This window comes from Oncorhynchus tshawytscha, linkage group LG21 (genome assembly GCF_018296145.1).
Source record: "Oncorhynchus tshawytscha isolate Ot180627B linkage group LG21, Otsh_v2.0, whole genome shotgun sequence".
Classification (NCBI taxonomy): domain Eukaryota; kingdom Metazoa; phylum Chordata; class Actinopteri; order Salmoniformes; family Salmonidae; genus Oncorhynchus; species Oncorhynchus tshawytscha.
In genome coordinates, this window is record NC_056449.1 from 2970503 (window position 1) to 3105750 (window position 135248).

Genomic DNA, 135248 nt, shown 5'->3' on the forward strand with positions numbered 1-135248 from the left:
TCCTTCGCACACTCACTATGTATACACACACACACACACACACACACACACACACACACTAGTACATGCTCACACTACATTGACACACTTTTACACGCATCATGTGCTGCTACTCGGTTGTTTATTTTACTCACATTATCTATCCTGATGCCTAGTCACTTCATGTACATACCCTATATATACACACAAACGTATGTGGACACCCCTTCCAGTTAGTGGATTCCGCCATTGCAGCGACCCCCGTTGCTGACAGGAGTATAAAATCAAACACGCAGCCATGCTATCTCCATAGCGAACATTGGCTTTACTGAAGAACTCAGTGACTTTCAACATGGCACCATCATAGGATGCCACCTGGTACTCCCTGTATATAGCTCCATTCTTGGTTATTTTTATTCCTTGTGTTACTATTTTATTTGTATTATTAAACTCTGCATCTTTGGGAAGGGCCTGTAAGCAAGCATTTCACAGTAAAGTCTACACCAGTTATATTCAGCTCATGTGACAAATAAAATAATACCCATAAAACCTAGCGGTCAAACACAAAAATGGTTCCAATCGGGGTTAACACTCATTTTAGAACCACTTCTCTCTCGGACAAGGTGACTTTTATCAATATATATGGCTCTACTTACTCTCAGATTATAAAAAAGGTAATTAGCAGCAAAGTACACATCACACAAGACTGCAAACTCCTGCATCATCTCTAGCCGACACCTTTGCTGTCAGCTATCTAGCTAATAGCTAACGTTACCTTGATCCAAAACTAAAGATATAGGACATTTTAATTTACTGTTCAATATTTTAAGCTAATATTTCTTAGCTTTTATGCAATTGGTTGTGTCTTGTACAAAATACTGTCCTAGTAGCAGCCAGATATTTACAATTTGCCACGAATACTAGGTTAGTTTTTGCATAGAAGCTAGCAAGCTAACGTTAGCTACCTAGATGATATTAGCAACATAACTTTATTTTACCAGATCCTCTATATTTAATATATTTATAATTTCTGCCAACTATATACTAAATGAATGACATGAAATCTATGTCAAGTCATGGAGTCATGCACTGCTGTATTAATTCAGAACTAATTTGTTGACATGTTCTGTTGCAGATTCAAAGCCAGATTAACTCATTGCAGATATTCATGAATAAATAAGCATAATTTATTTGACAAGAATGCACCTAGTCACCCAGCCATCAAGTCAAACTTCTGAACTCCAACAATTGCATTGTTTAATAAATCTAAATAGCAAGCAATGTATACATAACATATTGTATAAACATCTGATTTGAGGTAAAGATTAAATTATTAATCAATGTCACAAACCTGTGACATCGAAAAGCACCATAAAATCTATTATTACTATGCGAGAGCCGACAGATTCTTCTGCTTTTCATTTTTAGGTATTAGACCACCACAAATAACACAATGTAAAACAGCATATTATGATTTTTGGTGGGTGAGTTACAAATGACAAAACAACTGGATGCTTAAGGTTGGTTTAATTTTAAAAAGTACTAGATCAAATGAGAAAATCATCTAACATACTCAAAAACATGGAAGCCATGCCTAAAGTAATGTCAACACTCATCTTCTCAATTTAACAGTTCCATGTTGCTGCTGTCAATTGTGAGAAGCACATTTACCACTACATTCAGTCTGAACCACAGAATAAGCAGGACAGCATTACACAGGTGAATAATAATCTTGCAAACCAGTACACCACAACACTTAAATGTGTTACTGAAGGAACCAGTATAGGGAAAATGGGTGAAGGTAGGGTGGGTTTATTGAGAGAAGATGGAGCATTCCAAAGTGTCCGAAGTTGAGGGAACATAAAAGGCATAGTGTGGAATAAGGGGTAGCTAGAGGGATGGAATAAACATAAAAAAAGTGGTTGCTGCTGTGCTTTTTCACCCCTTGTAGGTTGTGGTCACAAATACCCCGCCCATGTCCAGTCACACGGTCTCAGTGCGTGTCCCTCAACGTCATTCAGTCTCAGTTGCAGCATTCAAATCATGCTCATCGTGTGTCTGAATCACAACATTAAAGATGAGTGATCACAGCATTTTAACAAATTGAGCCTTACATAATACAAATGAAGAATTAAGGACAGCATTTTGTTGATAACATGGTGGTTTACACTATGTCTACTGTGTGTGAATGATGGAAGAATCTTACCCCAACCAACAGCTCTAGGTCCATTTGAGTGTGTGGTCACTTAGGCCGGCATATCAACCAGTACCGGGACTATTAGAGACTTGGGATGCTTGTTGCTTGAATGTCTTCGGGTCTGTGTCTATAAAGATCAACTACAAAATGGAGGAAGTTAGTCTGTGGCTTAGATTGAGTTTAAAGTTGACACAAATGGAAAACTACAACTACACATATGAAAGACTGCACTACACAGGCCAGTACAATAGCCTACACATGGAGAAGATCTGAAGCTTTTGTTCCAGCCCATCTCATACATGATTACAAATCATAGCCTATCGCCATGATTAATTATGTTGGTTATTTAAGTCAGGTGTTAGAGATGGGCAGGGACAAAACCCTTCATACACTCAATGACTGAAACAGACCAAAGCAAAATAATAGTGTTCCAGGTTGAAACAGTTTACCTAGTTAAGAGGTGACAAGACAGGCACACCCATTGGTTCTTGAATACAGAAGGTGCAACTAAGGTTTGCAATTTGGCATCAATAACGTAACAGTAATTGTACCTAAAAAAAAGTGAATACCATTTAATTTAAAACCCACCATAGGAGGTAGGACTAAATAAGGTTACATTTTATTTATTTATTTATTTTACCTTTATTTAACCAGGTAGGCAAGTTGAGAACAAGTTCTCATTTACAATTGCGACCTGGCCAAGATAAAGCAAAGCAGTTCGACAGATACAACGACACAGAGTTACACATGGAGTAAAACAAACATACAGTCAATAATACAGTATAAACAAGTCTATATACAATGTGAGCAAATGAGGTGAGAAGGGAGGTAAAGGCAAAAAAGGCCATGGTGGCAAAGTAAATACAATATAGCAAGTAAAACACTGGAATGGTAGTTTTGCAATGGAAGAATGTGCAAAGTAGAAATAAAAATAATGGGGTGCAAAGGAGCAAAATAAATAAATAAATAAAAATTAAATACAGTTGGGAAAGAGGTAGTTGTTTGGGCTAAATTATAGGTGGGCTATGTACAGGTGCAGTAATCTGTGAGCTGCTCTGACAGTTGGTGCATAAAGCTAGTGAGGGAGATAAGTGTTTCCAGTTTCAGAGATTTTTGTAGTTCATTCCAGTCATTGGCAGCAGAGAACTGGAAGGAGAGGGGGCCAAAGAAAGAATTGGTTTTGGGGGTGACTAGAGAGATATACCTGCTGGAGCGTGTGCTACAGGTGGGAGATGCTATGGTGACCAGCGAGCTGAGATAAGGGGGACTTTACCTAGCAGGGTCTTGTAGATGACATGGAGCCAGTGGGTTTGGCGACGAGTATGAAGCGAGGGCCAGCCAACGAGAGCGTACAGGTCGCAATGGTGGGTAGTATATGGGGCTTTGGTGACAAAACGGATTGCACTGTGATAGACTGCATCCAATTTGTTGAGTAGGGTATTGGAGGCTATTTTGTAAATGACATCGCCAAAGTCGAGGATTGGTAGGATGGTCAGTTTTACAAGGGTATGTTTGGCAGAATGAGTGAAGGATGCTTTGTTGTGAAATAGGAAGCCAATTCTAGATTTAACTTTGGATTGTTTGATATGGGTCTGGAAGGAGAGTTTACAGTCTAAGTATTTGCAGTTGTCCACGTATTCTAAGTCGGAGCCGTCCAGAGTAGTGATGTTGGACAGGCGGGTAGGTGCAGGTAGCGATCGGTTGAAGAGCATACATTTAGTTTTACTTGTATTTAAGAGCAATTGGAGGCCACGGAAGGAGAGTTGTATGGCATTGAAGCTTGCCTGGAGGGTTGTTAACACAGTGTCCAAAGAAGGGCCGGAAGTATACAGAATGGTGTCGTCTGCGTAGAGGTGGATCAGAGACTCACCAGCAGCAAGAGCGACCTCATTGATGTATACAGAGAAGAGAGTCGGCCCAAGAATTGAACCCTGTGGCACCCCCAAAGAGACTGCCAGAGGTCCGGACAGCAGACCCTCCGATTTGACACACTGAACTCTATCAGAGAAGTAGTTGGTGAACCAGGCGAGGCAATCATTTGAGAAACCAAGGCTGTCGAGTCTGCCGATGAGGATGTGGTGATTGACAGAGTCGAAAGCCTTGGCCAGATCAATGAATACGGCTGCACAGTAATGTTTCTTATCGATGGCGGTTAAGATATCGTTTAGGACCTTGAGCGTGGCTGAGGTGCACCCATGACCAGCTCTGAAACCAGATTGCATAGCAGAGAAGGTATGGTGAGATTTGAAATGGTCGGTAATCTGTTTGTTGACTTGGCTTTCGAAGACCTTAGAAAGGCACGGTAGGATAGATATAGGTCTGTAGCAGTTTGGGTCAAGAGTGTGTCCCCCTTTGAAGAGGGGGATGACCGCAGCTGCTTTCCAACCTTTGGGAATCTCAGACGACACGAAAGAGAGGTTGAACAGGCTAGTAATAGGGGTGGCAACAATTTCGGCAGATAATTTTAGAAAGAAAGGGTCCAGATTGTCTAGCCCGGCTGATTTGTAGGGGTCCAGATTTTGCAGCTCTTTCAGAACATCAGCTGAATGGATTTGGGAGAAGGAGAAATGGGGAATGCTTGGGCGAGTTGCTGTTGGGGGTGCAGTGCTGTTGACCGGGGTAGGAGTAGCCAGGTGGAAAGCATGGCCAGCCGTAGAAAAATGCTTATTGAAATTCTCAACATAACCTTGCCTACTAGCTATACTAATGATCTGCTGTCCAGAGGGTAACAGAAAACAGATCAGTCTTCCCATAGTACAGTAAGCAAACTCTTGACTCAAGAGAGGATGCAAATCAGTTGATCTCTGAAACCTCTCAAAAAGCCAGACCAAAATAATACAACTAGCTAAAGTAGCTACACGTCAAGTAGTACTTGAAATAGGCTACTTACCCCTCACCCACATATACAAATGTAGCGTGGTTCGTTCTGCGTTGTGTACTTTTAATTAGGACGCTGCCACAACTGAAGGTCTGCTAGTGGAATTATTTTTATTTGCCCTGCACACGAAGAGACGACACACATTATGTTAACCCTTTGCGCAGTCCTAGCTCACCTTGCTAGCCGAAGGACAGGCAAAAGACAACAAAAAGGGGGTACGGAAATACAGATAACCCGCGATGGGCAAAACCAAAATATACAAACTTTTACAATCACATGTATGTACAATATTAATATGAAAAAGTGTTTGTACACCAAAGAAAAACATTAGCTATGCAGCTGTAATTAAATTTAAAAAATACACTGAATTCTTATTATTATTATCAAATTATTAACATCCCCTTTTGACCTGGCCTATTTGAATTGGTCCTTGTGTGCAATTTGGTGCATAATCTAGGGGAACAACATCACACTGCTACATTCACCCCCACTGTTTTACACTAGATTATAGGCACAAAACACATGACCTCGAAGGTAACAAAGCAAAGAAAGAAAAAAAAACATTTCACACCCACAGGACGACAGAGTAACCCCGTGTAGTCCCTTAATTCTAGACCCACAAATGGTCGATCAGCTGAAAAACTATCCCGCGAAGGATTAGGAAAAATAAAGGGTAGCTAATCCCTTATTCAACCGTATACGAAAAATGCCATATACATTTTATGCCAATGGACTACACACAAAGTTACATGAATTGTCAAGTATATTAGACAAACCCACAAATCATTCTAAGACACACTTAGATTACTACATATTTATATAAAAAAAGAAAAGGTTGGCAATATCCTACCGTCACCGGGAAACCAGGAACTGTTTCATTTCCTGTGTAGACATAGTTTGGATTCTCCTATTCACTGGCTTAATAAATCTACCTAGTCAAGTCCGAGCACCCTCACCCAAAAACCCAGCAGGAATGTCACAGACAGCACTAACCCTGCTCAGAGGTCTGACCTCAGGATGGGGAGTATTACAGATTCGCATATCTGGAGCCAGCACACTTTCAGTTACCGACTCAACACTAGTTGTGTCAGACGACTGATCAGAATCCTGGTAGATTGTCACAGACCACACTGACAAAGCATCTTCAACTAAGGTAACATCATCTGTCACAGCATCATCCACACTGAATGGAGTTTCGCAATCAGAACTCTTGTAGGCTTCGGGGATATCTCTCTGGTCCACTTCTGCTGAGCACACCTCACTTAAGGGGACTTCATACGGTTGTTCCACCTCACTTCCATCAGCTGGGACTTCACCATCCTCTTGGAGTATCCTCCCAGAAGACTCAGGAAGGCCTGCTACCCAGTGGACAGTCCTGGCGTCACTCCCATCCATTTGGCTGGACTCCGCAGACATCTCAGAGATCACGTCACCACTCGATAGAGATCCGTGACCCTCAGGTTCCTCCCACGAAGGCAAAGGCAGAAAGTTGACTGGCATAATCAGGTTCATATGCACAGTTTTGATGCATCCAGTGGTAGGGTGTTGGATACGACATGTGTTCAGTGAGCTGTTCTTCGCAACCACTGTGTACACCACACTCTCCCAGCAATCAGCCAGTTTCTTCTTGCCCCTCTCCCCCTTGTTAGCAAGTAGAACTCTGTCTCCCTTCTGCACCGAGTGACCCTTAGACCATCTGTTGTAGACCTCGGCTTGTCTCTTTTGTTGCTTACTGGCATGCTGCTGGGCCAGTGTCATGGCCTCTCTCAGATCCTCACCCAGAGACTGGACATACTTATCCACATCTACTGTGTCCCCATCCAACAGCACACTTTCAAACATAACATCTACCGGCAACCTTGGGGTGCGTCCGAACATGAAGAAGAAGGGTGGAAACACAGTAGTCTCGTGAACAGTGCAGTTATAGGAGAATGTCAATGTGTTCAACATCTGAGGCCATTTAGCCTTGGACCTAGCTGGCAGAGCTCTAATCATCCCGCCCAGTGTGCGATTCAGACGTTCTGCTTGACCGTTACCCATGGGATGATAAGGTGTGGTGTGGGACTTTTCAACACCAGATAACTGAAGCAATTCTGCAATAAGTGAACTCTCAAAGTTAGCACCCCTGATTACAATCAGCAAACCCATAAATGCAGAAAAAAATATTCCAGAGAACACGAGCAACAGTCTTAGCAGACTGGTTTGGACATGGATACGCACAGGCCAGCTTAGTAAAGTGATCTGTCACTACTAACACATCAATAGACTTATTGTTTGAATCTTCTGCAGTCCAGAAATCAATACACACAAGTTCTAAAGGTGCCGTTGTCACAGTGGAGACAAGTGGAGCTCTTGCTTCAGGCTCAGGTGCTTTACTCAACACACATCTCTTACAGTGGGCCACGTATTCCTTGACATCCTTCTCCATAGATTCCCAGTAAAACCGCTGTCTCTTGAGCCACAATATGCGCTGCTGACCCTGATGACCAGCATCATCATGAACTCCCTTCAACACAAGGCCTCTCAAAGACACGGGTACGACATACTGGAATATTTTCTTCTTACTAACTGGGTGTTTTGAGACACAATACAGAATCCCTAACCGCGTGGTGAGTTTTCCCCACTGTCTTAGAGTATAAAATGTTTCTTTAGCTTCAAAGACTCGCTCTCTCCTATATGGGCGCCGGCCTCTATCTACAAAGAACATGACTCTGCTGATGATAGGATCCAGTGACTGGTTATCATACAGCTCCTTGTGTGTAAGGACAGGTAAAGGGCTCTGACCCATGGACATCAACTTCTCAAGGTGCTGCACATGTGAAACTGCCCTCACTGTGACACCATCATCCCATCGGCGATGGGCATGGAGGACAGCAGACACCTCTTCACAGGAAACCAACCCACTGACATCGTCTCCAGCTCTACTCAACTCAGTCCCAGGAGCCATAGACGTTCTACAGCCAGCCTCGGGCTGCTCACAGGAGAGACGGAACATGTCTTGTACATCATCCACTCGAAGACCTCTGGCTTCCTCCAGCAGGACATCATATGGGATTCTTGTCAGTCGGTGCAGAACTTTGGAGCGGACAAATGGCTCTCTGCTCAAATCATCAGCAACGACATTCTTGGGCCCTGGTATGTACTGGATATCAAAATCAAAAGGTGCCAGCTTTGCAACCCATCTCTGCTCGCATGCATCAAGTCTCGGCTTTGTAAGAATATATTTGAGTGGATTGTTGTCGGTCCACACAGTAAACTTATGCCCTTGCAGCCAATGGCTGGACTTATCATGAATGGCCCATTTCATGGCTAGAAATTCCAGTCGGTGAGCATTACTTGGATTGTGCATGATTAAGAGATTTACTAGCAAAAGCTATTGGCCTGGCTATGGCCTTCCCATCTTGCACTTGGGATAGTACAGCTCCCAAACCACTAGTAGATGCATCAACAGAAAGTAAAAATGGCTGAGAAAAATTTGGATGAGCCATCAGTGCCTGGTCAACTAGTGCTGCTTTCAAAGCTTCAAAAGCGAGACATTCGGCAGTCCAGTCTGCAGCAGTGAGCCTGTGAGAGGGACCAGGCCTCTTTCTGCCCTTGCCTCTCCTAGGCTTCTTCTGACCTGTAGTCAGCTGAAACAATGGCCTAGCAACCATGGAACAATTCTCAATGTAGTGTTGATAGTGTACTACCATACCAAGGAAAGAACGGATTTTGCTAGGAGACGGAGTGACACCATCAGCTTCCATCATCCCACTCTCAGTCACATTTAAAATGGTTTGAACCTTAGCAGGGTCAGTGGCTACACCCTCCTGAGAAATGACGTGGCCCAAAAACTTAACAGACCTCCTCAAAAACTTGCACTCTAAGACCGTTTAAGATTGTGCTCCTGCAACCGCTGAAAAACCATCTCAAGTCTCTGCAGACTCTCTTCCTCCGTCTTAGCAAAAACCATCAGATCATCCAAATAGCAAAGGAGACTTAGAAAGTTTTGGTCACCAAAGATGGTCAGCATCATTCTCATAAAAGGAGCTGGGCTGTTGCAAAAGCATTGAGGTAAACGATTGTACTCGTGAGGACCTAAAGGAGAGGAAAAGGCAGTGTATTTCTTATCCTCTTCATGCAGTGGCACATTGTATTACCCTGACGTCAAGTCCATTGTGCTGAAAAAGGCATTTACCTCCCAGCGCAGCCAGAACATCACCCTGTTGAGGCAGGGGATGAGCATCCTTTAACCACCTAAAGTCAGTACATAGACGCAAGTCCCCATTGTTTTTCCATACCAGCACCAATGATGAGGCATACTCGCTGCTGGATTTTCTGACAATTTCCTTTTCCTCCATATCGTCCAGTGTTTCCCTGAGTTTTTTGTAATGAGCTGGAGAAAGCCTACGTTAAGGTAATCGAAATGGTCGGTCTTCAGTCAGCCGTATGCGATGGCAGAACTCTTTTGCCTCTCCACAATCCAGGCTATGTCTAGAGAACACTGTGTCATACTTCTCAATTAAACCGACAAGTTTGTCTTTCCAGAACAGTGAAACTGGACACTCCTCAACAGACAGGCCTTGAAGTCCAAGATTGCTCAGTGTCCAAGATTGCTCAATGCCATTAAGTACACTGCCACCAACTGAACTGTTAGCTGTAAGACTGCCATGTGAGCTGTAACATTGTACTTTTGCCACGTTCCAGTATGCTGCTTGCTATCATCAAAATCCTCCAATGCAATGCAAGCATACACATCTGCCACTTTAGCATTTCGTCTCAGGGTAACTGGCAAAGTTGTTGGATTCACAATCTTCACAGAGAGCCACCCATCTCCCCACAGAGGCGTAACTACTCTCCCTACTAATATGTGTCGATTCACACAACGAGATGTGCTGAGATCGACAACAACAGTACTGCCCACAGAGAGTTTTGTCTTTGGGGTTAGGCGGCTACACACCAGATGCTCACTCATGGGTTGGAGTGTTACTGCTCTCTTCAACTTAATGGTGCGCACTTTATCTGGGATGGAGTTTCCTCTCCATCTCTCCAGATTTGATAGGAGACGCAGGAACTGGCTGTCATCACACTGGCCAGAAGGACCTGGCGTATCCACCTCCCGCCAGTAGCTGTCATCACACTGGCCAGAAGGACCTGGCGTACCCACCACCCGCCAGTAGCTGTCATTCGATTTGAACTGTCTAATCAGAGACTTCAACACATTAGTGCCCACAATGAGTTCATCAACCTGCCCATCTACAATAAGCACTGGGACTACATAACTGAAGCCATAAAGCTGTATTTTTAAGTAACACATGCCCACTGGGCTAGTTTGCGTCCCACCACAACCCACCAGGATGATGTCTGAAGGAGCTAGAAAGTTCCCCTCTACCTCTCCCGCCTCCCTCAACCGAGGTACAATATCTGCGCGCATAGTAGCCATGGACCCACTATCTAACATCCCCTTCAGCTCAACTTTATCCTGTTCAAGCACGGTGGTGTAAAACAAACGGTCATTCTGAGTAATTCGCATTGTGTTCTGAAAAATTACTGTGTTGTTCTTGGGTACTGACTCACAAAAATAATATTAAACAGATTGGATAGCATCATCAGTGGAGGAAAAATTAGACTGCCTCACATTGCCCCCCTCAGAATGGAGGCTTTCTAGTTTTCCTGAGACCTGCCAGTCTGTCCACATCCAGGGCTCTGTTGCTGCCCAGTCTCACTACAGTCAAAGCTCATGTTGCCCGGAGAGAAGCATTTGAAACACAGCTGGTGCATCTGACAGTGAGCTTTGGTCCAGTGATTAGTGCTTCCACAGACAGCGCACTCACGCTGACGTTTGGGGAACTGTTTACGGGGTTCTCTGTTCAAAGACTGAGTATTGCTGACAAGAGCCTTCTCTAGCATACTCAAAACTTTCTCTAATGTCCAACCCTCAGATGCAGATGGGGCCTGCTCTGGTTCACGGCCACATCGAGAAAAAGATGAAACATTAGGTCTGCTCACAGGATCCACATCCTCCTGGGGGAAGTCAAAGTCAGCAGCCACCTGCTGTGAAAGTTGTGTTCTACAGTGGGGCAAAAAAGTATTTAGTCAGCCACCAATTGTGCAAGTTCTCCCACTTAAAAAGATGAGAGAGGCCTGTAATTTTCATCATAGGTACTCTTCAACTATGACAGACAAAATTTGAAAAAAAATCCAGAAAATCACATTGTAGGATTTTTAATGAATTTATTTGCAAATTATGGTGGAAAATAAGTATTTGGTCAATAACAAATGTTTATCTCAATACTTTGTTATATACCCTGTGTTGGCAATGACAGAGGTCAAACGTTTTCTGAAATGCTTCTAAAGAAGCCACTCCTTCGTTGCCCGGGCGGTGTGTTTGGAATCATTGTAATGCTGAAAGACCCAGCCATGTTTCATCTTCAATGCCCTTGCTGATGGAAGGAGGTTTTCACTCAAAATCTCACGATACATGGCCCCATTCATTCTTTCCTTTACACGGATCAGTCGTCCTGGTCCCTTTGTAGAAAAACATCCCCAAAGAATGATGTTTCCACCCCCATGCTTCACAGTAGGTATGGTGTTCTTTGTATGCAACTCAGCATTCTTTGTCCTCCAAACACGACGAGTTGAGTTTTTACCAAAAAGTTATATTTTTGTTTCATCTGACCATATGACATTCTCCCAATCTTCTTCTGGATCATCCAAATGCTCTCTAGCAAACTTCAGACGGGCCTGGACATGTACTGGCTTAAGCAGGGGGACACGTCTGGCACTGCAGGATTTGAGTCCCTGGCGGCGTAGTGTGTTACTGTTGGTAGGCTTTGTTACTTTGGTCCCAGCTCTCTGCAGGTCATTCACTAGGTCCCCCGTGTGGTTCTGGGATTTTTGCTCACCGTTCTTGTGATCATTTTGACCCCACGGGGTGAGATCTTGCGTGGAGCCCCAGATCGAGGGAGATTATCAGTGGTCTTGTATGTCTTCCATTTCCTAATAATTGCTCCCACAATTGATTTCTTCAAACCAAGCTGCTTACCTATTGCAGATTCAGTCTTCCCAGCCTGGTGCAGGTCTACAATTTTGTTTCTGGTGTCCTTTGACAGCTCTTTGGGCTTGGCCATAGTGGAGTTTGGAGTGTGACTGTTTGAGGTTGTGGACAGGTGTCTTTTATACTGATAAGGTGCCATTAATACAGGTGCCATTAATACAGGTAACGAGTGGAGGACAGAGGAGCCTCTTAAAGAAGAAGTTAATAGTCTGTGAGAGCCAGAAATCTTGCTTGTTTGTAGGTGACCAAATACTTATTTTCCAGCATCATTTGCTAATAAATTAATTAAAAATCCTACAATGTGATTTTCTGGATTTTTTTTCTCATTTTGTCTGTCATAGTTGAAGTGTACCTATGATGAAAATTACAGGCCTCTCTCATCTTTTTAAGTGGGAGAACTTGCACAATTGGTGGCTGACTAAATACTTTTTTACCCCACTTTACATACTTTACGCTCCCTTAACAGTTCATCCAAACGATCCTGTACCTCACTGGCTGTCCAGTCACAAAGGGGTTTACATTTGAACACTTGGTCCAACTCTTTATCAGGACAGTTGCGTACAAACATGACTGCCAACTCTGAGCACTGATTGGGCAAGGTGTTACCCTCACTTACAAGGTACTGTTCAGCTGCCTCTGCAGCTTTGTTAAGCCTAATCCAGAAATCTAGTGGACCCTCATTAGCATATGATTTGATTGAGTAAAAATGAGCTAATGGCATACCTGAGCAGACAGTATCCCCAAAGTGTTGCTTGAGAACACTGAACACTGCCTTAACATCTGTGACAACAGGGTTGATACTCATCCAGACTTTGGTCACATCCCGTGCCCTCCCCATGAGCTGAGACATCACTTCCCCAACATTCTCAGGCCCATTGTAACCCCTTCTCTAGGTAGACTCCCATTAGCTCCTCCCACTCCAGGACAGAGTACTTATCTGAGCCATCACCTATAAAGAAAGGTGGAGCATTAACATCTGACTTCACAACCAGATTCAGCTTGGATGCATCAATAAAGGTTGACCCACATTGCTCAGACAGGGGAAACTGCTGGGGTTGTTGACAGGAATGGGCAGGAGAAAGACTCGAAGTCCCAGGCTGCAGTAAACTCGCTCTGATAGATTCTCCTATCTCTGAACCAATCTGCTTAATAAGGTCACTAAACTGACTCGGAAGTGTCCCATTATTACTGAGGACTGGGGATGATGGTACATCAAAAGACAGAGGTGGGATACCCTGGTCAGGTGGAGTAAACAGCCTACCCCTCCCAGTGCTTGTAAACTCAGGACTAGCAAACACTCTACTCCCAGGAACTGACTGTACAAATGGTGTAATTGCAAGGACAACCCTCCCTCTACCCACACTAAAATCCCCAGCATAACTCATCTTATGGACTTGAGAATCTTCCATGGCTCAATAGAGCACTAAAATACAATGTAATATTCTGCATACAAAAAAAATACAATAAACAAATTCCTTCAAAACAAGCAAATAAACACAAATACCCTTATCTAGTGAATATGCTACATTCACCTTCACTATTTACAGTATAAATTCACTTATAGCGAATCAAACTGCTACAGACCTATATTTATCCTACCCTGCCTTTCTAAGGTCTTCGAAAGCCAAGTCAACAAACAGATTACCGACAATTTAGAATCTCACCATACCTTCTCTGCTATGCAATCTGGTTTCAGAGCTGGTCATGGGTGCACCTCAGCCACGCTCAAGGTCCTAAACGATATCTTAACCGCCATCGATAAGAAGCATTACTGTGCAGCCGTATTCATTGATCTGGCCAAGGCTTTCGACTCTGTCAATCACCTCATCCTCATCGGCAGACTCGACAGCCTTGGTTTCTCAAATTATTGCCTCGCCTGGTTCACCAATTACTTCTCAGGCAGAGTTCAGTGTGTCAAATCGGAGGGTCTGCTGTCCAAACCTCTGGCAGTCTCTATGGGGGTGCTACAGGGTTCAATTCTTGGACCGACTCTCTTCTCTGTATACATCAATGATGTCGCTCTTGCTGCTGGTGAGTCTCTGATCCACCTCTACGCAGACGACACCATTCTGTATATTTCTGGCCCTTCTTTGGACACTGTGTTAACAACCCTCCAGGCAAGCTTCAATGCCATACAACTCTCCTTCCGTGGCCTCCAATTGCTCTTAAATACAAGTAAAACTAAATGCATGCTCTTCAACCGATCGCTGCCTGCACCTGCCCGCCTGTCCAACATCACTACTCTGGACGGCTCTGACTTAGAATACGTGGACAACTACAAATACCTAGGTGTCTGGTTAGACTGTAAACTCTCCTTCCAGACCCACATCAAACATCTCCAATCCAAAGTTAAATCTAGAATTGGCTTCCTATTTCGCAACAAAGCATCCTTCACTCATGCTGCCAAACATACCCTTGTAAAACTGACCATCCTGCCAATCCTCGACTTCGGCGATGTCATTTACAAAATAGCCTCCAATACCCTACTCAACAAATTGGATGCAGTCTGTCACAGTGCAATCCGTTTTTTCACCAAAGCCCCATATACTACCCACCATTGCGACCTGTACGCTCTCGTTGGCTGGCCCTCGCTTCATACTCGTCGCCAAACCCACTGGCTCCATGTCATCTACAAGACCATACCCATAGCATCACCCACCTGTAGCACGCGCTCCAGCAGGTATATTTCTCTGGTCACCCCCAAAACCAATTCTTTCTTTGGCCGCCTCTCCTTCCAGTTCTCTGCTGCCAATGACTGGAACGAACTACAAAAATCTCTGAAACTGGAAACACTTATCTCCCTCACTAGCTTTAAGCACCAACTGTCAGAGCAGCTCACAGATTACTGCACCTGTACATAGCCCACCTATAATTTAGCCCAAACAACTACCTCTTTCCCTACTGTATTTATTTTGCTCCTTTGCACCCCATTATTTTTATTTCTACTTTGCACATTCTTCCACTGCAAATCTACCACTCCAGTGTTTTACTTGCTATATTGTATTTACTTTGCCACCATGGCCTTTTTTGCCTTTACCTCCCTTATCTCACCTAATTTGCTCACATCGTACATAGACTTGTTTATACTGTATTATTGACTGTGTTTGTTTTACTCCATGTGTAACTCTGTGTCGAACTGCTTTGCTTTATCTTGGCCAGGTCGCACTTGTAAATGAGAACTTGTTCTCAACTTGCCTACCTGGTTAAATAAAGGTGAAATAAAATAAAATAAAAAAATAAAACATCAACAAATACGCATGCGCAGATCGCGCATATCATCCATATGCACAGCTCCGGTGGTCGGCTTGAGCTGGCAGTTTGTAGCGTGGTTCGTTCTGCGTTGTGTACTTTTAGTTAGGACGCTGCCACAACTGAAGGTCTGCTCGTGGAATTATTTTTATTTGCCCTGCACACGAAGAGACAACACACAATATGTTAACCCTTGGCGCAGTCCAAGCTCTCAGGCACCTTGCTAGCCGAAGGTCAGGCAAAAGAGAACAATAAGGGGGTACGGAAATACAGATAACCCGCGATGGGCGGGTTGATATGAAAAAGTGTTTGTACACCAAAGAAAAACATTAGCTATGCAGCTGTAATTAAATAAAACAAATACACTGAATTATTATTATCAAATTATTAACATCCCCTCTTGACCTGGCCTATTTGAATTGGTCCTTGTGTGCAATTTGGTGCATAATCAAGAGGAACAGCATCACACTGCTACACAAACATAAGAACGTCTTGCTTCGCCACCTAAGTTAACTCGCTAGCTGTCTAGCAAGCTAGATTGTTGGTTTTGTGAAAGCCAAAGAAAGTTAAACGACACTGAACAAAAATATAAATGCAACAATTTCAAATATGTTATTTTTTATATAAGAAAATCAGTCAAATTGAAATACATTAGGCACTAATCTATGGATTTCACATGACTGGGAATACACATATACATCTGTTGGTAACAGAAACTTTTTTTTAAAGTTGGAGGCATGGATCAGTAAATCAGTCCGAATCTGGTATGACTATATAATACGAGTCATACTACCCATTAAAACCTTGCTGTCCAATCGTTTCTTCACAATTTTTCCCATAGGGGATTTTAGAAACACTTCAAATAAGGGCTGTGTTTTGTCTAGGCATACCCTGACATGGCGTTTTGATAACCACGTAAATCTCTAGGACAAAGTGACTTTTATCAATATATTTGCCTGTATTTACACCAGAAAAATGAAATGCTAATTAGCTGATAAAATGGCTGTCATAAAGAACTGCACATGCCATGATCTGGGTGAGACAGCCGAATCGAGGCAAAGGTATGAATCTCTGTAATAACTATCTAATGTTAGCTAAATGTAGTTGTGAATAAATTGGGTATATTTCTTTAAATTGACAATTCTGTGAACTGTCTCGTGCAAGTTTTATATTGACACAATACATGTTAGCAAAGGTGTCAGCTAGAGATGACGTGCAGGATCTTGCAGGGATTTGTAGTCTTGCATGATGTCTACATTTGTGCTAATTAGCATTTTTGAATCTGACAGTAAATAGAGATGTGTATGTTGATAAAAGTCACCTTGTCCGAGAGAGATTGTTGTTTTATTTTTTTACCCCTTTTTCTCCCCAAATTCATGTTATCCACGTTACATTGCTGCAACTCCCGTACGGACTCAGGAGAGGCGAAGGAGGTGCGTCCTCCGAAACACAACCCAACCAAGCCGCACTGCTTCTTGACACAATACTTAACCCAGAAGCCAGCCCCACCAATGTGTTGGTGGAAACACTACACCTGGCGACGTGTCAGCGTGCACTACGCCCGGCTAAACCCTCGCCTAATCCGGACGACACTGGGCCAATTGTGCACCGCCTCATGGGTCTCTCAGTCGTAAGCTGCGACAGAGCCTGGACTCAAACCCAGAATCTCTAGTGGCACAGCTAGCACTGCGATGCAGTGCCTTAACCACTGCGCCACTCGGGAGGCCCGACGAGAGAGATATACATGGTTATCAAAACGTCACAGTAAGCCTACACGAAACAGCCCTTATTTTAAGTGTTTCTAAAATCCCTTTTTGGAAAAATGAATAGTGGAAAAACAATTGGAACCATTTCTGTTTGACCGCTAGGTTTCATGGGTATTATGACACCTCCACTGTGGGTCTCTACTTTCCTCATGCAATCCAGGAATTGTGCACAAATCGTTGCGACATGGGACCTTGCATTATCATGCTGAACCATGAGGTGATGGCAGGGGATGAATAACACGACAATGGGCTTCAGGATCTCGTCACTGTATCTCTGTGCATTAAAATTTCCTTCGATAAAATGTCATTGTGTTCGTTGTCTGTAGCTTATGCCTGCCCATACCATAACCCCACCACCATGGGGCACAATTGCACGCTCCCTCAATTTGAGACACCTTTGGCATTGTGCTGTTTGACACATTTTAGTGGGCTTTTATTGTCCCCAGCACAAGGTGCATTTGTTGAATCAGCTTGTTGATATGCCACACCTGTCTGGTGGATGGATTGTCTTGTAGAAATACGCACTAACAGGGATGTTACATTTAAGATAAATAAGCTTTTTGTGAGTATGGAACATTTCCGGGATCTTTTATTTCAGTTCATGAAACAAGGGACCAACACTTTACATGTTGAGTTTATATTTTTGTTCATTGTATATAATACCATATTTTTTTGTGAGAAAACCATCAGTAGAGTTGAAAATGCAAATGTATTTTGCCTTTGGTACATCACACACAGCCTTTAATCTGCAACAAGTCATTTGATGGAAACAACTCTGCAGCATATTATTTTTATGTGGATTTTAGAATATTTGCATGAAAATCTATTGCCAATTGGATCAAAACCTAGCTACAGCTGGTTACATTTATTGGAGGTAGGCCTATATGCTATGGTGCGTTCAGGGTTGGATGTCCGTTCAAAAGATGTTTCCCATTCGGGAACTCGTTTTTTCCCTAGTTCCCAGTTGTTTTGTACTCGGAAATCTCTGACTTCAGTGCGTTCATGACAACTGGGAACACGGGAAGAAACGAGCTCCAACTCGAGAACTCAAGACTCTCTTTAGAACTCCAATTTTCACACTTGAAGATCACTGACGTCATGATTTTACCTCTTATTTTCCCAAATCCCAGTTGTCTTGAATGTACCAATAGTCCACGGAAATGTGGACCAGTTATAAAGTTTGACATTTCCGAGATTCCTTGTTCAGATTATTACATGAACGCAGTAATAGCCCACATTTCTGGGAGGTACAGACCTATCCCACAATTCACTCCGGAACATGTATTCTATGGTGCCGAGGAGGACTATAAATCTGCAAGTGCCCGAACAGCGGTCTTTTTTTTTTTGCAGACATGAGAAGGAAAGGAGGTCCGCTTTCGTTTATGGCAATAGTTGCTTGCGTTTATGGAACTTGGAATGGAGCCAGTTGTTGGCTAGCTAGCCTTGCTCCGGCCAAACGCTGCGGCGGTTAGTTTCTTTCCGCATTGAAGTAGCTATTTAACGTTACCAAGTGAACAGATCGGTAGAATTGAGTTTTAGTCGTCAGGTAAGACAAATGGCTAAAGCATTAAGTGGTAAGGAAGCTCCTAGCTAAACAATAAACAAAAATAAATCAAAACCAATGCTGCCTCTAGCACTGGCTAAAATGTATCTAGATAAGTAATTTAAAATTACGTCCAGCTAACAGTTGTGTTGCATTGGCAGCCATTTACTAGTTTTTGCGATAGGTTACCAAGGTTAACTAGCCTGTAAAATGACTGAGAAGTTTCACATGCAAGGCCTAGATGACACGTGGTGGCGTGAAAAAGATGGGCCGAGTTAAATACTGTAGCCAAGCTGGCTAGCCAATGTGTAAAACCGAGATGGATACCATTTGTTTTAATGCAATAACGTTGTCGCAACTCATGCATACCATGTCTTTACCCTCACAGGTTGTGCCACCATTCAGGTCTTCAGACATGGGAGGGCTGCAAATGGGAATGACACGATCCCCCTTCAAGGTAGTTGTCTCCCACATCCTCACATTAAAAATGAAAGGTTAATTAGGTTTTCGTGATTAGGTTGTTTTAGTAATCCAGCGGTAGTCAGCTGTACAGGCCAGCCAATGCCTGAACTAGTGTTACACTGCTGGAAGAGGAAGGCTCTGCTAGCGTGGCCTGGTCCAGCAGACGCTGTTTTAGTGGCTGTTGGTACTGAGCTGTAGCAGAGCTGTGCCCTTCTGAGAGTGGTCTGCACCTACACACGGGGGCAGCCCTAGTAGAAGGGTTAACAAATATACAATTAAAGCAATCCATATGTGTAGATACTTTATTTGAAGTCCTGACATTAATGACCTCATCCTTTTCATTTCATGCAAGCATGCGGACTGAATGAATTGCATCAGATCTTCAGGTGAGCATAAATAACAATTTTGTTTATACAAATGTGATGTACTGTGCCATGATGCTTATTTAACACATCATTCTTATTGTATGGTGAAGATAATTAATAAAATAAAAAAACTGAGCACTATTTAAGGCCTGTTACTGTTTACCAAATGTTTTACATAGTTTCAGGTATTGTAAGTTGAGCATTTCCTTTGCATTCCAGGAAAGCATGTGCCGTCAACTCCATTGAAGGTGATTCAACTCTAGTCAATGCGTTTTGAAGGTGAGGATGGCTCAGTAGTTATAGCTAAACACCATGAACATGTACTGTGCATAGATGAGAGCGTTATAGCTTTAACCCAGCTTTCTTACTATTGGTGAAGACATTATGTTCTAACTCTGAGCACAATTTCTAATGGCTGGTATTGTCTACACTGTATTTATCTACTGCTCACTAGGGTTCTTATTCCTCTAATGTAGACTAAGCATGGATCTGCTGGGACTGGATTGATGGTTAAATGGAAAGGGTATTAAAGGTGAGGATGGGAATTGTTATAGCTAAACATGTACTGTGCACTGATGAGAGCTTTACAGCTTTAACCCAGCTTTCTTACTGTTGGTGAAGACTTTTAAACTCTGAGCACAATGTAGAATGGTTCATATTTACATTGTAGTCCTACATGACTCACTGTTGGGACTTTAGTCATTTTATTCATTTGCATTTCAGGAAAAACACGATTTGGTGGACTGCTTGCATTTCAGCAGGAAATTATCCAGGTAAACTCCATAGCTGATTCTGAATTATTATAGCTACAAAAACATGTACTGTGCAGAGCTTTATCGCTTTAACCCAGTTTAACTGTTGACTTTGAAACTGAGATTGTGCACATCCCCAATGTCTGTTACTGTATACATTGTATGTGAAGGTAATGTACTATATATAACGTCTACATTGATTTTGAAACCCTAGTGCCGTCATGAAAATGCACTGTGCGGTGATGAGAGCTTTATAGCTTTAACCCAGCTTTCTTACTGTTGGTGAAGACACTATGTTCTAACTCTGAGCACAATTTGTTATGGCCTCTAAATTGTATTTGTATACTATAAATAAATTGTAGATTTATATTAGACTAAGATTATTCTTAACTTCCTGTCTTTGCATTTCAGGAATACATGTGTGTTTGACATTCAATTGAGTTGAAGCATAGGTGAGGATGGTTAAGAATTGTATCTTAACAAAATAAACATGTACTTGCAGTGAGTTTATTGTATAGTGAAGAACCTTCAGAAGATTGGGCACAGATAATGGCTCGCTCCCTATGTTATGTCTTCTTACTGTTGGTGAAGACTTAACTTACACTCTGAGCACAATTTCGTAATGTCAGTTACTGTCCACATGGTATTTACTTGGGACTAATTGGATTCCTTTATTTCTGGTAGACATGCAGATTGTATGGAATGCGACAACTCCATTGAAGGTGAGGCTGGATCAGATTTTGTTCCGCTAAATCAATTATCACCTACTTATTGTTTAGTGCAGAATCTATGTAACCCTGAGCACAGTTCTTCCCTGAATTGCTCACTGTCTACATTCTCGTCTTTGTCTTCCAAAGACAGAGAAAAAGCAGGAAGCTGCTTGGACAGTAATTGATGCCTGAACTTTATTCAAGTTAATGTACCTATAAGATCTTAAGGCAGTTTATATACATTTTTTCCCCCAGGGAGAATAGAACATGACTTCAGTTCATGTAGTTGATCTACAACAATCTGACTAGTAGAGCTGAGATGCTTGCATTTGCAATATGTTGAATGTATATTGATGTGTCAACAGGATTGTTTCTTTCTGGACTTGGGTGGGGAACTGAATGTTACATCCTGCAGATTCACGAAACTCCAGGCCAGGCTGTTTGGCTCAGCCGCCACCAGCTGTGTTCACATGGCCCTTTGATACATCTAACCCTGGAGTGTCACTGCATAATCCTCTTGTCTTGCAATGTCAGTGGTTTCTGAACAAATGTACCACATAATGAATTGAATGTATGGTCCCAACTGCATAGACAGTGGAACAGTGTCAAGCGGTGAACAATAAAATGGACTTTTGTAAATGTATTGTCTTTACTTCTAATTTGATTTTGGTTAATAGCATTGAGGTTTCTATTGAAATAATGATAACTGATAACCAAATGATCTTTTCACAAACAGGCTGTGGGGATTTGACTGGTTATAGTGAAGAACTGTAGTTCTTACATTGATGGCAGTTTGTTATATAACCAAACCAGGGCCATGTTGAGTAACTGCCTGTTGCAGATAAATTTTAGTCTATGATGCTGATGTAATTGCCTATTCTGCATGGTTTCTACATGGGCTATTTCTAGCTGAACAGCCTGTTCTAACCCCCCTTGTCAATCTAAATTGCCTGCCATGTATCCCTATCTAGGGGTGGGAGAATGTAGACTTTCTATATACACAGTGAAGTTATACATGCTGTGTAGAACTTTCATTCTAAATATATATCCACTTTGTGGATGTTTAACTGGTAGGCCTGAACACCAATGATACTACTTACAAGGAGTAGTTGTGGAGTGGTGCCAGGAAGTGACCTTAATATCAATTAAACAAAAGAGCTGATTTTTGACTTTTGGAAACTGCAGCGAGAGCACGCCCTCGTCTACATCGAGGGTGAAGAGCTTCATGTTCCTAGGTGTGCACATCCCTGACAACCTGAAATCATCCTTCCACACAGATGGTTTGAAGGTACAACAGTCTCAACTCAGGAGGCAGAAATTGAGGCTTTGCCCCTCAAACCCTTAGGGACTTCCACAGATGCACAGTTGAGAGCATCCTGTTGGGCTGTGTTGCCGCATAGTACAGCATTTGCACCGTCTGCAACTGCAGGGCTCTCCAGAGGGTGGTGTGGTCAGCCCAACGCATCGCTGGCGGCTTGTTCACCCCGCAACTATCTGGAAGGCGGAAACCGTACAGGTGCATCAAAGCTGGAACCAAGAGACCGGAGGAAAAACGCCTTCTCCAGGCCATCAGGATGTTAGTCACCGCTAGCCTTCCCTGGACTTAATCATTGTTGCTAGCTTCACCGGTACTCTACCCTGCACGTTTAAAAACTGCTGCCCTTGATGTGTGCATAATCATTGAACACTGGTCACTCTGTTTACCCACTTCCTATGTATACTGAACAAAAATATAAATGCAACAATTTCATAGGAAATCAGTTGATTGAAATACAATCATTAGGCCCTAATCTATAGACTTAACAAGACTGGGCAGTGGTGCAACCATGGGTGGGCCTGGGAGGGAATAGGCCCATCCACTTAGATTCCAGGCCCACCCACTGGGGAGCCAGACCCAACCAGTCAATTCGTTTTTTTCCCCACAAAAGGGCAAATACTCCTCAGCAGCACTCAGACGATCTCACAGGTGAAGAAGCAAGATGTGGAGGTCCTGGGCAGTGTGGTTTCACGTGGTCTGTGGTTGTGAGGCCAGTTTGAGGTACTGGCAAATTCTCTGGAAATGTTGAGGTGGCTTATGGTAGAGAAATTAACATTGAATTATCTGGCAACAGCTCAGTTGGATATTCCTGCTGTCAGCATGCCAATTGCACGCTCCCTCAACTTGAGACATCTGTGGCATTGTGTTGTGTGACCAAACTGCACATTTTAGAGTGGCCTTTTATTGTCCCCAGCACAAGGTGCACATGTGTGAAGATCATGCTGTTTAATATTGGTATATCACACCTGTCAGGAGGATTGATTATCTTGACAAAGGAGAAATGCTCACTAACAGGGATCTAGACATATTTGTGCATAACATTTGAGAGAAATAAGCTTTTTATGCGAATGGAACATTTCTGGGATCTTTCATTTCAGCTCATGAAACATGTGACCAACACTTGCATTTATATTTTTGTTCAGTATATATACTGTATTCTAGTCAAGGCTGATCCTATATAACTACTGCAGTACACGCCTTTTCTATTCATATGATGTCTATATACACCATTATTTACATATATACTGTATATATTTATATTCTGGACTCTGACATTGCTTGTTCTGATATTTCTTCAATTCTTTTCATTTTTGTGTATTGTCTTGTATTGTTAGGTGTTACTGCACTGTTGGAGCTAGAAACATAAGCATTTCGCTGCACCTGCGATAACATTCCGCAAAATATGTATACACGACCAATACATTTTGAATTGATACCGTGTGTACGGTCGTGGCCAAAAGTTTTGAGAATGACATGTATTCATTTTCACAAAGTCTACTGCCTCAGTGTCTTTAGATATTTTTGTCAGATGTTACTATGGAATACTGCAGTATAATTATAAGCATTTCATACGTGTGAAAGGCTTTTATTGACAATTACATGAAGTTGATGCAAAGAGTCAATATTTGCAATTTCTTTTTTTTGTTTTGAATTTGACCCCCTTTTCTCCCCAATTTCGTGGTATCCAATTGTTAGTAGTTACTATCTTTTCTCATCGCTACAACTCCCGTACGGGCTCGGGAGAGACGAAGGTCAAAAGCCATGCGTCCTCCGAATCACAACCCAACCAACCATGCACACTGCTTATTAACACAGCGTGCATCCAACCCGGAAGCCAGAAGCACCAATGTGTTGGAGGAAACACAGTGCACCTGGCGACCTGGTTAGCTCGCACTGCGTCCGGCCCGCCACAGGAGTCGCTAGTGCGCGATGAGACAAGGATATCCCTACCGGCCAAACCCTCCCTAACCCGGACGACGCTAGGCCAATTGTGCGTCGCCCCACGGACCTCCCGGTCGCGGCCGGCTGCGACAGAGCCAGCCGCGACCAGAGTCTCTGGTGGCACAGCTAACATTGCGATGCAGTGCCCTAGACCACTGCACCACCTGGGAGGCCCCTTTAGGTGCAATCTTACTGGCAGCAATATCCTTGCCTGTGAAGCCCTTTTTGTGCAAAGCAATGATGACGGCACGTGTTTCCTTGCAGGTAACCATGATTGACAGAGGAAGAACAATGATTCCAAGCACCACCCTCTTGAAGCTTCCAGTCTGTTATTCGAACTCAATCAGCATGACAGAGTGATCTCCAGCCTTGTCCTCGTCAACACTCACACCTGTGTTAACGAGAGAATCACTGACATGATGTCAGCTGGTCCTTTTGTGGCAGGGCTGAAATGCAGTGGAAATGTTTTTGGGGGATTCAGTTCATTTGCATGGCAAAGAGGGACATTGCAATTAATTGCAATTCATCTGATCACTCTTCATAACATTCTGGAGTATATGCTTTGTGAAAATGTATATTTGTGTCATTCTCAAAACTTTCGGCCAGGACTGTAGAGGTCATGTGTGCTGCACATGAATTGAATCGACCCGACCCGGAGGGGGGCGCCCGTGCTTTGCTGCAGCGCAGCGCTGTCCATGAGGAGCAGAGCTCGATCCGGTCCACGATTGGCCAATGGAATAACACATCTGTTCTTGGATATTTCTATACTGCTCCTCATGGCAAAAGGATGCAGAAGGGCACACCAGGGATGAGGTGAGAGAAGTAAGCCCGAAAAAAAAGTAAAACCGAAAACTTGACCATTAGGCCTACCTGTTATTTACCTTTTTTTGCGAGAACAGATTTGTTTGTTAAACGTTTTATTAGACAGTATTTTGCCGCGATGTCATTGATATGATATGATATTGAAGTAAATTTGATTGACATTTCCCGCGTGGAGGATAACCTGAATACCAGTATACTTTATTGTACAAGACATTTGATTAATACGTCAGACTTTACAGTGAACCATTGTGTTTACAAACATTTTGTGGAAAGCATCTGCCTGGCAGAGGACAACACGTGAGTATGCCCACTAATCTGCGCTCTTCACTCAAATTGCGTGTGTATGATCATTAAATTATGTCAGTGTGGCTATGTAATTTAAACGTCATTGGGTCAACTCAATCAAGTCTCTTGATGTTATACGGTACTTTTGTAATTGAATTCTCTATTTTGCCGATTTTCTTCAGAACAGACACAAACTGCAGTTTGCTGAAAATGTTCTCTAAGGACGGATGTCTGGCTGTGTGTACAGTGATATTAATGATTCTAACATCAAGCGAGGCTAGAGGTAAGATAAACTGCTTATTATCTTACTGTAGTGTTACTACATTGTAACATTGTCCCGCAAATAACCCAATGAAATGTGGAAAGAGTTATCATGTTTCGTCTGTCCTCATTGATGTACAAATACTTATGAAAATGGATATCCATATGAAAATCTGAATAATACATGTGTGACTCACATTTTTGACAGATAATATAATCTTTTAAACGTTATTTTTTGGCACCGTAGTCTGTTTCCACAGACTATTGTCAGTGAATTTGTTTGAGAATGTTTGTGTCTGCAACACTGAGAGACAGAGTCTACACTCCACCTAGAGTGACCTCTTCTATCACATGTTTAATTCACAGGAATTTATTTAACAATTCTGTGAACTCTACTTGGCTTCCAACCCCACATTCAAATTTGCCCTAAGGTCAACAGAAACAAAAAAATCCTCTCAGTGGTAATGTGTTTAATGATTAACTGCGCACCCAGAGAGAGTGGCCCTGTGCCGTGTTTACAGACAAAACACAGACCATGGGGCTGCACATAAATGTGGCTTTTGAAGAAGCCCAGTTTGCATCAGCGGAGTGAGGCCGTCAGAAACCAAACAAGCATGCCTTTTCTTGGAATCGTTGCAGGAATTTAGAGGTGCATAAGTTTGTATCTCCTGCCAAGTTGAAGAGCAGTTAGCGTACATCAAAGCAGGGCTGATGACACCTACTGGGCTGTGTGCGTAAACCAGGGGAAGAAGTCTTGCTTTATGCAGCGAGGAGTTGTTTGCCAGGCCTCTGTGATCCTCTATTATACCCTGCTGACTGTACTAGACTCAGGGTCACTGGCATTGCAATTTCCCCATGGGAAACATTCTTTTCACACCACTTCGATACCGAAGTGAGTTTTTTTAGCAGGTTAGGAGACTGAGGTTAAGGTTAGGAAATGGGTTATAGGGTTAGCGAAAATGCTCTCCTAACCTGCTTCGAAAATCACTTTGAATCGAAGTGGCATGAAAAGAGTGTGTCCCATGTCCCCATAGTGGCAGGAAATAGAAACTGCGTTCAACATGCAACGAGCCCAGTCCAAGGGGAATGGCTATTGGTTGTTTGATTTGAAACAACATTTTATTTTGTATTGTAATATATATTCTACTGGAATTCCCTTTTGATGTTAATATGGAAATGAATTGACTATGTGGATTTGAGTGTGATGCAAATGTTTCGAAATCAGGTTCAAGGATTTCTTGACCGTTTAAAAAACAACAACATTTTATTCAGTTCAGTATGACACCTGTGATATGTTTTAAAAGTTGGCCCCTACTGTAGAATTCTCAAACTATTGTGTCTCATGGTTTTAGTCTATCATCATCCAGGTGGGCTGTAACTAAAGCTACCTGATCACATTCAGAGAGGCCACCACCACCACAAGACATCTGGGCAAATCAGATAGATCTTGACCTTACTCTGTGGAGTAATCAGTCCATTGTTTTCTCTGTTGACCCTGGTATCTGCTCACTGCACTTCTTTCACATTGTGTGGCTGTGTGTGTGTACGTGTGCTGGAGTGGGTGGGTGGTAGAAGGAAATACACGCACACAATCTGTGTTGTCCTTAGATTGCTCCTTTCCTTTCTGCCTTGTCGGAGTTATCCTAGGAATGCCATGTCAGAGCCCAGGACGTTATGCAGTGTGTGTCTCTCTCTGGCAATGTAGATAAAAGGTGTCATGTGGGACGTCTGAGTCTGGAATGGGTGCATTGTAAAGTGTTGCTTGTGATCCAGGTGAGAGATGCAGCCTATTGGGTTTCTTCTCAGTTTTAGGGATTGTTCTGGGCTAGCCTGATACACAAATACCTCTTGTTACTCCGGTGGGTCAGATCAAAAATGGACAATCCTAATTTCATTGAGATTTTTTTTCTCCCAGCAGAGAAAGTCATTTTTTGAAGGGCTTCCACTTATCTGCATGAGTGTGCTTGACATAACTGTTATCATACAGCGTTTCCAGTTTCGCAATGAAGGTTTAATCCAAAGTTCAGTTTTCCCATTTTCACGGTAGGTATACTCAACTATTCAAAGTTATGACTCCCAAGAGTGCTATAAGCAGGGCTCGCGAGAGAAAGTCCAGGCACCATGCATGCGATTTGCCGCTGATAAAAACAAGTTCATGCTGGCTGGCCCTCAATGAATGAAGAGTGATGCAGGAGCTAGGGCACCTTGGATGGGATACCATAGATACGCTCCACACACCCGCCAACGGAGATAAAGTGCGAACACAGCCAGTTTGCGGAATGTTCTGGCTCCTCTGTCTCCCTCATGCCGTCACATAGTTCCTGTTCCTCACTGGCTCGTTTTGACATTTGGATATGAGAGAAGTGGCCCACATTGACTGTGAGTGAGCCTCCCACAGGTGCTAAGGCTCTAGCTAGCCTAGCTGCCAACCCAATGCAGTTCAGCCCAGCCCCCCCGGTGCTCACCTGTTCTCTCACCCAGCGTCATGGCTCTGTGCCGGGCTATCACAGCTCCAGGACCAGCATGCTCAGATGGGCCTGGTGATTGCTGGCTTGGCTCTGAGCCGATTTGAAGGACCAAGTCAAGCAGACCGTATCAAAAGCTAATAAGTCGGAAGCCGTTTGATTTATGTACTTCCACTCAGCAGTACAAAACTCTCTGAAGAAACAGTGTTTCTATCTCAGACTCAGACTCAGCAACAGCCACATGCTTCTTCTTTTTCCTTTTTTCTTTCTTGGACATCCATCAAAGAATCCGCCTTGCGCTTAAGCCTTTCAATCTGAAAATGGTTTTGAGGAGTCTATTTGGTGTTAAATGAGACATAGTAACATGCTGCATACTGCACGGTGAGGGAGTTTGTGTCATGGCCCATGGCCTCTCCTCTCAGAGACCTCACAGCACAGAAAGGCCTTCTGGCCACTCAAGATCCCTAAACAACCTTGTAACAACTTAATAAATACAAGATTATTGGATTCAACTGATAGGCCAGGAAATTAAGCCTGGCTTGTGGCTGTTTATTTCCAGTTCAGGTCATCCATCCTGTCAATGCTGCAATAAGCAGTAGTCTACTACTTAGTACACTCAGTGATGAAGTCTTCTGGGGCTGTAGTAGTACTAAACAGAGCTCCCTATCACTGCTGTGGGCCTCTCTCACCAGGTGTCATGCTCCTCCAGCTCATTAGGCAGATAATGGTGGATAATATGGCACTGCAGGCCTCCTGCTTATCACAAAGCCTGGCTGCTGATTATACACAGCCTCTGCTGGAGCAATGGGGACTAACTGGAGACTGGAGACTGGGTTGGCTCAGCAGCCTTTGATGGACAGCAGCTCAGTCTGACACAATTCCACTTGTTGAGTAAAATTCCAATTATATCTGTGATGAGTCCACAGTGTTCTGTCAGTTTTCCTCTGTAGCTCCCTTATCTTCAGAACATCATCAGTGCTCATCTCTTTCCCTGATCCATCTGAGTGCTATTTGCTAGTACCTCTTCCAGCTGGATGTCTGATTCTGCGCAGGGTTGAACGTGTGCACACAGTTAAACAGTATCAGATGCCCGTCCAGTCTTCACACCGAGGACTTGACTGTTCCAGAAGAACGATTAGGGTTGCAAAGGGAGAGCATATTAATGGAAACGTTCAAATTTACCAGTAAACTATGAGATTTGATGTAATCTATCACAAGACATCTAGTGGCCCTTTTGGTTATTTCAGATTATTACAGGTGTCTGTTATAATCTCTGGCCCTCTGTGTGGATTTATCACATATAAAATATATGAAATAATTAAATAACATGATTTTAAAATAAGAAATAGAAGTAAAAAGCTGTAAAACACTGTCCTAAATATAAACCATAAACAGTGAATACCATTGGTGTTTAATATGAGGGTTTCAGCATGAAATATATTTTTACAAACTAAGATTTATTTGACTATTTCAATATGTATTTGTTGGGAATGTTTTGGCATCAAACTGGTGTCAGTTGGAAGTAGTCCCAATAGTTGGAAGTTGCAGAGTTAAATGAAAATAATTCCATTGTTGATGAAATGCTTTTTTCATTAATTTGGCTATTTTCTCTTGAACCATATGGTCTATCTACTAGAAACTCATGGACAATATGGACACCGATATAATAAATGAATACTGTATATTAATCAATGTTATTTTAAGTTATTCAAGTATACATTTCCAAAGTTTGATTTTCTTTTAATGTCACATGTTTTGTAATAATGGTCGGAACAAGGCGCAGCGTATGTAGAGTTCCACATATTTATTAAAGACTAAAGTGAAACTTTAGCCAAGAGAAAACAAATAAAGAATAAACGAAACGTGACTAACAATGCAGTGCTAACAGGCAACTAAACATAAACAATATCCCATAACCCACAGGTGGGAAAAATTCTACTTAAGTATGATCCCCAATTAGAGACAACGATAACCAGCTGCCTCTAATTGGGAATCAAACAAATCACCAACATAGAAAATAAACCTATAACCCCACATAGAAAATATAAACTAGAACAACACCCCAGTCACACCCTGACCTACTCTACCATAGAAAATAAAAGCTTTCTATGGTCAGGACGTGACATTTAATTACAAAAATTACTGAAGATTCCGGTAACTTTGGTAAATTACTGGTAGCATTGCAACCCTACAGCGACTGATGTCAGCAAGGATATAATATAATGCTAATGTGGCTGATGTTTTAAATTATGTTTCATGGGTCAAGCACAGAAGAAAACTGTTTTTTGTTGTTGTCAATTTTGTAGATGGAGGGAACTCAAACCATTACTGTGGGCCTGGCCTATACAAGCATGTTGTCCACCATGATGACACTGCTAAAGGATTTGTCAGGTGTTACACAGTTACATTTTACAACACACATGCTCCCATTCAAAGTTAACACATGCCCACCTCGTTTGCGATTGTATTTGAATGTACTTATTTTTTGGCCTGGGAACCGACAGCTTGGCTGATGCTCCTGACTGTGTGTGTGTTCTCTGGCTCCATAAAGCTTCGTTATTAGATTTGAACATGATTTTCATTGTGGCAGATCTCAGAGTGTGTGGTGCACAAACCAATGTGTTAACATCCGGCTCTTACAAGTCCACATGAACACAGCTTGCCAAACCTCATTTTGTATCTCTCACTCCATATTTTTTTAATGTTTGTTTTGAAGTAGGTCCCAGTCTTCTTTGTAGTTGTGATCTCTGTTAAACGTGTGCACTTAAAACAAGTCTGTGGTGTTTCGCGTGAGGGGAATGGAACTTTACGTAAACAAGGCAGTTAATGAGCTGCATTTGGTTTGAAACGTATTGCTTGAGCACGGCTATTAGAGAAGTGTTTGGTATTTATAGTGGAGGCATAAAAAACACAAAGGTTAGCGGCGGGTGTTCAAACATTCCTCACCCTGGTTTAGATAAAGGCCCCACTCCGCTGGAGGTCAGTGAGATGTCATCTTGCGTGGACCCTGTTTGTGTGCTCTTTACCTACTTGAGCCCGGAACTGCACTGTTTGCACAGGTGGAAGAGGGCACCTTGGAGTGAATTGTTCTCTCCATTCCCGTGGACTTAACTTGTCGGAGCAGTGTGCTTGCACAAGACCAGTAAGGTTGAGTGTTCGTCACGAGCAATTTGTTCTTGATGTGGGGCCCCTCTTCCTAATGGAAGCTTGCTTTGTTGCAGTCTCTTTGTCCCTGGGTAAAGGTGGGATTACACAGCCTTTAACTAGGGGGATTTCAGAACCCTTCCAACCATCACCACTCCTCATAGCCCTACACTCTGGGCATTTTAAAATGTCACAGAAAAGAAGCAGGGAATATGCCCATTCCGTGCATTTGTCCCATTGACTCAGGGCAGTGGACGGCTTCTCTTTAGAATCCTGTGGTTTTCTCAGAACACCGACATTCCAGGCATTTAGAACCTGTGGCTCAACGGAAGGGCCTCCTTAATGGCTTTCATCCCCGGCTCTGCTGCTGCTTCACCCATTCAATGGCATGGCCCACTTCTGCCTGGCCCTGGTTCAGCGCCATAGGTTACACAATGTTCTGGGACTAAGCAGCAAAGAAAACATGCTCTACAACAAGGAAGACGGGCCTCTCTTCAGTCTGCTACCAATAAGTGGCCATACATAGAGCTTAAAGTGTACCCTGATGAAAGAGAGAGAGGGAGCACCCACCCGGCCCTACTCTGAGCCGACAGCAGCAGCAGGTTTGGGTAAAGCAGTGGTGAGAGTGAGGGTGAGCCACTGATCAGTATCACCACCTGGCATGTTCCTCCTTGGACCTGTGCTGCACGGTCTTGTCTGAGTGATTCTTATGCAAGCTGCCCTGCCCTGCCCTCCCTGCCTAGTCTGCTCTGCTCTGGCACTCACATTCAGCAGTGACAGACAGACCAGCAGCCGCAGCAGTAGCTTGCTGGGTCGGTGAGTGTGAGCCACAGCCGAACATGTAAACATTACATACTGTGTATAGCGAGAGCCAAACCAGAATTAGGAACCATGCGTGAGATAATAGCTGTCTGTCGGTGTGGACTGTTGACACAAAGGGTTGTGCTTAATAAGCAGGTGCTCGTTATTTGTGATGGGGCCGGCGTTCTACAACATTACCCAGAATCCCTGTGGAGCTGTGGCTCTGTTTGTGTGGTCTGAGCTGCTGGTGGTCCAACCTGTGTGTGAACAGATACATGGGGGTCCCATACCACCACCACTGGGTAACTACAGGCCAAGGCTGTTGGTTGGGTTGTCTTACCCTCACAGCAGAGGAGAGCGGTGTTCCCAAATCTGATGGGAAACAACACAACTAGGGAATCTGAGCCTCTATGATTCAGATAGAGTGTGTACATAGAGCGCCCAGTGCCCAAAACTCCCTCCTGTGACTCACATGAATTCCATTCACACTGAAATAAGAGATTAACATTTACATCTGCTCCAGTGAGAGTGTGTTAGGGCCAGTGGTATGGAAAGGAGAGTCAGAGGTGGGTACATCATTGCCCCCACACCAACCTAAACACCCAGCTACCCACATAGGCCTGGCGTCAGGGCCAACAGTCAGGCCTTGTGCCCTCTCCAGCTTCTGCATCAGTGGAGGTGGAGCGTGCATAGCCTTTGCTCCAACAACATGCCAGAGCTAAAAAGAGGCAGACACTCGACGCCACCCTCCAGAAATGTTAAATGGTTTGCTTTTGAGGAATGACCAGGTTTCTGTATTTTTTTCTAAGGTAGGGGGAGAGTGTTCTTCCAAGATTCCAAGACGATGTTCTATGATGTCTGTCTGAGAGACAGCTGGGGGCTTGGATGAGCTCTAGCGGGGTGAGGTGGATGGATGGACATGGAGCCAATGAAAAAATGACAGACACACACTCTGCTAGGCATTTACATCCACACGGTGGAGTAGAAGAAGAGTGAGTGAGTGAAATGAAGCTGGAAGCCCAGAAAACAGTGACCTGCCCTCTATGCAAGTTTGTAGGTGCAACAGTTTTTATCAGGGCCTAAAATTAACACTGTCACCTGCCAGATTTGGGTAGATTTAGGCAGTGTAAGATATCTATTTCTATTTTTGGTCAGGACTCCACAGTGTGAGCATTTCACTCGCATCTGTGAATAAAAATAGTCAAGTATGACCACGTAGTAAAATAAATGCTGCAGTAGCTGTTTTCAAAGTATTTCTGTTGTTTTGTTTCATAGCTGGTAAATTAATCTCACAAAGTCAAAGAACTACGAATCCTATATAGCCTATTCCAACTCGTGCTGCAAAATTACCTGGCTGGAGGCTGTGAAAAGCTGAGTGAAAGAAAGATTCATTTTTAGAAGCGCTGTGCACAGGCTCAAAACTTGGTCTAAGTTACTTGAAACGAAAGTCTACGGAAGTGAAATGTTGATCTTTTGTTCCTTGACTATTTACATGGTTTCAAATTAAATCAAACTTTATTTGAACTTTAGTTGAGGTAATCTGTACATGTAGGTGGGGGAGAAATGACTATGCATAGGTAACAAACAAACAGAGAGTAGCAGCAGTGTACAAGAGGGTGGAAGGTGAGGGGGGTTTCAATGTAAATTGTCCGGTGGCGATTTCTATGAATTGTTCAGCAGTCTAATGGCTTGGGGGTAGAAGCTGTTGAGGAGACTTGGCGCTCCAGTACCGCTTGCCGTGCGGTAACAGAGAAAACAGTCTTTAACTTGGGTGACTGGAATCTCTGACAATTTTATGGGCTTTCCTCTGACACCGCCTATTATATAGGTCCTGGATGGCAGGAAGCTTGGCCCCAGGGATGTACTGGGCCGTTCCCACTACCCTCTGTAGCGCCTTACGGTCAGATGCTGAGCAGTTGCCAAAGCAGGCGGTGATGCAACCGGTCAGGATGCTCTCGATGGTGCAGCTGTAGAACCATTTGAGGATCTGGGGGCCCATGCCAAATCTTTTCAGTCTCCTGAGGGGGAAAATATTTTGTCGTGCCCTCTTCACAACTGTCTTGGTATGTTTGAACCATGATAGTTCATTGGTGATGTGGATGTAACAGTATAACCGTCCCCTCGCCCATACCCGGGCGCAAACCAGGGACCCTCTGCACACATCAACAACAGTCACCCACAAAGCATCGTTACCCATCGCTCTACAAAAGCCGCGGCCCTTGCAGAGCAAGGGGAACTACTACTTCAAGGTCTCAGAGCAAGTGACATCACCGATTGAAACGCTATTTAGCCCGCACCACCGCTAACTAAGCTAGCCGTTTCACATCCGTTACATGGACACCAAGGAACTTGAAACTTTCGACCCGCTCCACTACAGCCTGTTTGTCCCGCCTTTTCCTGTAGTTCACAATTAGCTCCTTTGTCTTGCTCACATTGAGGGAGAGGTTGTTGTCCTGGCACCTCACTGCCAGTTCTCTGACCTCCTCCTATAGGTCGTCTCATCGTTGTCGATGATCAGACTGTTGTGTCGTCAGCAAACCTAATGATGGTGTTGGAGTCGTGTTTGGCCACTCAGTCGTGGGTGAACAGGGAATACAGGAGGGGACTATGTACACACTCCTGAGGGGGCCCAGTGTTAAGGATCAGCGTGGCAGACTTGTTGTTGCCTACTCTTACCACCTGGGGGTGGCCTGTCAGGAAGTCCAGGATCCAGTTGCAGAGGGAGGTGTTTAGTCCCAGAGTCATTAGCTTAGTGATGAGCTTCATGGGCACTATGGTGTTGAACGCTGAGCTGTAGTCAATGAATGCCATTCTCACATAGGTGTTCCTTTAGTCCAGGTGAGAAAGGGCAGTGTGGAGTGCGATTGAGATTGCGTCATCTGTGGATCTGTTGGGGCGGTGTCGCATTCTGACCTTAGTTCTTTTGTCATGTCTTTGTTTTAGTATGGTCAGGGCGTGAGTTGGGTGGGTTGTCTATGTTCTTTTTTCTTAATTTGGGATTTCTGTGTTTGGTCTGGTATGGTTCTCAATCAGAGGCAGCTGTCAATCGTTGTCCCTGATTGAGAACCATACTTAGGTAGCCTGGTTTCACCTTTGAGTTGTGGGTGATTGTTTCCTGTGTCTGTTCCACATGGAACTGTTTCGGTTTGTTATTTCACTTTGTTATTTTTGTATTTTGTCGTGTTCAGTTTGTTCTATTAAATATGGACACTTACCACGCTGCGCATTGGTCCTCCTCTTCTCCTTCATACGACGACCGTTACAGGCGGTATGCGAATTGAAGTGGGTCTAGAGTGTCTGGGAGAATGCTGGTGATGTCAGCCTTGACCAGCCTTTCAAAGTACTTCTTGGCTACCGACGTGAGTGCCATGGGGCGGTAATCATTTAGGCAGGTTACCTTCGCTTCCTTTGGCACAGGGACTATGGTGGTCTGCTTGAAACATGTAGGTATTACAGACTCGGTCAGGGAGAGGTTGAAAATGTCAGTGAAGACACTTGACAGTTGGTCCGTACATGTTTTGAGTACACATCCTGGTAATCCGTCTGGCCCAGCGGCTTTGTGAATGTTGACCTGTTTAAAGGTTTTGTTCACATCGGCTACCGAGAGCGTTATCACACAGTCATCCAGAACAGCTGGTGCTCTCGTGCATGCTTCAGTGTTGCTTGCCTTGAAGCGAGCATAAAAGGCATTTAGCTTGTCTGGTAGGCTCGCATCACTGGGCAGCTTGTGGCTAGGTTTCAAATTTCCGTTTCAAGCCATACCACATCCGATGAGGGTCAGAGCCGGTGTAGTAGGATTCAATCTTAATCCTGTATTGACGCTTTGCTTGTTTGATGGTTCGTCTGAGGGCATAGAGGGATTTCTTATAAGTGTCCAGATTAGTCTCCCGCTCCTTGAAAGCGGCAGCTCTAGCCTTTAGCTCGATGTGGATGTTGCCTGTAATCCATGGCTTCTGTTTGGGATATGTATGTACAGTCACTGTGGGGACGACATCATCAATGCACTTATTGATGAAGCCGATGACTAAGGTGGTGTATTCCTCAATGCCATTGAATGAATCCCGGAACATATTCCAGTCTGTGCAAGCAAAACCGTCCTGTAGTGTAGAATCTGCGTCATCTGACCACTTCCGTATTGAGCGAGTCACTGGTACTTCCTGCTTTAGTTTTTGCTTGTAAGCAGGAATCAGGAGGATAGAATTGTGGTACGATTTGCCAAATGTATACATCTCTGTGTGTGGAGTAAAGGTGGTGGGGGGTACGGTCACGTTCTGACCTTATTTCTTTTGTTATGTCTTTGTTTTAGTATGGTCAGGGCGTAAGTTGGGTGGGTTGTCTATGTTCTTTTTTCTTAATTTGGGATTTCTGTGTTTGGTCTGGTATGGTTCTCAATCAGAGGCAGCTGTCAATCGTTGTCCCTGATTGAGAACCATACTTAGGTTGCCTGGTTTCACCTTTGAGTTGTGGGTGATTGTTTCCTGTGTCTGTTCAAGCAAAACCGTCCTGTAGTGTAGAATCTGCGTCATCTGACCACTTCCGTATTAAGCGAGTCACTGGTACTTCCTGCTTTAGTTTTTGCTTGTAAGCAGGAATCAGGAGGATATAATTGTGGTAAGATTTGCCAAATGTATAAATCTCTGTGTGATGAGTAAAGGTGGTATAGGATTTATTTCCCCCTGGTTGCACATGTGACATGCTGGTAAAAATGTTGTAAAAACTGATTTAAGTATGCCTGCATTAAAGTCCCCGGCCACTAGGAGCATTTTGGGTGAGCATTTTCTTCTTTGCTTATGGCCTTATAGAGTTGGTTGAGAGCAGTCTTAGTGCCAGCATCACTTTGTGGTGGTAAATAGACGGCTACGAATAATACAGATGAGAACTCTCTTGGTAGATAGTGTGTTCGACAGTTTATCGTGAAGTACTCTACCTCAGGCGAGCAATGCCTCGAGACTTCTTTAATATTGGACATTGCATACCAGCCGTTATTAACAAAAGACACACACCCCCACCCCTCGTCTTACCAGAGGTAGTGTCTCTGTTCTGCCGGTGCATGGAAAATCCCGCCAGCTCTATATTGTCCGTTTCTTCGTTCAGCCACGTCTCGGTGAAACATAAGATGTTACCGTTTTTAATGTACTGTTGGTAGGATAATCTTAATAGTAAGTCATCAATTTTATTTTCTAACGATTGCACATTAGCAAGGAGAATGGAAGGCATTGGGAGTTTACTCGCTAGCCTCCAGCTTCTCAGAAGGATCTCCGATCTGCGTCCCCTTTTCCGGCGTCTTTTCTTCACTCAAAAGGCATGGATCTGGGCCTGTTCCAGTGAAAGCAGGATATCCTTCTCGTCAGACTCGAAAAAGTTTATTCTAGTCCGCAGTGAGTAATTGCTTTTCTGATGTCCAGAAGTTATTTTCGGTCTTTTCAGACCGTAGCAGCAACATTATGTAAACAATAAGTTTTAAAAAATAAGTTACGCAAAAAGAATATCTAAATTGCACAATTGGTTGGGAGAATGTAAAACGTCAGCCATGTTCTTCGGCGGCATCTTTGGTTCACAAGCTAGGTTATTTTTCTATGTTTGAGTTTCAACTGCTAGGGAAGAGAAGACAACTCCTCTAAGTACTAGTCAGACACAAATGTGACTCGATTTGCATTACCACAGTCGTAACCTCCCACCGTTAAAGGGCATGTGACATTTTTGATATTTTGAAATTAAACAATATACCATTTTACTTCTTATTAGTAATACATGTATTGTTTTAGAAACATTACCAATCATGCTAATCGCTTTTTTTTGTGTGTTTTTGCAAAAATAAAATATTTTGGCTGCTGGACCAAAAAGTTAATTTTATGCCCTGGTTTTTATTAAATTCACAATTTTACCGCTCTCACGTGCACATTTCTGCCCAATATAAACCAACAATGTCCTACCTTCTTGTAGCATTTCTGACTATGCAAAAATATTTTCTGCAGAATCTCAAAAGTTCTAGCTAAAGTCTCCCCTTATCTCAGCTCACTGGTCACCATAGCAGCACCCACCTGTAGCACGCGCTCCAGCAGGTATATCTCTCTGGTCACCCCCGAAGCCAATTCCTCCTTTGGCCGCCTCTCCTTCCAGTTATCTGCTGCCAATGACTGGAACGAACTATAAAACTCTCTGAAACTAGAAACACTTATCTCCCTCACTAGCTTTAAGCACCAGCTGTCAGAGCAGCTCACAGATTACTGCACCTGTACATAGCCCATTTATAATTTAGCCCAAACAACTACCTCTTCCCCTACTGTATTTATTTATTTATTTTGCTCCTTTGCACCCCATTATTTTTATTTCTACTTTGCACATTCTTCCACTGCAAATCAACCATTCCAGTGTTTTACTTGCTATATTGTATTTACCTAGCCATCATGGCGTTTTTTTGCCTTTACCTCCCTTACCTCACCTCATTTGCTCACATTGTATATCGACTTATTTTTCTACTGTATTATTGATTGTATGTTTGTTTTACTCCATGTGTAACTCTATGTTGTTGTATGTGTCGAACTGCTTTGCTTTATCTTGGCCAGGTCGCAATTGTAAATGAGAACTTGTTCTCAACTTGCCTACCTGGTTAAATAAAGGTGAAATATATATATATATATATATATATTTTTTTTTTAAAGAGTTCTTAAACCAGGTGCAACTCAGTTGCTGCTCAACAGTAACAGCTACCTAGTAGATGGAAAAGGAAGGTAGATGGAAAAGGAAGGTAGCTAGCTAGTAGGTAGGTATCATTTTCTATGGAATGTTTTTCATATGGCTGAAGTCATCTGTGTAAACTGCTGATCTGGACACTTTGTGTGTAACCAGAGCACAAACAAATAAGCTAGGGAACATCCTTGGCTGCTTTTATAGCCAGTTAGATACACCAAACTTGGGGAAAACTGTCACTCTGCTAATTTATAATAAATGCACACACCAGAACAGCTGTGTGGATCATAATGATCATTGCTTGTTTTGCGCAACCTGTGCCAGTCAAATGAAAACACCATGCTTGCTAACTTGGTTAGCTATGTAATCAGCAATCAATCAGTACTGAGTGAATGAACAAAACATTTTGGAACAAACGTGTGCTTTCGTCATCAGACTGTTCATTTAAATAATGTCAAGTTGCCATGTCTATAACAGGGTTTGTAGCGCAATAGTTAGAGTTACCACCCTAAGATTTGAAGGTCTACCGGAGGGGATATTTTGACCATTCTCTGTCATGTATAGTTTTTGACATCTCTTTCCTGACACACACGCTGATGCGCACACGCACGATGTGTGCTTATTTTATTGTATTAGTTGTCTCTTAAAAGCACCTTTGGGTTCACTGAGTGGCAATTAGTACTAGTGCACTCATCTTGCTACTACAGAGGAGAGAACATGGAGAGACCATCTCTCAAATTTCAAGGACAACGTGGTTGCACTCATCCGTCACATGCACGCCATCCCTACGGTACACGATAAGTTGGCAGGTTGTAAACATTGCTTCCTATCAGAAGCTAAGAAATCTGTTAAACCGGCCCACGCGGAGCTGACAAACGACTTACGCTTATTCGTATGCACACAGTACATCGCACACTATCAGTAGCACTTATGTATGTTCTGTTCCAAATCTGTGAGTACTCCCATCTGCTTTCATATTTATACTGCCATTTATAAATGTGGGAATGTGTGCTCTTTTACTGGAGTTGAACAAGCGTGTAGAGCATTTCTAAGGGCATTTATATCTTAAGGATTTAGAGCACCTATCCAATGTCAGATTTGTAAATAATTATTCTTAAAAGTGTTTTGTACTTGTCTAAGGACTTAGTATTTTACAGATGTTTCTCAGCAGTTTGTCATTTGTCACAGTTTGTATCAGGAGTTACCAAAATGGCTAATGACAAGTTGAGCCACAGGGTTAGGCAGGCTTTTTTGTTCAAGCCCAGTGCTACCAAACCTGATTCTACTACTCAGCTGTTCATTGAGACCTTGAATAGTAAAATCAGGTGTGGTAGAACTGGGCTTCAACAAGAAAGCCTGCAGAACCCTGTGGCTCTTCAAAAGCAATTGTGGCCTTTCCACCCCCCTCCAGGTGTCGCACCATCTCCCCCATTAACCCCAGTGTATTTATACCTGTGTTCTCTGTTTGTCTGTTGCCTGTTTGTTTTGTTTTTCAAGCCTACCAACGGGTTTCCCCTTGCTCCTGTTTTCTAGTTTTCCCGGTTTTGAACATTCTGCCTGCCCTGACCCTGAGCCTGCCTGCCGTTCTGTACCTTGTCACATCACCCTGGATTATTGACCTCTGCCTGCCCTGACCCCGAGACTGCCTGCAGTTCTGTACCTTATGGACTCTGATCTGGATTACTGACCTCTGCCTGCCATTGACCTGTCGTTTGCCTGCCCCTGTTCTAGTAATAAACTTTTGTTACTTCGACACTGTCTGCATCTGGGTCTTCCCTAAACGTGATAGTACGAACGGGCCATGACTGACCCAGCAGACTCAGACCAGCTCCGCAACACCATCTCCTCCCAAGGAGCCACCAACGGAAGGCATGAGGAGTTGCTTCATGGTCTTGTGGAAGGGTTCCAGACCTTGGCCGAATGCCATGACCAAGCGTTGGACACATTGCTGGAGCAATTCCGCGGGTTGCCTGTTAGTCAGCCTACCACAAGGGTACCCTCCCAGCCCCTCAGTAACACTGCTGTTAGCAGCACCGCCACCCCGGTTTCTCGTTACCCTGCTTACCTCCCCCGGAACGCTTTGATGGAGAGTCGGGCACCTGTCGGACATTTCTTGCTCAGTGTTCCCTCATCATCGAGCTGCATCCCTCCTCCTTCCCCTCAGACCGCTGTAAGATGATAGCATACCTCATCACGCTGATGTCCGGGGGTGCTCTCGCCTGGGCTACGGCAGTATGGGAACAGCAGTTGGCCATATATTTCAGTCTGGAGGAGTTCATTGTGGAGGTGAAGAAAGTTTTCAATGCTCCATTGTCTGGGAGAGAGGCTGCCAGGAAGTTACTCCAGCTTCGGCAAGACTCCCACAGTGTGGCAGACTATGCAGTGGATTTCCACACGTTGGCAGCTGACAGTGCCTGGAACCCGGAAGCACTGTTCGACATGTTCCTGCACGGAGTATCGGACGAAGTAAAGGACGAGCTTGCAGCTCGGAAACTACCGACTGATCTCCACTCACTCATCGCCTTGACCATTCGGATCGATGGGCGACTATGGGAGCAAGGGAAGGAGAGGAGGTTCGATTTCACTCGCTTGCCCAAGGCATCCACCTCGCCTCGACATCCTGGAAGTCCCCGACGGCTCTATTGCAGAGAGAACCTGAGGCTACCCGAGTTCCCCCGAGAGTCTCCGAAGTCTGCCAATTCACCTCTTCCCCGAACCGATGCAATTAGGCAGAGCTAGGCTGTCCCCAGCCGAACGGCTATACAGGCTTCACACGAAGAGTTGCCTGTATTGCGGGACTACTGGTCATTTCGTGGCCACCTGTCCACTAAAAGACCAGGCTCACCGGTAGTAGCGAGTACTCTGGTGGGTCATACGGATAACTTTTCCTCTCTCCTTACTGGCATTTCTTTTCATGCCATCTTGCTGTGGGGGAACCTGTCACAATCTCTCCGGGTACTCATCAACTCTGGGGCCGATGAGAGCTTTATGGACACTACCCTGGCATCCGATCTGGACATCCCCACTTAGCCCGTCCATTTCCATGGACGTTAGGACGCTGGACAGGCGCTCTATAGGCCGGGTCACCCACAGTACCACCCCCGTCAACCTACGTGTGTCAGGGAACCACAGTGAGATGTTCTAATTCCTGCTTATTAAGTCTCCTCAGGTTCCTGTGGTATTGGGATTATCTTGGCTCCAGTGACACAATCCCCGTTATTAACTGGTCTTCTGGTGCCATCATGGGCTGGAGCCCATTCTGCCATGCTCATTGCCTGAAGTCAGCATAGCCTGCCCCAGGATGTCTTCCTGGGGTCTCGAAAGTTGCCCAGGACTTCTCCGCCATTACCGCTGAATACCAGGACCTCCAGGAGGTGTTTAGTAAGGCCCGGGACACTTCGCTTCCGCCACACTGACCCTATGATTGCGGGATCAACCTTCTCTCAGGCACCACTCCACCCCGGGAACGACTGTACTCTCTGAGGACTCCCTAGCTGCAGGGTTCATCCCTCCTTCTGCTTCCCCTGCGCCCATGCATAAACTACCTGGGCCTCAACGACATCACAGGGAAGAACCGCTACCCGCTACTACTCATCTCCTTGGCCTTCGAGCCGCTCCAGCGGGCCACCGTGTTCTCCAAGCTGAACCTACGGAATGCCTACCACCTGGTGTGGATACGGGAAGGGGACGAGTGGAAGACTGCCTTCAACACGGCCAGCGGCCACTACGAGTATCTGGCGTGCCATTTGGTCTTACCAACGCCCCTGCTGTATTCTAGGCTCTGTTGAATGATGTTCTCCGTGACATGTTGAACCGGTTCATCTTCGTCTACTTCGAAGACTTCCTTGTTTGCTCCCGCTCTGCCCAAGAACACGTGCTCCACATCCGACAGGTTCTCCCAATGCCTCCTGGAGAACCAGCTTTTTGTGCAAGCAGAGAAGTACGAATTCCATTGCTCCACCATCCCCTTCCTAGGTTACATCATTGCTGCAGGGAGTGTACAGATGGATCCCGGGAAGGTGAGTGCGGTGGTGGATTGGCCCCAGTCTATGTCCAGAATGCAACTGCAACATTTCCTGAGATTTGTCAACTTTTATCGCTGCTTTATCCGGGGTTACAGCACCCTAGCTTCCCCCCTGTCTGCACAGGCCGATGCTTTGGATGTCAGAGAGGGGGCTGTACTGTCCCAATGTTCTTACCTGGACCTCCAGTTACATCCCTGCGCCTTCTTCTCCCATCGCCTCAACGCCACGGAGAGGAACTACGATGTGGGGAAACGTGAGCTTCTCACGGTGAAGATGGCATTGGAGGAGTGGAGGTTACTGGCTGGAGGGGGCAGAACATCTGTTCATTGTGTGGACAGACCACAAGAACCTGGAATATCTCTGCACCGCCAAGCGTCTCAATTCCAGAGAAGCTAGGTGGGCCCTGCTTTTCACCTGGTTCAACTTCTCCCTCTCATACCGTGGGATCTAAGAATGTCAAGCCGGATGCACTGTCACGCCATTATAGCCCCGCGGCTACACGCACGGAACCAGAGGCCATCCTTCGCACCTCGTGCCTGCTGACGGCACTCAGCTGGGGAATAGAGAAGCATGTTCGTGAGGTGCAGAGTTCCCAGCCAAACCCAAAGGGGGACCCAGATAACCGGATGTTTGCTCCTGGCACTGTCCGCTCCTCGGTCCTGGAGTGGGCCCACTCCTCCAAACTTGCCTGCCACCCAGGCTCCCGTCGCACCCTGGCATTTGTGTGACAATGCTTTTGGTGGCCTACCATGGTTCCTGACATCTCCACATTCATCTCAGCATGCACGATCTGTGCGCAGAACAAGACTCCCCGGCAAGCTCCGGCTGGTCTCCTTCAACCTCTGCCTGTTCCTCACCATCCCTGGTCTCACATATCCCTGGACTTTGTCACGGGTCTCCCCCCGTCTGATGGCAACACCGCCATCCTGACAGTAGTGGACTTCCAACTTCAACCCTCTACGCAAGCTACCCTCTGCTGAAGAGATGGACCATCTCATGGTGCAGCATGTCTTCCAGATCCATGGACTCCCAGAGGACATAGTCTCCGACCGGGGTCCTCAGTTGTCGCCCCTGTTCTGGAAGGTGTTCTTCACACTCATTGGGTTGTCGGCCAGCCTGTCCTCCGGGTTCCACCCCCAGTCCAACGGCCAGTCGGAGCGAGCCAACCAAGACCTGGAGATGACTCTTCGCTACCTGGTTTCCGCCAACCCCACCACCTGGAGCCAGCAACTAGTGTGGGTCGAATATGCCCTTCAACACCCTTCCTTGCTCTGCCATGGGTCTCTCACCCTTTGAGTGTTCCCTAGGTTATCAGCCCCCGCTCTTTCCGGAGAAAGAGGAAGAGGTCAGCATACCTTCAGCCCAGATGTTTGTCCACTGCTGTTGTCGTACCTGGAAGACAGTCCAGTCGGCTCTTCTCGAGACCACCTCCAGGTATCAACGACAAGCGGACCGCCACCGGACCCCGGCTCCCCGGTAATCGTCTTGGGCAGAGGATATGGCTGTCCACCCGAAATCTGCCCCTCCGGGTGGAGTCCCGCAAACTTTCCCCCCGGTTTATCGGCCCTTTCCCCATCTACAAGATCATTAGCCCCTCTGCTGTTCGTCTTTTGTTGCCCCGTACCCTCTGTATACATCCCACTTTTCATGTGTCGAGGATCAAACCAATGTCTCACAGCCCTTTCTCTCCTGTTTCCACGCCCACCCCTCTCCCCTGTTTCATTGACGTCCAACCGGAATACACGGTGAGGCGTCTCCTGAAGGTTCGACCTTGGGGCAGGGGATTCCAGTACCTGTTGACTGGGAGTTATGGCCTGGAGGAGAGGTTCTGGGTCCACGCCAGGGACGTCCTGGACCCAGGCCTCATTGCTGATTTCCAACGCCTGCACCCCGGTCAACCAGGTATGCTTTCAGGTAGGACGCCAGGTGGCGCCCCTAGAGGGGGGGGGTGTACTGTCACACCCTGATCTGTTTCATCTGTCTTTGTGCTTGTCTCCACCCCCCTCCAGGTGTCGCCCATCTTCCACCCCCAGTGTATTTATACCTTTGTTCTGTCTGTTGCCAGTTTGTTTAGTTTGTCAAGCCTAGCAATTTTCCCCCTTGCTCCTGTCTTTTTCTAGTTCCTGTATTCTAGTTTTCCCGGTTTTGACCATTCTGCCTGCCCTGACCCTGAGCCTGCCTGCCGTTCTGTACCTTGTCACACCACCCTGGATTATTGACCTCTGCCTGCCCTGACCCCGAGACTGCCTGCTGTCTGTACCTTATGGAATCTGATCTGGATTACTAACCTCTGCCTGCCCGTGACCTGTCGTTTTGCCTGCCCCCTGTTCTAGTAATAAACGTTTGTTACTTCGACACTGTCTGCATCTGGGTCTTCTCCTGAAACGTGATAGTTGTATAATCACCCTCCGGGGTAAAAACCATGAAAATTTAAAAAGGCAGCATTGGTTTGAAGACAAAAAAAGAAAGGAATTTCACCCATACTCTACCAAGGTTTTCCAGCTCACAGCTTTGACCTACTACAGTAGCTATGTTGGTCTTATGTAGTTCCAACACAGGAGGTTTGTGGCACCTTAATTGGGGAGGATGGGCTCGTGGCTGGAGCGGAATTGGTGGAATGGTATCAAATATACCAGCCATTATTAGGATCCGTCCTCCCCTCAGCAGCCTCCACTGTCTTCCAACAATGTGTAGGCAGCTTGCTTAGGATTCAAACCTTCTCAAACAGCCTAATTCATACTCTTCGGAGGGATAATGGACTTTACAGTGTCCTGCTATTAAAATAAGATATATTCACCTTCCTAATATTGAGTTGCATACCCCCCCCCCCTTTTGCCCTCAGAACAGCCTCAATTCGTCAGGGAAAGGACTCTACAAGGTGTTGAAGGCATTCCACAGGGATGCTCTATAGACCTCTATATCTATATGACTGACTGTGTCGAAAACACCACCTCCTTTTGTTATGTTAGGTACAGTACCTACTGACCAAGAAAGATGTTATGAAATATATTAAGGTTTATAGATATATAGGCAGGCAACATGAAACAGCTCACTCAATCAAGCCTGATGGTGTTGGAAGTATTAAAGTAAAGCTTGCTTTCATATACATTGAACAAAAATATAAACGCAACATGCAACAATGTCAAAGATTTGACTGAGTTACACTTGATATTATAAAATCAGTCAATTGAAAAAAATTACTTAGGCCCTATGGATTTCATATTACTGGGAATACATATATGCATATGTTGGTCATATGTTACCTTATAAAATAAGGTAGGGGCGTGGATCAAAAAAACAGTCACAACCATTTGGCTCATGCAGCGCGACAGTTAATCAAGCTGTAGATTGTGGCCTTTTGAATGGCTGTGCAAAGTTGCTGGATATTAGCGGGAACTGGTACACACTGTCGTACACGTCAAACCAGAGCATCCCAAACATGCTCAATGGGTGACATGTCTGGTGAGTATGCAGGCCTTGGAAGAACTGGGACATTTTCAGCTTCCAGGAATTGCATACAGATCCTTGCGACATGGGGCCGTGCATTATCATGCTGAAACATGAGGTGATTGCAGCGGATGTATGTTACGACAATGTGTTTCAGGATCTCGTCACTGTATCTCTGTGCATTCAAATTGCCATAGATTAAATTTAATTGTGTTCGTTGATGGTAGCTTATGCCTGCCTATACCATAACCCCACTGTCACCATGGGGCACTCTGTTCACAATGTTGACATCAGCAAACCGCTTGTGCACACGAGTAGATGTCAAATAGATGTCACTCAATAGAGATGAGAAAGGTATCAGAGTGACTGAAGAAGACCTATGGGAAGTGGATATGGGACCGTAACGTCACAAATAGCCTGATTAAGAGATAGGTAGGAGGACAGCGGGAATGCATGCAGGGGGTGGGTGTTTGATTGAGAAGAGTGGGAGTGAGAAACACTGGGGTAAACCAGAGGTAAACAGGGGGATTGTTTACTTAGCTCTGTTTACCAAGCCCTCCTCTTGTCTCCTCTGACTCCAACTGCGTAATCTCTCATCGGTGATAAGGAACCTGAATTCCACACACTAGACTGAGATCTGTCATTGTTTGGTCTAATGCCCCCCCCCTGCCATGCCAGGATATGAGTACAGAGATAAGCAGGGTTGCTCTCTGAATGAGTTAATAGCTACAGATCAAACTCAAGATGGAGTGCACCTTGGCAGGAACTTATTTCAGTTCAAGACGGAATACCATGATGAGTGCTCAGAGCATTCACTGACCAGCTGGCAAGTGTCTTCACTGACATCATGTATTTATTTTTATTTATTTACCCCCTTTTCCTCACCAATTTCAATATTGTCTCATTTCTGCTACTCTCCAACGGCCTCGGGAGGCTAAGGTCGAGTTTAAAAAATATATATATATATTTTACCTTTATTTAAATAGGCAAGTCAGTTAAGAACAAATTCTTATTTTCAATGACGGCCTAGTGGGTTAACTGCCCGTTCAGGGGCAGAACGACAGATTTGTACCTTGTCAGCTCGTCCTCTGAAACATGACCCACCAAAACCGCGCTTCTTAACACCCGACCGCTAAACCCGGAAGTAAGCCGCACCAATATGTCGGAGGAAACACTGTTCACCTGATGACCAAGTTCAGCCCGCAGGTGCCCGGCACGCCACAAGGTGTCGCTAGAGCGCCATGAGCCAAGTAAAGCCCCCCGGCCAAACCTTCCCCTAACCCGGACAACGCTTGGCCATATGTGGGCCGTACTATAGGACTCCCGAACACGGCCGGTTGTGATACAGCCCGGGTTCGATCCCGGGTCTGTAGTGACGCCTCTAGCATTGCGGTGCAGTGCCTTAGACTGCTGCGCCTCTCGGGAGGCCCAGCCTTCACTGATATTTTCAACCTATCCTTGACCCGTTCTGTAATACCAACTTGTTTCAAGCAGACCACCATAGTCCCTGTGCCCAAGAATGCCAAGTTAACCTGCCTAAATGACTATCGCCCAGTAGCACACACATCTATAGCCATGAAATGCTTTCATCAACACCATTCTCCCAGACACCCTGGACCCACTCCAATTCGCATATCGTCCCAACAAATCCACAGCTGATGTAATCTGTATTGCACTCCACTGCCCTCACCCACCTGGACAAAGGGAATACGTATGTAAGAATGCTGTTCATTGACTACAGCTCAGCATTCAACAACATTGTTCCCTCCAAGCTCATCACCAAGCTCAGGACCCTCGGACTGAACACCTCCCTCTGCAACTGGATCCTGGACTTCCTGATGGGCCGGCCCCAGGTGGTGAGGGTAGGCAACAACACATCCGCCACGCTGACTATCAACACTGGGGCCCCTCAGGGGTGTGTGCTTAGTCCCCTCCTCTACTCCCTTTTCACTGACGACCGCCTTGTTGTTTAGTGTGTTCCAATTTTCCCAGAAGTGACTTGATTCTATGGATTCTTCAATCACATTGAGCTGTTTTCTGACATGCTGTTCCTTCTTTTTTCTTAGTGTATTTCTGTTTTAGTGTTTCCTCTCTCTCTTTCTCTCTCTCTCTCTCTCTCTCTCTCTCTCTCTCTCTCTCCCCTCATCTCAAAGCTCTGCTACTTATTTTACCATAATAATTTATCTAGGCAGAGCGCTGTCGAGGTCTGTTTGAAGCTCTACGTACAACACCAGCCCAGCACTGTTCCTCGTGACTCTGCCTCGGCTTCAAAGCTCTTCTGGGGCTGCGGTTCTGGGGAGGCCTCCCTTCCCCATAAATCCTCCTTGAAATCAAAAACCCCTATCAAGATGTCTAAAACAGAGTGGGCCACGAGCGGACAAGCACAGTGACGCTTTACAGTGATCCCTGGTTATCCATAGGTTAGGGGTCCTCCCTCTGTCTTACACAGATTAAATGTCTTGGATGGTTCCAGCTGTTGTGATTAGATTCCCCTGAACTACACTACAAGACCATGGTGCTTACCTACGGAACAGCAAGAGGAACTTCCCCTCCCTACCTTTAGTCTATGCTCAAACCCTACACCCCAACCAGAGCACTCCATTCTGCCACCTCAGTTCCCTTGGCCCTCCCACCCCTATGGGAGGGCAGCTGCCGCTCACCCAGTCTAAGCTCTTCTCTGTCCTGGTACTCCAATGGTGGAACCAGCTTCCCCCAGAAGCTAGGACAGCAGGGTCCCTGCCCATCTTCTGAAAACATCTAAAACCCTACCTCTCCAAAGAGTATTTTTAAATAATCCTCCTCACCTCGACTCCCCAACCCCCAAAAATTGCGCTTGATCCCCCCCTAGCTCTGACTCTACTGATAGCTACTTTCTTAAGGAAAAATGTACTTTCTATGCCTGTGATATGTGGTTGTCCCACCTAGCTATCTTAAGATTAATGCACTAACTGCAAGTCGCTCTGGATAAGAGCGTATGCTAAATGAATAAAATGTAAATGTAAAATATAAATATAAATTGCCTTTGTTTTTATTGATGCCGTTACATGTCTGGAATAATATGCTGTTGTATACTGTAGGTCGTGGCACTGGGGGGTCTGCCTGTCAGGGTATTTGCCATTCAAAAGCCCATCTATGGTTGGAGTTAGGGTTCTCAGCTCGTCAGCTCAACAACCAGCATATACATGTCTGTCTGTGGATCCCTTAAACTTAGATTAAAGCAACTGGGGAAGACTTTGAGGACATTTAACAAGACAAATGAGGAAAGAAGAGAGAGGTCAAGCCTGACATTAATTTCAAATCAATGCCGCTACACATCTGTGTGAGTGTGTGTTTGTGTGCGTCACTCCATGCTCCTTCCACGCTTACACCGCCCTGTCGCTATTGGACAGAGAACACCCTGCAGTGTGTTTAAGTTCAGAAAGCAAGCAGTGGACTTGGTGGGATGCAGCAGTCAGAGCCCTTGTTTATTAGATTTCAATAAGGAGGGAGGCTGTTTATATCATTTCCAGAGCTGGAGCAGTGGTCTAGGAGCAGGAGTCTATAAGCAGGGGTCTAGGAATAGGGCTCTATGTGCAGGGCTCTATAGAAGGAAGGAGCTGCCTTTGTGGAGCCAGTGGTCAGTCAGGTCACTCGCTGAGTCCCAGTCCAGCTGGAGCTATAAAAGAACCTACAATTTTTTTTTATACAGAAAGTTAACAAAAATAGATAGAATCTTGCCACCATGGAAAGGTAAATACTGTCTATCTGTGGAAAAATCACCCTGATTAATTCTTTAGTCATATTCCAGTTTACCTATTTACTTATTACCCTGCCATGCAGAACTATTTGTATTTTAAATTATTTGTGCAAAAACAATTTAACTTTATTTGGAATGGCAAGCCAGACAAAATGTGCTTATTTATATAATGAATATGAGTTGGGGGGCTAAAATGATTAAATATTAAAGCATTAAACCTCACTAAAAGCATCAGTCATACAAAAGTTATACTTAAACCCGAACTGGTTCTCCAGTAGGTTAATCAGAATTGCTCAACCCTTGTTCAAAAATTGCCTTTATTCAGATTACAACCTCTCACTTTCAGTTAATTGAAAACCTTTTCAAAATATCGCCCTTTTATAAAACAAGCCATACTGTCACGTTCTTCATATAGAGGAGACCAAGGTGCAGGGTGATTAGAATACATTCTTTTATTAACGAAGAACACTTAAAACAAACTAACGAAAAACAACAAAACGAACGTGAAGCTAAAAACAACGAGTGCTGAAACAGGCAACTACACATAGACAATAACCCACAAACTATCCAAGGAATATGGCTACCTAAATATGGTCCCCAATCAGAGACAACGATAAACAGCTGCCTATGATTGAGAACCAATCTAGGCAACCGTAGACATAAACCCCTAGACTACAAAAAAAAAACATAAACATACAAAAACCCATATACCAACCCTCGTCACACCCTGACCTGACCAAAATACAGAAAACATAGATAACTAAGGTCAGAGCGTGACTATACCCCCCCCAAAGGTGCGGACTCCCGACCGCAAACCTGAACTTATAGGGGAGGGTCCGGGTGGGCATCTACCGTCGGTGGCGCCTCTGGTTCTGGACGCCGCCCCCCATCTTTACACTGGGTCCGCTCTTGTAGCACTGACCCGTGGATCATTGCCGTAGGCCCCGGGCTGGGGACCCTCGCTGCGTGGATCATCACCAGATGTTCTGGACTGGGAACCGTCGCTTGAGACCCCGGGCTGTGGCCCGTCGCCGGAGGTTCCGGTCTGTGAACCGTCGCCGGGCGCTCTGGACTGGGTACCGTCGCCAGAGTTTCCGGTCTGTGAACCGTCGCCGGACACTCTGGACTGGGTACCGTCGCCGGACGCTCTGGACTGGGTACCGTCGCCGGACGCTCTGGACTGGGTACCGTCGCCGGACGCTCTGGACTGGGTACCATCGCCGGACGCTCTGGACTGCCGAGGCGCACTGTAGGCCTAGTGCATGGTGCCGGCACTGGTGGTACCGTACTGGGGACACACACCTCAGGGCGAGTGCGGGGAGCAGGCACAGGACGTACTGGACTGTGGAGGCGCACTGGATGTCTGGAGTGTAGAGCTGACACAACCTGTCCCGGCTGGATGTTTCTTTTCGCCCTGCAAATGCAGGGTACTGGCACAGGATGCACTGGGCTGTGCAGACTCACCGGAGATATCCTGGTCCAAAGAGGTATACTGGAGACCAGGATCGCTGAGCAGGCATCCTCCTTCCTGGCTGGATGCCCATTCTAGCCCGGCCAATGCGAGGAGCTGGAATAGTGCGCCCTGGGCTAGAATAGAGCACTGGAGACACCGTGCGCATCTCTGCATAACACGGTGCCTGACCAGTTACACGCTCCCCACGGTAAGTACGAGGAGTGGCTCAGGTCTCCTACCTGACTCAGCCAATCTCCTCGGGTGCCCCCCCGTAAAAATCTTGGGGCTGCCTCTCAGGCTTTCATGCTAGCCGTGTACCCTCATATCGTCACCGTTCCTCCTGTGCTTTCTCCAGCTGCTTCCATGGCAGGGTCTTGTCCCTGCCATTACCTCCTCCCGGGTCCAAGATGTCCACTCCTCTTTGGCACGCTGCTTGGTCCTTTTTTGGTGGGTTATTCTGTCACGTTCGTCGTATAGAGGAGACCAAGGCACAAAGAATACGAAGAACACCTAAACAAACTAACCAAAAACAACCAAACGAACGTGACGCTATAAACGAGTGCTGAAACAGGCAACTACACATAGACAATAACCCACAAACTGTCCAAGGAATATGGCTACCTCAATATGGTCCCCAATCAGAGACAACAATAAACAGCTGCCTCCGATTGAGAACCAATCTAGGCAACCATAGACATATAAACCCATAAACATACAAAAACCCTAGACATGGCAAAACACATACATGTATACCCACCCTCGTCACACCCTGACCTGACCAAAATGATACAGAAAACATATATAACTAAGGTCAGGGTGTGACACATACAAAGCTGGTTGCAATTCCAGTTTCATCCTCCAGAAAAGACCAAACAAATAATATGGTTAAATTCAAATATACTAATTGATAAAAGTAAAAAAATCTTTATGGATTCTTTTTCTTAAGGAATTATCTTTGTTAATGATATTATGAATAGAAAAGGTGGAGTTATGTCACGTGCAGTTAACAAACATATAGTATATGGAAATGTTTGCTCTATCCAAAATTACAACCAACTGATTGCAGCATTACTGCAAAAATGGAGGAGAAAAGTGGAAAGGGGAGAAGGGAGAAGTTAGGGAAATTGTTTGTTTGCCCTTTGTTAAAGACCAAAATTGACAACAATATTATTTTCATAAATAAAAAAATCTATCAGTTTTACTTGAGAACCAAAATGTTGACCGAGGCACAGTACAGGTTGCAAAATAGTTGGGATGAGATTTTCGATGTGCCTAAAATATTTGCCATAAAAATAGCACTGGAGATTTGGAAAACCATAGTCAATCAATCAACAATATAAAAATACTTTCAGTAAAAAAATATTGAACTTACAACTGTAGATACTATGCGATTAGACAGGTTCAGAATTTATGTGAAACATAATTTTAAAAAGTATGGCAAATATGTATATGTGTAAAAAATAAGACAACATTCCCTCTTCTCACACACCACACTGCCCTTATTCCTTATCTCAGTAAATGGGTTGCCCCCCCCCCCCTTCTCTAGCTCAATTCAATTCAAAAGGCTTTATCCACAGGGGAAACAGGTTTACATTGCCAAAGCCAATGTTTTTTGGTTTGTTCTTTGAAATGTGTCGAGTTCTCTCATGATTTGTGTGGGTCTAATTCGGCTGCTTTTCCTGAGCTCTGTGGAATCTGTTTGTGTTTGTGAACAGAGCCCCAGGACCAGCTTGCTGATGGGACTCTTCTCTAAGTTAATCAAATTGTATTTGTCACGTGCACTGAATAGAACAGGTGTGAAATGCTTACTATGACTTGGGTGACTGGAGTCTGACAATTTTTTGGGCCTTCCTCTGACACCGCCTAGTATATACAGTTGAAGTCGGAAGTTTACGTGCACCATAGCCAAATACATTTAAACTCAGTGTTTCACAATTCCTGACATTTAATCCTAGTAAAAATTCCCTGTCTTAGGTCAGTTAGGATCACCACTTTATTTTAAGAATGTGAAATGTCAGCATAATAGGAGAGAGAATGATTTCTTTCAGCTTTTATTTCTTTCATCACATTCCCAGTGGGTCAGAAGTTTACATACACTCAATTAGTATTTGGTAGCATTGCCTTTAAATTGTTTAACTTGGGTCAAACTATTCGGGTAGCCTTTCACAAGCTTCCCACAATAATTTGGGTGAATTTTGGCCCATTTCTCCTGACAGAGCTGGTGTAACTGAGTCAGGTTTGTAGGCCTCCTTGCTCACACACGCTTTTTCAGTTCTGCCCACAAATTTTCTATAGGCTTGAGGTCAGGGCTTTGTTATGGCCACTCCAATACCTTGACTTTGTTGTCCTTAAGCCATTTTTCCACAACTTTGGAAGTATGCTTGGGGTCATTGTCCATTTGGAAGACCCACTTGCGACCAAGCTTTAACTTCCTGACTGATGTCTTGAGATGTTGCCTCAATATATCCACAGAATTTTCCTACCTCATGATGCCATCTATTTTGTGAAGTGCACCAGTCCCTCATGCAGCAAAGCACCCCCACAACATGATGCTGCCACCCCCGTGATTCATGGTTGGGATGTTGTTCTTCAGCTTGCAAGCCTCCCCCTCATTCCTCCAAACATGGCAATGGTCATTATGGCCAAACAGTTTTATTTTTGTTTCATCAGACCAGAGGACATTTCTCCAAAAAATACGATCTTTGTCCCCATGTGCAGTTGCAAACCGTATTTGGAGCAGTGTCTTCATCCTTGCTGAGTGGCCTTTCAGGTTATGTTGATAAAGGACCCGTTTTACTGTGGATATAGATACTTTTGGACCTGTTTCCTCTAGCATCTTCACAAGGTCCTTTGCTGTTGTTCTGGGATTGATTTGCACTTTTCGCACCAAAGTACGTTCATCTCTAGGAGACAGAACGGGTCTCTTTCCTGAGTGGTATGACGGCTACGTGGTCCCATGGTGTTTATACTTGCGTACTATTATTTGTACAGATGAACATGGTACCTTCAGGCGTTTGGAAATTGCTCCCAAGGATGAACCTGTCTTGTGGAGGTTTCTGAGGTCTTGGCTGAATTCTTTTTTCATTTTCCCATGATGTCAAACAGAGGCACTGAGTTTGAAGGTAGGCCTTGAAATACATCCACAGGTACACCTCCAATTGACTCAAATAATGTCAATTAGCCTATCAGAAGCTTCTAAAGCCATGACATAATTTTCTGGAATTTTCCAAGCTATTTAAAGGCACAGTCAACTTAGTGTATGTAAACTTCCGGAACAGCCGGTGCTCTGATACATGCTTCAGTGTTGCTTGCCTCGAAGTGAGCATAAAAGGCATTTAGCTCATCTGGTAGGCTCGCGTCACTGGGCAGCTCGCAGCTGGGTTTCCCTTTGTAGTCCATAATAGTCCATAATAGTTTGCAAGCCCTACCCCATCCAACGAGAGTCAGAACCTATGTAGTACAATTCAATCTTAGTGTATTGACACTTTGCCTGTTTGATGGTTTGTCTGATGGCATGACAGTGTCAGTTTCTTGTCCAGTTCTGGCATTTAGGTCTCCACAGACTAGTACATGTCCCTGGGTCTGGAAGTGGTTGATCTCCCCCTCTTGGATGGAGAAGCTGTCATCGTTAATGTATGGGGATTCTATTGGGGGGATGTAGGTAGCACACATGGCTACATTTTTTACAATTTCCTTATTTATTTCTAACCAGATGGAAAATGCTCCTGTTTTGATTAATTTAATAGAGTGGGTTAGGTCTGCTTTATACCAAATGAACAGTCTGAGTCTCTTCCCTGTTTCACACCTGGTAGTTTGGTGGATGGGACTACCTACTCCCTGTAACCTAGAGGGCAACCTCTATACCATACAGACATTGTCATTCTTGTAGGATGACAATGTCTGTATTTTGGTGATCTGGGTTTCTGCTCTTCAGGCCAAAGACAGATGACCTCAGACCTTGTATATTCCAGCATGAGATAGTCAAAGCTTTGTGTTCCATAGTGTTCACTGTTGTTATCCGTGTGGTTTAGGCTCAGACCATTAGGTTTCAGCAGAGCATGCGGAGCATCTGGTGAATGGCTCTTAGGTTGCAGGATGGGGCTTGGGTGGGTGTATTAGTGGTGGTTCTCTCTCTCTCTCTCTCTCTCTCTCTCTCTCTCTCTCTCACACACACACACACACACACACACACACACACACACACACACACACACACACACACACACACACACACACACACACACACACACACACACACACACACACACTCTATACATTAGGGGGCCATGACCAAGTCTCAGACAGTCATATCACTCCCACCCTGCCCTACGATCCCCCCAGGCCTGTTACATTAGAGCACTTGTCTCTGATCTCTCTCAGCACCCAGCAGTGTGTGTGTGTGTGTGTGTGTGTCAGGCTCACAGAGTGGTAGTAGGAGTCTCTGTCTGTCCACCCCTCCATCCCCCATCCATTCCCCAGCCTCGGTGTGTCTACAGTGGGGTGTAGTGTCTGTTAGCACCCAAGAGCGGCCCAACGCCCCTCTCCACCATTCTCTCAGCTCCCCAGGCCACTTCAACGCCGATCCACCAGTCTCTGAGCCAACTTGTGTGACAACCAGACACCAACCAACCAGCAAATACTAAGCCAAATCTTACATACAGTATGAATGTCTTCAAGCCAACCTTTTTCCCAGTGAGGTGAATTAGCGAAGGTCAATGTAAGGATCAGTTTATGAGAGAATGCTGTGTTAACATTCAAACCTGCTGGAATAGGTCTTTAATGTCTACCTTTATGTTCTATTCATGGAGACGGAGGAATTTTATTCCATACTTTATTCCATACTTGCAGTTTGGTGCAGTCAGTGAAACCATCTCGGCCTAACGTTATGGAATGTGCTGTAATTTAATTCCAGCACCAAAACAATCTTTACTTTTTCTGCCACTTTCCTGGATGGCAACCAGTAGACACCAGGTGAAAACACTTCACTCCTCCACAGAGATGTGTAGCGCAGAGAGAGAGAGAGAAAGAGAGAGGAAAGAGAGAGATACTTTTTTTTAGAGGAGGGAGTTTTGTTTTTAGATTCCTATAATCTTGGCAGTTCTCACAGCAGCTGCTGGTACTGCTACAGGATGTGACAGTACCAGGCATGAATGAGCGGTGCCGTCCAACGCACACACACACACTTACATACACACAAACACGCACACACACCACCTAACTGCCGTCCAACACACACACACACACCCCGGCCCACTGCCGTCCAACACACACACACCCGGGCCCCAGTGCTGAGGCAGCTCAGGAGGGCCAGAGGAAATGGAAAGGGAGCTCTCATGGGAGTCTCGGAGTTCTGAATGAACAGGATGAAAAGAACCTTGTGCATGCAAGGACCCTATAAAAAAAAGAGAATCCCCCTCAAATAGTTGAGTAAAAGGCCCCAAAGTTGCCCCTCGCTCTTCTTGAGAAGGTTTATGTTTTTGAGTGGACTTTAGGCGTACCCAAGTTGGTTTGTTTTGCTGATAGGAAAGATCCCTTGGGGTAGCCTAACCCGGTTCTATACACACCTTCTTACACATCTGTGTCTGGGGGCCTGGGCACGTACAGTGTGCGTGTGGGTGTGTGCATGCATGTGTGTGGAGTGAAGTTGACACAGGGCCCCCCTCACCGAGTCAGACAGCAGTTGACTCAGAGACAGGCTTAGTGTTAGTTAGGGGGAAGCAGGTCTCTGGTCTGCCTCTCTAATTCCATTTTATTTTCCATGGTTCATCTGGCTCACCTGCCCAAAGTCATTAGACCCTGTGTCGCCAGCAGCAACAGAATGAATAGAATGTTTCATATGATAAACAAAGGTGTTTTATTTACAAGGTGCAGCAAAACATCAACGTGTGTTTGAATTCAACTGCAAATGAAACATACAGTACTGAATATTCTTGAATGGTGGAATTATAGTCAGTTAATTTAAATGATTTAACCAGCAAATAGGCTATGCAAGGCACATTGATAGAATAACATGGAAATGTCATGAAAAATCGAGGGAATTATGAAAGGAAACTATGCTATGATTCCAATGACAGTCTTTGCTGTATGAATTGAACTGCTTGTCCAGCATCAAGGCCATTGGAGCATGATTCAAACACGGACCCTCGTCCACTGCAGGCTATTTTCATTAGCAGAACGTTAGTATGTCTTACCAGATGCCCAGGTCTGGCGACTAACTCCTCTGAATAAGTAATCCACAAAACAATGTACCTGTAGGAGAAACTATCATTTGTGTCTGTGATTATACACCACGACATCATGATCCAATGTGACAAAGGGTGTACTGCACACAAAATAACTGCACTATACTCCATTTGCACTCTGTTCCCCTCTCTGCATTTAGATAGACATATATTGATACTGTAGCTAAAACTGTATAGTTGTTTATCCACTGCTCATTCTCTTACAGCTCTATGTTCACCGTACCTCGCCTGTCACTAGCAGCACCGTATCACCGAGTATGTGTAAATGAACTTGGCGAATAAAGATTATTCTGATTCGGATATTTTTTTATATAAAAAAGCTGTAGAGAAAAAATAATGTGATTGTTGTCTGCCTCTCTCTCAGGTCCCCCGTGGGTGAGTCGTCAGGTGGAGGAGCGCCAGACAGCGAGGTTGGGGCAGACGGTGCGGCTGGCTTGCCCCGTAGAGGGTGACCCTCCTCCCCTGATCCTGTGGGTGAAGGACGGGCGTAACGTCCACCCGGGCTGGAGCCGCTACCGGGTGCTGAAACAGAGCCTAAAGATCAAAGAGGTGGAGCTCGGGGATGCGGGGGTGTACATGTGCCGTGTCACCAACGGCTTCGGAAGCATCGCCCTCAACTACACCCTCATCGTCATCGGTAGGGCCAAGGAGCGTCTGATCTCATCCCTAGTCAATGTCCACACACTTACATTTCATACACATCATGTAAACACACATTACATACACACATGCCTTATGCTCCAATTCTCTGTGACTCCTTTAATGAATACGTAGCTCTCTATATTCTTTCATACCTTAGCCAGTTAACTGAATAACTCCAAACCTGTCCCATATCAGACATACTCCCTGAAATGTTACTAAGACATGTCCATATAAAATGACGACAACATTTCCCCGGTACCTTGGTCTAGTAGTGTGACCTAGCCTTGATTCTACAGTCACAGTGCACATTAAGAGGGATTGTAATGCAGGAGGCCTACTGGCCCCACGTTAGCCCCTAGATGTGATTATATTTGACAGAACCGACATGACTGGCAGCCCTGGCGTTATTAAAAGAATATGGTTTCATTTACGTAACCGATGCAAAATGAAAATGTACAAGTGAGCATTGTAACAATGCCAATTTATGACTTGTTAGCATTACAGAACCCCAGCAGCTCTTCTGTCAGGTTTCATATCAAACCTCAGGAGAACAAAGGGAGGATTCTTTACCGGCTGCTCCTGTCACACTACACCCTGGTGCTTGTTTATAGTGCCGGTAATTTAATCCAGTGTTCAATTATTTCACCCCCCTCTGACACAATGAGAAATTAATGTTGCGTGTGTGTGTCAGTGTGTGAGGTTGTGTGGTAAAAGAATGAACTCTGTCTGGAAGGTGGTTGGAGAGGGGGGTAGAGGGTTTTGGCAGTGTAGCTTTTGCGAAATACTTCTGGTTGAGATTGAGGAGGGATGGCTGCTGGGGGACTGTAGACCGGGCATTCTCTGCCAAAGCACTCGTCAAGGAGACCGCTGAAATAGACGTCCTGCCGCCTGCACCACTATAAATCTGCTCCGGTCCAGTGATGCTGAAAGACTGAGAAGTTGTGAGGAGCGGTGAGCGGGACGGAGCCCCCAGCCCTTCCTGTGCTGGCCTTGGTCGGCCTGATCCATGGGGCGGGTGAGGAGAGCAGCTGCACTGTGTGTGTGTGTGTGTGTGTGTGTGTGTGTGTGTGTGTGTGTGTGTGTGTGTGTGTGTGTGTGTGTGTGTGTGTGTGTGGAGGATATAGAGGAGGAGGGACGGTAATTACTCGGTTGATGACTGAGGTGGCTGAACTGGCCCTGATCGACCTCCATGGACCTCGTCCTCTGTGTCCTCCTCGTCTTGTTGGAACTCTGAACAGGGCCTCCCCTCCCTCCAGCCTCCCTGCGTGGGGAGTGAAGGTAGCCTGCTGCTTTCCTGTTTGGTCCCCTGGAGTAATGTGGAACTGTGAGTTATAGTGGCCTTGCTCTCTCTGGGACTCACTGTGCTGAAGTCTTACTGAAGTCATTAACTAACAACAGCCCTGGAACAAAACGGGCTAAAATTTGTAGTTTCAGTATGTGTATAGCACAGAGGCTCAGGGCAATTTGTGAAGGATATGGGCTGATGGTTTATGATTGTTGTAAGTTTGTGACACAAAGCAAGGGATGTGACTTTGCCAAATTCGATCTGTTGAATTAAGTTTAAACGGAGTATGAAAAAACTCGAGTGACCCCTCCTGGTTCCACTCAGGGCCTCCCCTGCAACAAAAAACACTGATCAGATCAGTGGCGTTCGCTGCCGTTTAAGATGAGGGAGAACCCACATTATTTTTTCATGAGCATGGCTTTATTTCTATTACATCATATTGAATGACTGTCATTCATATTCCATTCACCCAGTTCAATGTAACATCGATAGGTTTAGGCTATACCCATCATGAGGTTACTACAACTAGCCCTACGAATCAAAGTTTACAACGTAGGTGCACATAGGTTGAGAGAAAAATATGAGGAAACAGACAGTGACAGATGGACAGATTGTGCAAGGCAGTACTGAATGTGTCACTCTCTTAATGCAGGCAAGAGTGTCTATTGGACAAATTCAGGTATGTTTATTCCCGTTTCGTTTGCTTCTGTTTAAGAAAGATTTTTCAACAGAATCGACGGATTGATTACACCCCTGATCACACGTAAACACAGTTCACTTTCATAACAGTCACATTGCATTCCTTCTCGCATCTATGCACTCTCCTCCTCTCACCTTTTCCCTCCACTTGTGGACTTCAATGAACAACACTGTATGTGAGCAGGCGAAGAAAAAAAAATCCATGCCAAATCATATGATAACCACTACACACAGCCTACATCGTTGTCACCATATTAGCTAAAGTAATGTCATAGCCAACAGAAAGAAAGAAAGAAAGAAAGAAAGAAAGAAAGAAAGAAAGAAAGAAAGAAAGAAAGAAAGAAAGAAAGAAAGAAAGAAAGAAAGAAAGAAAGAAAGAAAGAAAGAAAGAAAGAAAGAAAGAAAGAAAGAAAGAAAGAAAGAAAGAAAGAAAGAAAGAAAGAAAGAAAGAGAGGGCTACCTAGTCAATTGTAGTCAATTGTACAACTGCATTCAACTGAAATGTGTCTTCCGCATTTAACCCAACCCCTCTGAATCAGAAAGGTGCGGAGGGCTGCCTTATGCCTTAAGTGACATCCACATCTTCATACCTAATAGAACTAATGCGTTAGTAAACCCGCTACAATCATGGAGTAACGTTACAGTGTACAATCAGTAAGCAGTTCAGTAAGCACTTTAGCAGTTACACCGGCAGGCTCCGGGGGCAATAAATTAGTAAAACAAAAGCTTACCTTGACTTGGAAGGGTTCCAGTGTTGTGTTGGATAGTCATAGCCAGCTAGCTAACTTAGCTTCCCTCTGTTTGAGCCAGGTGTTTGAGTAGGCTAAACTAGCTAGCTGCATTTGGTAGCAAAGGAAAAAAGTATGAAATATAGCTATCTCTCTCTTGCTTTTCCTTCATTTTTGAAGAAGTTCATTTGTTCAAAACTGTTAAACTACTGTCTTTCTCTCTTTTTGAGTCAACTACTCACCGCATTGTATGCACTGCAGTGCTATATAGCTGTAGCTTGTGCTTTCAGTACTAGATTAATTCTCTGATCCTTTGATTGGGTGGATAACATGTCAGTTCATGCTGCAAGATCTCTGATAGGTTGGAGGACGTCCTCCAGAAGTTGTCATAATTACTGTGTAAGTCAATGGAAGGGGAGTGAGAACCATGAGCCTCCAAGGTTTTGTATTGAAGTCAATATTCCCAGAGGAGGACGGAAGCTAGCTGTTCTCTGGCTACACCATGGTGCTATCCTACAGAGTGCTGTTGAGACTACTGTAGACCTTCATTGTAAAACAGTGTGTTTAAATAAATTATTTGGTCACGTGAATATGTTTAGTATAGTTTTATCTAAAAATGACAACTTTTTAAATGTTTTTACTATTTGTATTTTTATGAAATTCACTGAGGAGAATGGTCCTCCCTTTCCTCCTCTGAGAAGACTCCACTGATGCAGATATACAGTATCAGTCAAAAGTTTGGACACCTACTCATTCATCAAGGGTTTTTCTTTATTTTTACTATTTCCTACATTGTACAATAATAGTGAAGACATCAAAACTACAAAATAACATATCTGGAATCGTGTAGTAACCAAAAACGTGTTAAACAAATCCAAATATATTTCAGATTTTAGATTCTTAAAAGTAGCCGCCCTTTGCCTTGATGACAACTTTGCACACTCTTGGCATTCTCTCAACCAGCTTCATCCGGAATGCTTTCCAACAATCTTAAAGGAGTTCCCACATATGCTGACCACGTGATGGCTGCTTTTCCTTCACTCTGCAGTCCAACTCATCCCAAACCATTTCAATTGGGTTGAGGTCGGTTGATTATGGAGGCCAGGTCATTTGATGCAGCACTCCTTCACTCTCCTTCTTGGTCAAATAGCCCTTACACAGCCTAGAGGTGTGTTGTGTCATTGTCCTGTTGAAAAACAAATGATAGTCCCACTAAGCCCAAACCAGACGGGATGGCGTATCGCTGCAGAATGCAGTGGTAGCCATGCTGGTTAAGTGTGCCTTGAATTCTAAATAAATCACTGACAGTGTCACCAGCAAAGCAGCCCACACCATCACACCTCCTCCTCCATGCTTCACGGTGGGAACCACACATGCAAAGATCATCCGTTCACCTACTCTGCGTCTCAGAGTGGCAGTTGCAATCAAAAATCTCAAATTTGGACTCCACCGGTCTAATGTCCATTCCTCATGTTTATTGGCCCAAGCAAGTCTCTTCTTATTATTGGTGTCCTTTAGTAGTGGTGACTTTGTAGTAATTCGACCATGAAGGCCTGATTCACGCAGTCTCCTCTGAACAGTTGATGTAGAGATGTGTCTGTTACTTGAGCTGTTCTTGCCATGATATGGACTTGGTCTTTTACCAAATAGGGCTATCTTCTGTATACCACCCCTACCTTGTCACAACACAACTGATTGGCTCAAATGTATATAAAAAAGTATGTAGACAATTAACTTGCAAATCCGACTTGTAGGATAACGTTAGCCATCATTATCAAATTTTAACGTCACATAACAAGCAGTCTCTACACAAACGTATGAGCTACGACCTAATTAAGTTGTAATAAGTATGAGTATGTAGGCAATTAACTTGCAAATCCGACTTGTAGGATAACGTTAGCCATCATTATCAAATTTTAACGTCACATAACCAGCAGTGTATAATCAGAACAATTTTCAGCTGTGCTAACATAATTGTTTTCTAATGATCAATTAGCCTTTTTAAAATGATACACTTGGATTAGCTAACGTGCCATTGGAACACAGGAGTGATGGTTGCTGATAATGGGCTTCTGTACACCTATGTAGATAGTCCATTAAAAGAAATCAGCCGTTTCCAGCGACACTAGTCATTTACAACATTAACAATGTCTACACTGTATTTCCGATCAATTTGATGTTATTTTAATGGACACATTTTTTTAAATTTCTTTCAAAAACAAAGACATTTCTAAGTGACTCCAATCTTTTGAATGGTAATGTATATAAAAAGTATGTAGACAATTAACTTGCAAATCCGACTTAGCCATCATTATCAAATTTTAACGTCACATAACCAGCAGTATCTACACAAACTTATGAGCTACGACCTAATTAAGTTGTAATGAGTACGCTAACGTTAGCTTCTCATTCTCGCTTTATTAAAAGATAGCTACTGACATAAATCAGCAATAACGTTAGCATAATTATACCAGAGAGGTCATTATATTCCAGTATCTCTGGCTATACTCACTACCACCGGTCTTTGCACACCAAACTAGCGTTACTGGTGCAGACTTGGGGACCGACGAACTCCAAGCACCTACTCCACATACTAGGGTTCTTCGGCAGAGCATGCATACCATAAAACTTTGGCTGTGGAGGCATGTTCAATCCGTATAGGTTCCGTAATCAATTGAAAACGTTGGGGGTGATGAAACAATTATGCCCCATTCTGATTAAAGAAGCAATAAAACTGGCCTTCTTTAGACTAGTTGAATATCTGGAGCATCTGCATTTGTAGGTTCGATTACAGGCTAAAAATGGCCAGAAACAAAGACTTTTCTTCTGAAACTCGTCAGTCTATTCTTGTTCTGAGTAATGAAGGCTATTCCATGTGAGAAATTACCAAGAAACTGAAGATACTCCCTTCACAGTACTTGTACTCAGTACTTGTACTCCCTTCACAGAACAGCGGAAACAGGCTCTAACTAGAATAGAAAGAGGAGTGGGAGGCCCCGGTGCACAACTGTGCAAGAGGAGAAGTACATTAGTGTCTAGTTTGAGAAACAGACGCCTCACAAGTCCTTAACTGGCAGATTCATTAAATAGTACCCGCAAAACACCAGTCTCAACGTCAACAGTGAAGAGGCAACTCCGGGATGCTGGCCTTCTAGGCAGAGTTGCAAAGAAAAAGCCATATCTCAGACTGGCAAATAAAAAGAAAACATTAAGATGGGCGAAAGGACACAGACACTGGACAGAGGAACTCTGCCTAGAAGGCAAGCATCCCGGAGTCGCCTCTTCACTGTTGACGTTGAGACTGGTGTTTTGCGGGTACTATTAGCCTTTTAAACAGATAAACTTGGATTAGCTAACACAGCGTGCCATTGGAACACAGGAGTGATGGTTGCTGATAATGGGCCTCTTTATGCCTATGTAGATATTCCATTAAAAAATCTGTTGTTTCCAGTTACAATAGTCATTTACAATATCACAATGTCTACACTGTATATCTGATCAATTTGATGTTATTTGAATGGATAAAAAATGTTATTTTCTTTCAAAAACAAGGACATTTCTGAGTGACCCCAAACTTTTGAACGGTAGTGTATAAAAAAATCAAATATAATTACTCAAACCACCCGCAGGCCGGATTGGATCCCGTCGCTGGGGAAAACGAACTCTATGTACTGTACTTGAAAATTACTCAAACCAAATCGAAACTGTGTAGAAATGATAATGGGCCTACATTCATACAGTTTCTTGACTGTGTCCAGCTCACTAAAACAACCAGAATGAAAGCTAGGACAGTCAGGAAGCATCGAAACTCCCCAAAACAATGGATTCTATTTTCATAAAATGTTGATGGCAAGGAAATATAACACGTTTTCAGTGTGGCCCTCCGGACCTCGCTGAAGACAAAATAAGTTTTAACAACCTATGAAATAACACAATGGAGTCATGTAGTAACTAGGGATGCACTGATGAGACATTTTTGGCCGATACCGATATCCAATATTTTCCTTGCCAAAAATAAATTATACCAATAACCGATATTTTACATTTTAGTGGCCTTATAAGCATTCAAGTACAGTTAAATAGTTAACACACACACATTGACGCAGGAGTCTAAGGCACTGCATCTCAGTGCAAGAGGCGTCACTACAGTCCCTGGTCTGAATCCAGGCTGTATCACATCTGGTCGTGATTGGGAGTCCCATAGGGCAGTGCACAATTGGCCCTTCATCGTCTGGGTTTGGCCGGGGTAGGCCGTCATTGTAAATAAGAATTTGTTTTTAAATGACTTGCTTAGTTAAATAAAGGTTACACGCACACCACACCACACTGACCAAAAAGTTATTTTGTTGGCATTTACGTATGTCCCCATTACCAGTAAAACTAAATCAAACCCTATTTCTTTCACTTACTTGCTGTGCTTTTTCGTTGTTTAGTCGTTTCATTCTCAACCAGGATTTCATCATGTCAAGCAGTGAAGTTTCAGCTCTGTCTGTCCGTGGCCTCTCTTCCTCTGTGCGCATTGTCACTGTGTTTCTTGTCTGCATCGAAGTAGCGGCCTTGTACTTAGCATCGAGCATAGTTGCAACACCGTAAAGAGACTCAGAGAGAATACCACCAAATCGCTTGTTCACAGCCTCGAGTACTTTTGTAAGTTAACCCCACGGTCTGTGTCGGCAGTTTTGTTGAGCAGGTGTTTCAATGCCTTGACAGATGGTATCACGTCTGCTGCAGACACAGTTGATTAGCTTATTTCTCGAGTCAGTTGTTCGAATGGCGCTAGGAGTGTGTTCATGTTCTCAAATGGCAGCAGTGGTATGAAAACCAGCACATTCTTGAGCATGCAATACGGCTTTCCTCAGTACGAAATCCTCGTTGAACCCACTGTGCTGTCTGACTCAGCATGCTCTCGGGGCTGACATCGCTGGTCCGAATGTCAGGCGTGACGCCCATAGCAAGTAGGATAATAAATTCCACTATCTTACCGTTATTGGATTTTTCTTTTAAGTTGTCTCGCTGAAATGTTCTTACTCTTTCAAATCACTCCTCAACTTGAACTTCAAATCACATTTTATTGGTCACGTACACGTGTTTAGCAGATGTTATTGCGGGTGTAGCGAAATGCTTGTGTTTCTAGCACCGACAGTGCAGTAATATCTAACGGTTTCACAACATATACCCCAAATACACATACATCTAAGTAAGGAATGGATTAAGAATATATATACATGTATGTCAGAGCGGCATTGCACTGAGATACAGTGGCATAGTATCGAGTGCAGTATATACATATGAGATGGGTGTATTATTTCATAGTTTTTTTTATCTTCACTATTATTCTACATTGTCATTTTTTATAATATTTTATATTCAAACCACCTGCAGGCTGGATTGGACCCCCTCGTATGTTTGACACCCCTAATTTAAGGTTACGGACGACCTAGAATTAGCTTGACCCGAGTTACTGCCTGAGGACACAGACGGCTTCATCAACAATGTTAATGTGTGTTGTGTGAAAAAAATACCCGGTTTGATGAACTAGTAGGTTAATTGCCCAGCCAAGCAGATACAAGTAGTAGAGTCATTTTGGTTGTGAAGTGCATTATCGAAAACCTTTGTACTTGGCTGTCCCCATGTTACAGGCCCTCCCAGTCAACACCACCACATAAGATGAGGTGGTGTTTATAAGGATTGCCTGCTGCAGTTGTTTGAGAGATGTCCAGTTTGCAGCCGAACATGCAACATAGAAAAGACCAGCAAGGGAACTCTCAGCATCACGTAGATATGCCCCCACTTGTGAGCTTTCCTATAAATGGAATCAGGTTGGTGAAATTTGACCTGATCGAAGGTCAAAACAGTTTCGAGTTTTGTCCCAATTCACCTTCCTAATCTAGCCTGTTGGAACCAACCTGGTCGCTGCGTTCACCATTCTATTTCACTTCCGATATCATAATATCATAATATGATAATATCGGAAGTGAAATAGAAAGGTGAATGCAGTGATCAGGTTGGTTCCAACAGGCTAACCATAACAACCATTAATAACGTAATCAGTGCTCTGTGTGTGTGACCGACCAGTATCTTTGAGGGGCCAGGAGCTGATCTGCACTGCCATGCCCATCAATGGGGCACTGGCAAAGGCCTCACCTCTTGCCTGCTCACCAACCATCGTGATGGGGAGACCATAATTAGGTAGGTTTAGTCTGACCTGTTCAAACTTCAACGTTATTACCTGTTTGTGTGTCAGATATGACCTATCCTAACTACCACTGTTAATAGAACAGTGACTGTGTTCCCAGAAACATGTATGGAGCCAACACATGGAGGCTTGCAAGATGATGTGATGTCCAGACTGACAGACGGGCTTGAAACTGATGTCTGTAAATGTAGAGAAACCTGGCACTTGGAATAAAATTCTTACTAGACACAACTTTGACTTGTATTGTCTTTTGTATTATTGAATTGAATGGTATCCCTCAATATGGGGAGGGAGAGGTACAGTATCTGCATCAGCTGGGAATGAAAATGAAAGGTGCACATTGTTATATTAGCTGAACACTGCTACTATTGTATTATGTAAAGGGTTGTTTATTCAGCAATTGCATTCTCATATTACTCTGTGGGCTACTGACCTATTCAAAGCTTCCTCTTACATCTCACCATACATCTATCTGCCTGTGGTTATTGAACTCAACTTGCAGGAGGTTTGTTAGTTGTGGTTGAGTGGGGGAAAACAGCTGAAATGGTGTCCCTTGAGAGGGCAAAAATGAAATATATGTTAGGAGAAGTTCAATATTATCATAAGGAGACATATATAGGCAGAGGAAGTCGAAGAGAGGGAGGAAGAGGGTGAGCTTGAGTCGGGTAAAAAAATTTGGGAAAAGGAAGATGGTTTGTCAAAGAAGAATGGTAGAAAGTGTAAGCAGAATGAGTCGAATTCCGGATCGAGGTCTGGAGGAGAAATGGAATTGAGGGCGAATTATCGGAGGTAGCAGGTGTGGTGAAATCCTCAGAGGATAAAGATGAGTGTGACATTTTTGTAGAAGGTGGACGCCTGCCTTTTGTGATTTCAGGGTGGGTGAAAACAATTGGGTGCTATGGAATTAGTGAAGGTAACCTGAAGTGGTTTTGTGTTAATTGGGACGAGAGATGTGACTTGTTTTGCTCTCGAGCAAATTGAAAGGAGTGATCACTGTGGTCGCGGTGAAAGTGGACCAACTGAAGGGGAAGATTCCCAGTGTTTGTATGCTTGTAATTTGGTGTGACACAGAAAGGGTGGCGTGAGTGGTGAAACAGAAGAGTCATTGTCTGTTCTTTTGAGTTTTGATGTTGAGTCCCTGCCCGACAAATTCATGTTAGGATATTTCAGTTATCCCGTACGAGCTTATGTGCCAAATACATTACGTTGTTACAGGTGTCAAGCTTATGGGAATGTGGCAGCAGTGTGCAGGAGGGAGGTTCCAAGGTGTGAGAAGTGTGCAGAAGGGAGACAAACGAATGTGTAGCATTGGGGAAAGAAGCGGTATGTGTTAATTGTAGGGGTGCCCGTAGGGTTGGGAATCTGAACTGTCTGCTGCGAGAGAGGCAGGTTGAGGTTACCAGGGTTAGAGTAAGGCAGAGGGTGTCGTATGCTGAAGCAGTGAAGAAAGTTGAAGAAGATGGTTCTAGGGGGAGGTGTGTGTGTGTGTGTGTGTGTGTGTGTGTGTGTGTGTGTGTGTGTGTGTGTGTGTGTGTGTGTGTGTGTGTGTGTGTGTGTGTGTGTGTGTGTGTGTACTAGATCTGTATCAGTACAGATGGAAAGGCCAAAGAGTGATATGCGATTTGGCTATTTAGCATTCATAGCAATGGTTATCAACTGTACTGCAGGGATGAAACTTAAGTTGCAGAAAATAGAGGTAGTGGTGGCAACTGCAGAGAAATATTTGGGTGTACAAGATTTGACATCAGAAGACTTACAGGGTGTGTTGAGTGGTGGTGTCCCGTCCTTTCAGACTGTTGGCCTGAGGTAGGACTAGATAGGTTTAAATAGTGGAGTAGGGTGGTGGGTTTTTAATGAGTGTAGGGTTAGATGGTAGGGTATTTGTTGATTAACTTTTTCAAGCAAGGCATAAGGGAGTTGTATTTCAGTATAGTTGGTGGCAGCAATGCAACATTTATTGGATGCCAACCGCTGTTAAACCTCATCGAAGAAGGGGAAATGGCTGTAGGCACGGTTCTGACAGATAGGTGTGTCTTGGTGGTGACAAGGGCACACCCAAGAAACAACCACATCAAGCCACACCTCTAAGCCAACTCATGTTTGGCTTCTGTCATGGCCGCCAGTATTTCTTGAGGAGCAAGCCAAAGAACGATTCTAAATCAGTGTGTGCACTTCCCATTTAAGTATTCAACACAGAGGTACACTACATGACCAAAAGTAAAAATCGTGGGTGATTATATGGAGTTGGTTCCCCCTTTGCTGCTTTAACAGCCTCCACTCTTCTTGGAAGGCTTTCCGCTAGATGTTGCTGTGGGGATTTGCTTCCATTTAGCCACGAGCATTAGTGAGTTCGGGCACTGATGTTGGGCGATTAGGCCTGGCTCGCTGTCGGCTTTCCAATTCATCCCAAAGGTGTTCGATGGGGTTCAAATCAAAGTTTGTCACGTGCCCCGAATACAACAGGTGTAGACCTTACAGTGAAATGCTTACTTACAAGCACTAACCAACAGTGCAATTGTTAAGTAAAAAGTAGGCATTAGGTAAACAATAGATAAGTAAAGAAATACAAAATAAAAAGAACAGTAAAATGACAGTGAAAATAACAGTAGCGAGGCTATATACAGGTGGTACAGAGTCAATGTGCGGGGGGGCACCGGTTAGTCGAGCTAATTGGGGTAAAATGTACATGTAGGTATAGTTAAAGTGGCTATGCATAGACGATAAACAGGGAGTAGCAGCAGTGTAAAAGAGGGGGTTGGCAGGTGGCGGGACACCTGTTCAGGAGTCTTATGGTTGAGCTTAGGGCTCTGTGCAGGCCAGTCAAGTTCTTCCACCAATCTCGACAAACCATTTCAGTATGGACCTTGCTTTGTGCATGGGGATCATTGTTCTGCTGAAACAGGAAAGGTCCTTCCCCAAACTGTTGCCACAAAGATGGAAGCACAGAATCGTCTAGAATGTTATTGTATGCTGTAGCGTTAAGATTTCCCTTCACTGGAACTAAGGGGCCTAGCCTGAACCATGAAAAACAGCCCCAGACCGTTATTCCTCCACCAAACTTTACAGTTGGCACTATGCACTCAGGCAGGTAGCGTTGTCCTGGCATCTGCCAAACCCAGATTTATCTGTCGGACCTCAAGATGGTGAATTGGGATTCATCACTCCAGAGAACACGTTTCCACTGCTCCAGAGTCCAATGGCGGCTAGCTTTACACCACTCCAGCTGACGTGGTGATCTTAGGCTTGTGTGCAGCTGCTCAGCCTTGGAAACCCATTTAATGAAGCTCCCGACAAACAATTATTGTGCTGACGTTGCTTCCAGAGGCAGTTTGCGGCTGAGCCGTTTTTGCTCTTAGACGTTGTCACTTCACAATAATGTCACTTACAGTAGACCGGGGCAGCTCTAGCTGGGCAGAAATTTTATTAACTGACTTTTTGGAAACCTATGACAGTGCCATGTTGAAAGTCACTGAGCTCTTCAGTAAGGCCATTCTATTGCCAATGTTTGTCTATGGAGATTGAATGGCTGTGTGCTCAATTCTATGCACCTATCAGCAACGGGTGTGGCTGAAATAGCCGAATCCACTAATTTGAAGGGATGTCTTCATACATTTGTATATAGTGTATTTGGTGACATTCAATAGCACTTGTTGTCAACATGTCTCCAATCTTATCAACTCCTCCTCATAGCAAGCACGGGCAGATAGGCAAGTCTAACCTCAAGTTACGATCCTTTTTTTTTAATGACTGCTGCAATCCTGCAACACACTGAGTAGAGCATACTTGTCATAAAAATGTAATTTTATCCCTGTAGCTGATATTCTGTTCTTGGCTCTTGATGCCTCGGTGTGGTAATTTGGCTGTAAACCCGAGTGAGGTAACAGTAATTTTAAAACTATTTTTTAACACATAGACCACAGTTCTCACTGAAGTACTTTTTCTTTGTGCCTTTCTGCACACAAGTGTAAATAGAAACATGTTTTTCCCACAATAGTGGCAGCAGGAAATTACCCCATAGGTATTAGTTGTGCTCTTGACTTGCATTTTTGCAGCTGCATGATATGTTTTAATGACATCATAAACACAGGTCCAATCTCACACTGCTGGGTAAGTACTGCTGGGTTGTTGCTGCTGTGTAATGTGCTGCTCCTTTGCAAAAACTAGGATTTACAATGTCTCCCTCTTTACCTCCATGGTAGTAAAAGTGTTATTTTGTCAGGGGATGTTTGAAACATTTGGAAGCTGTCAGAAGTCAGGAGAGGTAAAGCTTGACCCTGACCTCTTGTGACCTTCCCACCACTCACTCTGGATATCCTGTCCGGCAGGGGGACAAATCCTTCATCACTCCATTTCCCTCCCTAGTCCCCAGTGTCCCACTCACAGCACCCAGGCCCCATAGCCCCTCCATCTCCCCCAGGGCCTGGCTGGCTGTACCCCTACCACTGGCTGCACCCCTATTCCTAGCTGTAGCCTACCACTGGCTGCACCCCTATTCCTAGCTGTAGCCTACCACTGGCTGCGCCCCTGGCTGTAGCCTTGGTGGTCCCTTTGTCTGCAGGAATACAGTCCCCTGCTGTGTAACCCTGTTGTTTTAGGGCCAGGCCTCATGGAGCCAACATTGTTAATGCTCAGCACTAGTGCCTCGCTTGGGAATTCTGCAGGAAAGGACTGAAGCTCTCCCTCGACAGTTGTAAATAAGGGATGGAGTCCGTAACAGTTGTTGCCCCAGTTCTGGGTCACATACCATACCAATACAAGAGGCAACGGAAGTCTACCAGACCCACTGACACAGAAATGGAAGAGCAGTCATGTATAGTTCGATACTAGGCAGATTAGTCTATTTGGCTTGCATGACCTTGCTGTTCTATATATGCCCTGTGTAAATGTTGACTCTAAACAACCACACATGGTAGGAGAGAGAGAGGCATTCTATTCTATGACTATGAGACTGTGGATTCTGGTCAGATGGGAGGCGAGTGCGGTCTGACAGTCGGTCAGTGAGTTAGGGCTGAAGGTTTTCTAGAGGGCCTGGTGGAGCAGCTCCAGCCCCAGACCTTTTGTTCTTTGTTTGCAGGCGGTGAGGTACATGTGTTGCAGTTTAGCCCACGCCTCCCTCACCTAAATGGATAATTGTATCGAAATTATACTGGCAGGCCCAGCTCTAGAATGCTGTACGAGACGGACGGACAGCAGGGGGGCAGGCAGGCTGGGGGTTCAGCCTGCTGCGGCCTCAGTGGAGTTTGTCAGAAATGCAGGCACACTTTGGGTTGTGCCATGTTAAAGGAAAAAAGGGGGGTTAGTTGCCAGGAGTCACAGCCACCAGTGTTAATAAATTACTCTGTGTGGTTAAAACTGAACACACCCTCCACCAGTTTCCTCCCTCCACCTAACTGACCATACTCCTGGAAATAGAGTGACTCAACAATTACCACCACAAACCCCTATCCGTTGCCTTTTAAATCCACGTCTTTTCTCTCTTTTCCCTCTCTGTTCTTTCCAAGCCAGGCAATATTTGGAGCGAGAATGATTTACACATATTTTTCCAGGCAGCTCCCTGTTTCTTGTCTCTCTTAACGGCCCGTGAACTATCGGTGAGGTAAGATTTGTGAGTTGTTAACATGTTGAGAGATAAAAAGCTCTTGACAGTGAGTAGTGGTTTCAGTGATACAGTTGAAACTGGAGGCGTTACATTAACTCATCCGAACAGTGAAATATGCGTGTGAGGGATTGAGTCGCCCCTTTGATCATGTTTCCACCGACGTGACAATGATCTAATTTCTAATTGTGATTACTGCTTGTGTAACACCGAACCCCACGACAACCCGACCCACCCGGGCCTCCTAGAACATGTTTGTTTTTTTCCTCATTCATTGTAGGGAAGTTGAGGCAAGTTCAAAGCACAAACACATATGGACACAAATGAATCCATGCTTGTGAGTAGTGGAAGAAAGGCCTTGTGTTGGGGGGGGGGAGATTAAAGGATGTTTGATGAAATTGAAACCATTCGGTCTCATATGAAATTAAGCTGAACAAAGAGAGAGACAGAGAAAGAGTTCTCCGTTGTAAATAAGTGTGGGCAGCAGGACAAGCAGTGAGGAAGTCAGTTCTGTCTAGACTTTGAGACCTAGGGCAAGGGCAAATGCCATAGGGAGGTTAGGGTTAAAGATAGTGCCAGGATGTGGGTGAGGTTTAGGTTAAGTATGTAAATACGTTAAAAGTTAATAGTAAGGCTAGGAGAGGGTTTGGCTGAGAGCCAGAAGGGTTCATGGTCAAGGTTAACATTAGTATTGGTCAAAACAATACCACATTTTAATTGCAATTTGTTAATTTCATTGTGCAATTCTTTAAAAAGATCAACTTTAATATTGCAGATTGTGGCTTCTATCAATGTAATTGTCTGCATCATTTCCAATCTCTCATATATAATATTTGAAATATATATATTTTTAAAATATATTTTCCTTCTTTATTATTGTCCACTAACCCTACTAACCTGGGGTGGCAGGTAGCCTAGTGGTTAGAGCGTTGGACTAGTAACCAAAAGGTTGCAAGATCAAATCCCTGAGCTAACAAGGAAAATATTTGTCATTCTGCCCCTGAACAAGGCAGTTAACCCACTGTTCCTAGACCATCATTGAAAATAAAAATGTGTTCTTAACTGAATTGCCCAGTTAAATAAAGGTTTTTCTTTAAACTCCCCTTATTGGAGTGATCAAACAATAATTAGGCTTATACATACTACATACATTTCACAGAAAATATATTTTACATTAGTTATCTTTTTGTTTGTTTTAGTCCCAGTCTTCAGATTCCCTCCAATCTATCTCTGAAGACCATCCAGTTTTAATTTCTAGCTGCCATACACTTTCCCACTGTGCTGTGATGTTTCACAAAAATTCTGAACCTTTCTATTCTCATAGTTCCTACAGATTGTAAATTAAAGATAAATAACTTTGCTTGGTGTATTAGATTATTGATCGATTGACTATGATTTATCAAATCACCCAGCAGTGCTATATGGAGAGTTGGCTCCAAGTAAATGTTGAATTTTTCTGAACCTGCCAAAAACAAGCTACATATGGGTAGTACCAAAACAAGTGATCTAATGATTCTGTCTCTTTACAGCAAAATCTGCCGAGCTGGGATGGTTGTATCCCCCATATATATAACATTCTATTGGTTGCAATAATTTTTTATAATTTAAATTGAAAAACTCTTACGTTTTGAATCCGGCATCGTTTTGTGAATCAGTTCGTAAACCATGTGCCATGGAATCGTTACTCGAGGTCGACCGATTATGGTTTTTCAATGCCGAAACCGATTATTGGAGGACCCAAAAAAGCCGATACCGATTAATCTGACAATTTGTTTTATGTATTTATTTGAAATAATGACAATTACAACAATACTGAATGAACACTTATTTTAACTTAATATCAATCAATAAAATCAATTTAGCCTCAAATAAATAATGAAACATGTTCAATTTGGTTTAAATAATGCAAAAACAAAGTGCTGAAGAAGAAAGTAAAAGTGCAATATGTGCCATGTAAGAAAGCTAACGTTTAAGTTCCTTGCTCAGAACATGAGAACATATGAAAGCTGGTGGTTCCTTTTAACATGAGTCTTCAATATTCCCAGGTAAGAAGTTTTAGGTTGTAGTTATTATAGGAGTTATAGGACTATTTCTCTCTATACCATTTGTATTTCATTAACCTTTGACTATTGGATGTTCTTATAGGCACTTTAGTATTGCCAGTGTAACAGTATAGCTTCCGTCCCTCTCCTCGCTCTTACCTGGGCTCGAACCAGGAACACAACGACAACAGCCACCCAAGAAGCAGCATTACCCATGCAGAGCAAGGGAAACAACTACTCCAAGTCTCAGAGCGAGTGACGTTTGAAACGCTATTAGTGCACACCCCGCTAACTAGCTAGCCAATTCACATCGATTACAAGAGCCTAATCTCGGGAGTTGATAGGCTTGAAGTCATAAACAGCTGCTGGCAAATGCACGAAAGTGCTGTTTGAATGAATGCTTACAAGCCTGCTGGTGCCTGCCATCGCTCAGTCAGACTGCTCTATCAAATCATAGACTTAGTTATAACATGATGACACACAGAAATACGAGCCTTCGGTCATTAATATGGTCGAATCCGGAAACTATCATCTTGAAAACAAGACGTTTATTCTTTCAGTGAAATACGGAACCGTTCCGTATTTTATCTAACGGGTGGCATCCATAAGTCTAAATATTCCTGTTACATTGCACAACCTTCAATGTTATGTCATAATTACGTAAAATTCTGGCAAATTAGGTGGCCCAAACTGTTGCATATACACTGACTCTGCGTGCAATGAACGCAAGAGAAGTGACACAATTTCACCTGGTTAATATTGCCTGCTAACCTGGATTTCTTTTAGCTAAATATGCAGGTTTAAAAATATATACTTCTGTGTATTGATTTTAAGAAAGGCATTGATGTTTATGGTTAGGTACACATTGGAGCAACGATACGCACCGCCTCAATTATATGCAACGCAGGATACGCTAGATAAACTAGTAATTTCATCAACCATGTGTAGTTAAATAGTGATTATGATTGATTGATTTGATTGATTTTTATAAGATAAGTTTAATGCTAGCTAGCAATTTACCTTGGCTTACTGCATTCATGTAACAGGCAGTCTCCTCGTGGAGTGCAATGAGAGGCAGGTGGTTAGAGCGTTGGACTAGTTAACTGTAAGGTTGCAAGATTGAATCCCCCCGAGCTGACAAGGTAAAATTCTGTCATTCTGCCCCTGAGCGAGGCAGTTAACCCACCGTTCCTAGGCCATCATTGAAAACAAGAATGTGTTCTTAACTGACTTGCCTAGTTCAATAAAGATTAAATAAAGGTGTAAAAAAATAATAATAATAAATAATCGGCCAAATCGGTGTCCAAAAATACCGATTTCAGATTGTTATGAAAACTTGAAATCGGCCCTAGTTAATCGGCCATTCCGATTAATCGGTCGACCTCTAAACGGTACATCGAAAATCTCCTCCCAACTATTTTGCAACCTGTATTGTGCAACTGTCATTTTTTGAGTCTTTAAATTAAACTGGTATACTTTTTTATTTATCACAATTTTCTTTAGCCAATTTTGGTCTTTAATGCAGAGCCTCTTTCCACTTGCCTCCTCTCTCTTTGTGGTAATGCATAATATTTGTTGAAATATTTGTTCTGTCTTTTCTGGTGGATTAAATTGAAATTGCAACCAGCTTTCTATTGCTTGTTTTAAAAATGGCGATGTTTTGGAGATTATTTCATTTTCAAGTAACCGAAAGTGAGAGGTTGTAATCTGAATGAAGGGGAAAAGGCAATTTTTTAACCCTGGGTGAACCATTCTTACTAATCTACTAGAGAACCAGTTCGGATTTAAGTATATTTTTTTGTATGATTGAAGCCTTTAGAGAGAGTTCCAATGCTTTAATATTTAATCATTTCTGCCCTCCAAATTCATATTCATCATAAAAACAGGCTCATTTAATTTTGTTTGCCTTGCCTTTCCAAATAAAGTGGAATATTTTTTGCTCATATAATTAAAAAAAAACAAGTAGTTAAGTGTAGGCGGGGCCATGAGTAAATAAACGGATATGACAAAATAATGAATCATGGTGATTTTTCCACAAATAGATCGGTGTTGTCCTTTCCATGGTAGCACAATCTTATTTTATTTGGCTAACTTTCTATTAAAATGTATTGTAGTGAGATCATTTCTTTCTTTCAGAATATGAATGCCGAGTATGTCCACTTCACCGTCGGACCATTTAATTGATAAATACTGCACGATAATGTAAAAGTTACTTCTTTTTTTTTTAGATCCAGTACAATACGTAATATGGTGCACTTATCATTGTGCGACCATAAATATGCTCTCTGTACCAAAGACACCCTTACACTCTTATCTGTTTTCATTTAATGTTAGTGAAAACAGCTCAGAACAGATGCTGTCCAGATCCATAATAATTCTACTTACAAGTGTAGCGTTTCAGCTTAAAGTCAACATTACTCCAATATAACCCCTCACTTTGAGACCCCTGTCCCCCAATCTCTAACCAGTGGGCCTTAAGCCTCCCCCACACACCCCAGGCACTGGGTGGCTAGCTAGGCCCTCTATGACCCAACAGAACCCTGCCAGCCTCTGCTTCTCTACTGTTAGATCCAAGGGTTTGATCCAAGGGTTTAATTAAACTGGAAGGATGCAAATTAGCCACCTTGACGGGGTCGCCACATTAAAGCAGCTTTCATCCAGATTTTCATGGTGGTTGACTCACTGGGGGCCTGGGCTGGGACCTTAACAGGCAGGATGCACCGGGGCCCGCCCCTTCTCCCCCTCCATGCCCCACCTCGCCCCTCAGCCAGGCACAACAGAGAAGAAAAGAAAAGGCACATTAGGTGGGTAATTTCCTATGGAGTCGCCATGCGCCTGCTGCTGCAAAATGCTTATAGCTCTATAAAAGATACCAGGAGACTTCTAATTAGCCTTTCCTCTCATGCTGTGTGGAGGGACGCTGACGACGCTTTCTAATTTGCCTGACTGCCGTCCTGCCTGCCTCTCTAACTCTCTGGTTTCAATTGACATGAGCCAGAACAGACACTCAGTCAGATGTGTCCTGCTGGAAATAGGTATCGGCACCTAAATACTGTATGTCAATTTCACGTTGAAAGAAACATGGCTCAATGAGATTTGTAATTGAGTCTTGATAATTGATGAACTTGAGAGTATTCAGACCCCTTACCTTTTCCACATTTTGTTACGGTACAGCCTTTTTCTAAAATGGATTCAATTGTTGTTGTTTTCTCCTCGTAAGTCTACGCAGAATACCCCATAAATGACAAAGCAGAAACAGGTTTTTAGAAATATTTGCCCATTTATAAAAAATGTAAATGTGAAATATTCAGACCCTTTACTCAGTACTTTGTCGAAGCACCTTTGATTACAGCCTCGAGTCTTCTTGGGTATGACGCTACAAGCTTGGCACACCTGTATTTGGGGAATTTCTCCCATTCTTCTCTACAGATCCTCTCAAGCTCTGTCAGGTTGGATGGGGAGCGTCGCTGTACAGCTATTTTCAGGTCTCTCTAGAGATATTCGATCGGGTTCAAGTTCGGGCTCTGGGTGGGCCACTAAAGGACATTCAGAGACTTGTCCCAAAGCCACTCCGGCATTGTCTTGGCCGTGTGCTTAGGGTCGTTGTCCTGTTGGAAGTTGAACCTTCACCCCTGTCTGAGGTCCTGAGTGCTATAAAGCAGGGAGGATCTCATCAAGGATCTCTCTGTGCTCCGTACATCTTTCCCTCGATCCTGACTAGTCCCTGCCTCTGAAAAACATCCCCACAGCATGATGCTGCCACCACCATGCTTCACAGTAAGGATGGTGCCAGGTTTCCTCCACACGTGACGCTTGGCATTCAGGCAAAAGAGTTCAATCTTGGTTTCATCAGACCAGAGAATCTTGTTTGTCATGGTCTGAGAGTCTTTAGATGCCTTTTGGCAAACTTCAAGCAGGCTGTCATGTGCTTTTTTACTGCGGAGTGGCTTTTATCTGGCCACTCCACCATAAAGGCCTGGTTGGTGGAGTGCTGCAGAGAGGGTTGTCCTTCTGGAAGGTTCTCCCATCTCCACAGAGGAACTCTAGAGCTCTGTCAGAGTGACCATCGAGTTCTTGGTCACCTCCCTGACCAAGGCCCTTCTCCCCCAATTGCTCAGTTTGGCCAGGTGGCCAGCTCTAGGAAGAGTCTTGGTGGTTCCAAACTTCTTCCATTTAAGAATGATAGAGTCCACTGTGTTTTTGAGGACCTTCAATGCTGCAGATATTTTTTGGTACACTTCCCCAGATCTGTGCCTCAACACAATCCTGTGTTGGAGCTCTACGGACAATTCCATCAACCTCATCAAATTTCAATCAGATTTATTTATAAAAGCCCTTCTTATATCAGCTGATGTCACAAAGTGCTGTACAGAAACCCAGCCTAAAATCCCAAACAGCAAGCAATGCAGGTGTAGAAGCACGGTGGCTAGGAAAAACTCCCTAGAAGGCCAGATCCTCGGAAGAAACCTAGAGAGGAACCAGGTTATGAGGGGTGGCCAGTCCTCTTCTGGCTGTGCTGGGTGGAGATTATAACAGAACATGGTCAGATGTTCAAATGTTCATAGATGACCAGCAGGGTCAAATAATAATAATCACAGTGGTTGTAGAGGGCTATGGAACCATGCTGGTCATTTATGAACATTTGAACATCTTGGCCATGTTCTGTTATAATCTCCACCCGGCACAGCCAGAAGAGGATTGGCCACCCCTCATAGCCACCGTGCTTCTACACTTGCATTGCTTGCTGTTTGGGGTTTTAGGCTGGGTTTCTGTACAGCACTTTGTGACATCAGCTGATATAAGAAGGGCTTTATAAATAAATCTGATTGAAATTTGATGAGGTTGATGGAATTGTCCGTAGAGCTCCAACACAGGATTGATGTAAGTGATGTAAGAAGGGCTATATAAATACATTTGATTTGATTAGAGGGTGCAACAGGTCAGCACCTCAGGAGTAAATGTCAGTTGGCTTTCATAGCTGATCATTCAGAGTATCTCTACTGCTCCTGCTGTCTCTAGAGAGTTGAAAACAGCAGGTCTGGGACAGGTAGCACACCCGGTGAATAAGACAGGGTTCCATAGCCGCAGGCAGAACTGTTGAAACTGGAGCAGCAGCACGACCAGGTGGACTGGGGACAACAAGCAGTCAGGTATTCCTGAGGCATGGTCCTAGGCCTCAGGTCCTCCGAGAGAGAGAAAGAAAGAAAGGGACAGAAAGAAAGAAAGAAAGAGAGAGAGAGGATTAGTGAGAGCATAATTAAATTCACACAGGACACCGGATAAGACAGGCGAAATACTCCAGATATAACAGACTGACCCAACCTCATGGCTTGGTATTTGCTCTGACATGTGCCGTCAACTGTGGGACCTTATGTAGACAGGTGTGTGCCTTTTCAAATCATGTCCAATCAATTGAATTTACCACAGGTGGACTTCAATCAAGTTGTAGTAACATCTCAAGGATGACCACGGGAAACAGGATGCACTTGAGCTCAATTTTGAGTCTCATAGCAAAGGGTCTGAATACTTATGTAAATAAGGTATGTTTTTTATGTTTAATTCATTTGCTCGAATTTCTATAAAGCATTTTTTGCTTTGTCATTCTATTGTGGTATTGTGTGTAGATTGATGAGGAACATTTTTATTTTGATCAATTTTAAAATAAGGCTGTAACGTAACAAAATGTGGAAAAAGTCCAGGGGTCTGAATACTTTCCGAATGCCCTGTACATCGAACAATAAGCTTTGTTATAATTCAAATCTGAACCTCAAATCTTCTGAACTTCTGAACTGCTTTTAATGTTCTTGACAAGTTCTATGACTATTTTCTAGTCTGTGAATTGCTTTGCTCAAGTTGAACTAATGTATATGTCATTCGGTTCCATATCACTGCTTAAATCTTATGAACTGTGAAAGGAAGGTAAAACATCTCTGCTTCATTTTCTCTTCATTAACATTATTGTTCTGGTAATAGTTCACCACCACCATGGTGTGTGGAATGGAACTGCCACTTAATACTCTATTCTTTCAATTTCTAAGATAAATTGAACGACTAACTGTTCCGTTATCTTCAAATGTCAGCTGTGCCGTCACTAATGAAAATCACTGTGAAACCATGTTTGTTTTGCATTCGATATGGGCCCATGTTCAGATGGAGAGTGCTTCATGAGACACAGTGGCACGTATGATTGAACACGGGTACCCGGTAGGAATGAAGAATGGGCCTTTTTGAGGGGTGACCCTTTAAAGTTCTCCCAGTAGGAAAGAATAATATGGGACCTTATAAACACTCCTTCCACATGAGGAGCGTTAGGGTAAGAGGAGCTTCAGGGCTGGGACTGGGGCTGCCCTCCTTTGCCCTCTCTCTCACCCAGACCTGCCGTTTCCACCTCCACCCTCACTGCCCCTCTGTGTGTGTTTCTGTGGGCCTGGACTGGAGCAGAGGAAAAGGGGTCCCCTGTCCTTCAGCCTAGCGCTACACCAGTCCAGCACCACTTTCCTTTCCACTGCTCCACTACACACAGGAGCCAGAGCTGGCACAGTCTGCCCAGCCGTAAGGTAAAGCCGTGCTTTTACCGTCAGTCATCACATCAGGTCATTCCACTGACCGCTGCCTGAAAGTATAACGTACTTTCTTGAACTGGATAATCTTTATCAACCAGTCACTTTTCCAACCAATAATTTAAACCGGTCACAGATTGCAATCATGTGTATTTAATGTATAAATAGAGTATCCGAAAAATGTCATATCCAATACATAGGAAATGGTCCAATGTTCTCCTAATAATGCTGCATAAGGGAAAACCTCTGTTCTGTCCCTCTGCACCTGTTTCGAGAGAACATCAGCACACAGAGAGTAAAGGAATGAGCCCTAGCTAAGACCTCTTTCAACAAGATAATGCCCCCCTAATTCCACCTCGGTGTTGCTGAATAGCCACCTCTCCCGTGCCAGTGGAACCGTTGCTACACCCAGGCTTACTCTCCCAGAACCCTGGGCCAATAGCAACAATGGGGGCTAGCAAAAAACACTTGGTGCTGGCTTTGGGCTCTCCTGACTCTCCTGTACCTCACTACACAGTGTTAAGCAGGGCGCGGCCCTCTGGCTGTCGTATGGCCCCCTGGACCAGAACACCAGGATTAAATCAGGACAAGGAACAGTATCCACACGCACATAAGCGCACACACACAAGCGCACACACACATGACTTTGACCCTTCATACCTGGTGACCTGAGGTTCCATCAGGCAACAGTGATGTTGGCATAAGACATGGCTAGGCAGAGCAGACATTGTGGACAATCAGCTTAGTACACAGACCAGAGAATCTTGTTTCTTACAGTCTGCGAGTCATTTAGGTGCCTTTTGGCAAACTCCAAGTGGTCTGTCGTGTGCCTTTTACTGAGGAGTGGCTTCCGTCTGGCCACTCTACCATAAAGGCCTGATTGGTTGAGTGCTGCAGGGATGATTGTCCTTCTGGAAGGTTCTCTCATCTCCACAGAGGAACTCTAGAATTCAAGGCACACTTAACCAGCATGACTACCACAGCATTCTGCAGAGATACGCAATCCCATCTGGTTTGCACTTAGTGGTACTATCATTTGTTTTTCAACAGGACAATGACCCAAAACCACCTCCAGGCTGTGTAAGGGCTATTTGACCAAGAAGGAGAGTGATTGAGTGCTGCATCAGATGACCTGGCCTCCACAATCACCTGACCTCAACCTAATTGAGATGGTTTGGGATGAGTTGGACCGCAGAGTGAAGGAAAAGCAGCCAACAAGGGCTCAGCATATGTGGGAACTCCTTCAAGACTTTTGGGAAAGCATTCCAGGTGAAGCTGGTTGAAAGAATGCCAAGAGTGTGCAAAGCTGTCATCAAGGGTGGCTACTTTGAAGAACACTTTTTTGGTTACTACATGATTCCATATGTGTTATTTCATAGTTTTGATATCTTCACTATTATTCTACAATGTAGAAAAGAGTAAAAATAGAGAAAAACCCTTGAATGAGTATGTGTCCAAAATTTTGACTGGTACTGTGTGTGTGTGTGTGTGTGTGTGTGTGTGTGTGTGTGTGTGTGTGTGTGTGTGTGTGTGTGTGTGTGTGTGTGTGTGTGTGTGTGTGTGTGTGTGTGTGTGTGTGTGCGGGCGGGCGGGCGGGCGTGTGTGTGTGTGAGCTCAGTCAGCAGTGGACTCAGGGTTAGAATAGGTTCTCTGTGCATTCCTGTGGGTCGGGCCCAAACAAAGCAGCACTTTCTTTCAGCCCTGTCCGTCTGCCTGTTTGCCTGCCTGTCTGACTGCCTGCTGACCTGCCTGCACAGTTTAGGTTAAAGGCAGCTAATTGGTTTCCAGCTCAGGGTTAAGTCAACACGCCGTCTTGTTTAAAACAGTGTGGAAACTTGAGAGAAGCAACAATAATATGGCACTGTTTGCTCACCCCTGCCTCACAGAGCCAGTTAGAATAATACCAGCGCTTTGCCTGCTTATCGTTCCCATAGAGTTGTAAAACTTCATACGCTCTGAAAGCCAAACACGCAGTCATTTTACACACCTCACAGTCCACTGATCTCCAAGCAGAATCATTCATCCTGCGTCACACAGAGGGGTCCTTGTTGGAGCTCAAAGCAAGGCAAATAAATCTGAGAGATCCTTCAGCAGTTTGCACTCATCCCTAGACCCCCGTGCCATTTACATGACGCCATTTTCAGACGTTAAGACTTGGGTTTTGCGTGAAATACCTCACATCACTGAAACGATAACTGACCGCTAGATTTATGTGGCAATATCTAAACGATACTTTGTGGTAATGGCAGGGGGTAGGAGAACTCCCTTTTCTTTAACCCATTGGTTTTATATTGCCTTTCTTTGCTCTGTAGCGTGAGAGTACATAATCTTTCTGCAATATTCCGTTTTTTTTAAAGACTACCTAAACCCTAACTTTTTTGCTTTGGTGTTTTTTTTAGATACTAGATTAATGCATCGTCTTTCACAGTCCTACGATCAGATTTATTCAGACTTCTCACTGGGCACAGACGTCAGTTCAACGTCTAGTTTGGATTTACATTTGGTTGACTTCAATGTGAAATCAACAAAAAATGTCACCATTTCGTTGGATTTAGGTAAAAAGTTGGGTTAAAATGAAACGGGTCGGATCGCTATGAAACAATCTTCATACTCCCTGCATGGGTGTGTGTGTGTGAGTGACAGAGGCTAACCCTCAGTCAATTACTTTTGTGTTTTTCAGATGACACGGCAGTGACCCAGACTGACGCTCCACCTGCCGTATTGGAACCCAACGCTGAGCTCACCCAGCCTGACCCTACAGGAGAGCCCTGGGGTGAGCAGCACACTGCTTCACTTCACTACATTATAATACTCCTACACGTTGTCATCTAAATGCTATTGACATCTGTGTTACCTAACCTCCATGATGTATTATCTCTGCAGTAAAGCCTCGGTTCAGCCAGCCCACTAAGATGCGGAGGCGGGTGCTGTACAAGCCGGTGGGCAGCTCGGTGAGGCTCAAGTGCCAGGCCACGGGCACCCCTCCCCCTGTCTTTACCTGGTGGAAAGACCAGACCCCTCTGCCACCCCCGCGCCAGGGCAAGCGCCCGCAGTGGACCCTCACCCTGAAGAACCTGCAGCCCCAGGACAGTGCCAAGTACACTTGCCACGTCTCTAACCCAGCAGGTCACATCAATGCCACCTACAAGCTGGATATCATCGGTAACACCACCGACACCACAACAAATAATTTTCCGTTTCCTCCATCACACTCCAATTTCATTTATACCCAGACCTCCCATATGTTGCCAAATTAATTGTGTTATTGTCATTATGATTCACATGCTTATAAACTCCTGTCCTTCTCCCTACAGAGCGCTCGCATTGCAAGCCTGTTCTGACCGGCACACACCCGGTCAACACCACCGTGGAGTATGGTGGCACCGCCTCCTTCCAGTGTAAGGTCCACAGTGACGTGAAGCCCGTGGTCCAGTGGCTGAAGAGGGTGGACCCAGGCACACAGGACCGCTATAACTCCACCCTGGAGGTCGGCGGGCAGCATTTTGTGGTTCTGCCCACAGGGGATGTGTGGTCCCGGCCTGACGGCTCCTACCTCAACAAGTTGGCTATTGTCAAGGCCCGCGATGAGGATGCTGGCATGTACATCTGCCTGGGAGCCAACACTATGGGCTACAGCTTTCGCAGTGCTTACCTTACTGTGCTGCCAGGTGAGTACAGCCATTCACGGGATGGGATGGAGGCTTACATCTGTAGAGCTGTCTCTCATATCACTGTGATTTGTCTCTCTGTCCAGACCCTCAGGTGGAGAACACAGTGACGCCTCCCCACCTGAGCTCCGGCCTGCCCTGGCCTCTGATCATCGGCATCCCTGCAGCAGCCCTCCTCATCGTAGGCACTATCGTACTCTGGCTGTGCCACAGCCGTCGGCTCCACAACACCCTGGCTCCCCGGCACATACCTGTAGTCCACAGAGACCACCACATCTCGGACAAAGAGCCCAGCACCACCACCCCCTGTAGTGCCCTGACTAGCCCTGACTACCCCAGCCAGAGACTGGTGGGCCTGGGAACCCCTGGCCTCAGTGGGCCCCCTAAGATCTACTCCAAGGTTTACACAGACATGCACACGCACACACACACACACGCCCATGTGGATGGTAAGGTCCATCAACACCAGCACTTCCACTACCAGTGCTAACCAGCCCCTTCTCATCCCACCCCATACCTACGGCCTTGTCTCCTAGCCACTGCTGCTATTCTGACCCAACAATGGACTATGAGCAAGGGACAATGAGCCGGGTAGATGGAACCAAGGAAAGGCTTGTAGTTCATATGATCTACACCTCCCATGATAAGCAGTGTTAACACACCATTCGGTGGCAGAAGCCCTACCAGGTTGGATCCTGGGATAGGCATGGACAAATGTTACTAAGCTGCCAGCTAATACCGCTTCATTGAGATGTCTCAGGGCAGGGAAACCCTCCCATGTTTGCTATTGAGTAATTTATGTTTTTTTAATATCAGACAACTAAGATTAAATGCAAATTGTATTTTAAAGGATGGAAAGGAATGGACAAATGATAGAATGTCTATATAAACAACAAAATGCAGGGCACTCAATTTAAAACATAAATATTTAGATGTGTGTTTGGATGCACGTAGCCCTGGAGAAATCATTCATTAGTTAATGGGAGAAGTGTCAGGGTTAGGTTCAATTTAGGTAAAGGACTTCCAATTTACACAAATTAGCGTTTCTAATAGAATTGACCCCAACCCTATGCAAAAAAAGAATTAACACTCATCTAAACATGTACCTGTGTCCAAACTTTCAAAGCATAAAGTAATATGAGGAACTTTTAAGCTTGTCTAAATTGGAAAATTCAAGATTTATAAGCTTTAAAAAAAAAAAATGTAACTTTGACAAATCAAAATCTAGCCAAGATGTTTACAATGTGTTCCGAGCTTTTATATTCTCCTAATAGAAACACAAACTGTGGTGTCCTCTGTTTTGAAATAGGTGGTATAATTTTTTTTTAAAGAGGTTTTGTAATGTGTGTGTTTCATGTAGGAAAGTACAACTCATCAGGGAAATTAGATGGATGGATGAATGGATGAGGTGAAAAAAAGTATATTTTTTATTCAGATATTGTATAATATGTATCCAACTGTGTCTGAAAAGTGCAGTAATACTATGATTTACTCTGTACAGTGTCTGTCAGATGCCAAGTTCTTTTGCAGCGCTATAGATGTGTATATTACTTACAATTCTTGTGAGGTATATTGTTGTATAAGGTAGGACAAGTATTGTACTGTACCTTTTGTCTAATGGTTTAAAAACTCACAAAAAAGCTATTTAGCTGTGTTTTTATCTTATTGTTCTATATTTATTTGTAACCTACATTATTCTTCTGTAGCTCAGTTGGTAGAACATGACACTTGTAACGTCAATGGGTTTGATTCTCGGGACTACCCATATGTAAAAATGTATGCACGCATGACTGTAAGTTGCTTTGGATAAAAGTGTCTTCTAAATGGCTTATATTCTTATTCCAGATTGGATTGACCTATGGGTAATTTAGACAAAAATATGACAAGTGTTGATTGTATTGTTAAGTTGAATTACAGATTCTACTGGCCTAGTTGTCTCATATTTTATTAAGAACCTGACCATATCTTTATATATTTCACTTTTTTATTTGTTGAAAAACATGGCAACCATTACAAAGATAATTTAACGAAGAGTCATTCACCCTACTCTCAAGTAGTCATAAATATAGTACCCAAGTGTTTTAAAATTGTCACGTTAATCTTGTGCAATTACTCTGAAACATTGCAAGATGCAAACTCACTCTGGTGCTCATGTAAATTTAGTACTGTACAATAATATTTTTGTAATAAAAATGGTTTCTATACTTTTTGTGTAGTGTTTGCAAAATCTATTTCGATGAGGACGTTTACATATGAAATGTGTTTTTATAAAAAAAATAAAAACAGAGTGCCATTCTGGTCCATGTTGACTTGCTACTTTACACTCCCCAGAAAGGCCTCCATCCACTGTTAGTTTAACATCCGCTGGAATGCTCTGGGAAAATAAAGTTGTGCATTCAACACCAGGCAAGGAAATAAATATTCCTAATAAGATTTGATACCTATTAATATGAGGGTAGGGTTACACAGACACAGTGCACAGGGCTACTTCCCCCGTTTCTCGCTGGAAAACAGTAACTGGAACTCATCACTGGAACAACAGATATTTGTGAAACCCAGGGTTGGAAAAGTACTCAATTGTCATACTTGAGTAAAAGTATAGAAAATGACTCAACTTAAAGTGAAAGTATCAAAAGAAAATGTAATTGCTAAAATATACTTAAGTATCAAAAGTAAAAGTATAACTCATTTCAAATTCCTTATTAAAAGCAAACCAGACTGCACAAATATGTTCTTAAAATATATATATATATATATTACAGCTGCCAGGAGCAACACTCAAGACTTAATTTACAAATGAAGCATTTGTGTTTAGTTAGTCAGCCAGATCAGAAACAGTAGGGATGACCAGGGATGTTCTCTTGATATGTGCGAGGGAGTAAAAATTAAATTATTTTCTTTAGGAATGTATTGAAGTAATAGTAAAAGTTGTTAAAAATATAAATAGTGATGTAATGTACAGATACCCCAAAAAACAACTTAAGTAGTAATTTAAAGTATTTTTACACCACTGGTCAAACCCAGTTACCTGATGTCACTTCCTTCCACTATATTTTTTATAATTTAGCAGACACTCTGATCCAGCGAGATTGAAAGGAACATTTAGGGTTAAGTGCCGTGTTCAAGGGAACAGGAACATAATTTTTTTAAATAGTCATCTTGGGGATTTAAACTAGCAACCATTTGGTTACCTGTCCAATGCACTTAACCACTAGGCTACCTGCCCAATTAGTTTGTTGGTTGTATTTTTTCTCTCTCTCTGACATAACGAAATGGTCACAAAACATTATTTTAGTGAATTAACATATTAGGATTACCAATTCAATCAACGTATCTAACTATATAGCTACAATGAAAAGGCCAGGGAGTTTGGCTGTTTCACACCATGCATAAAATCCTCAAATTGTGTTGTTTTTTCCCGCCATCTAGTGGTATACTAGCGCCATAGATTGAACAGAAAAACATCCAACATTTCAAATGTACATGATGATACATGTACATTCCCTGATATGATTGCAGTGTAATGAATGCACGAGTTCTAATCTAAAGTGTCATAACGTGATATGCTGTGTTGTTTTTACACTATTACACAATTTTACTGCAAAGCAATGCAACCTCCGCAAAGTGCCTTTGTAACCCCCCGTGAGGTAAGAAGCGTCATGTGACACACTAGCACAAGTTGCCGCGCGGTGAAACACCGCTTCCCATTCATTTCAATGGAAGGAAAGCAGTGAGAAGCGCAGAGGGCGGGGGGACATTTGGGCGGTGCGGATGTGGCATGGAGGCGGTGACAATGATACACTTTTCCCAACTTTATGCAGCGACCGCTGGGGGATGACCAATCATATCGAGTCGTTCCCATGACGAATTTGACGCTATGCGATCCAAGGCTGGAGACTTTCTTCTGCAAAGATGGCTGACAAAAATACTTGGTTGGAAGCAAATGTAAGTGATTATAACGAGATAACGAATCATGCAAAAAAATGTTGACAGGAATATGTTAGTTAATGTAGAGACAAACGATTATGCATTTTTTGTATCATAAAGCTCATTTACGAAAATAGCGATTTAGCAAGCTAGCTGACTAGCTAACATTAGCCAGCTAGCTTTATGGGTGTTGTGACATGAGTATGAAATTGTAAGTCTGGTTGTTTCATGTTTTAGGGACTCCTGAAACAACCAGCAAACCAGGCTGTCGTCTTGTGAAACAGTGGGTGTAAAGAATCTAGCTAGCTAAAACATTTATTGCAAATTGAATGTACACTTTTGTACGCTTCCCTTGCTGATATTTGCCATGCAATGCAGAGATGAATAACGTAGCTAGCTAGCTATGTTCTTTGCTTATTGTGCTTATAATGCTGTGGAGGATAAAAATACCTGTATCGATGTGTAGCTAGCTATCTAGCCCCATCTGTGTATGGACCCAAACGTTTGGTATACAAATTAGTTCAGAACCTAGCTATGAATCTCAGCTATCATAGCCAGTTGTATCAACTTCAAAACAGTCTTAATTATATTAATGAAGCCTATGGATTGAGTAGAATATAACTTTGTGCCAAGGATGCAAGTTGTATATACATTACCATGCATAAGATCCCCACATTGGAGCCTGTACATTTAATATATTCACTGATCATGTACTCTACCTTGGCAAATAAAGGTGCAGTTCAGGTATGAATGTCTTTGAGATAATTTTTCAGTCATATCCAATACCAGGAGTATCAAATTCCAGTCTTTGAAAGATGCTGTATCTGCATGCATGTATTACAATTATACACTTCAACAGTGTTTACCAATCTTGGTCCTGGGACATCAATGGTTACACATTATAACTAAGACTAGAAACAGGATTAAACTAGTTAAAGATTGATTTGTAATTATTATTATTTTAAACAGTACACTACACTTCCTATGCATCATGTAAATACTCAAACTGGTTAATCTCAATATCTAATGCCCTTCATCTGCATTGACCTGATATACAGGATAGGTGTAGTATTTCATCAAATGAGACTTCATTTCAACCAGCAGAGAATGTGAAACGCTTTATTGAAAGAAGTTCATTATCCAAGTGTTATAAATACATGCATTATAAATATAATTGTCATATTATAAATACAAGTTCAATCTGTACTTCAATGCACATCTGTTGTGCATTATAAAAACAGGAAGAGAGGTGTAAAAGACAAAGGGAAAGAGGTAAGACATAGGGGCAGGGAAGGCAGCATATGAGTAATGAATCACAGTGCAACCCAAATATTCTCTCAGTTCATCACAATTACATAGTAGTGAAACTAGACAGTCCGAAGGTTATCTTAAAAGCGGGTGAGGTGGCAATGATGGGACTGGGGGTTGGCATCCTCTCCCACGTCAAAACATATCTGCAGACTAGAGACAGATAGCATGTTTAAGTCTTGTGTTTTAATTTTTTATTCTAACCTTGTTAGTCATAATAATCAGGAGGTGAAATGCAAAACTGACCTTGGATCATTAACTCTGGGACTACTGCATCTATATCTGTATTTCAATGTAAAGCATCTCTTTAATAATACTTCCTGTTGACCTGACTAAGTGACCTCATCTCTGATCATGCTGTGCCCTCCATGTAGCCAGTTCAGATGAGGGAGGGGTTCACCGACACGGCTGATATAACCTAGAGGATTTAGGGAGAAGATGAGGGGTGAAGTGAAGGAGAGAGACTTATTGAGAAATTAAGGTAGCTAAAGACATTGTTCAACAGGAATCTGTGTGTGGCCTCACCCGGTGTCCACACCACACTAAGTGGCTGCAGAGTACTTTTGCTGAAAAACATGAACAAACAATATAGCGTAGTTATAGAAATAATGAAGTGTCTACTATTCTCCATGGTTGGCCTTCTTGTCTATTTTTTTGAAGGTGCAAGGAGCCACAGTTATACACCTGAGCCTGCTTACTGCACAACACAATCCATTCATCAGATTGATACAAGTGTGTGGGTTATAGGGTGTCTAATTGTTCTACATTCTTTCAATATGGGTGATTTAAAATAGTCTGTTTTTGTACAGACATCACACCCTTACCTTAACAGCACCCTCATCTGAGAAGTAGAAATCATAGGGAGAGAAACTGGGAATTGAATAACTGCAGTTGACATGGAAGAATAGTAAATGGAAGAATATTCTTATTGCAATGTGAATGACTCTTAAAAGAGCCTTTGTGCATCGTGTAGTCTATGGTATTGCCAGGGAACAGCACCCTCTTCGAAGAAGTAGGAGGTGAAGATCTCCCGCACAAGGATTGCCTCTTGCTGCATTGTTGGACCCCATCCTTGAAACATCCTGCAGAGCAGCAGACTTCTCCTCTGGCAGACGGCAGCGAGCTGCAGATCCCCTCCTGGTCCTCGTGTCCATCCTCGTGAAGTTATGCAGGACACAGGTAGCCTTCACACACCTGAATTCCTCCAGGAGGCAGTACCAGATGGCCCTCCTGGTCACCCAACCTTGCAGTGCCCTACACCTTAACTGTAGGCACTCATTTTGAAAGAAACTCCAGTTACAAGGTATCTGTAGGAATATGGAAGACAATGTAATTATTAGACTTTTACATCACCAGGTCATTGTGGATTACAAAAGTATAATATCCCTAATAAATTATGATAAGATTGGATTGATAGATGCATGGGCACACATGTGCATGTGACAATAACAGGATCATATCAAGGATAGCATCACAAATGAATACAGAAGTACCACTTGAAGCTTGACGATAAGTTGATCGTTTGAATCAGCTGCGCAGTGTTAAGGCAAAAACAACAATGTGCACCCCTTTGAGTCCTCAGGACCAGGACTGAGAACCACTGCACTTCATATGTAGACATGCTTTCATAGCCCTCTTTATCTGAGGACAGAAAACCTCACAAGAAACAGACTTCATTATAGTCCAATTACACCGCACTGAATACTATGTTACTATTATCTCCAACCTCACTTCTAGAGACAGGAACTACACAAAAGTACCTGCCCTAACCAGAATAGCCTACTCGCAGTTGGGGCTGCTATCCTATCACCCTCCTCCATGGCTATTAGCTAGCTACCTACAAATTAATTTTGAGTTTTTTTTTTTACAGTGATAAATGCATCAAGATAGCTAGCTAATATGAAGTTAGGTAGATATCTATACAGTATGTGAAGTTAGCTCATTTAGCAGCTCATTTGAGTTAGCCTGTAGTTAGTTAGCGAATAATATATCGTTGTTTTTTTACATTTTCGAAGAGTATTTACTTACTTGAATAGGTTCTCCCAGCCATGTGGACAATTGGAAACAGGGCAGCAAAGTTTGTTTGTCACCAGAGCGTTTTCGAGGATATTACTATTGAACTATGTACTAATTAATAACTAGACCTTCATACAAACTTGCTATGCTGAATTCTTGACGCACAATCGAAAATGCTGCCAGCACGCCCACAAGCGAGTCACAATGGGCGGCCTAAGCGGCACGCGGCAATTTACCGCTATCTAGTGTACATTCACAGTAGGGCGGAGCGTTTGTATGGCGGAAGCACGTCTCTGATCTGAGCGCAGAAATCGAGGTACGCGTGTATGGCGGAAGTACGTCTCTGATCTGAGCGCAGATATCGAGGTGCGAGTTCATCTTTCATATGCTGTGTTTATCGGACCTCCTGGAGACAGACAGAGAGGCCCGGTCCAAGTCCTCAGACAACGATTAGTTCAGATAGAACCACCGGATAACTAAAACTGTTTTTCAGTGCTTGCCACTGCCGCAAAAGGCTTTAAGTTACTTCCACGGGTGTCGGGTGGGGATGTTGTTAGCCAGCCAGCTAGCTAGCCAGCCAGCTGTCTGAGTCAAACTGTATTGAGCGATTGAAAGCTTCGAAGAAGAGTCAACTTGCTTGCAAGCCAACTGACGAGAACCTGTATAGAACTTGGAAAGAATCAAATGTTCCTCAGCCCTCTCTTCGTGAATTCTCACTAGCCTGAAAGGTGAATGTTGCTTAGCAAAACATGCTACAAAGCTAGCTGGTAATAGCTAGTCATTGCTAACTGTTTGTGTTTTGGGGTGGCCCGTGCTTGTTAATTGTTACTTTGCGTTATTTATGTCCATTGTCTCACTTTTTAGTGGGTTTCGTTCGTTTGCTGGAGATGTATTTAGTCTTCTAAAATGCTGTCATGTAATAGGAAGCCTTGGCTTTTTATGGCTTTCAGTTTATGCAGAAATACTGTAATGAACACAGTAGCTTGCTAGCTAGTTAAGTTAGCATTAGCTACCTGGCTATTGTGTTAATTGGTGTGTTAAGCAGCCTATAGAGCACCACAGTGGAGGTGTCATAATACCCATAACACCTAGTAGTCCAACAGGGAAATGGTTCCAACCGTTTTTCCATCATTCATTTTTCCCATAGTTTTTTTTTTTTAGAAACACTTAAAATTAAGGGCAGTGTTTCGTGTAGGCTTACCCTGGCTTGACTTTTTGATAACCATGTAAATCGCTCTAGGACAAGGTGACTTGTCAGTATATCCTGCTTTATTTACTGATTCTAAAATGCATCAAAGTAGACAAATGCAAAACTACAAATCCCTGCAAGCTCCTGCATGTCATCTCTAGTGGACACCTTTGCTACCAGGTATTGTGTCAATTTAAAACTTACACGACAGTTCACAGAATTGTCCATTTTAAATAAATGTATTCCGTTTATTACATCTGGATAGTTAATCCAGAGATTCTTAACACCTTTGCCTCTGCAGTCTCGCCCAGAGCCTGATATCATTTGTAGTTCTTTGTGATAGCCACATTAGCAGCTAACTAATTTTGGGATAATTGTAGGCAAATATATTGATAAGTCACTTTGTCCTAGAGATATTTACAGGGTTATCAAAACGTCATGCGATGGACATGAGAAACAGCACTTATTTTAAGGTTTTTCTAAAATCCCCTATGGGGGGGGAAGTGAATGGTGGAAAAAATGATTGAAGCTATCTCCCTGTTTGACCTCTAGCTTTTATGGGTATTGTGACTCATACTGTGGTACTCTGTTGAATGAACTCAATAGTTAAGCTACTGATTGTCTGAACCAGAACCTGGCTTTACATGAGACGTTGAATATGGCGACTCTCCTTTAAGCCCAGGAAGCAGCCATTCAACTAGCCAGATTATATAACAACCTTCCTGGGCTTAATAAAGGAGAATCGCCATATGCAACATCTCCTGTAAGGCCAGATTCTGGTTCACTGATTATATACATTATATGCCCACCCATCCACCCCAACCAACCATACCAAATGTAACACATCATACTAATTTGAGTGTCTCAGATTTACTATGTTACGTCTAGTCTATGAAACCAGGCTGCTAAACTTAACTCCATGATTTAAGATGGCAGTGACTAGTGTGGGTGGACTGTAGTTCCGATGTCAAATATATGTTTTATCTTAAACTCCGTATTTCAGCATCCAAAGAAGAGCCCGCGTTTATACAAACTTTTATGTGATGTCAGTGCTCCAGTCAGCCCACACTAGTCGCTGATCAACTCCATCGTAAATCGTTGAGTCTGCAAACGTTGTCATATTTACTTATTACTATCTTTTTGTTCAAGTAATGCTTGGTGACTTGAGTATCTTTCACTTTTGGTCCACAAAGTACGGCATCTTTATCCCAGACTGAGGGAAAAAAATGTTCTCTTGCAGAAGTATCATCAGTGAGAGTTTGCGTGTCCTTGTGTGCATGCCTGAATAACAGGGCCCGCGTGAGAGGGAGTGAGTTTGTTACCTTCTCTGGGTGAATATCTCACTGCCCTGGACATGATGGGCCCGAGGCGGAAGTCCACCAAGACACAGCTCGCCAGTGGGGGAGCTGCCAATCCTTACAGACTGGAGGAGCCCAAGGACTACATCAATGAACTCTCCCATGAGGTCCTCTGCCACATATTCCGGTCAGTGAGTGTCAAAGAACAGAATTCAATGGGGGTATCCCCCAAAAGGCACCCCATTCCCTATATAGTGCACGCACTTTGACCAGGACCCCTATGGTCAAAAGTAGAGCACTATATAGGGAATACGGTGCGATTTGGGACATAAGCGTTATTTGATACTGTTCACCCTCTGACATGACAATGTGATGTCATCATTGGTCCTTGCTTAGACTGAAAATCTCAATGTGCTTTTACAAAATCTGATTATTTTACAATTTAACTTTTTCTTTTTTTGACCCTCAAAGGTGATACTCTGCCACAATGACCAAGATAGGGTAGCTGTAAATATTTCCCTCCTTTATCCCCCCTCCATGCAGGTATCTGCCCATGCAGGACATCATGTGTATGGAGTGCCTTTCTCGGAAGCTTCGGGAAGCTGTGACACTGTACCTGCGGGTGGTGAAGGTGGTGGACCTGTGTGCTAGCCGTTGGTGGGAGTACATGCCCTCAGGTAGGCAGAGAGGTACATGGCATGTTTGGAAGGTAGCAGGAGGATATTGATGATGCATATCATCCTTTAGGGTACAGAATAGTTGATAATTGATTTTGAAGCACTGTCAAACATAAATTAACCTTAAAGTCTAAAGCAGCTAAGATTGTAGGTAATATATACATACTCTGTGATATTGAATGATTGTGGGCTTACAAAAAAAGTGTCAATGCACTCTTTAGTTAACCCTCTGAAACTGTTTTGGCCTGGTGCCATGGAGCAGGATTCACAGACTGCAGTTTCCTCATGCTGCTGAAGAAGATGCCAGACCTGGAGCAGCTGTATGGGCTTCATCCCCGCTACCTGGAGCGCCGCAGAGTCCGGGGATACGAGGCCTTCAGTATCCCAGGAGTACTGGAGGCACTTCAGGCCTGCCCCAACCTGCTGGTGAGTCTGGGTCTAACAGACCAGGCCAGGAACAATTGTGACTGTCATGTTTTTCAATTCAGAAAATAGGTGAGGTGATCTTGAAAGCCTTTTTAGGTTGACCTAAATATCTTTATATTGATGTGATCCATTTTGAGTTATACCATTGCTATGATACTGTATTACTCCTAAATATGTTTTGCTAGGTTTGTCTACACTAAGATGTCTTTGTCTATCTGCAGGGAGTGGAGACATCTCATCTGGAGTTGGTGGAGGCAATCTGGAACTACATGCCTCAGGTCCACATCCTGGGGAAGTTCCGCAACCGCAACGGGGCGTTCCCCATTCCCCCTGAAAACAAGCTCACCATCCCAATCGCAGCCAAAATACAAACCCTGCATCTTGTTGGTGAGTATATCAAGGACTAGGTATATATCTCCCAATCTGTTTAGGTCATGGCACCCTAGACTGGTAGCAGATCTGTGTGGGCTTTCGCCAACTCTGTTGTGCTCAATGGCATAATTAATAATTACCAGACTAATGACACTCACCACAGTGTACTCACTCAATGTACTCCTCTCTTACATCCCAGGGGTGAATGTGCCAGAGATCCCGTGCGTCTCCATGCTAAGACACCTGTACCTGAAGTGGGTTCGCCTCACCAAGCCCCAGCCCTTCAAAGACTTCCTGTGTGTCAGCCTGCGGACCTTTGTGATGAGGAACTGCGCTGGCCCCACCAACTCTCTGAAGTACGTGCCCCTGGTGACGGGCCTTGCCTCGGCCCGCAACCTGGAGCAGCTGGAGTTGGTCAGAGTGCCCTTCCTTGGGGGGCTCATCCAGCATGTGGTGGAGGACAGCTGGAGGTCAGGTAACGAAGGACCATCGTAATTATATTTAATTCAGTACATCTGGAGGTGTGTGTGTCATGCTCAATAATGGGCCAGTTTCCCTGACCCAGATTAAGACTAGGACTAAGGACTAAAAACATGGTCAATAGGGAACCTTAATAGCAGGTATTTTTAGTCCAGCACTAGGCTAAATCTGTGTCTGGGAAACCAGTCCAATAAGTATCAGGGTGTCCACGGTTCCTTAACGTCTTACATTAATGTATCTGATTTAAATGGGCAGCAGGGTAGTCTAGTGGTTAGAGCATTGGCCAAGTACCTGAAAGGTTGCAAGTTCAAATCCCTGAGCTGACAAGGTACAAATCTGTCTTTCTGCCCCTGAACAGGCAGTTAACCCACTGTTCCTAGGCCGTCATTGAAAATAAGAATTTGTTCTTTAAACTGACTTGCCTAGTTAAATAAAGTTTTTTTTTTTTAACCTTAAATTCAGTTTTCAAAGGTCTTAAAAAATGTGACCATGACTACAGTTTTTGCATTATATTGTGCCACTGCCTAATTGTTGTTGAAAATTACAGACACCGACATTGCCCTCCTCTTACCGACGCAATTTTGCATATGTCAGCGATTAGGCTATACAACGTCCCTGCAGATGTTTGTGTTCTAAAACCATTATTTCGTCAACAGTAATGTGCATTAACCTGCTTCCTGCAATGAAAGTATTTGCCCTGTTGCTGTTTCGCTCCTGGCTCGCACTCCTGCGCCTCCCTTTTTGCACACGGAGTGAAGGGAAAGATGCATTTTGATAAGCGCAAGCATACTGACAGTTGAGCAACATTTTGAAAATGTAGGCTAATTGCAGTAAACAATTAAAACAACTACCGCTACTGTTGTTTAAAAAAAAAAATAGGAGTCTCAGCTTTGCGAGCATAACAATTATTTCTCAACTGTCAATAGAGGAAATAACACCACTTTACAAACTATGTAATTGAGATGATGCGCCATTTGCAATGATTACATCAAGTAGCCTATGTAGGCCAACCAATGGAAAGTTTTTGTAGGACATTATACATTTACTGTTAGATCAATTCCATGGCTATCTAGCAACAATCATATTTAGAGTTAGCAATCTAGCTAATGTGTTTTGAGTTTCCACTTTCTCGTGTGGTACATGAAAGTGGTGTTTTTCTGACAATTTTAAAGACTCAAATTTGAAAGTAAAATGGGGCGACAATCAGTTGGACGTCCCAAGGACCTATTAGACATGAGCAAGTAACGTTACTGTCAATAAAACAGCATTATTTAGCTAATCTGGTCATGATAGAATCATGCTTCAGGCAACCGCCATCATCGCTAACGTACGAACAGTAGCTAACTAGCTAGGTCACCCCTCAAAATAGGCACTGTGTTTTGATTTCCCAAGCATAGTTTAGGCCAATATGCAAAAATATAAATAAACATGCAGGCAAATGAATCTCTAGAGCCAAAAATATATTGGATTATTCTGGATCCTTTTTTGACATGTTGCACATCAAAATGCATTCCATGAACATGCTAGATGAAATGGCTATACCTACCCTTTGTGCCCCAGGTGGATTTCGCAATTTGCACACTATTGTATTTGGTGCCTGTAAGAATGCACTTGAAGTTGACCTGGGCTACCTCATCATCACTGCTGCACGCAGGTAAGCGAAGAACTCACTAATTGAGTAAAGCAAATGGATAAACGTGATGAATAGTGAGATTTAGCTAGTGCTTTATTTGTTTTATTTGTGTATCTAGATTACATGAAGTTCGAATCCAACCTTCCCTAACCAAAGACGGGGTGTTCTCTGCACTGAAGATGGCTGAGCTGGAATTTCCCCAGTTTGAGACTTTGCACCTTGGATACGTTGATGAGTTCCTATTGCAGTGTGAGTCAGTTAAGGCCTAAGTTGTTATCTAAAACTTAGAATATTTTATAGTTATATACACTGGCCAGTGTATTAGGTACACCACCCCGTTCACGAAAATGGTTCGCTCCTACAGACAGTGAGTCGTGTGGCCATGGCTTGCTATATAAAGCAAGCATCGGTATTCAGTTACTGTTCAAGTAAACGTTAGGAAGTGCAAAACGCTCTGCGGAGTGGTCACTAGCTGGTATGGCAGCAAAGTCTTAAAATCAGATTTTTTTTTTAAAAACCTAACCATAACCACATTGCTAACCCTAATGCCTAACCATAAATTAAGACCAAAAAGCAACTTTTTTTTTTTCTCTTGAACTTTTCAGATATAGTCCATTTTGACTTTGAGATTGCCCATCTTGCGGAAACCTGCCTACAAAACACATTGTCTATGGGCAAAGGATATGAATACCACTCCTTACACTTTCCTACTTCCCTCCTCTTTACTATTCTACCCCATAATCTACTTTCTGAAACTATTTAAACAAAAAAATATGTAGCTAAGTAGGACGATGCTCCATAAAAATAAAAAGTCTAGCCTTTTAACTGTAGTTTATGGTTATGCTATTACATAAAATGTATTGATTGTAATGTATTTTCTTGGTTAGGTAAAATGAGTCACTCTGAGCTAGTGAAGTATGGCCTGGCTGACGTCATTGAAAACCCAGGTATCATCACAGACATCGGGATGAAGGCTGTCAACGAGGTGTTCTCCTCCATCAAGTATCTGGTCATATACAACTGCCCCCACCTCCACAACCCACACAAGTGGATTACAGGTAATGGACCAAATCATCTGTTTGTGGTTTTTAGGGTCTTTTATTTATTTTTTTACCTTTTTTAATACCTTGCCTGAAGCAGTATGCATTCTTAGCTTTGATGAAACGGATCATTTTATGGGTTTTTACTTAAATGACTAGGGCAGGCTCATGAACATTGAAAGCTTAGAGGACACTGAGAACTGTGTCTGTGTTGTCATCAGACCACTCGCGGTGGAGTCGCTTGGTGGACCTGACTCTGGTGCGTTGCCATGCCATCAAGCTGGAGTCATTCAGCCAGTTCATTGAACTGCTTCCCAGCCTGGAGTTCATCTCCCTGGACCAGATGTTCAGAGAGCCACCCAAGGTAAGTCCACTGCACTGGGCCCCCCTCATGACAGCAGAGAGAAAATGTTGACATTTTTGAGTTTTGTGCAATTTTGCCATGGGTTGGAGAGGAAAATAAGCCGTTTTACAGCTAATTTACTGGAATTCTATACATTTTTGCCATAGGGTGTAGATAAATGTTTGTTATTTTTAATATATCTATGTGAGACTGACTAACAAAATCAATGGGGACCCCCGGCCAGTAATTCGACCATGATAACAAGTTTAGATAGCTGGCCGCTAAACTAATTTAATAATCGAAAAAATGTTAGCTGACATGGGCTAAGTGACTGACCTAACAAGATAACTGCTGATGCAAAACAACATTTCGAAATCTACTACACTAGGGTGCAACTTTTCTTTCATACGGGTGTTTGAAATCAAACCCCACTATTCTGGTTTTGCAAGCCATGCGCTACCAAAAGAGCTATAGACTAGAAGACCAGATATAGAATATTAACCACCTTGGATGTGATCTAACAACAGGGATTGTGACTGAATATGAAGTTCTATGCTTAGTCCAAACTGGACAAAAATGTTAACACCTCATAGGTCAGGGTTCCCCTAAACATTATTTATTTTAATTGTATTGTTGGTCATGAAAGACATTAAGAACACCAGCAAATCAGCTCCATGTGAATTTAATTTTGGAAATCTGTTACAAAGTATTCCCATGCATAATAAAAGCGATATACACAGTGTACTAAATATTAGGAACACTTGCTCTTTCCATGACTGACTATCCAAGTGAAAGCTATGATCCCTTATTAATGTGACTTGTAAATCCACTTCAATTGGTGTAGATGAAGGGGAGGTGACAGGTTAACGAGGCCTTTATACACAATCCATGTCTCAATTGTCTGTGTGCCAGTCAGAGGGAATGGGCAAGATATGGCCAGAAGGGAATGGGCAAGACAAAAGATTTAAGTGCCTTTGAACGAGGTATGGTAGTAGGTGCCAGGCACACCAGTTTGAGTGTGTCAAGAACTGCATCGCCGCTAGGTTTGTCATGCTCAACAGTTTCCCGTGTGTATCAAGAATGGTCCACCACCCAAAAAAAATCCAGCCAATTTGACACAACTGTGGGAAGCATTGGAGTCAACATGGGCCAGCATCCCTGTGAAATGCTTTTGACACCTTGTAGAATTTAGGCTTTTTTCAGGGCAAAAGGGGATGCAACTCAATATTAGGATGGTGTTCCTAATGTTTGGTATACTCGATGTATGTGATAGTTTATACAAATGTAAACAAGGTTTGAAATTCTTATGTTTTAGGAAATATCTGTTTGGGCTTCTTATGGTCAATTTGCAGTCTACAAATGATTTGTAATTATGTTCTGGCCCCCTGACCATCTGTTCAATAAATACTCGGTCATGATGGTCTTTGATCTTTTTTTGTATTTATTAAGTATCCCCATTACTACACTTCCTGGGGTCCAGCAACATTAAGGCAGTTACATAAAATGCTAAATATTACATGACATTACATTCCATAACACTTTACCCAATACATTTAGTGTGTTCCCTCTGTTTCTCCCTCAGGGCTGTGCCCGTGTGGGTCTGAGTGCTGGCACTGGGATAGGGGTCTCCTCTGCCCTGGTCAGCAACCAGAACTCTAACAATGACAATGACAATAACAACAACAACAACCACCAGAACAACAACAACAACGATGCACCCAACATCCCACCGCACAACAATGACAACGAGGAGGGTGCAGCTGTCGTGCCTCAACCTCAACACAGGGCCGACGGTACCCTGCTGCTCGCATTGTTACAACATTACTACTTGACAGTGTTATAACATTGCTACATTTTTGTTAAAGTTGTAATGACATCGTCAACATGGCTACTATTGCTGACATGGGGGATCTTAGCTGCGTAATATACCGCTACAAACTCATGACCTTACTTCTTTTCCTCTCCTCCAGAGCTTCCTGAGGTGAACAGGATGTTGCAGGATGAGAACATCGAGGCTGAGGCCGTGGTCCAGGCCTGGCCTGCAGATGAGATGGAACCCCCTGGTCCCAGTCAGCCTGCTGCCAACCCTCGGCCAGACAACGCAGACGAGGAGCAAGCAGGTCTGGACAGAACTAACTCCACTACAGTGGCACATATTTAAGCGAGTTTACATGAGAACGGACTTTTCTCATTTTATTTGTTTTTCTCTCCACTATTTTCTCTATTTCTCATCTCCTCAGTCAGAGATAAACAGACCATCTTGCTCCCCGCTCTTTTTTTTCTTCTGTGTTTCTCCACCGCACCCTATCCCCCCCCTCCCCCACGCGCTTAGGTCCCAGTGGTGTTCAGTGTGTGGTGAAGAAACCTCCAGTGGTGATTTTCGACTCGGACAGTGAGGATGAGGAGGGCCCTGCCAGAACCCAGGCTCCAGGCCAGCCCCAGCAGCAGCAGCAACAACTGACCACTTATCCTCCTGAACCACCGCAGCCCACTGGCAAGACTGCCACTGCTGAGGAGGCAGCCACACACATTAGTGAGTCTCTAAAATGTAGAGATTGGCACGGTTATTCAAAATATCTGAGACAACTGTTTTAACTTGTGAGTTTTCGATTTTAGGTTTGTTAATATAGGCCTAAAAAATTACAATGTAAAAGTTCTATCAGAATCTGTTCTATCATGGCGAGCATCAGACTTCTCTTTCACTGTTGTTGTTAGCTAAAAATACAGGAGAATAGCAGCCCGCCCTCTGTTGTGGTATCTCTTTCCTCTGCAATTGCGCCATTCTGATTCATCAAGCAATTGTTTTTATATGGATTATCTGGATATCCGAAAGAATTTCAGGATATTATTTGAATGGTGAAATCATTTCAAATGCTCATCCCTACTCCTCACATGAAAAATAAGCTCTTTCAATTATGATAGATTGTAAGCGATCATAAGAACCTGGTTGCTGACAATGAAAATTAACTTTCTATCCTTGCCATAAAACTCAAAATGGCTTCTAAGGCTTATATTTACATTTTATTATTGTGAGTTCTGTGCTGTGTTTGTGTGTTGCAGATAAAGGGAAGACGCCCCTGCGTCGACGAGGGCCACCCCTGCAGGAGCCCAGCTGTGAGAAGGGTTGCCAGGTCACCAGTGAGCAGATCAAAGCTGACATGAAGGCTGCAACTGAGGTCCCTGACAAAGACAAGAACTCCAAGGAGCCTGCTGCAGGGACAGGGGCTGCTGGGGGGGCAGGCTGTACCACGGGGGGCTGTGTCTGCTCTGTCCACTGGAGAGAAGACTCTGCTAACCAGGAGGAACAGTCCAGAGCCCGGGTAGGGGACGAAGGTACAGTCAGGACTCGCTGCACCTGCAGTAGGGCTCGCCCCATCCCAGAGGGAAGGACTCAAAGTGGGCCCAACCACCCAGCCTCTGGAGGGTCAGGAGGAGGGGACAGGACCCCAGAGAGGAGGCAGGATCTGGGGGAGGGAGCAGGCGCAGAGGGGCTGGAGGCCAGGGACCCTGCTGAAGAGAGCCTGGCGAGGGGCGTGCCTGAGGGGCACCGTGGTGAGAGGATGTTGGGTCAGAGCTCCAGGGAGGCCAGCGTAGAGCCCCAGCCCAGAGGGTTAAGAGATGGCTTCCCCAGGCGACCTGTCACCCGCGCCCGCAGCAGACTGTCATCTGTACCTCTGGTGTCTGAGTCAGGTTAGACAGGGGATAAGCAGTCCCTCTGTAATAGCATGAAACACATTGTGAGGCTGATCATTTGAAATGTAGGCCATATTGTCATATTGTCAGCTTCTCATAATTCCTATTGTTTTGTCATGCAGAGTTGTCCAATTCCAAGCCTCGGGTCACTGTAAAGAGGAAACGCACAGCAGACAAGTCCACCAGCACCAGTGACCCGGTCACTGAGGACGACCATGTACAGGTAGGACCACTACACATACTAGGAAGAGACCCACTGTTCCTGAGCAAAGCGGCACAGAAATTGATTGGACACCTTATTACCAGTACATAGGAAATAGGCCAGGTTGCCATTTTGGAACGAAGCCATACATGGTCAAATTTAGGAATCTATATTAAATGCAGCATCCTTCCTTTGCTTATCCCTCCCTATTGCCGTTCAGGTGCTGACGCTGAAGTCCAAAAACCTAGTGGGAATCACCCTTACAAACTGTGGCATCACTGACCTGGTGCTGAAGGACTGCCCTAAGATGATGTTTGTTCATGGTAGGTTTCCCTTCTATATTCTCCCTCGATATATGATCAAGGCTTGATAATGAACATAATTAGTGGGCCGTTCTGTCATACGAAGGCTAAATCCCAAATCGCCCCATTTGGCCATTTTAAATGGCCCTCTGCCGTCCCCTCTCTGTGTCCCTCCAGCCACGCGCTGCAGAGTGCTGAAGCACCTGAAGGTGGAGAGTGCCCCCATAGTGAACCGCTTTGACTACGCCCAGTGTAAGAAGCTGGACATGGAGCAGGTCCTGGATCAGATCCTCCGCATGCCCCCGGAGAGAAACCGCATCATCTACATGCGCCCCATGCAGCAGGTCAGTCAGAACCACAGACTTCCTCTCTGGAACCTGTTCATTTCCAAATGAAATTTACACTGAATTAAAAACATTTAACCTAGTTCAGATATGGATTCCACAGGAAATGTGAGCATGATTTCTGACTAAATCCTAGCAGAAGTATCCCCAGTTTAAATTGTAAAAATAAAAAATTTCAGTTAAGAACAAATTTTCAATGATGGCCGAGGAACAGCGGGTTAACTGCCTTGTTCAGAAGGACAGATTTTGAGCTTGTCAGCTCGGGGATTCGATCTTACAACCTTGCGGTTACTAGTTCAACGCGCTAACCACTAGGCCGATATGGTTTGTAAACCTTGTCCTAGATTGACTCTCTGGCCCTGGAGAGGAAGCTGTTCCGTGGGCCGTACCCCTACCACATCGCCATCATCCACGAGTTTAGCAACCCTCCTAATGTCAGGAACAAGGTCAGAGTACGCAGCTGGATGGACACCATCGCCAACATCAGCCAGTGAGTCATAGATATTGCTTGATAATACCTTTTTAATATCCCTCTTTTCTGTTTATGGATTTGGTTAGATGTTTCAATTTCCAATAGTTTTTCTATGTAATCCAGTATTATTATTATTTTACCTTTTATTTATCTAACAAGTCAGTTAAGAACAAATTCTTATTTTCAATGACAACCCACTGTTCCTAGGCTAACTGCCTGTTCAGGCAGAACGACAGATTTGTACCTTGTCAGCTCGGGGGTTTGAACTTGCAACCTTCCGGTTACTAGTCCAACGCTCTAACCACTAGGCTACCCTGCCGCCCCAATAATATTATAGTATAATATTTAGTGGGTTGCTGCCAGTCTGTTTCTTCCAATAAGATGGCCCGGTGTCATTCTCACTATGGCCAGCAGGTGGCGCTGTTGATTCTCTCCTGACCCTATTCGGCCATCCTGTACTAGACTGTTGGGCTGGTGATCAAGGACCAATGCCCATTTCCTTCCTTCATCTATAAACCCAACATGAATAACCACTTTCATTTAATCAACAGGGAACTCATCAAGTACGAGTTCTTCCCCGAAGCTACGCGGACGGAAGAGGATATCAAGAAGTATCCCAGCTACCCCTGGGGCCGAGACATTTATACCTTGGAGGGTGAGATGAAGTGCTGTCTAAAACCCTTTGAGACTGGGTCTCGGTCTCTTCACAGCAAAGCTACATCCTTCTCTAGTCACTCTATTCTACATCATCTCTATTAATAAACCATGTGAATAGTGCTGGTCTACTGGGATCTCTACAGTCCAATTAAGGCCAGCTGTGGAGTCACACACTAAATGATTCTTCACTTGGTCGTGAGGATTCTCGATACCACCCTGTCTCGCTAAAACAAGGATGTGATAAGATAGCTAGAACGAACTGATGGCTCAAAGCAGCCTCAAAGGTTTTCAGTCAGACGTTCACGCTTGCAAGTAAACGCATGCTAGTAGTAGTCATCGCTCCTGCTCGAGAGTACACATTCTGGGTGATGTGATACGTCATCTCACTGGCTGCTCCTCTGGAGAGCTTTTATTGGCTATTGCTGATTGCCGTTTTCAAATCTTGTCATTGCATATCTACCACTACCAGAGCGTTGCAGCTTTTGTGCCGATAAAATCAAACATGTTTGAAAATACCGGGACGTCTGGGACTGCTCGAAGACTGGATCGGTAGCCCTCAAATTGCGTCTCCGGCCCACTCGCATTAAACGTGCGTCGGCCCCGAGTAGACAACAACATGGGGATTTTTGTCTCCGATGTCAAACTTGTCTGGGACCGCTAAATCGGGGCCAAAATCGCGTAGTGTACACCCGGCTCTAGTGTTTTTCCATGCTTCATTCATTGGCCCCCTCTGGCTTTCATGATTCAAGACCTACATTGTGTTTCTTCACTTTACCCTTGCAATTTTGGGGTGGTAGCTACTCTGCCCTGCCTGATGTAGCTTGTCTCTCGTGTGTGTGTGTGTGTGTGTGTGTTTACTGTCTGTAGGACTGGTAGATGAAGCGCCCTACTCCATGATCACAGACTTCCCCTGGCTCCGTACCCTACGGACAGCTGATCCCAACAGCTACGCACGCTATGACTTTGAGGATGATGAGAGCAGTGAGTTGACCGTCTCCCCTGTCCAGTTGTCACCATCTTTACCTACCTGCTATACACATGTGCTCAACCTGGCGACAGTGACTAGCAAACCTGCTCCCTTATTTCTAGGATCATTGTCAGTTGTTATATGAGAACTGTGATCTGTCTCTTGAGGCATTCAAATGAATAGAATGGAATGCACCTTTTAGGGCCTACTTCCCTGATAGGTACCTTCTCGGTAGCACTCTTGAGTCTGCTTGTCAATCATAACGTGCTAGCCACATTCAATGATGCCATAATGGGTGGACTGGCAGCTATTTTGAGTGTACCCATGAGTTTACCAGTCAAATTGCCATGGTGAAAGGTTTCTAGCCCGTTCTACTCATTTGCTATGGTACCGACCATCCTCTCCCGTGTCTCTCCTGCAGCCACCATCTACGCCCCGCGGAGGAAGGGCCAGCTCTCGGCAGACATCTGCATGGAGACCATCGGTGAGGAGATCTCGGAGCGGCGCCAGACGCGGCACGGGGTCTTCCAGCGTGTGGTGGTGGTCTTCATCCACTACTGTGACGTACGGGGCGAACCTGTGGACGATGACTACATCTAGTGCCTCCTGTTTTGTCCTGGACTGGGGGAGAGAGCTGAGAGGGAGGGGAGGAGGTCTTGAGTGGAGACCCAGCACCCCTGGTGTCTACCTGCCAGGCTCCTACTGTGACCATTGCACCCACCCACCCAATGTTGAGAACCAGTGCTTGACAGATTTTTCAATGGAGCTCCAGGGAGGGGGCACTGGAGTGTCTGTCTCGAGTTGCCTTGTTTTGTATTTTCTGACCTTACATGAAGGGAGAGCGAGAGGCTGCTCAGTGGGTTGGTTGTCTTCTCACAGCCATTGTTTAGGGTTTTTCTCAGTGGGGGAATGACCGCTCCTTGAACTTAGAGGAGTTAAAGCTCTGCTCTTGCCTGCCATTCGTACTCATAGATACGCTATGTTGATCTTTCCATGCACTACCTCGCCGTATAGGTGATGTTGAAACTATGTGTGGGGACCGGCGTATATGTTAAAGCACCCAGGGAAGTGTGTATGCCTATGTTATTGTATAAATCTGAGATCTGCACCGAGAGAGAACCACGTACCTGAGCTTGGAGAATTGAAAGGGCAGTGCTTGGTATTCTGTTTTCACCAAGATATTTTTCTTGAGGGTTTGAATTCCCTTTTTGTGTTTTGGCAAGATTTCCACTGGAATGGAGGAATATCAGTTTTCGGGAGTTTGGTGTTTTCACCTACCTCTGGTGCTGACAAAGACACAAGCTTTAGAGAAGCACCCTCAAGCTAGATGCTAGAAGTGCCCTTAGATTTGTTTGTAAAAAAAAAAAAAAAAAAACTTGTTTTCCCAATAATTTTTTGGCTAATTTATTTATGCTTTGTTTTAATTTGTATTTTCTATGTTTTAGTCCTTCACCTCTGTTCCTGAGGTCTGTTGTTGGGGGGGGTAGGTTCATTAGGTGTGCATTATGACTGGTCTGTCTTGCGGAGTTCTGTTTACCTCACGACTCTGTAAAACAAGAGCGAGAGAGAACTGCGGCGGTATCAAAATAAATTTGTTACCAATTAATTCCCCCCGCCAATTCTCCTGTAAGCTGTTCCTAAAGAAAAGGGGGAAAAAAGAAATGGCATTCATTGTTAAGCATCTTTCATGCATACAAATAATTTAAGAATTCTCCCCGCCTCTAATTGAACCCACATTTCTAGAGACTTCAAGAATGGCACTGGCTGGTTGTTTTTGAACAAGGGTCATGGCTAGTGAGGGTCGTAAAAGCATGTCTCATTCATCTCTAGATGACTGCAAGCATGCAGATCGTATCCAAGCAAGATGACCTTCAACACATGAGCACCACAGTGTGTCTTATGTGGTATAATAATACTTCTCTTTAGGAAGCACAACCAAGTTTTGTTAATGTATGTGCATCGCACTGGAACACAGAAGGAAGTAGGAGAAAGAACAGTACAGGAATGTACCATATCTTCTGAAGCTTCTTTTCTAGGTCTCTGGATTAGTGAAAAAGACACTTCGATGTTCCCTAGTCTCTCCTACCCTTTGGATGTTTGAGTTTCACACAGGCTCTTCGGCAGGAAGTCAGATGGTGTATGCAAACAAACACTCATTTTGTCTTAACTACGCACGCAATGCTGAATCTGTTAACTGTGAAAGAACCCAGTGTTCCTGTTAGTCGAGGAAATACATTTTTGAAGGGCACTTTAAGAGTCGGATAAAAAAAAAAAGCCTTTTAAAGTGTGATAACCCCCTTCTTGCTGCTCTACTTTTTTCTCTTGTCTGGGTGACTCCCTCCACCCTCTTCCAAAGCCAGGCTACTAATGCTTGTGAAGTTAATCTAGAAACACGCTAAGCTCTGCAGAAAACCTGTGTACAAAAACCCATGTACAGATGTGCTGTATTTAATGGATCTTCCAAGATTTGTTTTATATGTTTATATAAAAAAAACTATTTCACATAATAAAAAGGGAGAACTGAATCAAGTGGAGCACCACTGTCAGTGTGTGTGTCATGCTTTGTCTGGCAGTGATGTCATATGCAGGTGTGAACATATATTTTTTTTAAGCCTCTTATTTTATTTCGACTGACCAGTTCACCGTAAGTTGTGAGATCTAAAAAGAGACTATATATTCTGAGTGTGCCTCCCAAATGGCACCCTGATCCCTATATAGTGCCCTGTTCAAAAGTAGTGCACTCTAAATAGGGGTTAAGGTGTTTTTCATTAAGAGGCCTAAAACACCTGGTTTTGCAGAGATGAGCAGGTGTCATCCAAGTGGAGGTAGATTGCCAGCTTTTCAATTAGAAAGTGTAAATGCTGCCCTACATCTGGATAATCCATTTCCTTGCTGCAGTAAAACGACATCTAGTTTTTAAGTGGACTCCAAGGCAAGTACTGTAAGAAAGGTTGTGTGGCTGGTCTGGAGTAAGTCTTTGTCACACTATTTATATGTTCTGACACAGAATAGGTGTGTAATGTTCTAGGCCAGTTGTCCCCTTTTCCCTTGTCTAAGCAGGAAGCAGAGAAGATTTGTGGAGATGTGTAATAATCTGCTCTGGTTCCTGTGGAGGGGATGTTGGACCTGCAGTATGTCTGTGTGACAGAGCTTTGGCCAAATCACCTCCATATACCATTCCCAAAAAGAGCTAGGAATTGTTATCATCTTTCAATTTAGCAAAAGGTTTAAGAATGTTGTACACTGAAATAGCAACAACCTAATGTAAAAAAAGTACTGATGTGTAATTGAAGATGTATTAAGTCTGGTACAGCAACATGTTCAACAGAACACCTCACACACACTCCTTTAATTGTGCCCAGATGGCATATTAAATACTTTAGGGGGGTAGGCCTGGCATACAGAAAACAAGGTGAAGTATGTCCCTGAGCAGGATCTGGTACCCACACCCACCTTCCTAATTACCAAGCCTCACATCCTGACTCTTTCCTGTTGATGTGTCCAAAGCTGCCTGTGTCTGTGGAAACTGACGATCCACACACATGTATACCATGTATGCATCCCAAATGGCACCCGATTCCCTGTAAGTACTCCACTATGAAGGGAATAGGGCACCATTTGGGATGCGTACATCTTGCAAGACCCTTTCTGAATCTGCCTCCTCAACCCTAGGCTATTAGTGTTATCAATGCTGGCGCTCAGCTCCATTATTCATATCTTAATTTCCACCCGAACAAATGATTGTTTTATAATTGATCCCTGTTGTGAAATGTCTCCTCACTTTGTTCATGATGTATAAACATAATTTCCTATTGTTGATACTTTTCAGACGTAGACACAGTAGAGTGTAGACTCTAGATATTTTTGGTCTTTTCAAAGAAATATGACCAAAACAGGCAAGCTATGTCGGAGGCAAGGCTATATTTAATTTGAATGGCTAACAGGCTCACTATCTGTGTGATGTGTAGATAGTTGGAAGAGGGGTGACTCAAACCAGTAGAGTGATGAAGGTGCCCTGGCCATTCCAGGGTCCATGACTGTCGTTTCCTGGCTGAGACCCTGTTGTCTTTCTGCTGAATCCCAGTCCTGTTCATTATTATTGCTCCCTGTTTGTGTTTTTACTCCCTTTTTCTCTCCCTACATTCTTCAGTTGTAATTGGTCTGACTGGTTGAAGGAAATGATGCAATTCTCCTTTCTCCATTTCTTTTATCTTTGGAACACACTGGTAGTTGTGCAAGACAGCTGAAGCGCTAGGCTGGTAAGAGAGCTAATTCAGAGAAAGGCAAATGAAGAAGGGCCGTCAGTGTTGATTTTGAAAACCACTTCCTTATATAGTCCTGCCATCTCTTTGTTCCAGCAGCAGTGAAGACTCAAGACTCCCAAATTGAAGGACCCGTTTGGTTCCATAAATGCAATGGGTAAGGAATAATTACTAAGTTCACAACCACCCATACCCCCACCTACCTTCCCACTACTTGTCTCACTCATACATCCAGAGTTCAGACTGTCAGCCAAACAGGATCTGTGCCTTTCTCCTCTCCATCTTCTGTTGCTGCTATATCCTGCTGCCTGGGCTGTATGGTTTCTGTCATCCCTCCCCCAGGCAGGCAGACGGTGCGCGGAGTGGATCCTGTTGTGGTAGAAACTTATTCTGGCATGACAGGCCAAAGTTATATCTTTAGCACATTGGCTCACCTCCCTGCTCAGGACATAAAGGTAGAGGATTAGGATATATAGCTATATTTCTTTGAATGTAGAGACACAAATCTGCCTCTTGTCAACCCATACTATAGTAACCAAGGTCATTCAAGTGTATTTCTCCCATTACCCAAACCCTTTGTGTTTTTAAGATCACTTCTCTGTTGAAATGACTCAATCCTTCCAATAACAGCATACTGTTATTGCGTCTAGAGAGGGATGGTTGGTGACATGCATTAATAGAGTGAATGACAGACTTGGTGGGAATTCCCATTGGTTTGTGTGTTTTTATGTATTTGTGTTGCATGTGGAAAAGAAATCTTTAAGCCCAGGGGTATTACCACTGCCGTAGCACACACCCCCGCAGTGTTGGGGTCCCCCCGGAGGTCGGCCCCCCCAGAAAGCATATGAACACGTCATAATTTATTTTTTTACTAATTACAGGAAATTACCTTTGAAACTGCTACGTTTTCTTTCAGCGTCATGGCAAAATCTGAAGAATAGCTGAAATTAGCTCAGGGATTCTTGAACATCGGGACAATCCTTGTCCGGCAGGGAAACCTTATTTTTATACTTGACAAAAATATACTTTTTGCATATTTTTGCTTAAATGTACTTTAGGGTAATTTTTTATAAAGAAAATATATATATTTTTGGGGAATTTTCAAAATACTTTCAATATTATTTCCATGTCAGCTCTGTGCCTGGATATGTCCTTGTCCGGAGCAAAGGTTTGCAATTTCAAACTCTCCCAAAAAGTGTTTACATTTTCTTTTTTTAAATGGCAATAATGGATATTAACTGAAATATTATCTTATGTCATTTCTTGCAATAGCCCCCTGTGAATTTAAAGAATATTTATCTCAAAGCTGTGATTCCTAAAATATGTCTGGAGATTTGGTTAATTCTGTCAGATTTGTCTAAAATACTAAATTAATCAGGAATGAGGAGGGTCAGCTATACCATAAGGACCCCTTATTCATGTCCTCATTACATGTAGTGTAACAAGACCACTCATGGTCTGTAAAGTTATCTACCTTTGATAGATTTAAGCAAACAATGTTGGAATCACCATCACAACCATAAACTGTCAACTCCATCTGCCTGATAGAATATTAATTTTGGTTCAAATACAATATGTTACATTTAATTACATTTTAGACTCATAAAGCAATTGAGAAGAAAAAATAATTGCTACTGTGTATTGCACTTGAATGAAGAAGAAAATTAGATTTTTGTCAACTCCATAAAACAAAAACTATTACTTTTATACAACGTCAACTCTGTCAGAGGGCTGAAAGATCTGATAGAATGGATATGTTTTTATTGGGGATTTTCAAATTAATCATTTGACATATTTTACAAATGTTTGTACTGAACTTAGATTTTTAGAGTCAAAAATATGTATGTTTTCAGTATCTGTTGTCAACTCTGTCAGTGGCTGGTCAACTCCGTCGCTGATGGCTAACCCCCTTAAGACCAATTTATTTTTACAATGTTCTGAAAAAATATTTATGTTCAGCAACATATGCTTAAACAATTGAAGTATTTGCTGTGCTAGACCTAAGGAATAATGTTTGCTTTATAAATGTTGTTTTATGTTCTAAATCTAGAAAAACACTACAAAATGCTAAAGAAATTAGCCCGGGAGCAATTAATAGTGCTATAAAACAAAACAACAAGTTTGGAGATTTGTGTTACATATTTAAATAATCTCGAATCAAAATGTATTTGTTACAGGCATACCGAATACAACCGGTGTAGACTTTACAGTGAAAAGCTGATTATGCAGAGTTAAAAAATCTTATGACAAATAAAATAGGAATAAAATAAAATACACGAGAAAGGAGCTACTGTATATACAGGGAGTATCAGTACCTCACTGATCTTATGTTAGAGTTAAACAATCAAAACACTACTTTTTTTGAGGGGTTGCTCTACCTTGTGGGGGGCCCTGCGAAACTGTGCTACACCACTGTCAATAACAACACAAGCACCCTCCTTGCAGTGGCGGTTCGGGGGGGCAGTGCCCCTGTGACAACAATTTTGGACCCCCTTGTGGCCCCCCTAAATGTGGAGTATAAAATCATTTTTACATAACTAATTTTTGCTGTCGTTCATTTTTTTTACATCCGTTATTAGACAGGGGCAACGATGATGATTATGAACATGGTGTTTTGCCTGCTAATGCCTGCAATGCAGTGAAGAAGACGATGACAACAATAACGTCTAATGTAACTGGCCCCTCTAACAGTACAACTGGCCCCAGCTTGGCCCCCCCAGTTGAAATGGTCTAGAACCGCCACTGCCTCCTAGACCTAGACTTATACAAAATGCCCTATTAATGACCCAGCATCTCACTGCTACTAAATATCCCTTCAAGGTCAAATGTTTTGATTCAAATGAAATACAGAAAACTGAGAAACATAGTATTTCTTGTGTTTCATCCTGTGCTTCTGCTCCCTATTCCATTAAGATGGATTCAGGATGCCAATTGTCAGACTCCAATTCACACAAATACCTGAATGGTGTGAAATAACAGTTTGAGAGAGATAGAAAGGTAAAATACCACAAACCTGAGTTTTAGAGGTATTGAATGGACAATGGGATCAAAAGTCAGAGATTTTCTAAGTTTCTTGACACAGGTTCCCACTGAGCACACACTGGTTGAATAAACATTGAAAATACGTTGAACCAACATGGAATTTACGTTGAATTGACATCTGTGCCCAGTGGGTTATTTGAACAAAGGTGAATGTTTGTCTACAGTGCTACTCATATACACTTAGTGGCCAGTTTATTAGGTACACCACCCCATTCACAAAAATGGTTCGCTCCTACAGACAGTGAGTCATGTGGCCTCGGCTTGCTATGTAAAGCAGGCAGACAGGCATTGAGGCATTTAGTTACTGTTCGATTTAATGCTAGTATGGGCAAAACGAGTGACCTAAGCGACTTTTAGCATGGTCTGATTGTCGGTGCCAACAGTCTCAGTCCTGTGGCCGAAAGCAGCTAGTTGATGAGAGGTCAAAAGAGAATGGCAAGAATCGTGCAAGCTAACAAGCGGGCCACAAACAGGCAAATAATGGTGGAGCACAACAGTGGTGTGCAGAATGGCATCTCAGAATGTGAAACTCGTCGATCTTTGTTACGGATGGGCTATAGCATCAGAGGTCCACACCGGGTTCCACTCCTATCAGCTAAAAACAAGAAGAAGAGGCTTCATTGGGTTCTCAATCACCAACACTGGACAATTGAGAAGTGGAAAAACATTGTCTGGTCCTATGTATCTCTGTACCTGTTGTGTCATGAGTCAGTCCATCGTCCCATCCTGCCTGGTGTCAATGGTACCTGCTGGTCGCGGTGGTGTAATGGTGTGGGGAATGTTTTCCTGGCACACGTTAGGTCCCTTGATACCAGTTGAGCAAAGTGTCATTTCCCCAAATAAGTCAGGCTGTTCTGGAGGCAAAGTGGGGTCAGACCCGGTACTAGATAGGTGTACCTAATAAACTGTAAAAGTGTATATCTCTGTATATGTATGCTGCAAATCTTAACAAGCTGTAGAATGTGTCATGGTCTGAGTAAAGCAGCTAGTGTATCACCCCTTTTGCTGTTTATCACAATTCATTTGGGTCTCTATTTCCTCAAAGTTCTCTTAATCATATCCATCAATTCTTTGAACTTAGCTCAGTTAAAAATAAATAAATTAAAAGGACATTAAAAAAAACACATTTGGGCCTCTGGAGAAAGATGGATGTGTATAAGAAAAATATAATAATTTAGCATAAAAGTAATGTCTATTCTTGGGGTAAAATCACTACGCTATATGGCAAGACACCATATATACAATTCTTTAGGGGGAAGCCCATAAGTCATTGGTCCTCTCCATATGAGGGGAAAAAGTGCACACACATGAAGCATGCGATTTACAAGAAGAAATAAAGGGCCATATCGGCCGGGCTATTAGGGTTGGGAGCTGCCAAGCCTTGAGGCACTGGTTGGCTGCCGTCTTTAATGGCCCCCGTTTCTCCAGATGTAAACAGAGGATCTTCTCCAAACATTGCCTTTTTAAGGCCTCTCTGGAAGGGAGCAGGCACGGGGGTGACCCTAGCTCTCTGCACTTCACTACCCTAATGAAGGGTCCGCCCCCACCCAGCCAGGGTGCCAACCAACATTCCCTCATTTGTTTTACTGTTTTCCGTTTGTTCCCCTCCAGGGCAGTCCCCCCTCTGTCTAAATGTAGTCTTTTCCAGCCAGGCAGTACCTCAGGAGGCGACAGCAGTACCCAGGTTCTGGAGGGCCTGGAGAATGGGGATGCGAGTCGAGGGGTGCGTGCATAGTGGTTTACCCAGAATGAGTGACATTTCACAGACATGGCGGGGCACTCCCCCCACCCCCCACGAGACCGCTGTCTATTCTGTTCATTTGACCCCCACAAGCTGTAGGCGCCCAGGAGGAACATTTATCTGGCAGGGTGTGAGCAACAAGGTCATGGCTTTGTGCCCCAGTTCTTCTATACATTGATCAGTCTACTTAGATGTCGGCTGACTCGGCTTGTTGAGCAGAATGTCCGGTCACCACAATATATGATAGTGTTGAAGGTATAGCTAAATGTTCCTGAAAGGTAGGATTTAGTGTACATTTACTGTATGGATGCAATTTTGTATACACATCAGTTGAAGAAGTTGTCATGAAGTGCTACTAAGGGAGTGGCTTTGAACACAGCAACCATCTGGTCCATAGAGACTAAAGGCAGTGGTGTAAAGTACTTACAGTTGAAGTCAGAAGTTTACATACACTTAGGTTGGAGTCATTAAAACTCATTTTTCAACCACTCCACAAATGTCTTGTTAACAAACTATAGTTTTGGCAAGTCGGTTAGGACATCTACTTTGTGCATGACACAATTCATTTTTTCCAACAATTGTTTACAGACAGATTATTTAACTTATAATTCACTGTATCACAATTTCAGTGGGTCAGAAGTTTACATACACTAAGTTGACTGTGCCTTTAAACAGCTTGGAAAATTCCAATAAATGATGTCATGGCTTTAGAAGCTTTTGATAGGCTAATTGACATCATTTGAGTCAATTGGAGGTGTACCTGTGGATGTATTTCAAGGCCTACCTTCAAACTCAGTGCCTCTTTGCTTGACATCATGGGAAAATCAAAATAAATCAGCCAAGACCTCCACAAGTCTGGTTCATCCTTGGGGGCAATTTCCAAACGCCTGACGCTACCACGTTCATCTGTACAAACAATGGTACGCAAGTATAAACACCATGGAACCATGCAGCCGTCATACCGCTCAGGAAGGAGACGCGTTCTGTCTCCTAGAGATGAACATACTTTGGTGCGAAAAGTGCAAATCAATCCCAGAACAACAGCAAAGGACCTTGTGAAGATGCTGGAGGAAACAGGCACAAAAGTATCTATATCCACAGTAAAACGAGTCCTATATCGATATAACCTGAAAGGCCGCTCAACAAGGAAGAAGCCACTGCTCCAAAACCGGCATAAAAAAGCCAGACAACGGTTTGCAACTGGAGGAAAAAGGGGAAGCCTTGCAAGCCGAAGAACACCATCTCAACCGTGAAGCACAGGGGTGGCAGCATCATGTTGTGGGGGTGCTTTGCTGCAGGAGGGTTGGTGCACTTCACAAAATAGATGGCATCATGAGGTAGGAAAATTATGTGGATATATTGAAGCAACATCTCAAGACATCAGTCGGGAAGTTAAAGCTTGGTCGCAAATGGGTCTTCCAAATGGACAATGACCCCAAGCACACTTCCAAAGTTGTGGCAAAATGGCTTAAGGACAACAAAATCAAGGTATTGGAGTGGCAATCACAAAGCCCTGACCTCAATCCCATAGAAAGTGTGTGGGCAGAACTGAAAAAGCGTGTGTGAACAAGGAGGCCTACAAACCTGACTCAGTTACACCAGCTCTGTCTGGAGGAATGGGCCAAAATTCAACCAACTTATTGTGGGAAGCTTGTGAAAGGCTACCCAAAACATTTGACCCAAGTTAAACAATTTAAAGGAAATGCTACCAAATACTAATTGAGTGTATGTAAACTTCTGACCCACTGGGAATGTGATGAAAGAAATAAAAGCTGAAATAAATCATTCTCTCTACTATTATTCTGACATTTCACATTCTTAAAATTAAGACAGGGAATCTTTACTAGGATTAAATGTCAGGAATTGTGAGAAACTCACTTTAAATGTATTTGGCTAAGGTGTATGTAAACTTCCGACTTCAACTATATGTAAAAATACTTGAAAGTACTACTTAAGTCGTTTTTGGGGGGTATCTGTACTTTACTCTTTATTTTTTAGACAACTTTTACTTTTACTCCACATTTCTAAATAAAATAATATACTTTCTACTCCATACATTTCCCTGACACCCAAAAGTACTCGTTACATTTTGAATGCTTAGCAGGACAGCAAAAATGGTCTAATTCACACACTTAAAGAGAACATCCCTGGTCATCCTTACTGCATTGATCTGGCGGACTCACTAAACACAAATGCTTAGTTGGTCAATTATGTCTGAGTGTTTGAGTGTGCCCCTGGCTATCCATAAATTTAAAAAAACAAGAAAACCGTGCCGTCTGGTTTGCTTGATATAAGGAATTTGAAATAATGCAAACTTTTATATTTACTTTTGATACTTAAGTATATTTTCGCAATTACATTTACTTTTGATACTTAACTATATTTAAAACCAAATACTTTTTGACTTTTACTCAAGTAGGATTTTACTGGGTGACTTTTACTTGAGTCATTTTCTATTACGGTATCCTTACTTTTACTCAAGTATGAAAATGGGTACTTTTTCCACTACTGAATAAAGGACTGTGCACTCAGTTTATGCTGAGAAGATCTCTGAATTCTACACAAAATAACTGCACTATACTGCATTTGCACTCTGTTCATCTCCCTTCATTTAGATATATTCATACTGATACAGTAAATTTGTACATTCACTGTACATCAACCGTCTACCCACTGTATATTTGCTTATTCTCTTATAGCTCTATGTTCACTAGACCTAGTTGTGTATAACGTGTCAACTTTGTTTAAACTCAGCTGTCTGTATTCTGTCTCTAAATGTTGTGTATCACTAGCGGAACCATATCACCAAGTACAATTCTGAGTACGTGTAAAATAACTTGGCAAATAAAGGGGGTTCTGATGGAGTCTGAGGTGAGGGCTTGCGTAACCCGCAGGTCCCTAACTTGCACCCATAGCTCCTCACCATGGCCTCCCCTACAAACCGTGACAGTGAAGTTAGAAGATGATTGCTAGTCTCACTCACTACTCACTCTGTCTTCTCATATCAGAGTAACACCAGCTGCTTTGGCATCTCTCCCTCTCTCTCTCTCTCTCTCTCTCTCTCTCTCTCTCTCTGTCTCTCTCTCTGTCTGTCTCTCCCTCTCTCTCTCTCTGTCTCTCTCTCTGTTTCTCTCTCTCTCTCTCTCTCTCTCAGCAGCCACAGGATATGCGCTGTACTCTCTGTAGTCAATTACCTTGATGAGCTGATCTCTTGGCCAGTCACACTTCCTGTTGCTCTCTCTCTCAGCTCCCATAGCGTTCAATTTTCACCAGTATGTTGTACATTTTAACAACTCTTAGTACAAAACTTAGAGCAGATCATCAAAAAGGCAGTGGTTTCAAAAACTTTTTCACCAAACTTCATATTGCAATACATTTTCATAGAAAATAATTTCAAAATGCAATGCTCAAAATACTTTTGATATGATTTTCCTCCTTTTTTTTAGATGATCACTTAAATGTTTGGTAAACCTATAGATTTTACATGTCAACAGGTTTGTCAGCTACAGATTCTGAAAAAGTATAAAAAGTATGACATGTACATGTACATGAATTTACGTGTACTTCACATACTTCACAGTATGTTTTTAAAAAATCTAATCAATGTTTGTTGGTCATGTACACAGATTTGACACCAGGTGCAAATGCTTGTATACAATACAATACCAATATGCAAATCACCCAAAAAGTCAAAAACAAGAAAGAAATGCATCCCCCTATAGCGTAAACAACTTGTTGCCGTTGGACAGCAATATTGTACTACATGCCATTTACATAGCAGACAAATTTTGTTGTGTGACCCCAGTGGGAAATTGAACCCACAACTCTGGTGTTGCTACTGCCATGCTCTTATGAACTTAGCCACATACAGGACCACTACAATACATACGTAAAATACAATACACAATTACAATACAGGTGGAAAATGTATGATTGCCATCCCCATGAGCGTGCCACCCACCTTCAGGCCATGGATGAGGCATGCAATGATTTCAATCCAGACCTGTCAGGCTTGGATTTGCCATGCCAAAATGTTTTTGCATGATCAACGAGGACATGTACTGCAATTTCGATGGGAACCTATGGCCACGTCAGGCTTGATGCAATCTAGTGCTCGCTAAACATTGTTACTTTAATTTCTTTAATTTGATTACACCTTGAAAGATCTCTTCAATGACCACACCTATCATCACACGGGATAGAAATGATGGAAATGTCACGTTCAAGTCAATTAGAAGCTCGACTGCACAGGCCTCCAACATACCTCCCTTCGCGGTTGAAGCATAAAGACATGAGTTTACAGAGTGCGTCGTCGAGGTTCCTCGGATCTCCACCACATTGGGCCGATCGATCCGCTTTGAGTTTGGGATGCGCCCCGCCTCTGGGACAATTGGCAGATCTCATTGAAATGGGACGTTCTGGTGCCGCTCTGACGGTTAAAGGGGTATCGATTGAAGACCTAGTAGCTGAGAGATGTTGATGTTATTTATAATTTTATTTGAGATTTTTTTGTTGTGTGTATTTGAACTGTTGCTTGTGTCCTAGCAAATGTGTAAATTATAAAATGCAGAGCTCCCTTGTAAAAGAGACCTTGGTCTCAACGGGGACCCCCTGTTGAAATAAAGGTCAAATCAATTAAAAAAACTGGTAGTGCAAGTGCATTGCCTAATGTGAAAACAGTGTAATGTACTGTAATTTACAGTACTGTAGCATATACTACATTGAAATGGAAATGTTAAAACATGTATCTTACATGTTGTGTTATTGGATTAACTGGTTGTTAAAATGACTAAAACTGAGAAGATATCATGTTGTGTTTTGGTAATTAAACCAATGTACTCATTATATTTCACAGTAAACGTATATTTTGGATGAATGGTTGTGTGGTGAACGATGTCGACCAATCAAAATGAATGCACACTGAAACGTTTTGAAGTGTCACCAATTTGGAGTTGTGTACTAAGAGCTTTAAAAATAGTACCAAAGAAAAATCAACTGTAACGTCCTCCTTACCTCACCACCATCATTTGACATGAGCCAAACTGGATTTTTCAGTACATGGGGTCGGTTTTATAAATTGTCTTCATCTAACTCTGCCTTTCTCAAGTGAGCTCTCTTTACAATAATCTTACCCTGATGCTTAGCATTATTCTGTGTGTGTGTATGTGTGTGTGTGTGGGTGGGTGGGTGGGGGGGAGATAGTGTGTGAGGGAGAATTAGTCACTAGGTAAGAGTGTAGTCTGATCTCTGAGAAATTCACTATCTCCATCCCCACTCTTCTCCCACTTCCCTCTTATAAAAGCAAACAAAATGTATTTCCCCTCTGTTCTTTCGTATTCCCTCCTCTTTTTTTCGTGACCTTTCAGTATAGGATTCCCAGCTTGCATTCAGTGAATGCTTTCCCATATGGGGCAGTGAGCCCTTTCTGAGAGGAAGATAATTATTCCAAATAACTGTGTCTGAGGCCCCATGTTCCCAGGCCCAGCCCGGCTAGAGCAGGCAGGAATGGCAAGGAGCCCTCTCTCCTCCTTAATGGTTTCCACATGGAACTCTGGAGTGGGCGGCCAAGCCTCCAGCACGGGCAGAAAACTCCAAATTTAGAAGAAATATGAAAATGGTATAATGCGGCTTCCTTTGCAAGGGAGACAGGCCCAGCCCCCCCTCCACCCTGACCCCTCCCTCCCCCAGAGATTCTCCTCCTCAGACGCTGCAGGTCACAGGCTGAGGTCACGGGGGCCCTCATGCTAGCCAATCACAGAGCTCGGGGGGGCTTTCCCTCACATGCCGCTCTCGCGTTGGGCCGGCCCCTCGGCTCATATAAGGTCAAAGAAAAGACTTTGCTTCCTAAGCCAGCTGTGCTTCAAAAGGGAGCTTTGCACCGGGAACCCCCTTCAGACATTAGGGCTCATACAGAGAGCGGTCATGGTAGCAGTGTTGAGGAGCCCCCCACCTCACCCCACCCCACCCCACATGACCACTTCCCACCCCCTACCCAGACCTCACCACTCAGCGCTGCCAGCATCATCCCAGCCAGCCGGCAGCCAGACGCGGGGCCGAGGCCAGCACAGACAGCAACACAGGAGCCACCGAGGACCAAGGCCACAGAGATAGCAGCACACAGGTATGTATGCCTCAGCTACACACCCTTACATACATCGCTAGAGATTTCACACTCGTCATTCCACTCACCCAAAGTGGAAATTATACCAGGCACCAGTGAACTGTAATGTAACTTACAGTATGGTCACTTTAAACCCTAATATTTGCTCGTAGGTAGACTTGTTGTGGTGGGCAGGCAGTCGGTCGACAGAGTACAAGGTTGGTGAGAGTGCATTGTCATCCGTCATCTTCTCCTGTCTGTGCTGGAGGCTGAGGTCTGGCTGACCTGGGGTCAGGGTGTCTTTGTCTGCCAAGCACGTCTGGGGCGGCGGAGATATGTCTGGTGTGTCAGTGTGTCATTGACGGTAGAGAGACAGACAGCAGGCCAGGGTGACACTGAGCTGATGGGCGGGCTGGAGGTGAGATGACGGCTCTCACTGGGACACCGAGCAGTGTCACTCCAGTGTTACTCCTAGTAGTGGTTTGAACCTTGGTGCTGCTGCCATTGCCAGCAAGACAATGGTTTGTTGAGTTAGTGTGGGGCAGGATTGCGTTAGGCTTCTTCATTGACCACCTTTTCTAAGCTCATCCCACCCACATTTGCATATAGTGACACAGCAACTCATCTGAATGTAATGGACACAAACAAGCACTGCTAACGATGATTGATGACATTTCTATATTCTGTACATATTGTTCTTGGTTGATCTTGTGTAAATTCTGCCAGTGTACATACATATAGATTGCATCTGATTACTGCGACAGCGCTATTTTGGTGGTTGATCAGATTTGTCCCGCAATTCTTTGTTGTAATCATTTCAGGCTTAACAAGTATTTATTTACCGTATCGGTTTTCCTCTCGCTTGGGTCATGGAAACATGTCATCACTTTTCACCTCTGCTATTTCAATATGTGTCAGCTTGAGAGAGAGAGAGAGAGAGAGAGGTCAAGGTTGAGGGCTGATGTCATAAAGTACCATCACCTGAGAGTGAGCAAATGGCAGTCCCTCTCTGCTGCTGTGACAGTTGCTTAACTCAATTGCTTTACATCAAAGTGGCTCGCTATACAGCCTAAATCTAACTCACCATGGAAACGAGAAATAATGTGTTTTCTGCTTCATATTACCTCAGCTTGCTTAGAAATTCCAAATTTAGTTCAAGATTTATCTGTTGTTTTCCTCTGTTGCTCCTTTTACTTTGATACATTGTGTGAAAGATCCTGATTAAACGTAGCATTTCATCATGTTGTTTAGGTTTTCAGACCATTACGCAAATAGACAGCAGAATGACAGATTCACACAGCACTTAGGTGTCGTAAGCAGCCAAGCAGTTCAATAAACAAGGATGATAGTCATTAACATTGTGACATTCTACACAATGTTTGCACAAATAAATACAATGCTCTAGCTGCTTCAAGTTATATTTCATCAGGGTATGACATGGGAAATGTGAACACACACCCATCCCCCCCACCCACTTTCCGTCTTTGTCTCGTGTTCCTTCCCTGCCTCTTCTTCTCCTCTCCTCTTCCTGACACTAACAGCAGAGCCTTCTAACAAACAAAGCAGATGTAGCCAGCTGCTGGGTGCCTCAGGGTCAGTGTTGGCTACCTCATGCACGCGAATGCACGTGCCCAACCACGCACACACACCAACCTTTAATATGAAAAATCTCTCTCTCTCTTGCAAAATGGTGCTTTTCTTATGAGAGTTGATTGGAGATGATCAGCTATGAGTCCGGAGATCATACATGTATCTAGTACAAGGGCAGTGTCCATTCAGAGGAAACCAGCAAGGCCTGCAGTCCATATGAGTTGACAAATGTACGTCATCATACATCATGAATCATCAGAGAATCAGCTGTCAAGACCTTCCTTCACATCTTAACTTGAAGATACAATTTCATTTCACATTCAGATTTGGGCCTCTACTCTTTTTAGTTTTAGGTGTGTGGTTAATCATTTCTTGTATGTTTCTCTTGGTATTTTGGACCATGTCTAAACCCATGTCTTGTCAGTGTCCTTCGAGTGTATTAATAATGCAGTACATCATATCAGTGGATGGATGGATGGATGATTGGATGGATGGTATGGATAGTTTAAATTAGGAGGGATGGAAGGGAGAGTTATGGGGATGGAGACAGAGATGTAGGGAGAGGAAACGCTGGATTTATTTTGAAAGGAGTAAAAGGTTTGGAAGCCATCAAACCGCGAAGCCTTTTCACATGACCCTTTGGTGGCCCTGGCTCTCTGGCCTGTCCTTTGCGTCACTCTCCTCCTCCCCAAGGCCCAAGGGACCCCCGTTCCCAGGGTCACTTCCACATGAACGCCAGGGTAGGGAGGGAAAGAGGGAGTTAACTCCTCAGAGACTGACAAAGTCCTCTGTTCACATGGCCGAAGGAGGACAGACAGCCCGCTGAGGGTCCTGATCATAGATACATACTTACATACTCTCTCTCTCTCAGGAACACACATGCATGCACGCACAAATACACACACAATACCACATAGAGGTTGTTTGGCTCTCTAACATACTATACGTCCTTATAGATGGGTGAATTTATCCCCACACTTTGTCTCATGATCCTTTGGCTGCTATAGTGGTGCAAGCTAAGTTTCCGTAGCTACAGCCTCACATTCCAGATTCCATCTCTCTCTCTCTCAGCGTTCTGGGAATGCTTCAGCCGTTTTGTCACTTCCTCTCCGGGTTGTAAAGAAAAATCTCCAGCTGGTCTCATATGACTCATAAAAAGAGATGCTAATTTGTGTCTTTTAGAAATCTTTGATCTTGTCCGTTATGACTGTAACATACATTTTAGAAAAAGACTGACAATTTCATGCTCACTATTCGTTACTTTGTTCTGTTATTTCCTTGTGTGTCTTTTATCCAAACCTTTGACACCTGGTAGAAGAAATTGCTCAATTATTGCTGAACGTGTTCATTAATGATATGACTAAAGAGTATCAGCAGCAAATTCACCCTCAGTGACATACAACCCTCACGGTTGTAAATCAGTAAATGTATTATTTGTTAGAAGTGTTTTTTTAAGGGTTCATTCATTATAGTTCTTGGCCCTCTTAGTTTTATTTTCTGGCTATTCCAAAAAGAATGTACAGTTCACTATCTAGCCTACACACATGCCACACACACACACACACACACACACACACACACACACACACACACACACACACACACACACACACACACACACACACACACACACACACACACACACACACACACACACACACACACACACACACACACACACACACACACACACACACACACACACACACACTCAAACTCACACAACCGTCCTTGGCCTGTTGGGATAAGAGACGCATTCTTTCTCAGAAACGCTCTCTTGATCCTGAGAAACACATCCAGCCCAAATTCCAAAAGTGCTGGGAATCCTATGTTTATGGAAGGCATCTCGGAGGGAGCGTTGTGGGATCAGGCGTGGGGTGCCCTGAGGGGGTTCCAAGGACCTCTGCTGTCCCGGATCTGTGATAGGATTAGAGCCACAGCACACAGACGCTTTGATCTAGACGTACCGTGGTGAAGATGGGGCATGTACTGTCCAAACAAGTCCAGGCCCCAAAGGTAGAAATGAGCTTTTAGTAGAAAGTTCAATTACGTAAGCGACAGACTGACAGCCTTTGATTTCACAGCTTATTTGACTGTAGCTTAGTCATTAGTGCATTCCTTCCACAGTAATACGTTAATAAGCCTCTGGATGGTTTTGGCACGAAAGGATGGCCTCTTAGAGTTATTCAGGGATGCAAGTTGCAAAGTTTCTCCCATAAATTTCTGCTCCTCTGCAGAGCTGTCAAATACTACTCTGACCATAATGTCTCACTGTATGTTTAACAAAGTAAGACCCACGTGAAGGTTTGCCATGACGACTCATTAACCTCTGCTATGACATTAATTTCTTACTTTGTCTCCTCTGGTCTTTGCTTCTGAAATTTCAGCCTCGCCACATCAGTGAGAGAGAGAGAGAGAGAGAGAGAGAGAGAGAGAGAGAGAGAGGCTGAGTCAGTGTTGTAGCTCAGCGGTACTAGAAAGGCCTGGGCTTCATCAACTACACATCTGATTCATCTACCATGGTATACAGAGAGCATGAGAGAGAGAGAGAGCATGAGAGAGAGAGAGCATGAGAGAGAGAGAGAGAGAGAGAGAGAGAGAGAGAGAGAGAGAGAGAGAGAGAGAGAGAGAGAGAGAGAGAGAGAGAGAGAGAGAGAGAGAGAGAGAGAGAGAGAGAGAGAGAGAGAGAGAGAGAGAGAGAGAGAGAGAGAGAAAAGAAGGAATGAGAAGAGAGAGAGAGAGAGAGAGAGAGAGGGAGGCCTCCCCCACCCTCCTCACGCTTCCTGTCTGGATGATTTAAGGAGATGGGGAGAAATGAGAGGGGACCTTAAAAGGCAATGTTTGGGCGTGCAGGAGCGTTCGCTCTCTCCATTATCATACCCTGGGCCTGTGTCTGTGTAAACACAACGTCTGCCTGCACGTCTGTCTGTACGTCTGTGGAGGTGAGCACTTTGGCACAGGCTGAGGCACTTCAGGCGCGCACGTGCACGTGCACGCGCACACACGCGCACACACACACACACACACACACACATAAACAAGTCTTGGCAATGTATTTTTCGTCACTTTCAAGTGATAGTTTTCTGACTTTGCAGAAAAAAAGGGACAAGGTTTACAAATCACTTTGACAAATGTTTAGGCTGGAAAGGTCTTCGGTTATATGGTAAAATGGCCATGTATTTAAACCCAGAACATTACATTCATAACATCTAGCATAGGATGTGCCATGTATAGCAAACTGTAGATTAGGATATATTACACCCCAGTCTTTTACATAGTAGTACAGACCATGTAATACTCAAAGAATGTGCACTATTGCTGTCATAAGAAATAAACGAGTTGATATTAATGTGATAATAAAACTTTATTAACACAAGAGCATGGGAAACAGGAAATGGATCCAGGATGCAATGTTTATTGTTATGTGTTGGTTATTAACAGTGTCTGTGGTATCCGTATCATTATACACACAAAGCATGGCAGAGGAGTGTTGTGTTTGTTTATATTTTCTCGGACTGTAGACATCTGTGGGGGTGAGACATCCGGGGTCCTGGATGAGGCACGTATGCAGCACCCTATATAGATATGGAATAGTCTCTGGTCGGGTCCCAACACATTATTTAGACAAAATGGCAGTCCTTCTTTGTGACTGCGCTCGGGTTTTACTGACTTCTCCAACTTCGCGCTCACTTTTCCCTTTTTAAGTCAGCCAGCGACAGGCTGTGACTAGAAAAGGGAATGTGTGCAGCCAGCCGGCGAGAGCGAGAGAGCGAGGAAGGGGGGGGCAGGCTTCCATGATCACCGCCTGCCTGAAAGACCCCGAAAGACCCCGAAAGAGTGAATGTTTACCAAAGTACAGCTACATTTTCCATGATCCCAAAATAAAATTGGCTCAGAATTCCTTATAAGGGCTGCGGGGAGGCTCCAGGAGAGAGGTTTGAGACGACCTAAAGCTCCTTGGAGATAGTTCAAAACTGCTGCGGATTTCTCATGTTATTTCTTATTTGTATTTGATGATTCTTTTTTTGTTGTTGCTTTCTCTCTTTGGAATAAATGGAAAACTCCTTAAATTAGATTACAGGAGATTTATTGTACTCCTAAATTTTATTACAGCTTTCGGACACTCTAGTTTGGACTGTGAGAACAACTCCGAGCATGGCTCTGTCTATGGCATCATCACTAAGCTATCTCTGCAGGCCATACCTTAGCCAAACAGAGTTAGACACAACTATCCATGAGCCCATGCTATTGAGTGTCCTGTTCCTGTGTGTCTGTGTGAAGCCTTGTGGATCTGCTGTCTGTCTTCTGGGACTGGTGTTTAACTGTTCTCTTCTCTCTGTCTTTCCCTGTTTCAGACTGAACCAAAGGACAGCGCATACACAGTAACCAATAGGTGAGTATCACATGATGTCAGCTCCGTTATCTCAGCCCAATTATCTGCCTAAACCTGCTCAGGGGTCAGACATTATGGCTGTGATTGACAACTGATGTAACTTCTCAGAAATTAAAGAGAAGACTTTATTTTTTTCATGTAGGCTACAGTCTGGTGTATCCCTGTGAGTGGCCCCTATGCAATCCCCCAGACCTGTGCAACAATTGTGTGATTACACCATCCCTCTTCCTGGGATGAGGGTCAAAACTGAGCACTCAGTCACAGGTGTTTATATGAGCTCAGCATAGTGTCTGGTTGCTGAGTAATGTTCTGCGGTGTCCATGTCCACACACTAAAACGTGCCAGATAGAGACACTGTTCAAGGGCACAGTCAGCCCGCCATTCTAAATTGGCCGAAAGTCAGACACAGAGGGGAACGCTGTGTATCAGATTATATCAGATATCAGATCCAAGAAAACTTGTCTGAAACCTTACTGTCACCAGTGACCCACAACAACATCACTTCCTCCTGACAGAACGAGCTGAAGGTGTCTTCTTTACTCTGATTCAATTGTGTGTTTAGCTATTTTTTACCAGCCAAACACAAACATTAAATAATTACTGTATATAAACCAGATGAAGTGTCAGCGCTCCATGGGAGTTTCCTCCTCCTTCTCTTCCATCTCCTTCCTCTTCCTCCTCCTTCTCATCCTCCCTCCTTCACCTCCTCCTCAAGCCTCCTTGTGGTGCCTGAGGCCTGATGTGGGTAGGCAGGAGGCTCCAGTAATCCTGTCTTTGTGGGCCAGGCTAGTTACACGCAAAGGAAGCAGGCATGGCACTGTGCCCCTGCCTTCCTGCCTGAATTCTGTGGTGTTGTGACCTCAGTGACACCCAGAGGCCCAACAACAGATGTGTCCCCTGTGAACCCAGGGACCTGGTCACCCTGACACCTACACACATCTAGTCCATTCACCAGCACCTAGCATAGACATATCACACCTCTCCAGTGAGGGATCCTCTCCCATATTATTAGGGTATCAGTTCAAAAGTTATTAGAATGTTATAATGTTCTATCAAGTTAACTGATTATTTCATCTAATGTATATGAGTACACCAGTTTAATTATCAAGTAATAAGCATTAAGAATCAACTGGGAAATGGTGCCCACAAACTTTATGTGAGAAAGGAGTGAGAGCAAGGCTAACGGTATGTGGAATGAGTTAGATCATTTTTTTAAATGGAAGCTCCAGTACAGTAGCAGTGATCTAGGGAGAGATTTCAAAGCCACAGGGATGAGAGGTAAGGCTGATGGAGGAATCCTGGGTGTAATGTGAAGAATAGAGGAAGTATACTGAGAGCAGAGGGAGAGAGGGAGCTCCTGGTATGTGTCCCAATTGGCACCCTGTTCCCTATATAGTGCACTACTTTTGACCAAAAGTAGTGCACTCTATGGGGAATAGGGTACCATTTGGGACTTAATTGTTTGTTTGCTCTGCGGCTGGGAGTCCTGCAGTTAGGGGTTTAGTTTGGGCGATGCTCCTGGCACCCTACCCCCTCTGTGGTAGCTGTGAGAAGAACGTGCTGGAACAGGAGAATGGCCCACACCCCTGCTGTCATGATGGCAGCATCTCTCTCAACAGCGTGCTGCTGATTAAAACTCTGTGGCCACAATCCAACATGGCTGAAGCTCCTCAAAAATCAGTGCCAAAACGCATTCCAAAACACCCCAAGTACTCCAATCCCCATGTAGGGATTAGGGGTGTGGGAATTTGGGAATGTCAGTGGGATTGCAGGGATTAGGGTTGTGGGAACAGGGAGGAATGTCAGTGGGAGTGACGAGTTGAGGGCACAGGGACAGGAAGGAGCAACATTTAAATATGCAGGCAGGCAGGGGTCAAAGTCATTTCCTGTTCTCCAACATAACATTTACAGCACACACACATTCCCCCAATATACAGCAAGCCTCAGTCTTTATGGTACCTCCCTCTTACAGTTTGATACTGGAATGGGACTGTACAGACAACTGTCACAATGTACTTATGTGTGGTTCATGCTGTTCGTTGAGCGCTCTAAAGAATCCTCCAATGCTCTTCTTACCCACAGGTCAGTCTGCACTGGGGTCTTAGGACCTCTTTGGTTTCTTACCTAACTCCAACTTTCTTAGTCAGAACTATCCTATAGCGATGTGAAGAGAAGACAGGTAAGGTAAATCTGGGGGGGCCTGCCAGAACACTGGCGTTGATGTTTTACTGTGTAGGTCTATTGCTTGGTCCTCAGGCCCCAGGTGCAGTGCTGCATCTCTGGTCAATTGGGAGTCTGAGATGAAGCACTGTAGCTCGGGAAGGGGGGCGCAGCTACAACGGGGTGAGCAGTCTGAGTGGTGGCCCCATGTCTATACCTCTCTGCCTTATTTTAGACGGTCTTCTAATGGAGACCTATGTTCAGGATATTAGGGATGGAGGGCCCCCGTGACTGGTGCTGCCCCTCCCAGCCTCTCTCTCTCTCTCTCTCTCTCTCTCCCAGGTCTGGCCACATATCTGAGATGCCATATCATCGCTCCACCCATGATGTTTACCTCTGCTTCATACAGCCGTGTGGTCCAGTAAAGACTATAGTTACTGGTGTGTTTTCCATGCTTTAATTCACCACCTCCTCCTGAGTGCATTTGCTGCATTACCCTGGCCTTTTCCTCGCTCCCGGGGTCCAGTTTTCCCAGGAATCCCTTGGGCAATCACAAGGGGGATTCCTGGAAATACTGTTCTTGGGGGTGGGGCTTGACTACATGGATCTGGGATAGTAATACAATCTGCTCGTGATATGTTCCACAGACATGTGTGATGTAATGGAAAATTCTATGAACGGGGAAGGACAATGAAGGAAGATAGAACGAATGCTACACTATTTTATATCTTGATGCAAGGCCTGGCCTGGATAAATACTCTTATGTATATGTGTCTTTACCTTTTGATATGAATTTTACTATGTCAGAGAATCTTTATAAACTCATACAATTTCATATTAGCTATAATATAACTTTTTCATATCAAATGTGCCACGTAATTTTTTTAAAAACTGTCAATAAATGTCAACATTTTCAACATGTCTGTCTCAGTCATTCTACTTTCTTGTTACACTACAATGTTTAGTATCATCGAAACTTGCTAGAATGACCCAAATCTCATTGTGGACAAACGGCCAAATATGAAAACAGTGCCCCCTACAGTGTATGTAGATGTATCAAGACCACAACTTGCTTGTCAAAATCTTCACCACAAGGGGTCAGAGTTGAGCCACTTCCTTACATATGCTGCTGGTGAAACCCTCTTCTCACACCACTTTGATACAAAGTGATTTTCGTAGCAGGAGAGAATTTTTTGCCTTAATAACCTACGTTAGTTCTCCCAACCTGCTGCTTAAGTTCTCCTAACCTACTACGAAAAAGTAACTTCGGTATCAAAGTAGAATAGGCCATCATCCTACATGTGCTACATCAGATTAGCCTACCATGGCAGATGAATATTTCAGGGATTTAACATATTTCAGTTCACATATGGTAGGAGTAGCATTTACACATACAGAGGAAATGTATATGAGTGTTTGTGTGCACCTTTCTATAGCCATCTTCAACAAAACAGGCAATGTGTACCACAAACTGGGTGTTCTGTGTACAGTGCCTTGCGAAAGTATTCGGCCCCCTTGAACTTTGCGACCTTTTGCCACATTTCAGGCTTCAAACATAAAGATATAAAACTGTATTTTTTTGTGAAGAATCAACAAGTGGGACACAATCATGAAGTGGAACGACATTTATTGGATATTTCAAACTTTTTTAACAAATCAAAAACTGAAAAATTGGGCGTGCAAAATTATTCAGCCCCTTTACTTTCAGTGCAGCAAACTCTCTCCAGAAGTTCAGTGAGGATCTCTGAATGATCCAATGTTGACCTAAATGATCATAACAGAGGTTTATTTTCAAATCTCTGAAAATGTATTTTTTCTTTTAAGCGCCAGAAACTGCTGCTATACAAACCCCCTTCAGGCATGCAGGAAGCACATGTAAAGTGACTCATATCAATGTAGGTCGGAAGATGGATACTCACATTCATAAGAGCTTCGCTTCACAATCAAATCTATCCCTCCAATGAGAGTCTACTAGACATAGAACACAGTCTGGGCTGCATAGATCTGAAAAGCTTTCTACTGTCTGGCATAAGAAAGACAGGAGCACCACCATGGTAAATGTTCCCTTGCTCCACTCAAGCCTCCCTGCAGTCACGTGTAAGAGGGTCTTCATGGCAGAGAGCGAAGGAAAGTAAAAGGCACAGCATAGGAGTAGGAAGGCCTGCAGTGAGAGAGAGTTAGAGTGAGAGAAGCTGCCCCTTTAACACTCACTCCCCGCAAGGTTATCTGGAAACTCCTCAGGGCCCCCACACACACTCACTCACACACCAGGCACTACTGGGCTGTCTAGGCTGTAATTGCTTGGTCACGTTTGGCTCTACTTGCCCACTGGAATCCACTCAGAGCAGTGGAGGCTGCTGAGTGGAGGACAGCGCATAATGATGGCTGGAATGGAGCAAATGGAAACCCATGTGTTTGATGTATTTGATACCATTCCACTTATTACGCTCCAGCCACTACCACTAGCCCGTTCTCCCCAATGAAGGTGCCACCAACCCCCTGTGACTCAGAGGTGACAAAGAGAAGGCTATTTGTAGTGTACTACACAGCTGTAAATCAACACATGCAGACTTCAAATCGGTTGACTTTTGACTTCAATGGCTTTTCTGTAGGAATGTCTGTGGGTGGGTGGATGAATCTGAGACAGGGTTATACTGGCTGTGGAGATTAAATGCTGTATTCAAGATAGATGTTGACAACTTTAGCACTATGAATTGACCAGCATCAAATGACTAAATACTTAAACCCTTAACAGACACATAAGGAAGTAGTTAAGACTTTACTCTGTCTGGCATTTTCTTGCCTCTCTTTGGACTGGGGAATTGGCATTTCCCAGATTGCATGTCAACCATTCTGTATGTCAAAGCTCAACTAACTCACTAGGCTGCGAGGGTTATCCATGGTACACAAAACGATTATAAAGTAACCTATGAAAGATAGTTTAGCATGTGTCCTCCAATGAATGAGAATTCAAATACAATAGACACAGACCCTTTAAGATATGGCCTGGTCATTTTAAGGGTGATACCTTTAAATGCTATCTGATCAAGGTGGCCTGGTTTATCTGCTCCTCCTCATACCTTCTTAATGTCTGGAGTAGTGGGTGGTATGGGCGACGACATGTTAGATGCAAATTCCACAGGCTTGGAGGGAATCTGCCGCTGAAACTTCATGTGATGATGACTCACGGGAAGGGAGCGGCACACTTAGCCGTAAATGGCGTGCAGAGGCACCTGAGTTCACACACACGGAAACGCGCACGCACGCACATACACACTTCCCTTACCTGCTGATGAAGCCGACAGCAACACACCTTGAGTTGGGTGCGGCCCAGCTCAACCCCTTATCTGAGTCACAAGTAAAACCATAGAGTTTGACCCGCACTTTGCCAGGCCGACAGGCCTCTTCCCTTCTCCGCTAGGTGTGAAAGTGAGAACCCCGGTGCTCCCTCATGCAGTCAGACATGTGTTGGGCCAGGTGCGGGATCATGGGTATCAGTTGCTCCCGGTATTGTGGGACAGATTACAGCACAGCGTTCAGGGAGGAAGGGGAATGGCTGTTTGGGCCACGGCATAAGGAGTGAATGATACCTACCGTCGAGCGGGAAAGATCCAGCATAGGAAGTGACTCCCCGCAGCCACCTGAAACCATGGATGGGACTTTTATGTCATTCTGGCTCACAAAATAAACCCCTAGACTGAACATTTACACTTCAGGTCCAACTTGTTCCATGGGCACTTTCGAGCAGATCTTGTATGTTTACTTAGTCTTGGAATCTTGTGCTTTTCTGATCATGTTGTCTTGTATGACCACATGTTCAGAAACAGTACATACTGCACCATATAGTACAGTGCATACATTTACACAAGACAGCACCAGTCAGATTGAGTTGGAATCTCAACCTTTTGGTTACTGGCCCAATGCTTTAACCACTAGGCTGCCTGCTGTAAATGACCCACTTTATGCTTAATGTAAGATTATACAGTACCTAGGTCCGACAAGGACACCCACAAAGGAAGCCTACAAAGAAAATCAGTGAAAAAAGACAATACAGGCCACACAAGCGAGTCTTATACTACACAGCTTGGTGAAAAATACAATATGAGGTCTTTTGCTGCTTCAGAACAGCAAGCAAATGAGCTGTGTTAAAAATAAAGCCATGATTGGTTTTGTAGCAGGAAAAGATTACCTATTAAGTGGGCCATTGAGAATAGAACATTGTTGTTACTATATATGGGGGTTATTTTAATGACCAAATCCATTCACATTCATTTAGAAGGTAAGCTACACAGCCTGAAATAAATATCTAATGGTAGGTAGCCTGAAATAAATAGCTATTGGTAGGCTATACACTGGAAAATGAGGTGAGGCAAGGATTTTCGGGTTCCTCTATGCATAGGAACTGAACAGTAGCCTACTATATCATCAACAGCAAACAACATAATTGAGAAAATATAGAAAATATATATTTTAAATTCTATTGATCATTGGGTTGACTGGCAGACTCCGCAAAAACATCTGCACATGATGGATGGGGTGGGTTTATGAGGGGGGATATGTATCTGTGTTTACTAATATACTTTTCTGTAGCCTTGTGAAGTCAAAATGTAACGCATTTTTTAATGTTCTGCCTATAGGTTGACGTAGGGACACGACAGATAGAAATGTGATCATTTTGTTCGAGCTCTCGGGGCAGTTTCACAAGGACGCCACATTGGGGCGCGGTCTGTCATATAGTACAAGGTTCACAACGCAGATAATAACGTTTCTGTTTCACAGAACACACGCAGTTTCACAATTGAATCCATAAACAATTATATATGCAACGATCCATCGATGCGTCCAGCTGAATTACGCTCCTGTAAATGTAGCCGCGTTTAGACGTTGTCAAGAGCATCACAGTCATTTATGATAAATTCATTCCGCACATTTATTTTTACAACCTGTAACAACGGGTGAATATCGAATGGCCAATCAGCACCTGAGATACAACGTGTCCTTGTTTAGAAGGTTACACTTTGGTCATAAAGATCCCCCTCCCATTTGGAACGCTGGAACGGGGTCAGAAATCATGTTCTGAATATAATCCTTGGGGATCTGCTCCATATTATGTCTTCCCTCTTCAATCATGTATTCATAGAGGCTGATGGTGTACAAGATGTGGGAAAACATTACATTACTAGGATAAGAAAATAAATGTTTTCCTCAATTAACATGACTATGAAATGACGTGTGGTGGTGCTGCTACTCAATTATAATCTGTCAAGGGAGCAGGCTTTCACCACCTCACACTGTACCTTGCCCTCTATAGGCACCTCCCAGCATTATACAAGGGTTCTCTAATTCCTTTCTAGTGCCCACATGCATCTGCATGCCTTGGGTGGGTTGTGAGCATTTAGTGCCTGCTTGGTCTGTAGTGGGAGCAAATGGATAAGGTAGGACAAGGCCAAAGAGAGGTAGGGTTTAGTATGGCAATGGGGTTACATTACACTGCAGTTGCAGCCCTGGTAGATGGCAGGAAGAGGAACGGAGCCCGATCAGCATGTGACACCTCACCACCACTCACTGGATCTGCCTATGTTGAGGCCACTCCTCTGCTCATGAAGAAGAGGCACCTAGGTAGTTAGAGAT

At 43.7% G+C, this 135248-nt stretch overlaps 2 protein-coding genes, 2 long non-coding RNA genes and 1 other non-coding gene across 11 annotated transcripts; all 5 read left to right on the top strand.

Moving 5' to 3' along the window:
• The first annotated feature begins 18429 nt into the window (after nt 1-18429).
• LOC121840341 lies at nt 18430-21578 on the top strand. 2 transcript variants are annotated; one of them, XR_006079515.1, is made up of 9 exons: nt 18430-18679; nt 19037-19105; nt 19463-19496; nt 19695-19754; nt 19952-20007; nt 20199-20248; nt 20639-20679; nt 20912-20949; nt 21303-21578. It is a non-coding gene; the product is annotated as an uncharacterized LOC121840341 (long non-coding RNA). The 2 variants fall into 2 exon arrangements; XR_006079514.1 differs by having other exon boundaries at nt 18430-18651.
• Nucleotides 19179-19378, top strand: LOC112221298. Its single transcript, XR_002949007.1, has one exon. It is a non-coding gene; the product is annotated as a small nucleolar RNA SNORA74 (small nucleolar RNA).
• A 3383-nt stretch (nt 21579-24961) lies between the features above and the next one.
• On the top strand, nt 24962-87188 carry LOC112220696 (fibroblast growth factor receptor-like 1). 4 transcript variants are annotated; one of them, XM_024382536.2, is made up of 7 exons: nt 24962-25315; nt 25486-25586; nt 57932-58204; nt 83996-84088; nt 84199-84477; nt 84630-84983; nt 85070-87188. In XM_024382536.2, the coding sequence occupies exons 2-7, from the start codon at nt 25514-25516 to the stop codon at nt 85471-85473; spliced, it is 1476 nt and encodes a 491-aa protein (XP_024238304.1). In that variant the 5' UTR covers nt 24962-25315; nt 25486-25513; the 3' UTR covers nt 85474-87188. The 4 variants fall into 4 exon arrangements, with proteins under 4 accessions (XP_024238304.1, XP_024238305.1, XP_024238302.1 ...); XM_024382537.2 differs by having other exon boundaries at nt 25491-25586; XM_024382534.2 differs by lacking the exons at nt 24962-25315; nt 25486-25586 and adding an exon at nt 43854-44603.
• A 5334-nt stretch (nt 87189-92522) lies between these two features.
• On the top strand, nt 92523-108869 carry fbxo38 (F-box protein 38). 3 transcript variants are annotated; one of them, XM_024382531.2, is made up of 21 exons: nt 92523-92962; nt 94664-94908; nt 95265-95398; nt 95658-95824; nt 96046-96211; nt 96396-96671; nt 98237-98330; nt 98428-98558; nt 99197-99367; nt 99571-99713; nt 101275-101485; nt 101663-101812; nt 102025-102225; nt 102753-103382; nt 103508-103608; nt 103808-103910; nt 104067-104233; nt 104578-104723; nt 105257-105360; nt 106230-106343; nt 106751-108869. In XM_024382531.2, the coding sequence occupies exons 2-21, from the start codon at nt 94778-94780 to the stop codon at nt 106927-106929; spliced, it is 3519 nt and encodes a 1172-aa protein (XP_024238299.1). In that variant the 5' UTR covers nt 92523-92962; nt 94664-94777; the 3' UTR covers nt 106930-108869. The 3 variants fall into 3 exon arrangements, with proteins under 3 accessions (XP_024238299.1, XP_024238301.1, XP_024238300.1); XM_024382533.2 differs by having other exon boundaries at nt 95661-95824; XM_024382532.2 differs by having other exon boundaries at nt 94716-94908.
• A 12377-nt stretch (nt 108870-121246) lies between these two features.
• LOC112220694 lies at nt 121247-130536 on the top strand. Its single transcript, XR_002948900.2, has 2 exons — nt 121247-121495; nt 127420-130536. It is a non-coding gene; the product is annotated as an uncharacterized LOC112220694 (long non-coding RNA).
• Nucleotides 130537-135248: the final 4712 nt, after the last annotated feature.

Coding starts and splice junctions, on each gene's coding strand:
- LOC112220696 (XM_024382534.2), top strand. CDS start 44,357: ATGTCTCACAGCCCTTTCTCTCCTGTTTCCACGCCCACCCCTCTCCCC. Junction 58,205..83,995: donor CTACACCCTCATCGTCATCG/GTAGGGCCAAGG, acceptor TGTGTTTTTCAG/ATGACACGGCAGTGACCCAG. Junction 84,478..84,629: donor CTACAAGCTGGATATCATCG/GTAACACCACCG, acceptor TTCTCCCTACAG/AGCGCTCGCATTGCAAGCCT.
- fbxo38 (XM_024382531.2), top strand. CDS start 94,778: ATGATGGGCCCGAGGCGGAAGTCCACCAAGACACAGCTCGCCAGTGGG. Junction 101,486..101,662: donor ACCTCAACACAGGGCCGACG/GTACCCTGCTGC, acceptor CCTCTCCTCCAG/AGCTTCCTGAGGTGAACAGG. Junction 101,813..102,024: donor CGCAGACGAGGAGCAAGCAG/GTCTGGACAGAA, acceptor CCACGCGCTTAG/GTCCCAGTGGTGTTCAGTGT.